The 118,518-nt window shown below is 48.8% G+C and overlaps 1 protein-coding gene across 1 annotated transcript; it reads left to right on the top strand.

Annotated features, from left to right (window-relative positions):
• The first annotated feature begins 678 nt into the window (after positions 1-678).
• Spsb4 (splA/ryanodine receptor domain and SOCS box containing 4) lies at positions 679-73,234 on the top strand. Its single transcript, XM_075964918.1, has 3 exons — positions 679-1,276; positions 20,668-21,514; positions 71,990-73,234. Exons 2-3 carry the CDS (start codon positions 20,821-20,823, stop codon positions 72,115-72,117), a joined length of 822 nt encoding a protein of 273 aa, XP_075821033.1. The 5' UTR covers positions 679-1,276; positions 20,668-20,820; the 3' UTR covers positions 72,118-73,234.
• The last annotated feature ends 45,284 nt before the right edge of the window (positions 73,235-118,518 follow it).

Consider the following 118,518-nt stretch of genomic DNA (forward strand, 5'->3'; position numbering starts at 1 on the left):
CCCTCTTCCATATCTCTGAGCTCAGGCTAGGGAGCTGCCCAATATCAGCGCCTGGAGTCTTCTAAGCAAAGAGCCTTCTCTCTGGCCTCTGGTGGGCGGGGGGAAAAGCGCCTTGGAGCAGGTGCGGCATGAAATTGGCTTTGAAAGATGAGTTGGAGTCTGGCTTCAGAAATAAAGTGTGTGTGCCTAAGGCAAGGGGTTATATTAAAGCATTCTCTTTCCACGTCGCTGTTTCCCACACGCCATGAGTACAGAAACCAAAGCTCTCTGGTGACGGTGGTGTCTCCTCTCTTTATCCCCCGCCCCCAGGAGCATCCACCTCAGCTCTCCAGACACGCTTGAATGAATGGGGAAAGACCCGTGCGCATGAATGAACGCGTGTGTGAGCGAGTGTCCAGGGCAGCCAGCCGGCAGATGAGTGAATGGCGTCCGTGCCACTTCGGCTCAAGGGCGCGGGCGCGGGTTCCACTTCCCACTCCCGCCAGCTGGTGGCCTCCAGAAGGTGGCAGAGGCGGCAGCGGCCCGAGCTGGGACGGCCCGGGCGCGGGATGGTGGGGGAAGGGGCGTTCCCGGCGGCCGCGCCTTCCGCGGCTATTGGATTAGTGGCCTTCAGGGATGAGCTCAGCCGGATCGGCTTTCAGCTGCAGCCTCCGGGCCGGCCGGGAAGGCGGGGAGCGAGCGGCCGTGGAGGAGGAGGGGGAGGCGGCGGCTGCAGCATCCAGAGCTGGCCCTGGCAGTCGGCGCGCCCGGCGCACAAAGGCGCTCAGCCCCTGGGGAAGGAGATGAGCGCACCGCAGCCCTGGCCCCGGCCACCGCTGCAATCATCGCGGCGTGCGCCCGAGGCGCTAGGGAAGAAGCCGGGCACTCCAGGGACTGGTGGCCGTAGTGCGGCCCGTGCGCCCTAAGCGCGGGACTCGCCGCCCTCCGGGTCAGGCGCCAAGCTTCGGGGAGGCCAGGGCGCCGGCTTCCGCGCCCCCCTGAGATCGGTGCAGTCGGGTGCTTTACCACCCGGGACCGGACCTCGGAGCCCTCTTGCCGCTCCTGAGCGCCAACTTCGCCAAGAACGTCCCTAACTCCAGGGCACCCTGCGGGAAGAGAGGGCTCTGCTGCCGGGCACAAGCCGAGAGGACGCGCCGCTGGCGGAGAAGCCAGCATCCGCGGGGTCGCTCGGGCGCCCCTGAGTGGGCAGCAGCGGCAGCAGACCTCTCTCCTGGGAGTCCCGGACCTGCCAGCGCTGGGGATTCCTCCCGGGCAGGCGCTCGCCCTCTCTTTTATGGTAAGTGTTCTCCAGCTCCTGCTAAAGGGTGCTCGCCAGCCGGCACCGGTCACACCCGGTGCTCTTGGGGTCCCTCTGGTCGCGGTCCACGGGAATGTTTCTGCAAATTGTGACAATCCAAGCTGGTTGGTTTGCGCCGGGGCATTGAAGCCAACCCCTGGTACTGTGGGTTTGAGACAACACAAAAAATTGCTCCCGGAGTCACCCGGCTATGTTTCGGTCGTACATCCGTCACTCTCTGGGGTGACCTTGGGCCAAGCACCACAACCTCGATCTCCTCATCCGGAAGATGGGGGTTATGATTGTGCCCATTTTACTAGTGTATTGGAAGGAACTGCAGGGTGGTGCGGAGACCTGCGCTTGGCATTCGGGAAGCACTCAGTCAGACACTAGCTAGCTTTAATATTAGCCTCGTGAGCTCCAGCACATCATTCAACTTCCCGGAGCTGCGGCAGCTGCCTCAGCTTTGTGGCGAGGACAGTAATTTCTGGGGGTCCGCTCGTCGTTGCGGAAGCAAAGCACCTCGCTCTCACTAGGCGCTGGTGGTGATCATTATGGTTTATTTCCGACACTGGGGCAGTGAAGACTGATTGCTCGGCCGGACGAGAGCGGCTCGCGGCCGTGGGAGACAAACTTGGAGAGAATAGGGAATCAGCCTGGGCGAGGAGCTATGGGAAGCAGGGGGGAAACCAATGCCCAGAGTGTGACAAATATGTCCACCCTGGTTGAGCCAAGAAAAACAAGGGACCCTAAACATCTGGCTGGTGAAGGCCAGGCAGTGTGGCTCCCACCGCCCGATGGTCAAGCGCGGGCTGCTGAGCCAAGAAGAGAGAAGAGACACATTTGTGCGGCTGTCTCTAGAACTCTTGGCGCTGCAGTCCTGGGCTTGAATTCGAATTCTGCTTCCAGCACCAGCCCAGAGGGTGTGACCTTGAGCTGGTTCTCTAAGATTCGCGGCTCTTCTTCCGTGCCTCCTTTCCCTACTCTTCTCCTCTCTCCCTACTCCAGGATTTGGGTGTGAACTCCTCCTGTTATCTTCCCACTCATCCTCCCCCCCCCCCAAGTTGTTGAGCCTATTTAGATCTGAAAGTGGGTAAGGGAAAAGTTAACTCTTTGCACCCTGCCCTGTGGGAAGCACTCACCCCTGAGGCTTCCCATTTGTTTCCTCACTTTGACACCCGGGTCTTTCAACTAAAGCCTGCTGTTTCTGTTACTCAGGCTGATGGAGGATCCTTCAGACTCTCTCCACAAGACCCTTTCCCAAGCCATTCAGTATTGATTTGGGGCTGCAGATAAGCTCACTTCGGAGAAAAAAACAAAATGTCAAAAGCGTGATATAAACAGACTTTACAGGAGGCCACAGTTCTTGAGACACACAGGCCAGTTTCATGTTTAAGCTTCCATTAGCAAGGGCAGTAAAAAGAACTCAAGCCTTTTGCAAGCTGTAAACAAAATTCAATTCACCAGTCATGCCACCCAAATAGCCCCCCAGTTTGCGTTTCTCTTTAATTCTAAAGACTGATGCATTCAGTGACATAGAAATAAAATCTGCAGGGAAAAGCACTTGCCAAAAGCAGTCGAAAGCCATGAGAAACTGGGGAAAGAATTGCTACTTACTGCTACAGCTTTATATCTTCCAATTCGTAGCAGATTTGGGGTGTGTGCTGGGAACGGAACCCAGGTCTTTGTGCAGGCTAGACAAGTGCTCCACCCCCGAACTCTAGCCTCAGCCCAAAATGTGTAAAGAATCTTCAAGACAAGCAAGTGCCCCAAAGGACAAAGGCTACAGACAATTCGTGCGCACGGAGTGAAACAGAAATCACAGGAAAACCTGTGTGCCTTACCTCACTCAATTAGAAAAAATTGTGTGCAAAAGCCATCAGACTCGGTTGTTCAGACATCAGATGAGCAAATAGTAATAACCGCTCACCAGTAAGAAGCCTTTATCCTTAAAAATGTAAACAGACCAAATTCCTCCCTAGTTAGAACTTCCTCAAGGCTGCCAGGAGTAAAGACTGAGCATGCCCTGTAGGCCTGACTTCCACGGGCACCACCTTCTTTCTCATTCTCCCTCTCTTCCCCACCCGAGACCCTGGCCTAAGATCTTGGTTTTGCTCCAGCACTCCCAGGGTTGATTCCTCTACGGACTCCCACCCCACCCCAGTTGGTCACAGGTCCAGAACCTTGTCATCCTTCATGGAAGTCTGTTCTGGAGACTTGGTTTATCTCCCAGGATGTGACTGTGGCTAAGGCTCAGGCCCAAGGCAAGGTCTTTGCCCCTTGAGGAAAAGGCTCAGTGCAACTTGCCCTGCTCCAGTTTGTTAATTTTTTTCTAAGCTGTCTGGCTCACTGCCACACATCGGTGCTCCTGAAAGGGCCGTCCTCTGTTGGCACAGTAACAAAAGATCTCCAGGAGCTCCCTAGATAGAACAAGAAGCTGGATGTGGAAAATCAGGAGGGTAGAAGGACCTAGGTCCAAGTCATCAGAAGTCTTTCCTGGTAATCTTTTTTTTTTTTTTTTTTTTTAAAAAAAGGTACTTAATGTATGCACTTAACTTGCGTGAGCATGATCGTTCATACTCGGCAAAAAGATCAATAATAAAAAATTAAAAATCTAGCAGCATATTTAAATAAAACATGGTCCCTGCATGAGCCGACAGACTTTCCTGATGCTGCTCTATTTCAGGCGTCTGTTCTGGGGCTGCAGGAAGCAGCTGTCTGGCCCATCCTTTGGGAAAGACCCCAAATGAGCTGTCATAAACTTTGTGGAGTGTTGATTGCATGGGATTGATTCTTGCTTCGCAGGTTGAATGTGGAACGTAACCCACATTTCAAATGCATACCTCAGTTGTGGAAAAAAAAATCTTGTTGGTAAAAATACAAATGATTCAGTCCATCAAGCATTTCTTCTAGTTTTTTTCTCTCACCTTACAGCCCATGCTAGACTAGACCTCACAGTGGATCCCAGGCCGGCTCCAAACTCTCAGTCTTCCAGACCCCTCCAGGTGTGGGCAAACTCTCAGTCTTCCAGACCCCTCCAGGTGTGGGCAAACTCTCAGTCTTCCAGACCCCTCCAGGTGTGGGCCATCACACCTACCCGACAGGCACTTCTTAATGCAGACAGGTAGTGTGCACAGGACTGGCCCAGAAGATGGGTGGCCGTCAGGTGGATACAGGTTAGCCTTCTAGAAAGAAGCATGTGATGCCGGAGACATCCGTGGGACTAGATTGTTAGGATGACATCGAGGGGCAGAGAGATACAGAGAAGGGTGCACGGAGGTGTGAGAGGGTGTCAGTAGGCAGTGGCGGAGAGCAAGTCCCCGAAGCTTGGGGTGAGAAGGGGTAAGCCGACTTGAGAGCTCAGTATCACTGCTTGGAGAAAGACTGTAAGGAGGGATTGACTGTGAAGCCCTTGGGTGTCAGCCCAAGGGGTGCATGCTTAAATGAGAAAGTGGTGGGCAGCTGGATTGGTTAGAGTTCCAAGATGAGAATCATAGATCCTCCCTGGGAGACTGCTCCAGTAATTCCACTAAGGTAGAAACCAAGGGGGACGAGAAGGTACGGAGTGGGAGCGACTGACAGAGAGGAACCTGGATTATGGAGATGGAGGAAGCTGAGCTCAGCCCGGGTCACGTGATTCTCAGATATGCCACAGTGTTGGGAAGGTGGCCACGTGCTCGGTGGAAAGCTTAGAATGGAAAGACACACTACAGAGTCATCAAAGGAGCATCCAGGATGGCCAGAGGCTAGGTGAGGGAGGGCAGGCAGGGCTAGGGACATCTGCAGAGGCTAGGTGAGGGAGGGCAGGCAGGGCTAGGGACATCTGCAGAGGGATGCAAGGACAAATTTAAGAAAAGATGCACAGAGAGGAGGGGACAGAGTCTTAGATGTTGCCTTGAGGTGTTGCATGCATAGAGCAGGCAGGAAAGTTGGTGTGGACACGCTACTTCTCTGAGTGCCATGCGTTGCTTGCAGTCGTGCAGGGCAGCTCCAGCATCACCTTCGTGGGTTGTGATCCCGTGAACTGCGTTTATGGGGGACCACACCTCTGCCTTTTAGAGAAGTGAGTGAGCTTGGCCCAGTTAGCTGGCCCGTAAAGGCGTTCCCACCTGTTAGCCGCAGTCTGTGCGCTAAGTGAGGGAAGGATAAGAGTCCTAGGGGTGGAGCCCTTCTCACAGGCGGGTCCCTCCTGTCTGCCTGCACCTCCCTTTTCCTCCCTTCCTCTTTCCAGGCCTGATGTCTGCAGCACACCCAGAGAGATGCTCCAGGCTCACGAGAGGGATTCCTAAGCGCCTGTTGCAGTCCTCTAGATTTCCCTGGATGCTCGAATGGTCCTGCTTCTCTTTCAGGAACCCTGCTTTCAGACAAGTGCTTATGTGCAATGAGTTACACTCATCTTGGGAGAGAAATGAGAGGTTAGACACGCAGACAACTGGTTCCTTTAATAGATGTTTTCCTCGAGGGTCCCCCCTGGCAGCCCTTCCTCAGCCTCTTTCTCCCATGCTTTGCCCCATTGTGAACCAATGCTGGCCTCACAGGGAACAGCTGTGCTACAAAACAAAACCACAGGTCCCCAGGGCAGCTGCACCGCCAACCGGGACTTCCCATGGTCCCTCTGGATCTGACCTATGTCTCTATCAAATGACCTTGTACAGCATGCCAGCCTGGTCACTACCACCCAGCAAACCTCCTGCCTCCCAGCTCCTGCTCTTCCTGCTGGCTGACAGCTGAGCTTTTATCACCCCCCCCCCCCCCAGCCTCTGACTCTGTGTGGGAGGAGGATTCCCATGGAAACCCCAGGAGGAGGGGAGGCCGGGGAAGCCTCATTGATTGAGCTCTAAGAAGATGGGACCGGCAGGAGTCAGGAGCCGGCCCCACCTGGACTGGACAGATGGCTGCTTTTGTGAGTGCTGGGGGAGAAAGGCAGGCAGGCCAGTTGTAGAGTGAGCTCCCTGTGCGTATTATGGGAGAATCTAATGGACATCTCTGATTAAAGCCCTGGGGGGGGGGGCATAGTTTATTCACTGCTGGTAGGTTCATTCTGAGTGATCATCTTTTAATAAAATACCCATCCATTTTAGTGTTTGTGGCAAGAAAAGCTCACAGACAGTCCATAGGCCCCGGGCCCAGGCAGGTCTCATTAGCCCTGAGGTAGCGTGATGCTTCAGTTATGTCTTCCGACTGCAGCTACCAGGTCACTCACCCATCGTTTTGTCTATACCAGACCCTTATGGATGAAGTTCTAGGAATCTCCATCTGGGAAACTCAGCTCCTGTTCTGGAGGTGACCCAGTCCGGCTCCTCATGATAGGTGCTGTGATAGGGACAAGCGCAGGAACTCTGAGAGCCTGGAGCCAGACAGGGGATGTGTTTGTCCAAGAGATGTTGATGGCCAAGCCGAGTGGAATTCTCAGATGGCGCAGGGGGCAGACGTGCAGAGACAGGGAGGGACAATGGCAGCCAGTCAGGGCAATGGAGGAAAGGGTTCAGAGAGGGTTGTGGGCTGGGGAAGAACTGTTGAACATCCTGGGAGGGTTCAAGTTGGAACCTTCTCTTAAAATCCCTAGGCGGGAGTAAGCAGAGAGCGTGGTCTGGTCTGGTTTGTGTTTTTACGAAAGCGCCTTCCCAACTACTAAAGGGGCTTCAGTGGTGTTAAACTGCCTTGCTTCTGCAGTCCTTGTCATTGTTCACAGCTGCCATGGGTGTATTTCCCTAGGGGGGGGAGTAATTGGGTTTTATACATTCCTCTAGCTGTGGATCCCTAGGGGGACAGCATTACCCCTAGTTAAAGGAAATTATGAAACTTGCCCTGGTCCCTGACCCCAACAAGGCTAAACCCCGAGGCCACACTGAAGGGAGGGCACGTCACTCAGCTGTCACCAAATGCCTAAGGTCATCAGGGCCCTTGCAGACAGACCCCTCCCGTCTTGAACCCAGCCAGCCAGCCCGCTTAGACTTATTTGACTGTAGAAAGCACAGTATAACATGCAAAGCACCGAGGCTTTTGGAAGAATAGGGCAAGGCTGCTTCATGCTGCCTCGCTGCCCTGCTGAGTAGGAACTCGCACTAGGGTCCCGGGAAGGGCCATCGACAATCTGAATTGTTGTTTTCCTGCTCGGTCATGACTGAAGCCTCCGAATGAAGCGAATGCTTCAGATAATGTCTTTAAGTGTCGCCGCTGGAGCATGGCATACTCATTCAGTTTGGTTTGGGAAGTGGGTTTGGGACTCTTTGGTGTGGGAAGTGGATTCGGGACTCTTTGGTGTGGGAAGTGGATTCGGGACTCTTTGGTGTACTTCAGTGTGCCTGCTGCTTACTGGGTTTGTTCCCACCATTGTCTGTCCCGTGTGCCTGGCCATGTGCCACATGCTGCTGAAATAGAAATGAGAGGAGAAATGGGGTTGGCTAGAGGGAAGGAGTGGGGACGAAGCATGGTAGAGTCGCAGAGGTGCTGTGTCCCCAGCTCTCAGCTGCAGAGCGCCTGGCACACAGGGCATTTTCTGTGTGTTTGTTCAATGGAGAAAAGAAGCAGAAGAGAGAGGAGCAGTCTGTGTGGAGGAGACCGGCAGGTGACAGTCAAGAAGAGCTGCTCAGAGAAGACGGCATGGACAGTGTGCTCTGTGTCTTCAGTGATGCTCTGGTTCTTTGCACTGAGAGCCTCCCTGAACTGGGGGCCTCCTTGCGACAGCCCATCTATGTGCCTGCCCTGTGTGCAGCCCCTGGAGGGCATTTCTCAAGACAGGAGGTGCTTCCTGGGGGACACAGAAGTGTAAGGACAGCTTTTGTTTCTGGGTTAGGTGGCCTCAGCAAAAATCAGATGACCAGGTCTAGAAAGATGTCCCTCCTGACTAGTCTAGGGTGCACAGAAGTTGGAGTAGGCCGCCAGAGACTTGGTGGATCAGAGCAGTTTCCCAAGAGAAGTGAAAGAAGTCACCATGCAGGGACCCCGCCTCCAGATACCTCTACACTGCGAATTCTGCAGCAATGGCAGGGGACACACACAGCTTAAAGGGACCCTGTCCTTCACAGGACTCCTAATGAGGATACTGCTGGTAACCAGACAAGCAGGGAGTCAACTGCTTTAGTGAGGATTCTCAGCAGTTAAGTCCTTGCCCAGTGCCCAGCAGATGGGCAGAAGTCAGCCCATCTAGGTCCCCCAGCTTGTGTCCTGTAGTACTGCTGCTGGCTTCGTCTAGCCTTGACATGAATGCATGTGAAGACCCTGCACTGGGTCTGTTTAGATGCTCGCCTGTTTAGATACCCTGAACAGCGGGAAACTTATCTGCCACTAATCGGAATAAAAACTTGGAGGGAGACTCTGCCAGAATGACCCAGCATGGGACAGTCAAGAGCTAAGAAGGAGCTGTCCCAGGGAACCTTCTGGGACATCTGCAAAGCTGTCATGCTGTGTAAGTGGATATAACAGGGAGGGGATGGGGCCATTTATGCAGAGTGGTGATGACGCCCTGGAAGGAACTGTTTGAAACAGTATGGAGGAGGATGTGATAGCCCAGGCTTGCACAACCAGCCACCCTAGGCCTGCTGTTTGCCTAGGTATGTGACCCCGTTCACATTATACCCTGTCTCTGAAGCTGTGTCCTCCTTTGAATGAAGGAGCATGCTGTCTGCCTCATGGTGTCCGTGGGGAAGCTGACAAGCTGACTGGCATCTGTAGCATCCTGGGTTTTCCACTGCATCCATAGGCTTTATTTTCATAGCTTTATTCAGTGGCCTCTCAGGGCCTCTTTGTGGGAACTCTGATCCTGCTACACATTGCCTGGTTTCAGTGGCTCTCTGGAGCCATGGAGCAAACCTCTATGACCCACTTAATCTTGTGCCTCCAAACCTAGTACCTCATAGGCGGTGCCGACAGCTTCAGTTATAGCCTGGTGGTCTTGGCCACAGCTGTAGCGGCCTTTGTGCACCATGGTGGTTGGATCTGGAATCTCTTTCCTAGTGCTGATACTTGAGCATAGTGATGGAGAAGCAGGAGAGATCGGAAGCAGATGAGGCTTTGAGTTCAGGATGGGACCAGTTCTGCCATCTTTGAGCTATGTCTCTTTGACTGGGCAGCATCCCTCCCGCACTGCTTCAGTTCCGAGACTGTTGTTACAGGAGCAGAAGGTGTCTCCTCATGAACTGTGAAAGTGTCAGGTTGCAGCTCTCTTGCCTCCCAGCCTACACCCTTTGGCAGCCCTGTATAGACAGACTCACAGGTGCGTCCTTGGACTCATGTTGGGTCCAGCAGTTGCACCCTCCCCATTGTGGGCCCCATGATCCACACACAAATATCGGTGTATCTTTTACAGCATGGTTGAGGCTCAAGGGATGGGTAAAACCAGTAGAAGAGCTAGTGGACAAAAGCAAGAGATCTCCTAAAATTGTCTGGGGGCATCCACTTCTGCGACATTTGGGGCCCATCGTTGACCCCATCCTCACCTCCTGAACTCTCTCCTCCATGCTAATGTTCCTTATTTGTTGGATTCCTTCTGTCTTTTGACTCTTCCATTACCAGTACATTCTTTTCCTCATGGTGTTTCGTAAGATGTGTGCTAGCTACTTTTTCTTCCAGTGCTGTGACAGAATACTTGATAAGAAGAAACTCGATAAGAAGAGTTTATTTGAGGTTATAGTTCAAGGGGACACAGTGCGTCATGGTGGGGAAGAGAAGGGGCTGGCTGCCTTTTATCCGCAGCCAGGAAGCTGAGACAACAGAGAGAAATGGAGGAATATCAAGGAAAGAGTAGGGAAGATGCCAAATCCTGTAGCTCCGTGTCTAGCCCCTGGGACTCATGACGAAATCATCTGGGCTCCAAAAAGCTTAGGTTAGCCCAGCCCTCCAACTTTTCCACCTTCAACTCATGCAGCATCTCCCTTAGGCCACATCTATGCTATACCTTTGCTCAGTAAGTGTCCCGTGGTTTTGACATCTCTAACATCCTGGGCTCTCCAGGGAAGCAAAGATTTTTACCTTCAAAGCTGCATAGCAGTGGACTCTCTGGGCCTTTTTGTGAGAACTCTGCCACTCCCATACAGTGGCTTTCTGGGACCTTAGAGCAAGCCTCTATGATCTTTAATATCTGCAAAACTAGTACCTCCCGAATAAAATAACACTATCAACTTGAGATATAGCCTGGTCACCTTGGTCATAGCTGTAGTGGCCTCTGTAATGCCTTGTTAGATCTGGGACTGCTTTTCTAGGAAGTTGTTGGGATCAGGGAATCCCTTTAGCTGCTTTCTTGGTTCAGGTTCTCTCAATTAAAGTTGGCGTGTGTGATGAGTGGTGTCTTGTTTGCACGGGTCTTTCCTATTGTCCTAGTAATAGAGCAGGAGATTTTTCTTTAATGGAGTTAACCTCATTAACAGTTCCAGCCTCTCTCCTTTTGCATCTGCCTGTTCTGCCGCTTTAAACGTCCTCATTGCCTTAGTTTCTTTTCTGTCGCAGTGACCAAACACCATGACTAAAGTAACTTACAAAAGAAAGCATTTAGTTTGGGCGCTCACAGTTCCAGAAGGTTAGAGTTCATGCTCGTTATGGCAGGGACCGTGGCAGCAGGCAGGCATGGCAAGGGAGCAGTGGATGAGAGCTTACCTCTGACCTATAAGCAGCAGGCCAAGAGAGGGCGAGGGAGAGACTGGGAATGGCATGCGCTTTCGAAACCTCAAAGCTAGCCAGTCCCCTGTGACACACCTCCTCCAACAAGGCCACACCTCTAAGCCTTCCCAAACAGTTCTAACAATGGGTGTGTGTGTGTGTGTGTGTGTGTGTGCAAAGCATTCCCATATATGGGCCTGCCATTCTCATTCAAACTACCACACTCATTCACTTTCTAGCCAGAGGGCACATTTAAAAAATATTTTCCTGCCCCATTGTCCCTAACATTCACTGCAGACCTGGATAAGATCAGTCAGTTAGTAGCGATAATTCCATAGCCTGAAAGTTACCTCTCCTTAGAATTTCCTCTGCCTAACACATCAGTGTGTTACTTTTAAATTGGGCCTCACTCAAGTTCTCAGGACAGGGGCAGGGTGAAGCCATATTCTTTGCTAGAATAGCACACACATGGCCTCTAACCCAGATCCCAATAGGGTCCTTGTTCTGTTCTGATATCTTATGAGCTGGGCCTCCACTGCCCACATTTCTGTCAGGATTCTGGCCTTTCAAACTCCCACCAGAATACTTTTAAGTTTTGCTACAGTGTTCTAGAGGTGGTTTTTTTTGTTTTTTGGTGTTTTTTTTTGTAACCCAGTGTTCCAAACTCTTTCGAATTTCTCCTTCAGACAAATCCCAAAAGCCTAAGCCCACATGGCCAGATTTATCAGAGTGGTGGCCTCACTTCTCATTACCGTGTTCTGTATTAGTTGCTCTCTGTCGTTGCTATTGGCAAAAACACTCAGCAAGAAAAGATTTAAGGGAGGAAAGGTTCAATTTGGCTTACAGTTCAAGAGGCTACAGTCTGTCACACTGAGGAAGGCATGGTGGCAGGAACAGGAAGCCAGCAGGTCACGTTGTATCTATAGTCAGGAAGCAGAGTGGATAGGAAGTGGAATTGGCCTGTAAACCCTTGAGACCCACCTCCTGAGACCCATTTTATCCAAAGGATTCTATTGCCTAAAGATTCCACAGACATCCCAAACAGTGCTACCCCCGGGGATCAAGTGTTCACACACAGGAACCTATGGGGGACAGTTCACATTCAACCCACAGCAGGTAGGCTGATCATTATTTTAATCTATCTTCTAGCTGGCTGTCAAGAAACAACTTTTAACTGCAGTGGAAAGTCGTTTTTTTTTTTTTTTTTTTTTTTTTTTGTCTTATCAGCTCAGTGAAGATCCAAAAGATGAATGGCTCCTTGCAGGAGTGTAGAAAGGTGGACAGCCTTGTACATCATGGACCTGAGTGTATTCTGGTCAACTCAGGGGATGGTAAATGAACTCCATCTTTCAAAGTGGCAGATGCACTGAATCTAGCAGTTTCGTCTTCCCCACATACTTAGCTGTGTTCCCAGTTGTGCCCGACGTTTTATACACGTGACACTAGGCATTGTTTGAATGGCACGGTATCCAGGGAGAGCAAATAGGAGGTGAGAGATAGAAAGTCTGGTTAGTGCACATTTTTGGTATTTCTCAAATTGAGAAACGGATTTAAGATTTAATTTTTTTTTTTTTTTTGGTTTTTGGTTTTTGGAGACAAGGTTTCTCTATAGCTTTGGAGCCTGTCCTGGAACTCGCTTTGTAGACCAGGCTGGCCTCGACCTCACAGAGACCCACCCATCTCTGCCTTGCAAGTGCTGGCATTAAAGACATGCACCACCACTACCCAGTTTACAAGTTTTACTTTTTGAATAATTTTAGACAATAGAAAAACTAACCCCACACTTACCTAGCTGCACGAGGCCCTGGTTTAATCTCCACCGTGGGAGGAAAGGAGAGAGAAAGCAGAGTGGGGGAGGGGAGGACCAAAGCAACATAGAGAGGTTTTATTTGCTGACCCCGCATACGCACTCCTTCCTCTACAGTTAACTCTTTCACTAGTATTTGTCACAATTAACAAACCAATATTGCTACATTATTATTATCCAAATGATTTTTGTTTTTGCCCACAGTCCTTCCTTTGGTTCCAGTATCCCACGAAGGAAGCCATGTTATGGTGTCTCCTTGGGCTCCTCTTTGTTGGCCCAGTCTCTTGACCTTTTCTTCTTTTTAATGACCTTGACAGTTAGGAGGAGTGCCGGTTGGGCATCTTGGGTCCCCTGCCCCACCAAGTGGAATTTGTTCTGTTATCTTTATGATTAGAATGTGCTCCTGTGCTTGTGGAAGAAGGAACCCACAGAAAAAGTACCACGTAGACTGCATTGACAGATCGCGTAATAGGCAATAATGGCTGCTAGAAAACACGGTATGATGGGTTAAATGGGATTAGTAAGTGGTTTACTTCTAGTTTTATGCTAACTATCCCTCTCTCCACAAAAAAAGAACTAGCTCTTGGATTTTCTCTTAATTCTGTTATTTTTCTACCTAATTGAGCTTAGTTTATTTATTTTCATTTTAAGAATTGTAACAATGTGGACTCCAGTGAGCTGGCTCGCCCAGAAGATGGAGGTACGAGCCAGCAAGCTTGATGACCTCTGCGGTGAAAGGGGAGACCTGATCCCCATGAGCTGTCCTCTGATCTCCATATTCTCACCTCGGTGTATGCGCCCCTCACCCCAAATAAATGAACAAATGTAAGAAACCAGTTGTTAGTGTAAGCACTTTATCTATCACTTCCTTGTGTCAGAGGCATCCCACAAACTTAACAGATGAATTTTCTGTTACTTTCTAGATAACCGTGCATTTGCATATGAAATTTTAAAATCTGAATTGTTTAAAGAAAATCTAAAAAATTCTCAGTGATTCCCACCCACTGTTACCAGACACTGTGCTATATTCACTCTCTGAGGCTTTATCTGTATCTTAATATATAGGAAAAGATTTCTCTTTTAATCATTTTTTTAAAATTCTTTTACTGTTTTTATTGAGCTCTACATTTTTCTCTGCTCCCCTCCCTGCCTCTTCCCCCCTTCAACCCTCTCCCAAGGTCCCCATGCTCCCAATTTACTCAGGAGATCTTGTCTTTTTCTATTTCCCATGTAGATTAGATCCATGTATGACTCTCTAGGGTCCTCTTTGTTGTCTAAGTTCTCTGGAATTGTGATTTATAGGCTGGTTTTCTTTCCTTTTTGTTTAAAAACCACTTATGAGTGAGTACATTTGATAATTGTCTTTCTGGGTCTAGGTTACCTTACTCAAAATAATGTTTTTTAGCTCCATCCATTTGCTTGCAAATTTTAAGATGTCATTATTTTTTCTGCTGTGTAGTACTCCATTGTGTAAATGTACCACATTTCCTTATCCATTCTTTAGTCGAGGGGCATTTATGTTGTTTCCAGGCTCTGGCTATGACAAACAAAGCTGCTATAAACATAGTTGAGCACATGTCTCTGTGACACAATTGAGCATCCTTTGGATATATACGAAAGTGGTATTACTGGGTCTTGAGGAAGGTTGTTTCTTAATTTTCTGAGAAATCACTACATTGATATCCAAAGGGGCTGTACCAGCTTGCACTCCCACCAGCAATGCAGAAGTGTTCCCTTAACCCCACAACCTCTCCAGCATAAGTTGTCATCAGTGTTTTTGATCTTGTCCATTCTTACAGGTGTAAAATGGAATCTCAGAGTTGTTTTGATTTCTCTGATGACTAAAGATGTTGAACATTTCCTTAAATGTCTTCTAGCCATTTTAGATGCCTCTGTTGAGAGTTCTCTGTTTAGGTCTGTACTCCATTTTTTTTATTGGATTATTTGTTCTTTTGATGACCAATTTCTTGAGTCCTTTGTATATTTTGGAGATCAGACCTCTGCCTGATGTGGGGTTGGTGAAGATCTTTTCGCATTCGGTAGGCTGTCGTTTTATCTTGTTGACTGTGTCCTTTCCTTTACAGAAGCTAGGAGAAGCTTTCTTAATTATTTATTATTTCATGTGCGTTCGTGTTTTGCCTGTTTGTATGTTTTGTGAAAGTGTCAGATCCCCAAAACTGAGCTATAGGCTGTATGAGCTGCCAAGCGGGAGAAGTTCTGATGGCTCCATGGACATCAGAAAGAACATGCTTTCTTTGCACTTGAGACACAGAACACCATCCACACATCAGTTAGATCTTGTGTATTAATCATGTAGGGTTTGCCGTTTTGTGGTCTTTATTTCATTTGGTCAACTGATCACTCATGAGCTAGAAGATGGGAATTAAAATCACCTGCCCTGTAGTCCCTCTCGCTTTTGCACTGAATGGCGGGCGCCATCTGATGTGGCTGATCTTCAGCTATGGATCATATTCTTTTATTGCCGCAAACTAGTCTCCTTTGCTTCATTTAAAACTTCTGCTTTGAAATCCACTTTGCTTGCCTCTTGCTTAGGCTGTTCTAGGTATGAACTTATGCACAGCTGTCTGTCTGTCTGTCCTTCCGTTGTTTTGTTTTTGGCTCTGACCCACTTTTCTTTGGGATGGCTCTCATGTGTTGTCTGAGGCAGGAGGTTTTGTCTTCTTCCTAGCTTTAGTCTTTGCCTTTGAGTGGTTTGTTATGACTGTGCGTTGACATGGCTACTACTTCGGTCTCGGTTTTACTATCACATCTTCTGTCTTGACGTCTTCTTGCTCCAATAGCTTCTTAAAACAAAGCCCTCGGGGGTACGGTCTGTTTTACTTTGTGCCGCCTTCCTTCTGACAGTTTAGAAGGTTTGTGCTTTATTGTTAGTTGGGGAAGTTATCTTTAGAATAACTATGTAGAATGAATTTAATCTTTTGTTTAGACTGCCTGCCTTCTAAAATGAGTAACTGCAAAGATTGTTTACCGATTCTATCACAGTTTCTAGATGCTTTACGGCAGCTGCTTTAAATGACAGCGTTTCTCCAGTTACCTTTTCTTGGTCTTTTTTCTCCTTTGTTTCTCCGATAGTATCTTGAAATTTTTAAATGAAATTTACTGATTTTGTGTTTGTGGTGTGTGAGTGTGCCCCAGCGTGCGTAAGCGGTCAGGTTCTCTCTGTCTACCACGTGGGTCTTGGTATCCAACTTGGGTCTTCAGACTTGGAGACAAGCACCCTCTGGACTGAGCCGTTCTCCAATGGTGTCTTCGTTCCATCCAGGTATGTTTCTCTCTGCTCTAGGGGCTGTCTACGCTGAGGATTTTGCAGATATATTTGCAGAAGTGCTGGAAATTACACAAAGGGTGCAGGATTGCTCTGTGACTAGGGTGGTGATTTCTTTTGGTAGTTTCTTTATTTTTCAGCCAGCAGAGTAGCTGTGGGCTTCTCTCCTCCTGCCCAGCCTTTGCTCTGTTGCCTGTGAAGGAAGAAGGCAGGCTGTGGTTTCCTCTGTTTCCCGTTCTTCCCATTCCCTGAGAGGCCAAAGGCAGTTCCTGACACCAGACTGCACATCCTCTGCCCGGTGCCCTTGGTTAGACCATTGGAGTCGTCCTTCAGGAATCCCAGCCGCTAGCCTACTGTACAGGCTTTCCCACAACCCTGACCCGCAAGGAGCCTTCTCAGGTGTTTTAGACCAGCTTTGATCCTGGCTGCTCTGGGCCACCTCTGATTGCATCTGGCAGCCTTCCCTCCTAAGCTGTGGTTTAGGTTACAAACGTGTCCAGTTTTGCCGAAGAGGACCTTTGCATTTCGATTTCTTTCTCCTTGATTTTGGGTGATTTTAGATCAGAACATGATTAATTTTATTCTGCCGCCTTTCAACTATCCAGTGTTGGGGATTTTTGTGATTGAGTATTCTCTCAGATCAAACGTCACCCAGAACTTTTCCAAATAGAGTTGATGCCAGCCTAACAACAGAAAGGGAAGAACATGGGAGAGGAGACTAAAATTGGAGAGTTAAAAACACGTGCGTCCATGCTGAGTGGCAGCGGGGGTCCTTCCGTCCCTTCTTCACTCCGGTGGGGGTGCGTTTCTGTCAGGGAGGAGTAGTAAACTTCCGGAGAAGCACCTGAGACAACAGCCTGAGAGAAGGGTTTGTTTTGGCTCGCAGTCCCCGAGTTTCAGTTCATAGTGGCAGAAGGCATGTGCGGGAGGAGGGGGGCTCCGATGGCAGAGGCCAGAAGCATACAGGGGATGCCTGCAGTAGTACCAGAGGTGTCCCTGTCTGTCCTCCCAGACACTTTTCGGTACAGTGACGGTGACACTCACGGTTATCATGGGACCAAGGAGATGGCTCAGGTGCTAAAGTGTTTGCTGTACAAACACAAGGACCCGAGCTTGATCCCTAGAAGCTATGTAAAAAAGCCAGGCATGGTGGTTTGTACTTCACATCCAAACCCTGGGGAAGTGGAAAAGATGATGGATCCCTGGGATTTGCTGGTCAGCCAGCTTAGCCTATTCTGTGAGTCTGAGGCCAATGAGAGACCCTTATTTAAAAAATAAGGCAGATGGCACCTGAAGAATACATTTAAGTTTGGCCCGTGGGTTACTTACACATATGTGCATAGGCACCTGCATGCACCCGGACCTACGCACGCACAGGTGTGCGTACCTACACTCGAGAAAAAGAAGTAACTATCACAAGTTCACCTCTTTTCAATTATTATGCAGGCTACAACATTTCACCTTTGGCTCCCAAAAGGCTCAATTCTGTCTTATAATGTCTTAACATGCTTTTAGTCTCTCTCACATCCCCCCAGAATCTCCACAGTTGCAGCACTGTTCAAGTCCAAATTATCCTCCAAACCTCCGTGCACATGTGGGTCCCTGCAAAAATCAAAAACAAGCCACATGCTTCCAGATTTGATAGCACAGACTAAACATTCCCGTTTCAGTAGACAGCGTTGGGGAATGGAGAGGACGGAACCAAAGCAAGACTGAAACTTCTTAGCGAAAACACGAGGTACAAGGTGTCATGATGTTAACCCAGCACCCTTGGGCCTATGACATTGTCCTCTCTGTTGGCCGTCTCTGCTCACTGCCTGCTGCCTTCTTCAGCAGACATCCCATCTTCCTGCGTCTTTGGCTTCACCATCACGGTTTCATACATCACCCTCCTGGTAAAATCACTTGGGTTTTTTCTGGGAATCCCTTGCCTGTAGGAATTCCATACCTGTCTGTCTAGTCACCTAGGCCTTCCTTTGTACTTTAGGCTTAAGCCTCCATGATCCAATAGTTCTTGTATCCTGCATGCCTGCAAAACCAGCATGGTGGGTCATGCTAGATTTCCTTCCTTCTCCAGCGATAGCCGGAGCACCTCGAGTCATGGCTGAAGTGGCCTGTGAGTGCCTTGATGATTGAAAACAGAGAAGATTTCCTAGGTACCTGGCGCAGGCAGTGTGTCCTGGAGTTGGCTTCTTGGGACAGAGTCTTTCAAATAAGTGAAAACCTTCACACTCTGGAGCCAGTTCCTGAGGTGCTCTCATGGCATCTTTCTAGTTGTCCTGATGTCCCTCATAATGGCGCTAACCTAGTGTTTCTCAGTCTGTGGGTCGTGATCCTTTGGGGGATCGAACGGCCTTTTGACAGGGGTCATGAATCAGATAGCCTGCATATCAGCTATTTGCGTTACCATCCATAACGGCAGCAAAATCATAGTTATGAAGTAGCAATGGAAATAACTTTATGGTTGGGGTCTCCACACCATGAGGAACTATTTTTTTAGAGGGTCCCAGCATTAGGAAGGTTGAGGACCACTGCTCCGATCTCTTTAGAGGCCTCACTGTTTATGGCTTCTGTATCTGTTACTTTTCTCATTGCTCTGGCAACCCTGACAAAAGCATCTTAAGGAAAGGGTTTGTTACCGCTCGACACGGTTCGTGGTGGTGGAGAAGGCTGGGTGGCAGGACTGAGGGGCAGTCTTCTTAAGTGTCTGGCTCTTCCTGCTCTGTATTTGCTCCCAGACCTCACTGTGAATCTGGCCGAAGAGCCAAACTTAGCCACAGCCTGAACACTGGGCTGCCCTGAGAATTCATTCCTTCATTAATGAATGAAATTAATTCATTCTTCATCTTTAAATTCAACCTCTGTAAAGTCTCAGGATGTGGACAAAATATGCACAGCTTCCGTACCAATGGGTAACACAAATGGCCTCGGTTCGGTTCCCACGAGACATTGTTTCTGCCTGGAACGGGATGAGATAGATGTCTTTGCTGTTGGCGTTCCTCTCGGCAGCCTGGTCTCCTAAGGTCTCAGAATCATCCATACAGCTGCACTTACAGAATTCTAGGATTTCTCTGGCTGGCTTCTCCAAACTTTGCTGAATTCTTCCTGCAAATTAGTTCTGCGAGCTTCTATACCACGTGATCAGATACAGGCACAGCGCCAGCCACACCTCAGCGCCAGTTTTCTGTGATTGTCAGCTCTCTGTGCTGTGACAAAATGTGACAGAATGCCCTAAAGAAGAAAGGATTTCCTTCCCTTGCGCTTGCAGAGGTTTCTCTAGTTGTCATGGCAAAGAGGGTGTGGCCCAGCACAGCAACTCCCATCATGGTGATGGCAGCCAGGAAGGTGGGGGAGAGAATGTGCCTACAGTTGGCAGCTTTCCCTTTTCCTCCTTGTATTCTATCTGGATTGCCAGCCTATGGAAAGGTGCTGCCCACATTTAGGGTGGGCCGTCTACCCCTGGTTAGTGCTTTCTGGAAACGTCCTGGCAGATATACCTAGAAGTGAGCTTTACTGATCACATAGGTGCGTCTTAAATTGACAGTGACGATGAACTGTCTGTCACCAAGAGGAAGTCATGGGTAGGTAAGACAGAACATGGTAGCATCCTGTCTTCTCATTTGTCCTGGAGAAGTCCTGAGCCAGGATGCCCCCAGGCTAAGGAAGAAGAAGGCACACACCTGTCCTCTGTCAGCTGCAGGAGTCAGATGGGGCAAAGCTCAGCCTTCCTCTTCCCACACTTAGGGCCATCTAAGCTCCCCAAAGTCCCTGGGGCCCGAATGACCCTACTGTGTCCAGTTCCTCCGCCTCCTGGGAAATTGCCGTCTTTGCAGCAAGGGATACTAACTGGGATAAATGTTAGCAATAATGTTTCTATGCCCAGGGAAAACACTGGTGTGTCCAAGAGAAATAATTCCCTGTGGGATGCCTGGAGAACAAAGCCAAGAGTCCCAGATCTGAGCTTTTAGCATATCGTCTTTCAGATTCTCATCATACCACCCGAATGGGAGGTGTTGTATCCCATCTTACAGAGGAGGAAAGTAGAGTCCAGGAGAGGCCTGAGATACAGAGGGATGTGTTTCAGTGATGTCTGGCTCCACAGTTTGGATGGATCAGCTCTCTTTTCCCCCTTCTTTGCCATTTATTTTCCCATGGCGACAACATACCACCATCTTCAAATAGTTGTCCCTGGGTGACCCCGCCGAACACTTGCTCTGTGTCTTGCTTCCCAAACCTGGTTCCATTTTAAGATGTTTTTTTTTAAAGCTCCAGATAACTGGAGATGCAAACCCAAGAGCCACCTGCTAAGTGTGTATGACCCCATGTCTCAGCACTCCAGTTTCTTGGGTTCAGTTCCTCTTGCGACAGCTATTTCCAGCGGTTACTCTGGTGCCAAGAACAGACTCCGAGAGCAGAGTTCCTTGGTTTGACTTGTGGCTCAGTCACTTATTACCTGTGAGACTGGCTAATCACTGGCTTCTTTAAGATTTAGAGGAACGGGGAAACCTTAATCATGGAGGACAGTGTCTGCCATATCTCATATACTTGGAAAGTACCAGATATGAAGTACCATTAATTATTATGCGCATGAATTATGTGGTCGGGCCTTACAAAGGGCCCTTCCAAGGCCAAGGTATAAATGAAGGGACGAGTAGCTGACTGTTGATGCTTCTGTCATAACTTGTGCCCTTTGCTTCCTTCCAGGAGCTTGGGCCCCTGCCACAGCCCAGCAGAGGCTGTAGAGATCAACCATCAGGAAGCCTGGTTCCCAGCCCCGGGGTCCATCCCTGGCTGTGGGGAGTGGAGGCTCCCACGAGGTAGCAGTGGCCCGAAGTGGTCCCCTCCCCATAGTGAGCCATGGGTCAGAAGCTCTCGGGGAGCCTCAAGTCTGTGGAGGTGCGAGAGCCAGCTCTTCGGCCTGCCAAGCGGGAGCTTCGAGGCTCAGAGCCCGGGCGGCCAGCGCGGCTAGACCAGCTGCTGGACATGCCTGCGGCAGGGCTGGCTGTGCAGCTGAGACATGCCTGGAATCCCGAGGACCGCTCGCTTAATGTCTTCGTCAAGGATGATGACCGCCTCACCTTCCACCGCCACCCGGTGGCCCAAAGCACTGATGGCATCCGCGGCAAGGTGGGCCATGCCCGGGGCCTGCACGCATGGCAGATCCACTGGCCGGCTAGGCAGCGGGGTACCCATGCTGTGGTGGGCGTGGCCACGTCCCGTGCCCCTTTGCACTCAGTGGGTTACACCGCACTGGTGGGCAGCGACTCCGAGTCGTGGGGCTGGGACTTGGGCCGCAGCCGCCTCTACCACGATGGCAAGAACCGACCTGGGGTGGCATACCCTGCTTTCTTGGGGCCGGATGAGGCCTTCGCTCTGCCAGATTCCTTACTGGTCGTGCTGGACATGGACGAGGGCACGCTCAGCTTCATCGTGGACGGCCAGTACCTGGGCGTGGCCTTCCGTGGCCTCAAGGGCAAGAAACTGTATCCTGTTGTGAGTGCCGTGTGGGGCCACTGCGAAGTCACCATGCGCTACATCAATGGCCTTGACCGTAAGTGTGCTGGCCTAGGTGGCAAGGGGTGCAGAGGCCTCCTGCCCCAGAAGAGTTGGGGAGCGGGTAAGCAGTGCAGGGAGAGCTGCAGTTGGGGAACCCTGCCGTTTTTAGCAGTGATCAGGGCATGGTTTTAAATTTTGACTTTGTCTAAGGCTTTGCAGCTTGCAGGCTCTGCCTCGTTTACCCAAATTTAAATGGCACAGTGGTCATGATTAAACTCAGGGCACTCAGGAGGGTCACATGGCCATATTCCAACTCGGAGGGGTGGTGGTGTCACATGGCCATACTCTAGCTCAGGGCACTCAGGAGGTCACCTAGAATCATATGTGTGCTTATAATAGTAAATGCACTTGATAAGGGCTGTCTGTGAGTGCTAAAGAGATTTATGGAATGACCCAACCTAGTCCCGGCTGGAGAGCATCACCACTGCCGGGCCCCTGGGTGGGAGTCCAGCTGTCAGACAAGAAGTAGTGTTAGCAACTGTTACTTATTGCCGCCTCCTGGATGCAGTTTTGAACACCCAGATCCCAGCCCCTTCTGGCAGCTGTCAAAGGAGGTAAAATGCTCTCCCCTCCAGTGGATTGTGGCCGTGTGGAAATGAAGCCCTGGACTATGGAATTGGCCCATTTTCCAGACAACCAGAAATCTAGATCCCGACAACTGCTAACGATCTGGTTGAAGTGAAGCTCCTCTGTGGGCTGTAGGTCTCACCCTCGCAGCACCAAGGCCTCCTTTATTCACAATGCATAACCTGTCAGGCAGTTGAAAAGTTAATTAATGCCGGGTGGCGGTGGGCGGCAGTGCAGGCCTTTACTTAATCCTAGCACTCGGGAGGAAGGGTAACCTCTAGGAAAAGTACACACGGCTATGTGGCCCATCTTGAATCCCAGAGCTTTGTTGGGCTTGCTCACACATACCGGCTATTGTGGTTTAAACATGAAGTGTCCCCTACAGGCTCATATGTTTGAACCCTCATCCCCTTCAGGAAGTGGGAGGAAGGAAGTTGATCATAGGGTGGTGGGGGGAGGGGATCTTGAAGGGTTTCTTTTTTTTTTTTTTTTTTTTTTTGAAACAGTGTTTCCCTGTGTAGCTGTGCTGTCCTGGAACTCACTCTGTAGACCAGGCTGGGCTTGAACTCACAGAGATCCTCCTGCCTCTGCCTCTTGAGGGCTGGCATTAAAGGCGTGTGCCACAACCACTAGGCAGATCTTGAGGTTTTTTTTGTTTTTTGTTTTTTTGATTTTTCGAGACAGGGTTTCTCCGTGGCTTTTGGTTCCTATCCTGGAACTAGCTCTTGTAGACCAGGCTGGCCTTGAACTCACAGAGATCCTCCTGCCTCTGCCTCCCCGAGTGCTGGGATTAAAGGCGTGCACCACCACCGCCCGGCAGATCTTGAGTTTTTATAACCTGGCTTCACTTTATGTCAGCGCTCTGTTTCCTGACTGCATATGTCTTGGAACCAGCTGCCTCCTGCTCCTGCCGCTTGCTATGCTTTCCTTCTCATGGGGACCACATACTTTGTGAGGCCTAAGCCAAGATGAATTTGCCCTGAAGTTCCTTTGAAGTTCCTTCTTGTCAGGGGTTAGGTCACAGCAGTGAGAAAAGTGACAGTGTGCTGGTCTCCCAGCAACCATCTGAAGATGTCTTCCCTACCAAATCTTACAGAAATGAGCATTTGCAGCCCCAATTCCAGGGTTCATTCTAAATGAGAGGTATAGTTGCCAGCTAGTGTGGCTGATTTTGTATACCTTTTTTTGAAAGTCAGAAAAAAAAAACCAAGAAAACAAAAAAGCTAAAGCACAGAACTCCGAACCATGAGCAGGGTCCTCCTAGGTCTGTTGGCCTCTGAGATCAACCATTTTCCCATGTTCCCCTCTTCAATTGACAACCCAAGAGTAACATTCCAGAAAAGGAACCACGGGCAAGGTTTGACTCGTGTGTTTGCTTGAGCAAAATGTGGGCTGGTGGTTTGAGGGTGGCAGGCCAACACAAAAGTGGCCGGAGCTCCCAACTCCGGGATAATTGGCAACATTTTTACTGGCATCTGTTTCTGTGGTTGTTGGACTAAGGTTAACGGTGGAATGATGCTCCGTTTTCTGTTGACCTGTAAAGCCCTGGAGCAGATGAGTCTGCTCCGAGCATGGTGATCATCGTGGTGCTTTGTAGGAAGGGTCCGGAATCCTCTTAGGTAGACATGCCGATGCAAACCCTAGGGATGAGGAGAGAATGGTACCAGTGAGCTCCCTGGTCCAGCTGGGAAGTTTACTGCTGGAATTAATTTGTGCTTGTGCTCTGGAGGGTGTGTCCCGGTCCTCTGGACATCCCCAGCACAGTGGTTCTGTCTCTAGTGCGACACTCAAACTCCCTGACATCCACTCTATTCATCTGTAAAATGGGACATGGGATCCCTTTCTTAGTTTGAGGGTTGGCACCAAATGTCTGAAATTGACAGCAGGGGGAGCTATGAAAGCCTAAAAAAGAATATTTCCTTTCGGTTATTGACCACTCCGGCCTATTGATTGGTATTCAACAACAAAACTAAGTCACTAACATATTGTCCCTGTGGCTCCCTTGTGGCTGTTAGAGTCGGGGATCTCCTGCGTTATTGAAGGGGGCTGGGTGGGAAAGACAGTTGTGTCTGACGCATTTTGACCTCCTGGGTCTTTTGGATGGTTTTATCTTCTCCTCCAGTGGCTGGGGTTTTTCAGGTCAGCAGAATCCGGAACAGGGTTCAGGGAGGTGAAGGCGATTACAGGGTAGGGGCTATGATAGTGAAGTAGGCTGTCATGATGCGAGCCTGTAGCATCTCCTATGTGATGACCAGGTGAGTTTTCCTGGCATTGTGCTAGACTGCCCTCCAGACAAGACTGGCATCCTCTACCTTGGGTAGAGGTATGATGGCAGAGAGGGAAGCTTATCTTGGGACAAGCCTTGATTATGTGGTAGCCTGTGTAAAAGTGGGGTCCAAGGGCTGGGAGGTGATTGGGAAAGAGCTATGTTGTATATATAGAGGGTGATCCGGGCCAGATTCCACCACGCATTCCCATGGAGGAAAATGGTTTGACCCCAGAGTCCCTTGGTTGGGAAGGTAGTCCCACGTGAAGATCTATGGGTTGAAAGAATTCTGAGCCTTCATTAATTGTGGACGTGGTAACTTGACTGGGGTATCAGGATTGGAATGAAAGCATAACTGGGAATAAAAGGGCTGCCCCTTGGGGTTACTCCTTCCTCAAAGCCTCAGTGTCCCCTCTTCAGTTTGGGGTGATCAGACACACCAGCACTAAGCAGATACCTAGTAGTTGGAGTCCATTGCTGCAATTAACCAGCTGAGCCGAGGAGGTTCTGGGGGTCACAGATGAAATACAGAGTAGCCTCTGTAAAGCATTTTCCTCTAATGCAGTGGGAGTTGTTAATGGATAACTCCTTTTCAATTTATGATTTTTATGACTGTAAAAGCAAGCCTTACAAGGTCTTACGACACTGAACCCTGAAGCACATGTTGGACGGCACAAGAGCTCCTGGCAGTGCAATTTCCTCTTGCAAATGCACGATGCCCTGGAACCTCTCATGGGTAGAATTGTTCTTTCACTACACCGCAGAATGATATGGCTTAGCGTCTTGGGTTTTCCTGCAAAGACCTGGAGGACGCTCAAAGGTCTGTAACTGAGACAGCTGAGGCGTGTGTAGCTGAGGTGTACACAGACCAAGCCAGGCACATGACTAGGCTGTGTGAGTTGTCCAGACCCAACCTAGTAATACCAGTAATACTACTAGCTAGACGTATCTCATCCTGCTGGGCTCTTTTCTAAGCCCTTCATAAAGGTAATCATTCAAGTACTCTTTAAGTGAATATATGGATAATCATCTTTGATTCACCCTGAAGGAATTGATGCCCAGTGAAGTTGAGCAAGTTGCTCAAAACCACACAGCTCATAGCTGAGGAACCTGGATTCAGGCTGAGGCAAATGGTGTGAGACTTGCTGGAACCCTAGCAGACAAGGCAGGGGGAGCCGACAACTCAGGAGGGTTGGCTCTAGCTGATTTTGTGGCCCTCTGTGGTAAACTTAGCTGAGATCCTGTCGTGCTGTCTCTGTTGCCTTTTCTCCTTCCGTTGCTTCCTTCCCGGCCCTCAAAGAGCTCTGCAGAGTGCGCGGAAAGCGAGGCAGGGTGCAGGGGCTGACTCTGCTGCTCGGAATCAGCTACGCTTTATCCCTGAGCAGGGGAAGATGCCTCATCTACTCTCACGCTCACCCCTGGGCTGTCCTGGCCTTGTCTGGACTTGTTTCCTGGCCTGAAGTTTCCTCTTTCCAAATTCTGGTGGCTGAGTACTAACAGAAGGGTGTTGTCTTGGAGTTCCTGCGTGGTGAGTGCGACATGAGAGACACGGGTGGAGGCAAGGAGCCCCAGATGGAGGCCAACATCCTTGGGGGCCTCAGCAGCTTTGATACAGGGTGACTAATGGTTCTCTTTGTCAGGGAAACCCTTGGGCTGTACCGTAGGCTAAAGATTTTACTCGGGTGTTGGGTTTCTGCTGTTTTGGGGGTGTTCTGCACAGAGGGCCCATTGATGCTCAGGACTGACTTTTGGTTGAAGAGCAGAAGCGCAGGTATAGTGTCCTGGGACCAGCCGGCCGTGAAGGCCTGTCTATTTGTGCCAAGCAGAAGAAGCTATATTTCTAGTCGTCATTCCTAGATGGTTTAATCGATTTGCCAACAAGTATTTATGGGCACAGCAGTGCAGCAGAGGAGGCTGGCAGCCAGCCAGCGCTTCCGGTATTGATGGGGACCAGAGAGGTTTTCCACAGGATGACTGCAAGGGCACCCTCCCCTTGTCAGACTGTGTTCCTGCTCTGTGTGGAGCCCACCACCCTCCTGCTCAACACTTGGGAGTCTTGTGTGGGCAGCGAGGTCCTCCCCACTTCTCTGATGACAGAATGTGACTCCTCCACCAAGGTCCGTGTCTGAGATCCTCATCTTCTCTGTTTGTCACCCCAGCTCACTACAGACCAGAGAGACCCTGTCCCCAGGCCCCACTCAGTGGGTTTGTCCTCTTTGCTCAAGTGATGAAGACGTGCTCAGGCAGGGCTGGTGGCCAGGGAGGCATCTGTGACAGGTGGAAACAGTGGGAACTTAGTACATTTATGATCCTTTTAATAGGTAAAGCTGGAGGCTGGGTAGCAGCTGTCAAGGATACACAGAGTTGTACGTTGAAGCATCCCCGCCACATTCTCCAGTCCCCGGCCCCCTCGCATCCTTGCCACCAGCCACCATCAGCAGTTTCTTGTGTATCCTTCCAGAAATACTTACGACAGGGAATTTTTAGATCACACTGTAAGCAGAGCTTTGCGTCATGCCCCCCCCCCCACCTTAATGGATCTTGGCAATTGTTTAAACATCAGTTATGGTAGAATGGCCCTCATTTCTTATTAACAGTTGCATGTATTTTCATAGTATGGATGTCTAATGATTTAATTATTCAGATCCCTATTTTTGTAGAGCCAGGCAGTTTCCTGTAAGAATAGACTTTTAATCTTAATTTGAATTCCATTCATTTCCCCCTTCCCGCTACTCAACATTCTCAAGCCTCGGTTTTTCCATCTGGGCAGTGGGATACTTAGACGACCACGCCAAGCGCTGTGAAAGTGACGTAAGAGTGGAGCCTGGCCCAGCACTTAGGTGGCCACTGCGGGTGTACCCATGCGAGACGTCATTACACGTATGCATTTCCCATCCTTCCACTGAGCTCATCTCAGGCACCCAGTGAGCACCGTGGGTGATTGGGTTTCTCTTTGACAGGACAGTAGAGTTACATGGCCCTGCTGCCAAGAAAGCCCTAAGCACCTTATTGCACTGAGATTGTTTTTTCAGCTGTCCGGTCCAGCCGACCCAAATACAGGATGTCCATCCGCACCATAAGAACCTGGCGCCCTTGTGTGGAGAGTGGACCGTGCTATGTATGGCTTGTGGTGACATGGCTGCTGAAGGGAGACGACTCTGAACCGGGAGCGGCATGGCATCTGTGTTAGCCTCTGTCTGGTCCTCCGCAGGGCACCCTATGCAGAAGTGCTCAGTGGGTGCTGCATAGTGGGAGCTGCATCTCCGTCTTCAGAGCCACCTCTCTTGTAGTGCCCCTGCATGGAGGGCATAGTAGATGCGCTGCACCCCTGCACGGATGGCATAGGAGATGCGCTGCACCCCTGCACGGATGGCATAGGAGATGCGCTGCACCCCTGCACGGATGCCATAGGAGATGCGCTGCACCCCTGCACGGATGGCATAGGAGATGCGCTGCACCCCTGCACGGATGGCATAGTAGATGCGCTGCACCCCTGCACGGATGGCATAGTAGATGCGCTTCACCCCTGCACGGATGGCATAGTAGATGCGCTGCACCTCTGTACAGAGGGCATAGTAGATGCGCTGCACCCCTGCACGGATGGCATAGGAGATGCGCTGCACCCCTGCACGGATGGCATAGGAGATGCGCTGCACCCCTGCACGGATGGCATAGTAGATGCGCTGCACCCCTGCACGGATGGCATAGGAGATGCGCTGCACCCCTGCATGGAGGGCATAGTAGATGCGCTTCACCCCTGCACAGATGGCATAGTAGATGCGCTGCACCTCTGTACAGAGGGCATAGTAGATGCGCTGCACCCCTGCACGGATGGCATAGGAGATGCGCTGCACCCCTGCACGGATGGCATAGGAGATGCCCTGCTGTGTGTGCACAGGAACGGAATGGCCTCTCGCTACCTGAATGGCTTTTCTTTTTCGCTTCACAGCGGGGACAGAGTCACAATGGGCCGGAGTAGAAGGAGCGGCCTGTGATCACTGCCAGCCCTCTTGCAGTCTGACCCCAGCGTGACCCGTCCCCACTTCCCATTGTGTGCTCTGCATGGCACATCTGTCCCCACATCCAGACCAGCTGGAGGTTGTGTGATAGGCCAGGCTGTTCCATTCAGGACCTTGGCATTCAGAAACTGGCCCCCTGCCTTTTGTTCTCCACAAAGGGAACAGATTTTCAGCTGAGAAAGAGCCTTGCTCAGCTGCCACAGTCCTGCTTTGAGGGAATTGTCACATTTAATGGTTACGAACAGTCCCACATAGCCCTGTCTTCACCAAGGCCTTTGACATGTAGATGCCAGTGTCTGGAGCCGGGTATGGGTGGGCCTGGTGTCCGCTAAGTGTCACTCTGGGCCAGCATGGTCTGGAGGTAGATCTGGCCTCAGGAACTCGTGGCACCCAGGAGTCTGAGCTCTACCTAGCTGTCACCTGAGTGAGTCATTTTAACTCTGAGCTCAGTTTTTTTTCAGATAAAGAAAAACATTCTGCTCAGAATCATGGGTGATAGATCAAAAGTGACCTAGCTAGTCCTGGCGCACAGTAGGGACTCACAACATAGTGGACACAAAAGTGCTAATATTGTTCCATGGATTGGAAAATCACTGTGGACAACGGCTGTTAGTAAACGCTGGTCCACGCTGAACTTCTTCACACAAGGGAAGCCTTCTCCATGAGCTGTTTCAGAGGTTTCCCACTGAGTATCCGACAGGCTGTGTCTCCCAGTGGTAACTTGCCTGGTGAACCTGTCCTCAGCAAGGACATGTGAACAATTGGCACCACTGTGCCTGTGGCCATGTATGTACCAGTCAGGAGGAGACGCTAGGTGGAGGGCCTAGCCACTGTTGGACATTTGTGGGGAAACGGGAGGAGGCAGCGTGTCTCTGAGGCATTCGGGTGGGAAAGCGTGGGGATCGGCAGCCAGTTGGTAGCCACATTGGATAGGCGGTTGTGGAGAGGTTTAGAGAACCGGGAGGACTTGCCAAGGTCACCTACCAGGGAGCAGCAGAACCAGAGTCAAAACCCAGGCTCCAAAGCCTTTGAAGATGTTCCTGGCAAGACATGAGTGAGTGAATCACCAGCATGGTTCATGGCTCAGGCCTTGAAAGCTGATGTACGATGCAGGATGGGGAGGTTGGGATGCCAAGGTCGGTGAGGACTTTCTGCCCTCTGTTTCTCGGAACCCTCGTCTGGAGGGTGACTGCAGTGATGACATTTGTCCCGGGGACCTTTGACAGTGAAGATGGTGTGTGAACCACTAGGTCTGTGGAGGCCCAAGATGCTGACTTTCTAACAAGTTCTGGGCTGATGTGCATAATGCTACATGTCACAGGTGTGGAACAGAGCGGGCATCCTCACCACCACGCTGTCCCCAGAAGCCCCCACCTCCCATTCGCCTCTTCCTTTCCAGGTGGCCCTGCAGACTTGCTAGTCTACAATTCCTCCATAGTTTGGTCTAGTGGAAATGGCATGCTTGCCCATGAAAGCCAAGCCTGGTGCTGCTCAGCCTGCCTGTACCCATAGTCTCTCCTGCCAGCTGATGCCAGGGCAGGTCCTGGGCCTTGTGCCTTGTCCCTATTGGACCTCAGCATCTTCTCCTTCCTATCCAGCTCACTTTCATATTGTGCTCCCCTCTCCATCTGCCATATGGGAAATTCACAGGCTTGTGGCAGAGGTGCGCTGTGAGATGACAGGGAAAAGATTGCAATCCAACCGCTTAGCTCCCCAACACACCCGGGGCCGGTCAGGGCCTTCTGCTTGGTGGCTCCCCGACTCTCCTTGAATGCCCCCTTTCCCATCCACAAGCCCATTTTGCACATGGGATGTCGGAGGCTCCGGACCATGAGAAGACAGCTCATGGACCTGTCTAGTACTTACCTGTAATTCACAAACTAGAACCCCGAGGGTTATGCCCAGTGTTCTGTGGTGACAGCTAGGCCTTGGCTCTCGTGGACTTCATGAAGATGCTGAGGTTGGCCTTGGTCACTGCCACAGCACCTGCCCACGGCACTAGTTCTCAGCTCATCCCAGGGCACTGGTGACCATTCTGAGCAGGAGGTGCTGGGCAAGCAATGAATGAGCAAGCATGTTTACAGGGAGAGCTGCAGCCTGCAAGGCTGGCAGCAGCTTTTTTCCCCCCTTCCATCAGGGAGCCAGCTGATTTGCCCTGTCTCGTCCTTTGGTTATGGCAAGGGGGTGGTTAGCGTGAGTTACAGTCTGGCCCAGACACTAATAAGGCTGCTGTCAGAGGCCTTCCATAATTCAAGGGAAGGCTGTGCTGTGTAATGGCCCTCTTCGTCAGATCTTCCAGGGCTTAGGGCCTCCTTAATGATTTATTTGCCTAGGATGAAATTAAGCCAAGACAGTGTGAGCTTGGAAAATACTGCCTCGCTGGCTTTCCCAGTTCATCCTGCTCAGAGGCCACCTTCTATAAATAGAACTGTGAGAACCCTGCTTCGTGACCTGCCTGCTGGGAGCCCTGACAGGCAAGGGCTGCCCCACCACAGGCCCTCGAGATGGCACCTGGCCAGCACGTGGCCCCTGTCTCCTCCTCGCCAAACTTGGCACGCCGCTGTGATACAGTGGAGGACAGATATACTAAAACTTGACCTTGTCCCGGCCTCGGAGTCCTTTCAGGACATACATTTTTTTAAAAAGATGATTGATGTTCATGTGTGTGTGTTGCATGTGTTGCCTGCATGTGTGCATTTATGTCTAGTGTCTGCAGAGTTCAGAAGAGGGCAAACCATGATCCCCTGGAGCTGGAGTTACAGATGGTTGTGAACTGCCATGTGGGTGCTGGGAACCTAGGTCCTCTGCAAAAGCAACGAATGGTCCTAACCTCTGGGCTAACTCTCTGGGACCCAGTGTGTGCTTTTGAGTAGCTCTATTTGGACCCAGACTGAGTTCCAGAGCTTGCCCTTCGGAAATCATTTCACAGGAGTGCCCCAGGGAAGACGCAGATTTGCATCTGCTGTTTAGTGAGGTAGCTGACTGTTCTGCCCTAGGCTTAGGCCTTGCTCACAGGGCTGTGTAGGTGGTTGCCCCTCAGTGAGAGCCTAGAGTGGTGAACATAGTCCACGTGCTGAGAGTCCAATGGGATGTTTATGTCAAGGCTTCTTTGGAAATCTAGAACCCAGAAGAGGGACACCTTACGAGGGACACCAACATTAGATCACATTAGACTTGCATAGTGGTAGTCGTGCCGGGCACATTTTCTTTTTCAAACCACAGCAGAGTTCAGCTGCTTTCCTTTTCAAAGGGATGGGGTATGCGCCTAAGTGAAGTGAACACTGTTTGGAAAGGTGTTCACACTCCACCTGTGTCTCCTCCGGACATCCCGAAGGCCTCTAGGTTGATGGGCAATGTGTGGAAGCACTGCCCAGAGCCAGGTCCCCAGAAACAATCCCATTCTCATGTGTGGCCTTCTGTACCTTCAAGGTCATGTGGGTCCATTCTCAGGCCCTCAAGTCTTTGCATCCCCTTACCATCCTGTTTGTCCTGTGTCCCAGCTTCTGATGCTTGGTGGGGTCTCAGTAAGTGGTAGTCGCACAAATGAATACCTGTTGTGTGATATTTTGATTGTGTTCTGACAAATAAAGCTTGCTTGGAGTCAGAAGGCAGAGCTAGATGACTATAGAGGTTTGGAGGACTGTAGACAGAGAGGAGACAGGAAGTGGTTAAGGAAGGGCTGAGAGAGGGTCTCAACCCTTTGAATGAAGGAACGGAAGAAGTAGGAAGCAACTGATGGCTGCTCCCTGTTCTCTGATCTTCCAGCTACTCCCTCTCCTTCTCCCTCCTTCCTTCCCCTCCCCCTCTCCTTCTTCATTTTTCAAGACAGAGTTTGGAGCCTGTCCTGGAACTTGCTCTGTAGAACAGGCTAGCCTCGAACTTGTAGAGATCCACCTGTCATTGCTTCCCAAGTGCTAGGATTAAAGGTGTGCACCACTACTGCCCCGCGGTCTTTCAGGTTCTTGCCCCAATATGTTATTTCTTTTCTTTTTTTTTTAAATTGACTTTACTGAGCTCTACATTTTTCTCTGCTTCCCTCCCCTACAATCCTCTCCCATGGTCCCCGTGCTCCCAGTTTACTCAGATCTTGTCTTTTTCTACTTCCCATGTAGATTAGATCCATGTATGTCTCTGTTAGAGTCCTCATTGTTGTCTAGGTTCTCTGGGATTATGATTTGTAGGCTGGATTTCTTTGCTTTATGTTTAACAAACGACTTATGAATGAGTACATGTGATAATTGTCTTTCTGGGTCTGGGTTACCTCACTCAAAATGATATTTTCTAGCTCCATCCGTTTGCCTACAAAGTTCAAGATGTCATTATTTTTTTCTGCTGTGTAGTACTCCATTGTGTAAATGTACCACATTTTCCTTATCCGTTCTTCCGTCAAGGGGCATTTAGGCTGTTTCCAGGAACTGGCTATGACAAACAATGCTGCTATGAACATAGTTAAGCACATATCCTTGTGGCACAATTGAGCATCCTTTGGATATATACCCAAAAGTCTTACCCCAATATTTGACTCCCGAATTTTTGCAGATTAAGATAAATTAGATTAATGCTTCAGATCCCTTGTTGAGTTGGGACAGTGGTATGAAAAGCACCCGTGACCAATTCATGGGGAAGTGCTCTCTTTCCACAGCACTTGCAGGAGGCAGGTGTACACACACACACACACACACACTCCACGCCGGTGCTTCTGGGAAGGAAACTGGAGAGCTTGTCAGTTAGTGGAGAATTCTGAGTTTACATTAGTTGTACTCCACACATGGCTGCTAACTTGATACTCGGGCAAAGACATGATCTGGGCAGTCATTGCTGCCCCGTGGCTTGGCACCTCATCATCTGTCTGTGCTGGTGTTTATACTGCCACCAGCCAGATCCAGACGGCTGCAGCGAACTGTGTAGGCCTGGTTTCCACCGCTGTCCAGCCTGTGGTCAAGATTAAGACTGGGTTTTGTTCCTGTTGGTTTCTTCACTGGGCCACTCCATAACTCTTTGCTCCGTTGTCTGCTATGTGTTGAGCGTCAGGAACACTGGGATGACAGTTTGAACAAGAGACTGACTGAAACGCGTTTAAATAAATGCTTATGTATGATCAATCTGGATATTGAGAAATGAGATTATAAGTGTGAGAGAGGGCAACTGACAATGGTTACTTGGAACTCCTTGTGGAGAAGGACTGAGAGGAACCGAGATGATGCAGTGGGGGTGGTCGGTGAAGGGTGTGTGGAGAGGAGTTCAGTGGGGCTGAACCCGTTGCCAACAGCCCTGGACACACTGGGAAGTGAGCTCCGTGAGACTGAGGGGGTTAGCACTGCCTCCCAACCTCCTTCTGTTTGATTGAAAGGTATTTTTTTCCGTTTATTTATTTATTAAAGATTTCTGTCTCTTCCCCGCCACCGCCTCCCATTTCCCTCCCCCTCCCCCAATCAAGTTCCCCTCCCTTGTCAGCCCATAGAGCTATCAGAGTTCCCTGCCCTGTGGGAAGTCCAAGGACCACCCACCTCCATCCAGGTCTAGTAAGGTGAGCATCCAAACTGCCTAGTCTCCCACGAAGCCAGTACGTGCAGTAGGATGAAAAACCCATTGCCATTGTTCTTGAGTTCTCAGTAGTCCTCATTGTCCGCTATGTTCAGCGAGTCCGGTTTTATCCCAGGTTTTTTCAGACCCAGGCCAGCTGGCCTTGGTGAGTTCCCGATAGAACATCCCCATTGTCTCAGTGTGTGGGTGCACCCCTCGCGGTCCTGAGTTCCATGCACGTACTCTCTCTCCTTCTGCTCCTGATTTGGACCTTGAGATTTCTGTCCGGTGCTCCAAAGTGGGTCTCTGTCTCTGTCTCCTTTCATCGCCTGATGAAGGTTAATATTCAGGAGGATGCCCATATGTTTTTCTTTGGGTTCTCCTTGTTTAGCTTCTCTAGAATCATTAATTATAGGCTCAATGTCCTTTATTTATGGCTCGAAACCAAATATGAGTGAGTACATCCCATGTTCCTCTTTTTGGGTCTGGCTTACCTCACTCAGGATAGTGTTTTCTATTTCCATCCATTTGTATGCAAAATTCAAGAAGTCCTTGTTTTTACTGCTGAGTAGTACTCTAATATGTATACATTCCATACTTTCTTCATCCATTCTTCCATTGAAGGGCATCTAGGTTGTTTCCAGGTTCTGGCTATTACAAACAATGCTGCTATGAACATAGTAGAGCATATACTTTTGTTGTATGATAAGGCCTCTCTTGGGTATATTCCCAAGAGTGGTATTGCTGGGTCCAGGGGTAGGTTGATCCCAAATTTCCTGAGAAACTGCCACACTGCTTTCCAAAGTGGTTGCACAAGTTTGCATTCCCACCAGCAATGGATGAGTGTACCCCTTTCTCCACAACCTCTCCAGCAAAGGCTATCATTGATGTTTTTTATTTTAGCCATTCTGACAGGTGTAAGATGGTATCTTAAAGTTGTCTTGATTTGCATTTCCCTGATCGCTAAGGAAGTTGAGCATGACCTTAAGTGTCTTTTGGCCATTTGAAGTTCTTCTGTTGAGAATTCTCTGTTCAGCTCAGTGCCCCATTTTATAATTGGGTTGATTAGCCTTTTACGGTCTAGTTTCTTGAGTTCTTTATATATTTTGGAGATCAGACCTTTGTCAGTTGCGGGGTTGGTGAAGATCTTCTCCCAGTCAGTGGTTGCCTTTGTGTCTTAGTGACAGTGTCCTTTGCTTTACAGAAGCTTCTCAGTCTCAGGAGGTCCCATTTATTCAATGAGGCCCTTGATGTCTGTGCTGCTGGGGTTATACGTAGGAAGTGGTCTCCTGTGCCCATGTGTTGTAGAGTACTTCCCACTTTCTCTTCTATCAGGTTCAGTGTGTTCGGACTGATATTGTGGTCTTTAATCCATTTGGACTTGAGTTTTGTGCATGGTGATAGATATGGATCTATTTTCATTCTTCTACAGGTTGACATCCAGTTTTGCCAGCACAATTTGTTGAAGATGCTCTCTTTTTTCCATTGTATACTTTTAGCTCCTTTATCGAAAATCAGGTGTTCATACGTTTGTGGGTTAATGTCAGGGTCTTCTATTCGATTCCATTGGTCGACTTCTCTGTTTTTATGCCAGTACCAAGCTGTTTTTAATACTGTAGCTCTGTAATAGAGTTTGAAGTCAGGGATGGTAATGCCTCCAGATGATCCTTTATTGTATAAGATTGTTTTGGCTATCCTGGGTTTTTTGTTTTTCTATATAAAGTTGATTATTGTCCTCTCCAGATCTGTGAAGAATTTTGATGGGAGTTTGATGGGGATTGCATTGAATCTATAGATTGCTTTTGGTAGAATTGCCAGTTTTACTATGTTGATCCTCCCAATCCAAGAGCAAGGGAGATCCTTCCATTTTCTGGTGTCCGCTTCAGTTTCTTTCTTCAAAGACTTAAAGTTCTTGTCATATAGATCTTTCACTTCCTTGGTCAGAGTTACCCCAAGATATTTTATGCTATTTGTGGCTATCATGAAAGGTGATGCTTCTCTGATTTCCCTCTCTGTTTCCTTATCCTTAGTGTATAGGAAGGCCACTGATTTTTTGGAGTTGATCTTGTATCCTGCCACATTACTAAAGGTGTTTATCAGCTGTAGGAGTTCTTTGGTAGAGTTTTTGGGGTCGCTTATGTATAGAAAGGTATTTTATTATCTCATGTGAGCAGGATCTCTCGTCTCCCTTACACCTGCGCTTTCTCCTGATTGGACAGAAGAGCCTGTGGGAAGGCTGTTGCAGAGGCGTCTTGGTCAAAGTGCATATGCTTTTCAGTTCACTGTCTAAGTGGCTGGGGAATCAATGTCTGCGGAACCTAGGGTCGCAGTGAGCCACAGAGCAGATCCAAAACCCTGTTCCTGGTCCTCTCATTTTGCTGCTGCTCCCAGGTAAATTTTGGGCTTTTTTGTTTTGTTTTGTTACAAAGTTCACTAGGTTTACTCAGGACCGTCTGGAGGTCCAGCCCACAGAAGCCTCGGCAGGGTGAGGATTCCCAAGTGTGTGCCTCAGCTGGGGCTGCTTTCAGTTTCTCCCGTCTGGAATGGTGGGCAGGTGATGCAGGGCATCGAGCCTGCCCCATTGCCTGGGCAGAAGCCAACTTTGTCTACCGCTTCTCACCCTTTATGTTCTTGGAGAGACCCTGGGAACGCAGTGTCAATCCGAGGTTCTGCTGAGACACACTTTACTCTCGTCCCGAGACAAGAGAACTCCAAGGAGAGCCTGGGTATCTTTCACCTCAGACTACCCAAGGTGGAATTGGTGGGCTGTGGTTTCTGTTTCCCTTCTGACGGACACAGGCAACCTTGGTTGACTGACGAAAAGAAATGGATTGTGCAGATGTGTGAAAATTAAAACGTGCTCTTGAGGTGAACTAACTTGACATCCATATCCAGTTTGTGCTGGATAAGGAAGGAGAAGCGGGACAGGTCCTGAAAAGTATCCTGGGTTGGGAGCTGGGACACTGGTCAGCTGGTTCCAGCTAGGGAAAATGATCTCTATTTGTGCCTTGGTTTCCCCATTGCAAAAAAGAAGCTTGGACAAGATGACCTCACTGGTCTCTGCCATTCTGTCATCTCTGATGTTGGTGTTGGCACCATCTCACTTGCTTGATACGTACTCTTCATAACCATGCCATCTGATAAGGTGGCCGCTGACTGTAGGTGGCTTCTACAATTGATCGTCTTGCTTACATCCTCCTGTCTCCTAACATGCATAGAGGGTAGCCATCATATTAAACAGTAGAGATAGGGCCCATCGCCCCCACCCAGGAGTGGAGACTTTCAAGACCCTGGGGAGGACTGAGGGCTCAGGGACAGAGCAAAGGATACGGTTCCCCTAGGGGCTACAAGGCACAGTATGGACATTAGGCACACCACACTCTCGTGAGTTCTTCCAGGGCTCAGGAGCCAGTCAAGGAAGGCCAGAGTTAGAAGACTGTCCAGTCGAGACAGGAAACCTTAGAGAACATACTAGGTGGGGAGGAGACTGACAGGAGGAATCCCAGGAATTCCACGGCAGCCTGGAGCGATGAGGCCCCAGCTGCAGTGTAACCGCGACTGCCCGGAACCCAGGTTGCATTGGTCGCTAGCTTACCTAGTTCTGTAATTCCCTCAAGTCCTTAAGCCCACTGAGCCTTTTGTCTCTGTAGGTGGGATGAGAAGAGTGAGCAGGACGCATTCTGGGGTGAAAGCAAAACGAGACCCCAAGAGTCCTGTGAGCGTGGTTAGGCTATCAAAAAGCACCATACTTCAAGCTATGGTCTCACACACTTGTATGTTAGGGTATCTGTCTTGGCTTTTCAGTAGGGCTAAAGCCTATTTGGAGACACATAGGTTCCTTTGTCCCCACAGCCCTGAACACCCATCAGCCTCTCTTAGCCCGTAACAGATGGCACCGACAGCCGCTGCACAGGAAGGCCGATTGCCTTTCTTCTTCCCCTTTGACCCCGTGCCCTTCCCGCCTCGGATTCATGCTTGAGAGTTGCTGAACACTATCCTTGTCTGTAACACATTTGAGCATCTGGCTGGGTCTGGTTGTCATTTTCTAAACCCGTGGCTCATCTCAGCTCTGATCTCTAACCCTGCCTTGTATAAACAAATCCAGGGCAGAGGTCAGAGGCCAGAGCTGGGCCTCGCCAGTGTTTCCCCTGGGATGTCTTGGTGGGAAGCAGCCTGGAGTCAGGTTTCATTGTTGCCCTCCCCAGGCTGAGCTGGGCCTTGCATCTGTAGTCCTGTTGGGAAGTGGCATTTCTTCCGGCTTTGTTGAAGTGCAGGCTACACTACAACCCCCACCTGAGTTTATTGCTGGGTCTAGAGCTGGTTTTCCTATAGTCCCTACCACAGACAAATAAAACAGAGGGAGTTTATCGCTTGCCTGGGAAACCGGTGGTATAGTTAAGTTGGCAACAGCAGTCAGCGACCCCCAGTGTCCTTGTAACTCCAGGTTCAGCATGTTAATATGCCATCTCATGAGCTAGGTCTGGAACCCTGGACCTCTCTGGACAATGGATTGCCTGGCTTATTTGCATATCCATGGAGTTTTCATATATGTGGCCTCCCAAGGCTGGCTTTGATGTCCACGGGGACCTCTGTTGTCCCCACGTTCCTACTCCTCCATCCCAGATGACCCCAACTGTAGTGTTTATGGTCCCTGGATGTGTCCAGCAGGGTACACACTAAAGGCTCCAGCCCTTCACTCCTTCTGCCCCTAGAGAAATCCGGCTGGGCACTTAGGCCCTTGCCTAAGAAGACCCAGGGAGGTGGGAACTGTGAGTGGTCTCCCTCAGCAGGGCCCATGTCCCCAGCTCTTCCATACAGGTGCGTGGCCTCCCAGACCTCATCCTCCAACCTGGCCTCCACTCTTGCTGTTTTTCCGCTCCCTGCCTGGATGTCATCCTATTCCTCCATCTGTTCAAAAACTGTCCTCCCCGAAACTCTGAGATGTCAGCATAATGTTTATAAAGTTCTCTCTCGTGATCCAGTCCGTACTTCTGGCTGGCGGAACACATTTGCAGTTGTTCCAGGGGGTCTGACACCCTGTACGTGGGACTAGGCCATCGCTCACCTCCTCCGATGAGTGCCAGGTCTCCTGAGGCCCTTCACGGCATAGGAAAGGTCTGCGGCTGGGCAGGAAGCCTGATCCAAACATATAACTGTGTCAGTGCAAGCTGTAGAACTCAGCCCTTTGGTATCATCTGTCATATATGGCAATCAGGTTGAGAGGCTGAGCCGCTCCAAGGAATAGACCAAGTGTTACCACCTACAACCCATGTGACCTGCTTCCTCTGCCCAGTGCCAGGCGAGGGAAATAGTAGATACACAATAAATGCTTCTTGGCCTTTTCTTTTTAAAAGATTATTATTATTATCATTTTATAATTTATTTTTATTTTGTATACATTGGTATTGTGCCTGTGTGTATGTCTGTGTGAGGGTGTCAGATCTAGGAGTTACAAACAGTTGTGAGCTGCGATGTGGGTACCAGGCTTTAAACCAGGTCCTCTGGAAGAGCAGTCAGTGCTATTAACCACTGAGCCGTCTCTCCTGACCTGCTTCTTGGCTTTTTCAATCCCGTGCTTTCTTTTTCCCGTGTTGTATACTGAAAACAGCAAGAAGCTGGACTCAGAAGCAGGTGGTTGCTCAGAACTTACGTCTCTCAACACCCCTCCCCCCCACCCCGCGGTCCTTCCTTTCTCCTTCCCCCTCGCCTTTACAGGCTCTCTCCACAAGCCCCTCATGCCGCCTTGGTGACTGCCCCAGCCTATAAATCAAAACGGTCCCTGGAGACCTTTGACCCGAACCAGATGGCAATCCTTTAAGCTGAGTTCAGCAGCCCACAGTACTTGTCACCCCCCTCCTTGCCATGGGCTTCGGGCTCCTGTAGGCAGCTCCCCTGTCAATCACCAACAGCAGCTGGGGGCTGGGACCACTCTTAGGTTCTCCGGGGCATTGTGGATAGGCTTCATTAAGTCATGTGACAATCTCCCGAGGGTCTGCAATGTCTGCTTTATATGCCATAGTCAGTGGCCTGGCTCATTGCCCAAACTGGCATGGCCAGTTTTCAGTCCACCTTCCGGAAGCCGTCCTTGGCCTTACACCCTCCCTGGTCCCTCTGGGTGTGTCTTCATCTATGCTTGATTCTTTGTATAAACATTCACTTTCTACTTTTCTGCTGGGGCCCTGGAGAGAGCTGGGCAGCATCCTTGTTACTAGGACTCACACAGAAAGGCACACATTGGATGACTGTATGAGCAGTGATGGGGCCGGGTGGTACCTGGAGACCCAAAGCACATGGGAACTCTGAATCCATGCCAAACTTGGAATCTAGGGCAGTTTTCCTGAGGTTGGCTGGCTCTTTTGGTTGTTTTGCTTTGTTTTCGAGACAGGCTCTTTACCCGTATCTCAGGCTGTCTAGGCTGCCCTAGAACTCATAGCAGTCCTTCTGCCTCATCCTCCCTAGTGCGGGGACAATGGGTGGCCACTGTAGCGGGCAGGAGCTGGTCTGGGTGGACAGGTTGGTATTTGCCGAGGAGATGGAGGATTCTGACAGCAGACATAGCGTGTGGAGGGCGCAGGCACAAGGCAGGCAGCTTGCTGAAGTTCAGGAGCAGCTAGCAGGGAAGCTCCTGGGACTTTCAAACGGTGTCTGTGGATATTGAGTTTGGTTGCTTGTGACCCAAACCACTAATATGTAGGTTTAAACAAAACTAAATGTTTGTTTTTCTTTCATGTAAGAGAAGCCTGGAAGCCGGCAGTCTCCCGCCACCTGCTTAGATGAACTGAGCGACGGTTCTGTGTCTGTGGGAGGGGTAGGGCGGGACACTTTAGTACTTACAACCCTAAATGATAGGGTTTACTTTAGAAGCGAAAGTTTGGTTCTGCTCAGTGAGCAGGAAAATGGAAGCGAGCTGGGACTGAGATTTAAAGCTGTGCTGTCCATGGGGGAAGAGCCAGGGTCATAGCAGTCAGAGGAGCTGAGTCTGCCTTCTGCTGTGGGGTAGGAGTGACCCGCTGGTGTCCCAGCTTGCAGGCCATCAGGGTCCAAGGCCTGTCTTGGAAATGGGGGGCTCTCACACTCACATTGCCTGCTGTTAGCACTGGCTTTCAGGAAAGTTGCCATCAGGCTGCCGAGGGGCACCAAAGAGTGACAGGTACCACAAAAGCCTACATCATGGGAAATCCTGCCCCCAGGCCACCTTCGGACCTCCTTATCTATGGGGTACATCCCAAGACTCTGGAGCATGCTGACCACACCAGACCCTGTGTGTTCCATGTTCTTTCCCAGGAGACAAGCTTATGGCAGAATTTAATTTATTAACTAGATGCTTTGAGAATTAACAGCACAAGTGAGTCAGGTGTAAGCATATATACCTGCAATTCCAGCACTCGGAGACGGAGTCAGTAGGGTTACCCCAAGTTGTAGGCTAGCTTGGGTTACAGTTTAAGTCTGAATATGACAACACCTCAAAAAGGAGACCAAAATAAAATCAGTGACAATCTGGAAAGGCACTGTAGTAAGTATTATTGAAACTGTATGGATGGTTCACTTCTGGAATTTTCCACTGAATATTTTTAAGACAGTGAAGACATAAAACTGAAGAAAATGAAACCCCGAGGAAGGTTCAAACTCAGCTTCAAACAGGTTAGCCAAAGGGTGGCCAAGGTTGTCCCTGGCAGGAAGATGAAAGCTGACTTTTCCTACTTTTTCATGCCTTCTCTCTGTTCGTCTGTGTGTGTGTGTGTGTGTGTGTGTGTGTGTGTGTGTATCTACATGTATGTGGGTGCATAACAACTGAGCCATTTCCCAAAGTCCACTAAATGCTCTTAATGATTTCCAAATCCACGTGTACAAAGTAATATAAAGGCAAGAAGTTGAATGTCCCCAACATGGTCTGTGTGCGCTCACCACAGCCCCTTGGCTACAACCCTGCTACATCTTCTGCAGACAGTGCCTCGCCAACAAAGTGAAGCCTGGATTTAAGAAGTTAACAGTCTGTATTCCCCAACCCGGGACACGGGTTCTTGTACAGAAGCTCTGTGGGGCATTCTGCACCAGGGCTCAAAGGGACTCTAGGGAGTGCCTGCTGCTCGCTGTGGGCAGCTCGTTCATCCCCCCCTTGCTTGTCTGCTTCACTTCCTGGTCTCCCCAACTCAGATTTTATTTTACAAGGTCCTCTCCCCAAACTATAGTTTCCCATATCCTTGTTGAGGTCATCCAAGCCCCAAGACTCGCCCTGTAGAACAGCTTCCAGTGGGCTACACAGAGGCCGTCTCCATACACATGGTTGGTATTCAGGGCACACAGGGCTGAACTCACCCATCAGCAGCTTGCTTCCCCGGTGGCTGAATGAGACTCTGTAGGAGCTTGGGAGGCTGGTTCACAGGCCTTTCTGACAGTCTGAGCCTCACATGCCATGGCCAAGACCAAACCAGTTAAAGGATGGCCATCAAGGAAGGGGCGATATGAGCAATCCCTGTCCCTTCTGAGAGGTCAGCCCAGCATCGATCATGTTTCCCCGACTTTTATGAAGGCTGAACAGAGTGTCCATATGCACAGTGCTGCTCCAGCCCACAAAAGAGCCCAGAGGGATACTGGGTGCCACAGGCCTCAGAGAGGGGACCCCCAAAGGAGAGAAAGTCTGGAGTGGGCAGAGGTGGTGAGGCTGCCATCCTGCCAAGTGGGGGCAGTGTTGGGAAGAGCCTGGGCTGTCAGGAGAGTGAGGTAGCTGCCGAAAGCACAGTCTAGGGTGGGTCCTGAATGAGTCCGAGCAGCTCTCGAGGACCCTTTGCCTGTCGTCTCTTGGACCACACGGAAGTGGCTTTTCCCTCTCCCAATGCTGGGATGGAGAGATGGAACTCACATGCTAGGCAGGCGATCTGCCACGGATAGCCAGGCCTCCCCAACGCCCCAGCCCTATTGTGAACTCCCTGTAGCGAATATCTTGGCTGCTGGCCCATGGCTGCCAGCAGCCTCAGGGTCAGGAGCCAGATGAGGGATGGATGCGTTTGGACCAGGCTTTACCTTATTTTCTGGGGAATTTGTCAAAAGCTTGTTATCTTTGAAAAACCAGTTTTCATGGATTTCACAGGAATCAGTCCAGAATCTGTGGGTGTTGACGGCTTGGCTGTTAATCAGCACTGTGACCTTGGGAGAGTCCCGTCAGGCAGGCCCTGCTGTGGGAGCACTCTCCTTCCTGTTTGGTCAGAGCATGCGCCCTGTGGAGGTGAGCAGGATTGGCCGCTGCACCTGCCCCCCCCTGCCAAATGGGTCTAACTGAAGACGCTGAGCGTGAATTCATATGCTACCCCCTTCCCTGACTCCCACATGGGGGTCTGCCCAGAATTCACCCCCAGTTCTACTCTCACCAACCCGTTCCATTTCGTGGGTGACTTTTATCCATATGTTCTTCTTTTTTTCTAGTAAACTTTTTTTTTTTGAAGGGTGAGGTTCAAGATAGGGTTTCTCTGTGTAGCCCTGGCTGTCCTGGAACTCACTCTGTAAACCTAACTGGCCTTGAACTCACAGAGATCCGCCTGCCTCTGCCTCTCAAGTGCTGGGATTAAAGGTGTGCACCACCACTGCCTGCCTGAATTTTCTTGTGTATTAAAAAGAAAAATTGCAAATAAAATAAACACCACATACCAAAACGAACCAGACACAAGGTCTTCACATCTCAGTGAACTTCTGTGTGGTTAGGATAGACATTCTGCAGCCACGGTGCTTCACCCGCTAGGTCTTACAAGTTCATTAGCAAATACATTCTCACATACTCAATTCTCACCCAAACTAAAAGTCTGTGACAGAATTAGATCTAGAGAAAAAAATTCACTGTATATCACTTTCCAAGCTGGTATCTGTTGCCGGCACCCAGCCTTATCCCATCCCTTCCTCTTTAGCCTTTCTTGTTCTCTTTTACCCGTGTTACAGCCTACTCACACGTATGTTCGTTTACATCTGTACATGCGGTAGTAGCTAGACTCCACAGATGAGGGGGAGCATGGGAGGTTTTTCTTCTGAGATTGTGTAACCTTTCTTAATATTTATTACCATTATAAATCCATCCATGTTTTGGGAAAATTTTGTAATTTTGTTTTTCTTTAGCACTGACTGGTGTTCCGTGTGTGTGTGTGTGTGTGTGTGTGTGTGTGTGTGTGTATACTAAATTTTCATTATCCATCCATCCATTGGTGGATAGATAAGTTGACCTCAGTTCTTTATTTTAATGAAGAAAGCAGCAATAAACCCATGGAAGTACAAATATCTCTATGGTAGAATATAATGTTCTCAGGGTATATGCCCAGGAATAAAACAGGTGGGGCTATGCTAGTTCTATTTTGATTTTCACAGTGGTGTGTTAATTTTTACACCTGTCCACACTTACAGTAGCCTCTTTCTCTCTACACCCTCTACAATCTGTTGCCAGATTTGTTGATGACAGCCATACAATTGGGCTATCTCAGAGTAGTTTAACTTGCATGTCCCTGATAGCTTAGGGATATTGAGTGCTTGTAAAAACAGTTATTAGCCATTTGTGTTCCTTTGTTTTTGAAAACTGTCTGTTCAGCTCATTTGCCCATTTGGTGATGGGCAGTTTTATTTCCTTGATGTCTAGTGTCTGCAGTCCTTTGTGAGTTCTGGATATTAACCCCTTGTCTGACATGTAGCTGGTAGAACTTGTCTCCCCTCCTGTGGGCTGTCTGTAGGCTCTGCTGATTGCTTCCTCTGCTGTGCGGAAACTTTCCATTTTCATGGAATCCATCTGTCGATTGCTTGTGGCAGGCTCTTGTGCTGTTGGCGTCCTTTTAAACAGTTCTTGCCTACCCCAATATCTTGGAGGCATCCCCTATGTTTTCTAAGTCTCAGTGTTTCCAGTTTTAAATTAAGGTATTTTTCCATTTTGAATTGATTTTTCACAGGGCGAAGACATATATCTAGTTTCATTCTTCAGCAGGGAGATATGCAGTTTTACCAGCACCATTGTTGAATGCGCTCTTCTCTCCAATGTTTGTTTCTGCCTCCTTTGTCAAAAGTTAAGTGGGCCCAGCTAATTTCGTTTTGGAGCCTATATTCTATTCCCTTGGTCTACTTTCATGCCAGTTCCAGGCTGATTTTGTCACTGTAGCTCTATAGTATAATTTGATGTTGGGCATTGTAATACCTCCAGCAGTGTTCTTACCCCTTAGGATTGCTTTGGCCATTTCTGATCCTTTGTGGCTCTGTATGAATTCTTGTATTGTTTTGTCTAAGTCAGTAAAATATGACACTGCAGTTTTGATAGGTACTGCATTAATTCTGTAAGTTATGGCAGGATTAATGCCTGAGTGTACTGCAGCTATTAGGTGGGCCCTTTCTGTGTGCAGTAGGACACGCACTGAGGATACAGACCTGCAGGATACAACCATGTCCTCAGGAAGCTTCCGTGTTACCAGTAGAGATAGTCAATGTAAAGACACACCAAAACTTTGGCTGATGGTAGGCATTGTAGACAAAAGACAGGGAGAGGAACAGGGTTGGAAGCTGTTGGACCTGGCAGGTTTAAGTGAGCAGTTAAGAAAGGAAGGCCTCACTGAGAAAGAAACATGTGAGCAAAGAACCCAAACTGGAGAGAGGAAATGGGTCATCTGGGTGTCACAGACAAGGCTGTGACAGCAGGCAAAGCTGCAGGTATGGAGGATCTGAGGCTCATGTGCGAGGGAGGAGATGAGGGATGGGGCCAGAGGAGCCGGGCCCAGAGACTGACAGACCAAGTGTAGCGTCTTGGGTTGTAAGATCACTACAAACTTTTGGGATGAGAAGTGACAGTATACATTAAGTTTTTTTTAAAGGGCTGGGGGTCACTCTGTTATAAATATACAGTAGAGGAACAGCGGAGAAGCAGAGAGGCCAGTTCAGGGGCTGCTCCCGTGCAGTAAGATTCATCGTGGCTGGTCAAGAGACTGAGCAAATGACAGTGCCATTGGTATTAGCATTATTAGCAAGGGAAAGAGATAATCAGTCTGAGCTCACCGTAGCCTTTTTTCTTTACTCACCCCGTGTATTATTCTCTACCAGAAACAGATCACCAGTCAAGGAGGACTGGTCAGAACTTGCTACATTGGAGCCCTCGTCAGTGATGGAGCTGATCCATATGCCCCTGTGCATCAGCCTCAACTTGGCTGGGACCAGCCAGATGCTGCAGGGCGATGCTGAGCAATCAGGCCCCTCTCCAGGCTTTACCCAGGCAGCTGCTGGCTCTGCTGTACCACCTGGTCCTCCAGATGCCCAGCACAGTATGAGACTCAGGCTCCTCCCATGGGGTGTGCAGCATCTGCAATGGCCTCCTAGAACTGGTGACTGCATCTCAGCACCCAAGAGTAGGTAGAGAAACTGAGGCAGAATTAATGGCCTAGGCCCTATCCTAAAGTAAGGAGAGGGGACGGGAGCCCAAAGAGTGCCAGTGTAGCACGCACTGTATATCTTAATCTCCCCTTTGTCCTGACCACAGCACAGAGGGGCTGTTCTCCCCATTTTATGAGGCTCAGAGAGGTGAAGTGAGATATCCAAGGTCACGTTGTTTTCAAGGCAGCCTGATGTTCCATCTCTGTTCTATTCATCCTCCCACCCTGACAAGGCTCTGCTCACCACCTGCAGGACAGACCCCAGAGATGGGCTTGGGGTGGCAGTAGAGCCAAGCTTAAATTCCTATACAAGGAGATAGGCTGAAGGCAGGGTATGGCCACAGTGAAATGGGAACGCTTATGTAGGTCATACGGGAAAATGAAGCAGTTACCTTCCATGGCATCTATAGGGATCCAGACTCTCTAGAACCAAACCCAGAAATGCCAGCTAAGGTGGGATGACGATGATGATGTCTCTAGTGACACCGGGGATTGTAGGGAGCATTTGCTTGCTGCCAATCTCCCAGCAGAACTGCAAGGTAAGAGTAGGTGTTTCTTTATTTTACTCTTTGCAGATAAGGTCACCCTGGCTGGCAGAGGACACTTTGCTGGTCTAATATTACCCAGTGAATAAGTAGCAGAGTCAGGATCCAAACCTAGGCAGGCCATATTCCAAAATCCAGCTCACCTGAGGGATAATTTGATTCTCCAGAACGCTCCGTCTTTGGTGACCAAGAGGCTCAAGAACCGTAGTGGACTGGTCCCCATCCTCTTTTGCGGGAGGATGCCGTGGGCCAGCTGCCAGGCTGGCTGTGCTGCCCTCTTCCCATGTGGACTCCTCGGGTCCGAGAATGGCTTTATGAGCAGAGGCACAAATCAGGATGTCCGTGTTGATTGACACAGAGAGTATACGCCCACTTCCCTGCCATCCAGAGCCCAAGCCAGGCCTTGCTGAACCTGAGCCAAATAATTATCTCCTCTAACAGCTCCTCTTCTGACCATAGCCCTGTCCTGTGCCTCAGTTTCCTCTCTGGGCAGTAGAGGTGAGTTTGAGGTGTCTGTAAAAGATACAGGCAGAACTTAGCAGTCAGCTGGCAAGTGACCCATGCCATCCTGGCCTGCCCAGCTCTTGGTTGGAAGCTGGGTGTGTTCTCTGTACTTCCAGAGCAGTGTCTACCACAGCCTCACCACCTGGGGAAAGTAGGCATGGCCACCCTTGGAGGCTGGCACTGCCCATATCCTCTTCTGTTTCCTCCTTGACTGCCGCGGACTGACCCCCGTTCTGTTACTTCCCTGCCTTGACTGTGAGCCTTGTTGAGCTGCCCCTGAGATATCCAGCCCGGGGTAAACAGAGCAAACATGCGGGAAGCTGGGGGATGAATGCATCGTTGAATGTGAACTTGGCTGTATCTGATTCTGTGCTGGCTGCCGCGATCTCCCAGGGAGAGCCGTCCCTGTTCAGAGAATGCCGGGTGGGCAAGAGGCCACTGGAAGACTATTCCTGAGAGGGCCTTGATGAGGACAGGTTTTAGCTTGTGTTTGCTACAAGGCCTTTTTGATTTTTAATTACCTTCAAAGCTGTGTGGAAAACATTTGATTGCACTCCAGGAGGAAGCTGGTTACCTGCCAGGCTGGGATGCTGGCTAGTTGAGGCTCTTTCATTCTTAGAGCCCCTGATACTGACTCATACCCCACCCCTGAGCCTTGCCCAGTGCAGACTCCAGCACATTCTTCTAGGCCTAGGGATTTCAGGGTTTTCCCTTATCACCGATTGTCCCTGAGAGCAGCCCTTGGTCACTGTCAGGTTGTCCGTACCCCAACTCTACCCCTCAGGGCATCTTCCTGAGTGGCTCTGACCCAGCTGTTGAAGTCACTGCAGGAGCCTAGCCTGAGAGCTGCCCTGGTGCCTGCGCTTGCCTGCCGAGGAACCGTTGTACAGAAAACCAGGGCCTTTGAAGGGTTTCACCCTGGCCTGAAGAGATGGAGAAGTGTTTAATCACACGGGAGGGGTAAGATGGAGCAGATCTGGGCAGCTAGCATGGAGGCCGAGCTAGCTGAATTACATGGTTCCTATTTGATTTTGAGGCTGGGGAAGAGGCTAAGGCAGGTGGGGCCAGGGCCAGGAATGCTATGCAGGTTGAGTTGGGGTCAGGACCGAGGTAGGAGAGGGACAGGATGAGGAACAAGGCCTGTTGAAGGGCAGAGTGGGGACCCTCCCTGGGCCATTGTGGGGCATGCGGCTGATGTTAGTCACGAGGATGCCACCAGACCTGCACTGCACCCTGGGAGGGAGTCCTCACACTGGCATGTTCAGGAAGGGATTTCCGGGCTGCTCTGAGGGGGAAAATGTGAGGCCATGAGCTCCGCAACAGCTGTGTCCTCTGTATTGTTTGGGTCACTGCCTGGAGTGCCATGGCTACGGGGAACACAAACGCATAATGTGTGAGGCTGGCCAGGGGCTCCAGTGAACTCACCCAGACCCGCTTGCCCACCTGCTCCCTGCCCCCAACTTTACTAGACTGCAGGCCGCCAAACCCTCAACTGCTGCTGTGTCTGCTGGCTCTGTTGCTGGGAGGAACAACCCCTGGGCGGGTAGGCTGCTTGTCTCTGCCTGTGGTGGAGGAAGAATAGTGCTGGGGTCTCCCCGTTTCCTGAGAGCAGCTAGGACCCGCGATGCCAGGGAGAGTCCCTCTAGGAGATCCTCAGAGCCAGGAGGCTGGGCTAGCAGTAGGTCAGGTGGAGCTGACCCTGAGGGCAGAGAACCATTCTTCCACAATGAGGGAGGGACCAGGGTGTGCATGTGACCTTAGTGTGAATCTGGGGTTCGCTTGGTTGACAGCCAGGGGACTGCTGTGAGCCGGTCTGGCCTCTGGTCTGCTGGTGGAGTCAAGGCCTGGAAATCCCTAATGGATTTTATCTAGGCCCAGGGCCAGACTCGCTAGATGTTGGAGACCACTGGGTTCCTGATTCTATGTTCGCTGTGCTCTCTGCCTATTCTACTTGGTGCTGAATTCATATGTTGAAGCCCTAATATCTGGACTCTTAAAAGTGACCTTATTTAAACATGAAGTCATTATAGCTGTATGGTGAGTTAAGATGAGGTCACTTGGGTGGGCCTTAATCTCTGTGACTGATGTCATTAGGAGATGGGGAAACTTGGACAAACATGGGGACAACATGTGAACGTGAAGGCAGAGGCCAGACAGAGACTCAACACTTCGTCCTACCTCACACACTTGGTGACAACATAATCACTGTGTTAGAACATGTAAAACTTGTCCCAGTGGGTGTGAACTGATCATGTGGAGTTGGGCTGAACTGTCCACCACACCAGCCAAAGAGGTGTTTACCAGTTCCCGTCGAAGGGCTGAGTTCCATTAGTTAGTCTGTGCAGTCCTGTCCAGCGCTCAGTAGCAAATGACTTTAATTACCGTAATGCCACGATTATATGTTTCAGTAGCAGGTAGGACCCTCCTACCTCCTTTCTCAGCATTTTTCTGTTTCTTCCTTTGTGTTTACTTCTCCAGATAAACTTTAATCCGTTATGGTTAGAGTCTCCAAAGCTCTGTTGGTATTTTGCGATTATACTGTGTTTATACATTATTCTTGGGGGTAGGCGATGTATCAAGTCCTTGGGCATGCCTATCCAAGCATAAAATACATCGTCCTATTTCAGGCTTTCCATTATGGCGTCCGGTGTGTTTACATTTTTACTCTCATGAGTCTTAGGCAATGCTTGTCATGTTTACCCCAGGTAGTTGATCTTTGTGTTTTTATTATGAAAGGAATCCTATCCTCCGTTAGAGTTCCTAAAATGTTGTTTATCTTAGAGGGAAGCAGATCTCAGCAGGCTGTAATGAACTGCCTCACCGAATCCTTACTTCCTTAGTAAAGCTCTTAGGGGTCTCTAGGGTGGTCCAGATGGACTGCTGTATTGTCTGTAGCTAATGACAGTCTTGTCTTCCCCTTCTTACCTAATTGCTTGGCTAATCTGGGACAATGAGATAAGTAGTGGTAGTGTTTGTGGACTCGTTGTTTTTCAATGACTAAATAACAGGTCATTATTTGGTTGTACTGTAACTTAACTGAGGTTGTTCCTAACTTTCCTTCTTATAGATAACATTACACAGAATGCTTTCCTTGCTCCTGTTTATTCTGTTGAATTTGCATCAACGTGGTAAGTTGTTAGAAGCGAAAACAATGAGCCCAAGCCCGTGAGCTGTTTCAAGATTGTCGAGACTGATTGACACCTGATTTTTCAGGTTTTGCAGATTTCTCTGTAATCTAACTTAAAGTGTACACGTTAGAGCTTCGGAAGGCAGTCAGTCTCTACAGAATCCCGAGGCTGGGGAACATTTCCTTGGGGGAGAATTTATATCTTGTGGGGTTTATTTGCTAGTATTGTTGGAGCAGGTTTTTGTTGTGAACTTAGATTTAGTTCAGAACAAGTCATGGCATCAGAACTGGCTGATGCTAAGGTCAGACCTGATACTCTGATTTTGCTTGAGCTGAGGTATAGCTTTGGTCAATTTCCTTCCAAGAGTCCCCTTCTGCCAGGGACAGGTATGAACAACACAGCAGTCAGCAATGTGCCCAGCAATATCTTGAATACTTCAGGCTCAAGAGACCACTATCTGTGGCAGCGGCTGTGCTGACCGCGTGCAGTGAGTGGCTCCTGTGGCCACCTTTGAGCTGTACAAACATCACCTCTTCCCTTCATGGTTTGCCGAAGGTATCTCGTCAACCTCACCACCTGCTTCCAGGATGACTTCCCCTTATGACCGCCTCTGCTCTCGCTTCACCTAGACAGAGGCTCTGTGAATCTGATTGACGTCTTTCCTCACTTCGCATGTTGAAGCCCTAACATCCGATATCTCAGAAAATGGCCTTACTTAGAAATGAAGTCATTGTAGTTGTAGTGAATTGAGATGAGATCACTTGGGAGGGCTTTCATTTCTGTGACTGGTGTCCCTGGGAGACAGGGAAACTTGAACCCACGTGGGTAATGAACTTGAAGGCAGAGGCCAGAGACCCCCAGGTTGCATATACCAGCCAAGCTATACTAAATAAACATGGTTGATAAGCCACTGGAAGCTAGGGACCAGGCTCAGGAGAGGCTCCCTCCTAACCCTCAGAAGATGCTCCCCCTGACCATGCCTCCACCTTCGGCTGTGGGCCTACAGAGCTGTAACAACACATTTCTGTTGTTGAGTGTTAATGTGCACCGGGCTGTGACACTGTTTTGACATCCCCAGGAAACCAGCTTGTGGGGCGCTCAACCTTATAAGCAGAGGGGTTAGCTGAGTGGATAAGATGGCTAGACTAGATGAGATCCAGGGTCAGTGTGGGTGGACAGGGAGGAGAGTCTGTGGACTGGGTCCCTCAAGTTCTGAGACCTAGTAGCCCTGGGTGTGAACGTGGCCTAAGAGATAAGGAGAAAGTGTCACGGGTACTCACGGTTCTTGGAGAGCAACCACATAGTAGCTCGGCCCTGAACACTGTGGTGCAGCATTCCCAACCCTGCTGTGAAGTGGTCTGGGCCTTCTTTCCAGGGCCTACACAGGAACTGTTCCTCTGTGAGGAGATGCTGCACAGCCAAGCAGGGCATTGAGAGTAGCTTCCTCCAAAGCCTGTGATGATAATAGCTTGCCATCACTCAAAGGCACTTACCCAGAGAAATACCACCAGAAGAGCCCCTTTGTAGAAGGGAAGGTGAACCTGATAGCCCTGTCCTTGTCCCTCAGAGATGGCCACATTTCCTCCTGGCTGACCCTGCTGTTCTGTAATACCCAGGGCCAAGTAGCCCAAGGGAGCACTTCCTTGTCTTCCCTAAGCACTCTAGACCCCTAGTATGGAATATTGGGGACGATTTGACCAAAGACTCTCAGGACCGCATTTGACAGCACCAGAAACTGGCATCCCAGTTTCTTTGGCAGCACGTGCATCTTCAGATTTGAGGATAGCTGCCTGACATCTCATTCTGAGCTGTGACAGAAGCTTCAGAGGCCAACTAGTTGAGCCATGCTGGTTCTGGATCCCTAGACAAATTCCTTCAGCCATCTAAAGTGGAAACAGCTTATGCCCGCCCAAGTTCTCCTGCGGTGCAAATAGTGTAATAGGTATAAACTTCCAGCACAGGGCCAAGAAACACACGGAGTGATCTCTGCTAAGGGCTCTTCTTGTAACTTGCTAATTCCCCAAATGATGGACACCTATGTTCTTCCCACTCTATGAATATATGTCTTGGTCTTTCAAGACAGGGTTTCTCTGTAGTTTTGGAGCCTGTCCTGGAACTAGCTCTTGGAGACCAGGCTGGCCTGGAACTCACAGAGATCCACCTGCCTCTGCCTCCTGAGTGCTGGGATTAAAAGCATGAACCACCACTGCCTGGCCCTCTGTGAATATTTTTCATCTTTTTAAAAAAGCTAAACAGACATGGCTTGCTAAACATGGAACATGTCAATAGTGCATTGTGTCTTATGTCAGCCTGATGACTTCATTTCACCCACTGGCCATGGGGCACTGGAGACATTTCAGGAAGTCCCCCAGTGCTTAGACGGATGCTTGTCAACTTACTATGCTGTGGTGGGCAATCTGCCTACCCTTGAGCCTTGGGATCCATGGATACCCCTCTAGGCATGTCTTGGGGTCTTGCCAGCTGGGCATTAGGGCTCCTGTGGCTCTCGTGTGGATTACCTGGTGTTCTAACTCTTCTGTGCCTTCACTTGATTCATTCATTTCTTCGTCAAAGGGCAAGAGTTGGGCAGGGACTGTGTAGTGGTTTGAATGAGATGACTGTCCCCTGTAGGCCTAGGCATTTGAATACTTGGTCTCAAGATCGTGGCTCTGTTTGGGGAGTCTTAGGAAGTGTGGCCTTGTTGGGGGAATTATGTTACTGCAGGTGGACTTTGTTCAGGGCTCTGCTTCCTGCTTGCAGTTTAAGATGTGAGCTCTGAGCTGACGTTTCCACTTGCCATACTTTCCCACCATGATAGTGATGGACTCTTATCCACCTGGAACTGTAAACCCCAAACACCCTCCTCCCCCTTCTTTAAGTTGCCCTGGTCATGGTGTTTTGCCATAGTAATAAGAAAGAAATTGATGCAAAAGGCATGTTTAGGTAGAAAGACCAAGGATTGGAGTTAGTACAAGGATGGAACCCAGGCAACAGGTTGAAGTGGCTCAGACAAGGGGAAAGTATGGTCATTGACTGGCAGAGTTCATGTCACTTGTCATGTGTGTGCTTGATGCCAGGCCCTCTTGTCACTGATGACGATGCATGAAAGAGAGAGAGAGAGAGAGAGAGAGAGAGAGAGAGAGAGAGAGAGAGAGAAGGAGAGAAACCAGCCCAAGCAGGAAACTTAGCAGAGGACAGCTGTCCCTTAACTAATTGCAGAAATTACCATGTAGTTGCTTCTAGGGTGAGTAGCATGTGGGAGACCTAGACCTAGGAGGGGAGTGGGACAGGAGCCTGGTCTATCCTGAGGGTCATAGAAGGCTCCCAAGGGACCCTGTGAGGCACAGAGGAGGATTTAACTAGTAAGAGGGAGATGGGAAAAGACGAGGTATTCACAGGAGAAAGATGAACATGGGCAAAGGTCCTGAGGTAAGAGCAGAAGTGATGGCGGTGGGTGGCATGCAGGGAACATGGCAGGAAACGAGGCGGAGGGGACAGGTATTGCTTCCCAGAAGCCAAGGCAAGCATGCAGGAAGTTAAACCTTCAGCTTGGAGGAATTTCCAGTGAGGATGCTTTGGACGAGTGGGATTGCTCTCGTTAGTGCTGCTCAGGACCAGGTGTGGTACCTCCGAATGCCTTGTCTTCAGAGTGGCTGCCCAAGGAGAGCCATCACCCAGGAGGGCTTAGATGGGCACAACTCGTCCATGTCCCTGCCCACAGGACTCTCACCTGCACTCCAGGGTTCCCCAGGCCCTCCTGCTCAAAGCCCCTGCATCCTGTCTGCCTGTGTGCTCACCGCCCTGACCCCACTCTTGGCCTAACCCCTCATTTGGGATGTAGAAGGACGACTCCATCTTGGGCTATATCAGATGTGATCACATAAAAACCAGAAATGGCCCACAAGTGGCTGTCTGTCCTAGGTGTCTCTTAAGTCTCTTTGACACCTCTGTCTTCCTGTGATCGGGAATCACAACACTCTTTGCTACAAGCTTTAGACTCCCCACAGGTGTCCAAGCGCATCCTCCGAAGACAGCAGCTGGCGGATGGAGCCAGGGCATGCATGCTTTGATCCCACCTAGTCTTAGTCCAAGGTGCCCTTCCAAAATGCAATTAATCCTGAGCAGGATGCCACAGTGGAGGACTCGGGGGAAGCCACACCCCTGAAGCGAGTCACTTGGGACAGATGCTTGAGCTATTCAGGTCAGACCCAAGTGGCCACAGCGGAGCCCTGACTAAGGAAGTGTGGACCCAGAAAGAGATTTATTTACTGGTGCCTACTAGGAAGGCTGGAAGAGTTCCTCGGGGCCTTGGAAGGAGCACGCTTCTACTTTGCAGTCTGTTATAGGTCTTCCCAGAGACACTCTGAAGTTCACGGACGAGCTACCTTCCTCCCGTACTCGGGGTAGAAGCTGCAAGTGAGAATATGAGCTGGTAAAGCCCGAGGTGGACCTGGCCACTGCTGCCCCACAATCTGACTACCTCTCTCCAGGAAGGACAGTGATGGACAGCAAGAACCCTCTGGGAGTCGTCCTGGAAGGCCCTTCTGGAATGGCAGCACACTGCCCCAACCTCAGAGCAAGACATGGTACCCAAAGTGACCTTTTCCTTTTCTAAAACTGAGCCTTCCACACTGGAGCCAGTCATTTAGAGTGATCGGTTTAAGACGAGGGCATAGGCATTTTAGAAAATTCCCTCCCAGAGAGATCAAACTAAAAATACACTGTTCACTTACGAAGAGAGCTGATCAGGAAAATTCACCGGTGTGGAAAAGGCCCTTTATCCGGCAGTTTTAAGTGAGTGAGGTGTCAATGAAATAAATAATCCCGGCATTAAATAATCAGCCTCACCTAGAAGGGCCTGATTAGCTGCTGAATGAGGGGGTCCAGGCAGCGAGGGCTGTCAGCTTGTGGGTAAGATCGGTCCCTGTGGGTGCAGAGTTACAGCCCTTGTGCAGGACGGTACAGGCAAGAATGTTCCAGAGTGAAGATGCTCCAGGCACGCCAGGCGGGAGCAATGGCTGTGAGGCCATACAGCCTTGGCTTCTTGGGGGAGGGGAGGGAATACAGGAGGCTGGCAGGAGGGAAGTCATGGGTGGTTTCTATGAGGGGAGCCTACAAGAGCCTCCTGTGACCCGGACACTGCCACTCTGCGGACAGCTCCTGGGTGGCTCCCTCTGACCAGCCATAGAAGCTTCTTTGAGGCCTCCCAAACACAGCCCAAAGATCCCTCTGCGCAGCCCTGGTGGCTGTTGGTTTTGGCAGCTGGGGTTCTGCAGGTCCATTAGAGGAGGTGGCGTGGCAGAGTTGAGGGGCTGCTGCCAGGTCCCGTGGCCTGCACACAGGTGGCCGGTGTCAGGCGGGCCATGCTGTCTGTGGACCTCACTACCCAGACCTGGGCAGGCCTGTGAAGCATCTTTGGAGCCTGCACAGGCTGCGTGGCTGGCCCGGCACAAGTGAGCCTTTGTAGCCTTCGTTTATGAAACCAGCCACATATTTCCCTGTCACTTTATGAGGTGCTAGCTCTGCCCCTGCAAGCTGGGGAAAATAAAGCGTCACGTAATTTGTCCTGCTTCAGCTGAGGAGGTCTGAACTGAACCAGTGCTCCCTTGCAGAGAAGCCTGTGCCCCTGACAAGGCCTTGTGGTTCTAGGGGGAAGGGCAGACTACGGATTCCCTCCTGGAGGGACACTGCCTGCCGTCCAACTCAGCTGATGGAGAAAAGATATCGAGGCCATGAGGCTGGTGGCAAGGTCAGCTGAGACTTTAGCATCATGTTTTCCAGGCTCACTTTCCTGTAGATGAGGCCCGTTAACGAGGCCCGCAGAGGGCAGAGTGTGGGAACACTCCTGCAAAGTTAGCCACAAGATAGAGAGCATTCTAGAAGGGCTTTGGCACAAAAATACCTGGCAGGGAGGGCATGTTTTAACCTGAAATTGAAATGGATTAGTCTCCCGTGGTGAGTCTGTGGCCAGCCACCCATGCACTGTGATTTCTGGTCTCCCGGGGAGTCGCCCTGCCTCCTGCAAAGTCCCCTTTCTTACTGCCTGTGGTCTGCCTCATTTTTTTGTTAGAGCTGTTCCCCCTTTTGCCTTTAGCGTCATTCACCGGTTACTTCCGATACTATGCCGAATATTTCACGAGGCACCTTGTTGCCTTCGTTCATCTGAGGTTTACTGGGCACCCATGCCCCGTGCAGAGCGCATGAAGCCCCCATGACAGAGGTGGACTTTGTGCTCAGAGATAACTGACGTGCCAGAGACACACAGCTAGTGTCTGGCAGAGTCTGGTCACTCATTGGCAGGACTAGAAAGAGGGACATAAGGCGGGACCAGAAGTGTAGCATGTGCGGTACCCTGAGTTTGATCCTCAGCACAGAAGCAAAAGAGGAGGGTAAGACCGTGTATATAGTCCACCATTACAATCCAGTGGCTTGCTACTGACGCGATGATCAAATTGATCATTAGTTATATATTCTAATCACCTTTGGAGCTGAAGTCAAAATACATTTTCCTGAAAGCTAATCCACGATGTCCACTTACAGCTCCACTCCACAGGAGGCAACTCCTCGTTGCCACCTGGTGGCATTGCTTTGGCTTAGCAGGGAGTGTAAATAAGAGCAAAGACTGCTAGACATCAGCCTGGGGCCAAGGGGAAAGGCTCCACTTTGAAAGTGGGAGCCCAGCGCTCCAGTCGGTATGGGGCCCTAGTCACAGGTGCAGAGAGGGGCTATCCCTTCAACTTTCTAGGCGGCGGATTCTTGGTTCTGCAGCTCTTTGTTGTCTGATCTTTCTGGAGTGTTCCTTCCAACACATTGTTGCTATGCTCTGTTGTGAAGTGAACATGAAGAAAACGCTCAGATGGCTTTTGAGGCAAGGGTGATGAAGGCAATGTGGTTTCCATGAGTCCCTAAGTCCTAAAAAGTCCCACTTCCTCCTGTAACAGTGTACCTGGGCTGGTCCTCTGCTGTCCTCTGATGCCAGGCTCCTTAGGTCACTTCGCATCCCCTGCCCATTGGGATCAGGCCGATGGTCAACCTGAGGTGATGGAGAGATACCTAGAATTCACAAAGCGCACCTCTGGGAGGCCATTTCCAAAGAGGACTGATATTTGGTAGAGCAAGTGAGAAGGGTCGGCCCATCCTAAGTGCGAGCCTCACCGTTTGATAGGCTGGAGGCTATGATGGGCTAAAAGTGGGAGAGAAAGCAAGCCCTCAGATGACTGCCCCCCCCTTCCTGAGCCATCGTGTTGTCTGTTGCCCCAGGACCTCACACTCCAGCTTGTACAGTGTTTCAACACAGGCTTTCTCCAGTGACATAAAAGCCATGCGGCGACCTGCCTCCAGAGTGCAGAACAGAGGTCCTCCACCACACTGCATCAGGCTCTGCAGACACCTACCTGTGACTATAGCTCAAGGTCAAGGTCTACAGCGAGATGCTTCATTCTCTTCTAAGGAACAGAACACCTGACCCGGAGTGCCACAATTAGGAAAGGAATGGATGTGTTTTTCTCACTAAGTAGTGCGAGGTGAAACCTTGCTCTGGATGCTACATCTCACTTCAGTACTGCTGAAGGTCTGTTTTTCTGTCTATTTCTGAATAGTCCTGGTCTCCCTTCCCTCCTGGTTTACTGAGCTTTAAGTTACCATGTTCCTATCGTACACGAAATAATGCTCCCCAAGTGAATACAGTGTTTCCTTATTGCCTTGGATCTCCTGCCCCAGGAGTGTATACCCACTTGAATCTGCTCTGCATGGTTGGGATCAAATCCCAAAAACAACTTTCAGCCCTAAGTTTGCATCAGCTTTGCCCAGGTGTGCAGTGGTTGGGTCCCTTCAGTCACGTGTCCACACTGAACCAATCACTGTGGCTGGGGCAGAATGTGCTGCTGTGTGTGCTCAGTTCTGGAGCTGAGAGCCGAGTCTCACCAATCATCCTTGCAGGCACCTGCAGGCATTTTACCAAAAGAGAGCGTAAGGAAGCTGCAGGCCAAACTCACAGAAGCCAGTTAGTAACCAGCGTAAGAGCAGGATAAAACGTTATGAGTGATTCCGCTCTCACGTAAACCAAAGGGACAATCTCGGCCGGCCTGGAAGGGCCATCTCATCAAGAAGGTGTCTTCAGTGGCAGAGCGGAGGTTGAATGGACTCTGTAATCACAGCACAGGCCTGTCAGGACTACACGGAGAGTGCCAGTCTAGCCTGCATAACTCAAGTGAGACCATATCTCAAAATAAAAGCTAAAAATAAGTCTGGGGATGTAGCTCAGCGGCAGAGTCCTTGCCTAGGGTGTGAGGGGCCCTGAGTCCTATTCCCACTACTAGAAAGAAAAAAAGAAAAGAAAAAAGAAGAAGCTTAGATACAGGGTCCAGTGATTAGGTTCTTGGAGCCTCTGGGCCAAGGACCTTGTACTAAAAATGGGAACTACAAATAATTCTGGTCTTAGTTACGTGACACAGCTGATTAAATCGCAGAAACCGGGATCCTAGGCTTAGCAGCTCCTTTGCATGGATGCCTGGTTATCACGGGCAGCAAGCAGGGAGGCAGCTGAGGTGAAGACCCACACCCTACCTTACCGTGGGCACGCTACAGAGTGAACTGCCCCTCCCCCACCCCACCCCCGCCCCGGTGTGGAAGGGTGAGAAGCCCACAGCAGGCATCTAGTGTGTTTATTTACTGTTGAGGGGGTATCCCTTCTTCTCTGTGCTTTGCTCCAGATGTTAATCATCAACTCGCCTGGCATGCCAATGAGGCCAGAGGTCAGATGAGAGCAGGAACCCCGGGGTTTTGGTGGACAGTCAACAAGAAAATCAGCCGAACAATGGCCTATCTGTGCGGAGGACTGCAGAGAACAGCTTTCTTTTCAGAGGCCGCTAATACTCACACCGACGACCTGCCTCAAAGTGTCCCCAGCTTGCTGGGGCAGCCACCAAATTATGATTGGTCAGGCGAGCATCAGTAAGGGGTAGGGAGTACAGCGGAGAGAGAATGACCATTCGCACCCGTGAGGGAACTGTGGAGGGGCACACGGCAGGAGTGTTGGAATGAGCTTTGAAGAGACTGCTCCATGAGAAAGCCACGGAAGGCATTTCAGAGGACGGGTGGAGTGTACAAAGGATCAGAGGCTTTAAAAAGACAGTCAAGGGCAAGAGATCTGAGCAAGGGCTTGTAGTGGGCGGGAGAGCTCGGCAAGATCTCTCCAGGGTTAAGAGAAGCTGAGCTTGCCAGTGTAGTCAACTCTACTTATCAAAACTTGGGCATTTGGAGCCGCGTGTGGGTTTCTGTTGTTTTTTTGGTTTTTTTTTTTGTTGTTGTTTTGTTTTAATTTTTAAAGATTTTCCCTATTTAAATGCATCCATAAGGTTTAATTAAAACATGACAGTGGTAAGTCTGCCCACTTCTGTGTCCAGCCACCCTTCCCAGAGGCCACTGAGGCAGTTGGATCCTTGACTATTCTCCTCAGGCGGCGGGGTGCACCCCACATCCTGGTGTGTACCTTGGAGGTGACTCAGCACCCGGAGAGCTCCGCTTTCTTTGGCCAGCCGCGATTCATTCAGTTTCAGAACCTCAGCCGTGTGTCAGGAGCTCAAAGAGCTCAGCCTCTCACTTGTACTGGAAGCTGGGCTCTGTCGAGACAGGGTTTCCTGTGTAAGAGCCCTGGCTGTCCTGTAACTCACAGAGATCCGCCTGCCTCTGCCTCCTGAGTGCTGGGATTAAAGGTGTGCGCCACCACCACACGGTGGGAAGGTGGACTCTTTAGACACAGTAGAAGGTGCAGAGCTGGTGAGGCACAGACCCAAGGTTATCTGGCCGTCCAAGGACTTAGCCAGAACTCAGACTCTCCTCAAAGGCCTGGCAGGTCCATTTCCTGACTCCTTGATCACAGTGTGTCAAGCCATGAGCTGGAGAAGGTGATAGTTAAGTAAGGCTGCCATGTTGTAAGCGTTACAGGCAGTAGCCTGACATCTCAACAATCTTCAGTGTAGAATTTTATTTCAGGCTTCCTTGGTGATTTTTTTTCTTTAACAATCCTTTCCTCCTCCTTTTCTGCTGCCCCCCCACCCCCCGCAGCCCTTCATCAAGCCTTGGCTCGTCTTGGTTCCGATGACTGGTCACTATGACAACAAGGGTGCTCTGTCAGAAAGTGGCCTTCCAGGTATTTTATTTTGAGCCTCAATTAAGCAGAGAAGGCTGAAGGGAGCGATGCAGGGAAGTGTGTTTTATGGCCTTCGAGACAAGCCAGGTGCTATTTATAGCTCCTTAATCGGTGTTGCTAAATGGGGTCTTAATGCAAGCTCCCATGGGCATCCACATTTTCCTCACGGAGACTCCTTCCCCTTCCTCACTCTCTCGTCTCCCTGCTTGAGGGGAAGAACCTCCTTTTTTGCTCCCCAGCTCTGAGTAACCTACCCAACCTTCCTGGCCCTCTGCAGTGCAGCCTTTGGGCATATCTCTTCTTCCCTGTCACAGGTCTGTCAGGAATCCGAGTTCTCAGGAGGCTGTCCTTCTAAGGGCCAGAATTCTATATCCAGTCTCCACCCCCTCTCCTCAAATACCCCCTTAAAGCCAGAGTGGAATGAGGGACATATATGACTGAACATATTAAAGAAACATCAGCATTTTTGTGATTGTTTAAAGTCCTTTCCATTCGCACTTGGTGGGTTAGCACTGTTCATTCATTAAAACAGACCAAGTTAAATAATTTTCCTGCTTCTGGAGGGAACTGAAGCTGAGACCAGGAAAGCCAGCATATCCATTGCTGTGTGCTCTTATGGAACTTTGTAGGTGGTGTTCAATTCAGTCTTTACATGGCTTCTCTTTAAAGATTAAGGAAAACGCTGCTGCCAAGTCTCTGAACATAGTGTCCATTGCCCAGCGAATGCGCAAAACATGGTTCTCCTTGACTCCCGGGCTGGGCTGTTGATTCAGGAAGGAGCAGGGACTGTAGGAGGTTGCGATAGAAACTGCAGCCAAAGCAAAAAGGCCATTGACTGCCTGTGCAAACGCAAGTCAGCAGCTCTCCCAGTTTCCTGAGTGTCCCATGCTCCACTAGAGACGTTCTTCAGGCCCTCATTATTCCTTGAGTGAGTTTTTGGAATGGCTCACTCTGCAGTAAATGGGGTGTTTATAAAGGTCCTTGGAAAAGACCGTGTTTCGTAAGGATAAGTATTGTGGTGTTCTCACCCCAATTAAATCCAAACCAAGAGTGTGGTCTTCCCATCGGCAAGTCTTCAGCTCTGTCTTCGTTCACTTCTCACGTCAGGGAGCTGGCAAGGCAGAGCCAAAGTTCCTTGGAAGACCTTGGGCTCCTTCCTTATGGTGGGAACCTAGGACTCCACTGTCCAAGGCCACTTCCTCCTTAGATGCTACACTGCTCTGGACTCTGTTAACATTGTCAAAAAATGGTTGCTCCTTTGGAAGAAGAGACCCACCAACGTCTCTACTGGTGAAGAACTGCAGTCTACAGGGTGTGGCCACCAGGACCTGGGCTAAGACTTCCTCGTGGATGGCTTTCCCCAGGGACTCCTCCCAAGCCCACAGGTTCCTTGGGTGTGGAGGCCAGTCAGGACCTTCCTTCCCTGCCATTGAAGATGCTAGGTGTGTGAGGAGTAGAGGAGGCCATTTCTAGAGGGTTACAGTGGCCCCTGCTGCAGCAGAAATACCAGAGGATCCAGCTCCGGGTGGATTCCTCTCAGTGAGTTTGTGGTATCTGTCTCTCACCACTGAACTGTGCAACTCAATTCACAGATATGCCCTCTGCCCACGCACCTGAGCATCCTGTTGGTGACCCTGCGTGGATTTAGGAGGTGCCAGATTCTCTTCCCCTCAGTCCTCTGAGTGGTCAAGCAGGGTTGTGGTATCGGGTCTGGGACGAATGTGGGATCTAGCAAGAGGCAGAGTGTAAACCAAGTCAGGCCAGGTGGTATGCTGGCAGGGTTCATCGAGGGTAGCTGCAGCAGGTCCTGGGCAACGGCCAATCAGGATCAACAGAGTTCTCAGTCTGTATCACTTCAGGAAACTGGTTTTGCCACCACCTAGTTAGCACATAAAAAAAAAAAAGTTGATTTTTTTTCTGTCAAGTTTTTTTCCTGCCAATATATTTTGGCTCATAAACCCTTAATGTCTGCCATACCTTGTCTGTAGTAAAATAAGAAATAAAATGTTTGGGTCTGTGGGAAAACAGATGTTACAGGCATTTTATATCAAATATATCAGTTTTCTCGGCATTGAGTGGTGTCTTGTAGAGTTCAGGTCCCGGAGCTCGAAAGCTCTGTCTGTTCTTTCGAAGACTAGGTAAGCCTGGAAATCACGTGACCCCTCTGCTTGCAAGTCCCTACCTCCATTGGGGAGGTACCCGGTAACCTGGGGTCCACAGTCCTACTTGGACCCAAGTGCTGGCCCCCTGGTGTCTGCTCCCTGGTTTGCTGGCTGCACCCATATTCTCCATACCTGCTCTTCGGGGTGTACCTAGAAGATTCCTGGCCTCCTAGGGTTGAAGTTTGCATGCTGCGGTCTACAGTGTTTGTGCCCCTGGAGCTTGTTCTCACCCGTGCCTTGGGCTTGAACGTTTTTAAATTTAGGTAACACGTCACATCACGTGCCTCGAAGCCAGAAGGGGAAACAGAGTCAGCGCTTCCGAATTTGGTGACCCTTGCTCTGCGTTGTGGTGCTTGTGCGGTGTACAGACTTGTGCACAGACCTCACCACTTACCACTTCTGGGCAGACGCTTCTTTCTCCTCTGGAGCGAGCTGTCCCATAAATGCTGGTTCCTCCTGAGCCTAATTGCAGCCTTTGGCTGAAGGAGAGAGGGAAAGAGGGAGGGTGAGAGAACCTAGGCGGACCATATCCAAGAATTCAATTTACTCATCACTTTTGCAGAACTTAAGAAAAACAAGCTTCTTCGCCTCCTTCGGGCCTGTTTCTGAGTTCACACTTGGAAAGGTCAAATAAACATAGTAAATCCATTAGAAGGCCTTCGTATTAAGCCCCCAGGGTTTACGCTGATTAGTAAGAGGCTAGCATAGAGACATTTCCCAAATGAAAGGAAGTTTAGCTATTTGAAAACAGAAGGCAACCGTGCCAGCCAGCCTGGTGGCACCGAGGCTGCTTCCAGAAGGAGGACTAAAGGCCATTCTGGTCACTGGGTCTCCAGGAGAAAGCAATGCCACAGATGGCATCCAAATCCCATATGGAACCTGGCAAATTGGACCCATTTCACTGTCTAACACTGGGCAAACTCCTTTACTAGGGGCCGAAACTCCCAATTCTTCTGCCAGCCTATTGCTGGCCTTGCCTGGGTCAGGGTCCACCTTCAGTCCTTTCAAGGGTCTCTCATGCACAGCAAACCAGACGACAACACCACATGGAACAGTGTTGAAGAGGCAAGGCAAGGGGGGCTCTTGAGACCAGTTAGTAGACTCCTCAGGGCAGGTAGGCAGGTTGTGTTTACACCACACACACACACACACCACACACACACACACACACACACGCATGCACACACACGCACACATGTACACACGGGTGTGCATCCCAAATCAGACCCTGAGCAGCAGTCCCATTGTCAGTGCTCAGCCATAACCTTGAGCTAGCCATATGGTCCCTCTCTGCCTCAGTTTCCTCACATCTTTAAATGGGCATACACAAACAACTACCTCACCGGGTTGTGAGAGTGAAGAGCACTAGAATGTTCCCTAACATGGGAAGTGATGCGTGAGTCCTAGTACAACCCTTCTTATTGTACCTGTTGCTAGATACCGAGTTCAGGAGTCCAGCGAATGGACCTGAAGATGTCAACAGTCATGGGCTTCTCCCTGCTTTGGTATCTGATGGAGAAACTGGAAGGTGGACCCTAAAATCACTACAGGCTGGGGCACAGGACAGGAGGCTCCAGTCCCTGGGCTGCTATGTGGTTCTCGCGCACGCTAGCTGCTCTGGCCTGCCCAGGTGTGTTCAGAGTCATCTGTGGTTTCAGCACAGGAATATCCTACCTGGAGCAGCCTCCTACACCGGTTGCCCCATTCTCTGCTTTGCTCCCAAGGCTGCTCTGGAATGTCGATAGTAGCTGTCATTGTTTGAGTGCCACAAAGGCCAGGACCTTCCCTAAGCACTCTGTCCCTTACCAGATCCTCCCCTGCTGCTCCTCGTGAAGCAGGGAGTGTCACTATTTTACAAAAGCAAACAAACAAAAAACAGTTTTATTAAGGCGGAACTCAGCTTAGGTCTTCAACCCCAGGTCAGCTGTTCCTGCATGGTAGTAACGCCCCTCCCCGGCAGTGCTGAGTTCTGTGCAGACAAGAGTGACTTCATTATTACTCATTAGCTAGAATTAGCTGTAATTCATCTTCTGGCCAAGCCCTTACTTGAGTTAGACTGGGACGCTAATTCTCTTGTGCGATTTTGCTCTCCTCGTCTCTATTTTTAACTGAACGTCCTGATTGCAGCAGGGCTCTTTCGGTCACTTAGCTGTGACCTCACCACTGACACACTGTCATCACTAGTGCCCTGCCCGGCTCTCTTTGCTCTAACTTGTTTGTTTGTTTGTGAACTTGCTTGAGATTTAATGCACATGCCTGAATCTGCCACCCATCCGGAAGATCTGGACATTAACAACCAAGTGCCTCTGTGCGGATTCCTGCTCCTTCTTTCCTCACTGATCTTCAGCATTTGTGTACACACCTACAAGATCCTTTGTCTGATTGGCCTAGTAGTCTCTTCTGGAACCAGGGCCTCCCTGCATTCATTGCTATAGCATTGGCTAATCTGCCATTTGGTGGATAAGTCTGGCTGCCTCCTATCCCTCAATCTTCATCTTTGGAAGAAGATGCATCCTGGGAACCCTATTCCTGAGGTACCGCCCCCACCCCATACTTGCTGGCTCTGCAAGCACAGGCTTGGCTCCCTGCACCGCGATGGGCATATTTAGCTTAGTATCTGCTGAGCAACAGGTAGCCCCAGGGCTGCATCAGAAAGGAAAGCTGGAGGGCAGTTTCCCTCTCCCTGTGTGGCTGGGGATGTCCTTGCCCAAGGCTGGCACATCCAGCTACCCGGCAGCTCCCTGGGACAGGACCCAAGCTTAACTGGTTCATCTAAGTAAGGATCATCCCTGTACCAGTTTGTAAAATTAGCACTACACAGTACAGTACAGTTCTGCTTGTTAGAGGGAAGGGATCTGCCATAGTCTCTCCAGCCAGTTAAGGGCTGGATGAAAGGGGCTACACAGCCCCCTCTCCCTTTCCCACCTGCCTTTCTCTCCTCCCCCCACCTGTGTGTGTGTGTGTGTGCGCACATGTTCACCTTTCATCTTGTTTGAGACAGGGTCTCTAACTGGCTTGTGAGGTTCTGGCCATCTTTCTGGAATTGCAGATGCAACCTACCGCATCCAGCTTTACGTGGGTTCTGTGCATCTGGACCCAGCTCCTAACGCTTGTGTGTCAAGCACTGTACCCACTGGGCATCTCCCTGGCAAGGACTCCCTTCTGTTATTAGCACTCATTGCCTGCCTCGGAGTGCTTCAGTGCCTTTTGTAGAGATGAGGGTTCACTGCAGCTGCTTCTGTCTCCCAGAACCTGGGCTTCTCCATCCCATTGGCCTTGTCATTTGCAGTAAGGACCAAGCAGCAGGGGTGACTCCCATTCCTGCCTGTGGGAGCCACAGTCCCCAGGGGAGGAGATTCAATAGTGACAAAAGAACTCCAGGCTTGCAAGCCGGGGACAGAGAGCACAGATGCCCCTTCCCCCTGCTTCCTACTTAGGACAAGGTCTGAGGGTAGGGTAGAGAGTAGAGTGTTTCAAATGGGTTTGGTCACCATACTGATGATGGCCTTGCTGGGGAGTGAGATGAGGAGGACAGGGAGGAGGGCTGGAGCTGGTTGAAGGACACGTGAGACTGCTTCATAGTGGAGTCAGGAAGAGACCAAGGGCTCCAAGGGAATGCAGAAGCTGACAGAGAACACAGGTGCTTGGAAAGTGGGTGGGAAGGGGCTTAGGAGTGGGTGACATTCAAAGACAAGAACATGCAGAGTTATGTCTGAAGGTGTGGGCCAAGGACCCTTGTGTTTGGGGCTGAAGGACAGGGATCCACAGTGCTAAGGAGGGAACAGGAACTTGACTTCCTTGGCATTGTATAGTGATCTCTGCAGGGCATTGCCTGCCCTGGGCCTGCAGACCAATGTGTTAGAATAACAGGTCCTGTTTAAGTGCTGTCTGGATGCAGTGTGTCTGGGTGAAACCCCAGATCCTGCATTTAAGGGCCCCCACGTGAAGCCCATCCACATTTCGGGTCCATAGATCACTTAGCAAAGTTAATGTGGGTCCTGGACTAGAGCCACAGGAGAGATCACGTGTGACAGTGGCCCTAATTTTATCAGAGTAGGAGCTAAGCAAATACGGAGTTGAGGAATGTCAGCATCAGTAGCAAGTGGAGAGAGTCACGGAATAACGATGCTAAGTTAGGAATAGTAGGACATTCCGTGGGAAGACGAGCCACATGAAGGGTGTTTAGGAGGTTGATGCGGGAAGGTTTTAAGTGGGATATGAGGATTGCAAAAGACATTTTCTAACAATCAGCCCTGCCTACAAGGATTAATAGGAAGGAGCAACAGTTGTCCAGAAGATGTCTCTGTCGAATCTGGGACTGGGTAAGGTTGTGGTGGCCTTTGTGTGAGGTGACACTTCTGGCAAGGACTATGGTGCATAGGTCTTGTTACGGGCCACACATGCATGAGGCTCCCTCCTCCTCAGCCTCCAGCTTTATTTATTTATTTTGGTTAGTAGTTGGCAAAGGTGGCTTCACTTAGATTGTGACAACTTCCACAGACATGTGACGTCATTCTTCCTAGGGCAGAAACATCTCAAACATCAGAAACACCAGCATTAATCATTATGATCAGAATTTAGAAGCATAAAAGTAGAAGGAAACTATGTGTTTAAATTTTTTTTTAATTTCAAGAACCGATTTTTCTATATCTTCATAGATTATATATTGACATCTTTTGTTATTAGTGACGGCTGTTGAAAGAGTATGGCTTTGCTTCTGAACCAAGTTCAGGCTGTGCTGGTCTTTGCTCTAGTTCCGGTCTCTACACCCCAGCCCAGCTCTTAACTTGCTAGACAAGTAATGAGGCATTCATCCCTATCTCTCCGCACTGCAACCCAAACACACAGGTCTGCTCAGAGATTGCAAAGGCCCATCGGAGCTGAGATCACAGCCAGGAGGATATGGCTGCAGTCCCCAGAGCTCACCAGAGCAGAGCAGTCTATTCTTCCTTACAGCTGGCAGAGGCTCAGTCGCTAGCCAGCATCTAGCTCCAACAGGGCTGGGTATGTAGCAAAGCCAGAAGTGGCCAAACCCCCAAGAGCCTGGCCAGGAGTCAGAGAAGGCCTGTGGACAGAGGCCTGGGGTCCTCGGTCAGGTCTGCAGAGAGGAGGCTAGGGTACATGGTCGGTCGGTTCGGCAGAGAGGAGGCTGGGGTACATGGTTGGCTCTGCAGATAGGAGGCTGGGGTACATGGTTAGGTTTGCAGATAGGAGGCTGGGGTACATGGTCAGATCTGAAGTTAGATCCCTGCTCCTCTGGGAATCTCCTGTAGACCAGTGGCTAAACAAGGCGTTGGGCAGAAATCTGAATGTATGCTCTGAGCAGCCTTGCTTTTGATGAATGCTACCTCGAGCGAGCTTGTCCCTGGGGCTGACCCTGGGTGTCTGCCTCTTCTCTGCTAGAGGCTTAGCGACCACAGCCCTGGTCTCCAAGGCCCACCCCACATTTCTCTTCTGGGTATTTTCCGCCTGTGTCATGTGCATTTGTTCCTCTGCAAGCTAAGTGGGTGTGGTACCGTCAAGGTTCCTGCCGCCAGGAATCAAGTGTGAGTTCCATCCTGCCAAACTGCTAGGCCGTCGTCACACCAGGCCACCCACTGCGGAGAGGCCAGGTCCTTGTGTTCTTACCTCTGTAGAAATGGCCTTCCTTTCCACCACTCACCTCTCCCCCATCCAGCATGAAGTATTTGCTTGTGCTCCGTTCAGCTGACCTTCCACCCAGAGTAGGGCCTTCCTTAAAGACTACTTCCCTTGAGACAGACAGCAGGCTCAGGCTTCTGCTGGGGCAGCGGTGGGGATACCGTTGTCCCAAGTGCTGGGCTACAGCTTTTTCTGGATTCTCAAGATGTGTGGTCTGTGGCGCCTGTGTCTTCTACGAACCTTCGTTCTCCTTTAGTGGACATTGCTGCCAGGTTCCCTGCTTCACCTCTCCAGCCTGCTACACTTGCTTTCTGCCTTCCTAGAGTCTACCCTGCTGTCTAGCCTGCTGCTGCCTTTCTGAGTGTCGAGCTAGATGCCGCGTCATTCATAAACATACAGGGAGTGCGCACCTCTTTTCTGTCCTTGCAGCTGGGAGGGGCACCAGCATGGAGCCCAGGCTGCCCCCGGAACTTATTTCCCTCCTCTCAGCATCCTCATACTTGGATAATTATAGTGGATGGGGCTAGGGAGATGGCTCAGCCATTAAGAGCACTGACTACTCTTCCAGAGAACCTGGGTTCAAATCCCAGTGCCCACATGGTGTACTGTAACTCCATTTCTAAGGGATCCAGTGCCTTCTGGTCTCCATGGGTACCAGGAATGCAAGTGGTGCACAAACATACATGTTGGCAAGACACTTGTGTGTCTCCTCATTTCCTTTATGAAAAATAGCACCGCACCCAGGTCTTCTTAAGTTCAGCGTTCAAGGATGTCGCTAAGTGCTTTTCCATCTGACTCGCATTGTCTGCCATTCACCTTGTGACTTAAATCAGGAATGCAGGCGTGATGGTAACTGATGACTCACGTCTTAGCACGTCCCAGGGCAGGTGGGAAGGCTTGAGAAGTCATCCGAAGCCACCAGTCTCTGTGCCAGTATCCCCGCTGTCCACATCCCTGACGATAAACGCCAACTTAAACCCCAGGTGCTGAGTTACCCTTTTTTGCAGATGGCAACAGAGTCCCTGGAAATCCTGGGTTCCCCTCAGGTTGTACAGGGATCAGTGATGGGTAACTGAGGAAAATCTACCCAGGGCTTCCAACAGGACTGGGGTGTTTGTAGCATAGAGCCAGGCATTCCTCACCGGCCTGTGTAAGTCCTCATCAAGAGCAGAAAGGGGCCGTCAGTAGGGTGGCGTCCTGGAACATCCTTAGAAGAACAGCAAACTACAGCGTGGCTGTTTTCAAAGAGACCTATTGAGCTGATGGTTTGAAAGTGTTTCAGCACGAACCTTGTTAAGGCAGAGGGCAGGCCATGCCACGTCCTTGTCACCATACAGTCCGTGATGTGATGCTGCCATCGCGTCCCATTTTACAGGTGAGAAACATGTGGCTGGGAGAAGAGGAGCCAGCTGCCGCTGGCTGGCGGAGCTGGGTGAAAACGCCTGTTATCCTTTTTACTTATTCTTGCTTGACACGTGTGTTCACCCCTGTCCCCTATCCCAGGGGACGAAGGCCTTCATGGTAGGGGGGCGAAGGCCTGACTCAGTGAGTGGCTCCTTTATTTCAGACCTAACTTCTGGTGAAGAGAGTAATAGAATCTCACGCTGTTCCTGCCGGCATCAACGCAAACTGGCTAGACGCAAACTTCCACTATCACGGTCACCCCGGTCGCTGCACCCTGCGTATCATTGGCCAGACCCTGAACATCATCAGCTACTTTTAAACTTGGGGGTTTTTGGGAGTCACAACATACTTTTCTTGTGCTTAAAATTCTGCCTGAGATGCTCGTCCCTGAGGTGCTCGTCCTCCTGTTCACCTGTGCTTGGGGTGCCTCCATGATGAGCTGATTTGTTTTCTATTCTGGGAACAGGTGCAGTTGACTTTGGCACCGGCTGGTGAGGAGCAGTAGCATGGCTGCTTCCAGCCATGTGGGAGAGGTGGGCAGCCGTGACCGGGAGAGTGGCCATGGGGGACAGTAAGAGGCCTGAGGCTGTGGCACAGTCTGCCAGAAGTCTAGAAGATAGACTACCCACCCTTCAGAATCCTGCTCAGATTTCTATCCTCAAAGCTTTCCAGCAGCTGCCCATGCACTCAGGAGTTCTTTTACATATTAACACTTTTAAAATAATTCACTCACTGGGGCTGAAGAGATGGCTCAGTGGTTAAGAGCACTGTCTGCTCTTCCAAAGGACCAGGGTTCAATTCCCAGCCCCAAACATGGCAGCTCACAACCATCTGTAACTCCAGTTCCAGGGGGCCCCAACACCCTCTTCTAACCTCTGTGAACACAAGGCTTACAGATGATATGCAGATATACATTCAGGCAAAACAACCACGTATACAAAATTAAAAAAAACAAACAACAGCAATAAATCATTCATTTACTTAAAAATCCCAGATCATGAGAAAGATCACAGACTACAAGCTCACCCCAGGGCTGGCTCTGGCCCTGGCTCAGTTGTCTCTGTGCCCCACAGAGTTACCAGAGGACCTGGAAGAGATAAGTGTTAGTGTGAATACCCTCAGTGAGCCTGTATCAGTCAACTGTCCTGCATCCAGAGGTTGCTGTGGTTTGGTGTATTTTTTACTCTTGGGGGTTGGGTAAGTGCACCACAGTGTGCATACGTGTGGAGGTCAAAGGGCAACTTTGAGGAGTGGGTTCCCTCCTCCCACCATGTTGAGTTGGGGTCTCTCATCTGTTTTCCGTCTCCACGTAGGAGTGCTGGCCTTTCAGGTGCCTGCCGCTGCATCCAGCTTTTTAAGTGACTTCTGAGGATCAATAGCACATCATCAGCTTTCTGTGGCAAGCACTTTTACCCCCCCCCCCGGTAGATCTTACTTTATGGATTTTTCTAGAACTTGAGCGTTCTAAGAAAGTATGTCCTCCCAGTGCCCACTGCAGACACTATAGGAAAGTGTGAGGGTTTGAAAGAATTTCCAAAGCTGCTGGATCTAACCTGTTCGCTTGTTTGTTTTGAGCTAGGATCTGGCTGTGTGGCCCAGGCTGGTCTTGAACTTCTGGACTTAAATGATCCTCCTGCCTCAGCCTCCTGAGTAATTGGGACAAATTATTCTGTTTCTAAAAGGATGCCACTTTTTTTTCTTTTTCTTTCTTTCTTTTCTTTTCTTTTCTTTTTTTTTTTTTTAGTTTTTCGAAACAGGGTTTCTCTGTAGCTTCGGAGCCTGTGCTGGAACTAGCTCTCGTAGACCAGGCTGGCCTCAAACTCACAGATCTGCCTGCCTCTGCCTCCTGAGTCCTGGGATTAAAGGCGTGTACCACCACCGCCCGGCAAAGGATGCCACTTTCAAACATTTTTGAGTCACGCACTCCACATCAGAGCTTATCCTTGCTAGAGATAAGTTTAATACCACTATTAATCTTTTAACACCACTATTCACCACTGATTATGCTAAATCTAGTCTGACCAGCCGTGTTCCCCTTTCCATAAACATTTTTGAGGGCCTCTTACTTCAAGCAAGGATGACTCGTGAGGAACAGGAGGCCCTGTACTAGTTCAGGGGCAGGGGTAGGCGGCGGGCCACCTGGGCGGGTTGAGCAGTGGGCACTCACACGTCACTGTCTTTGCAGCTGAGCCCCTGCCGCTGATGGACCTGTGTCGGAGATCCATCCGCTCAGCCCTGGGCAGACAGCGCCTGCGGGACATCGACTCCTTGCCCCTGCCTCAGTCGCTCAAAAACTATCTGCAGTACCAGTGAGCAGGGCTGAAGGCCTGCCGTCATCTGTGGTCACACGGCACCTAGCTCCGGAGCGTCAGGATTGCGTCACTGACTTGGAAAAGGAATGCCTGTTGCCACTGTGACTGCCAGGGCCAAACTGCTGCCATCAACCAGGACCAGGAAGTCACCTAGTCAACCAGAGTGTAGAGACCATTTCCTTCTCAAGAGAATGAATAAAACATTTGGCAGGAGACAGCGTCCTGTTCCCCACTGCAGACAGGCCCAGGAAAATTGGCCGGTGGAGAGAAAATAGCTTCTGAATAATGAATGACGGAAACAAGTCCTTGATGGTCCCCTCCCTGCCTGCCCCTGGCCAGGGTAGGGAGATCATCCTTCCGTTTTAAGACTTAGAACCACTTTGAGAGACCAGTCGCCAGGGACCACGGCAATGCGAAGAACCTGGACTTTCCTCTCTGAGCCGGCTTCCTCAGCCCGTCCTTCCCTCTTCCACCACGGATAGAGTCGTTTGGCTGTCCCCGCCCACCTGTCTCTTCAGGGACAGTAGTCTGATGACTTCCCCTAGGGACAGAGCTTATTCTTGGGTATGATCGTTTAAAGTAGCGTTTTGCATTTTGAAGAGGAGTGTATTGAAGATGGCTTTCTCCCAAAGGTGCTAAGGAGGATGGGGGCCTCGGGACCCTGAGTCTGAGACACCATTAGTGTCCAGGACTCTGACCACCATATTCAGGGTGAAGCCTGGCTGTCACAGAGCTTTCTTTGAGCAAATTATTTTTTCACTTTAGAAGACTTCCACAGTTTGTTTCTTGTTTCTCATATGTGTGTGACATGCTGTTTATTTATCAGCTGGGGCCCGTGGTGTGGCTTTGGGACTGGAAGGGTGGGGGTGACACACAGTCTCTGCAGGCTCTGAGACCTATCCTCTCACGGAATGTTGCTGCTGCTGCCGCTGCCTTCGCCTTTCAGCACCACGTTCAGCGTCTCTGGTGTGTTCCTGATAGTCTCCACCCAGACTTGTCTTTAACTGGAAATCGTCACAGCGTGGGATACCAGAGCCAGACAGCGCAGCCTCCACTTTAATGTGAATGTGACCTTCAAGCAAGGAACATTTCTAATAAAGTTTGTCATTCTGTCCTTGAGCCAGGTGTCAAGTGCTCTTTCATGGGTGTGGGGACCACACTATCGGCCTGGCTGGTCTGTCCTCAGATCCACAGGCATCATATCTGGGAGGGCCTCTCCATACAGCTTTTCCCTCTGCTGTCCACCGTCCCCCTTTGAGCCCCAGCTCTTGAGATGCTGCAGAGACCTGATCTGGAAGACGACGCTGTACCCAGGTTCTTCAAAGACTGCCATACCCCCTGATGCTGAGGCTTAGATCTTCAAGGTGACCAGTGCGAGCCAGGGTAAACCCAAACAGACCTGGTACTGGGGCTGAACCCATGTGACCACCAGGGAGCAGTGCAAATGGCTGCAGAGTGAATGAGGAAGAGGTGGGCTGGGCTCTCTGGGGCTGGTGGCTGATTGGCAGTTAGGGGCAGGAAGCGATCAAAGTCAGGACTAGTACAGGATTCATTCAGTAGCATCGGCCACCAATATGCCGCACCACAGCAGACCCTGGGGCAGTGCCAGATGGATGTCTTTGTCCTCCGTGGAGACATTTACAGTTGTTGAGAAGCTTAAGGGGAGGGGAGGAGGAGAAGTGACAGAGTAGTCTCTTGTGTCTGAAGAGCCCATGTGAGACTCACAGTGTCTGTCCACCCCAAGACTGGAGATGGGGAGGAAGAGGCATCCCCAGAATGCAGGCCCTAGGCCTGTCTGATGGCAGCTGCCGCCTCCAAAGCTTTAATCATTGTGGTTGCTAAAGGCAGCTTCCTACAGAAGCACAACCTCAAGGATAGGGTCAGGAAGCTCAGGCACCCTCATTTATACACAGTGACCTTGGGTAAGTCACTTCCTCCTCTGGACACGGTAGCTAGACCAGGTAGCCAGTGACTAAGGACCTCCCTCTCCTAGCCCCGAGGATCTGAGTCTCCGTACCATCTTCCAGTTTGGGTTCAACTATCTTGTCCTAGCGCCTAAGCCTCCACAATGCCATTCCCATCCTTACTCACCCTCTCACAGTTGAATGAGACCAGCCTTTCTCTCACTACCTCCTCAGGTCCCTTCCCAGGCGTGTATCTCCTGACACTAACTACCCTCTCCTGAGTACATGGTTTGGGTCCCCTCTGTCCTGTAGCCTCATATACCCAGTAGGCTGTGGGTCTCTGGAGGGTAGGGCCTGTGCCTATACTCACCACCCCATTGTAGATCACACACAGCTCTGCAAAGGCCTGAAGGGGGGCGGGTTGGGCAAAGCGACCTCTGCACACTAGGACACCCGTAGACACTGCAAGGGACGTCCTGAAGTGGAGAAGAGGTCCTCCCCGAGATGAAAACTGCACCCCAAGGGCCACCTGGACCGCTTTCCCTCTTGTACCCATTGCCTACAGCACTATCCTGTAGTGATTCGAGGCCACTCCTGCCGGACCTCACAGTTAAGGTGGGGTGGAGGGTTACAGATGACCACCCAGCAAAGAAGCACTGTGGTGTTTGAAGCTGGAGATAAGGTGAGGTGGGGGCTAGGAGTCAGGCCAGAGAAAGTCACTGGGGAGGTACTGAGTCCTGACCAGGAGTTAGATGTGAGAGGAAACAGAACATTCATACATATTTGGGTTTTGGTTTTTGACTGCAGCAGCAATGGAAGCAACCATATCCAGGTATCCTTCCATACCTCACAATCATTGTCTGTGAACCATCCCGCCTCTGTGTCCTGGGGTTCTACTCCTGCCACAGGGTTCTGCACATCTCTGTACCCATGGTGGGCTGAATGGGGGAAGGCTTGTGTTATACCCAATTCCAGCCCAAAGGCTACCCTCTGGCCTGCTGTGCAGTGGCTGGAGGCAGCTCCCTGGCTCTGTCTAACAAGCTCCATGACGGCACTGTGACCCTTGCCTTTCCATCACGGCTGCTAACAGACCCCAGGCTACATCAACAACTGCAACCCTCAGTGCATTTTCTTAGGGGAGTGGGAAGAAGGGTACAGCGCATACTGTGAGGGGTAGCTCTCCACCCTGAGATACACTGCTCTGTCCTTCCTGTCTTCTGCGAACTGTTGCTCAGACTCTCAACTTAAAAGGAATGTCCTAAACATACTCATCTACAAAATTCATGTTCTAGAATCACACAGTCGGGTTTTGTTCATTGTAAAAACATAATGTTTAAGTAAGTTTACACTTTTGTGTTGGGATGCATTCATAGCTGTCCTGGGCCTCGTGCAGCGTACAGTCTGCAGGTTGGACGTGCCTGGGCCTCGTGCAGTGTACAGTCTGCAGGTTGGACATGCCTGGGCCTCGTGCAGCGTACAGTCTGCAGGTTGGACGTGCCTGGGCCTCGTGCAGCGTACAGTCTGCAGGTTGGACGTGCCTGGGCATCTGGAGCTTCCCTGACACAGCATTTGACTTTCCGTTAACATTTACCCTAAGGACTCTGGCTCCATATGAATCTTGCCACACTTGCCTTCAAGTGACAGACCCCTTTCCAATTCTCTCTCTAGTCCTTTACAATCACAATCCATATGCCAGTCTAAGATACTCAGATCTGTCATAGTCTCTCCTACCTTGTAAAGATTATGCCCCATCATAGAGCACGGCAAAGGCATTAAAACGCTGCCGTGGTCTGAAGGAGAATGGCCCCTATACGTGCACACATCTGAATACTCGGTTCCCAGTTGGTGGAACTGTTGAGGAGGATTAGGAGGTGTGGCCTTATTGGAGGAGCTGTGTCAGTGGGGGGAGGGGCTCTGAGGTTTCAAAAGCCCATGCTTTCCCAGTAAGTTCTCTCTGCCTAGTGCCTGTGGATCGGGTGTGAGCCCTCCACTACTGTTAGAGCACTGTGCCTGTTTGCTGCCATGCTCCCCACGATGGTGGTAATGGCTTTACTGCCTGAAACCGCAAGCCCCCATTAAATGCTCTCTTCTTTACCGTTGTCTTCATCATGGTGTGTGCCATAGCAATAGAAAAGCAACTAAGACAAACCGGTTGCATGCTAGTCTGAGGCCCCTGCTAAGTCAACTGGCTCTTAACTCTCCTGTGAATACATACTTGTCTGGCATCAAATATATCATCTTTCGTGCTCAGTCACCTCACAAATGCCTGTCATTCCTTTCTTCCCTTCCAGCCCATGACATGCACACTGACGGACAGTTGCTGAATGTGTCTCCTTGTGAATAGTGTCTCATACAAACCATTGCTCCAGGGACTGATTTCCCTTGGCTTGCTGCAGATTATGCCTGGGGAGACGTTTTTATTGGTTTCTTTGCTTCCACAACACTCCAACTGATAACATCTGCCCTCCCAATCCCCTCCCTATTTCTCTCCCTCCCTCCCCACTGTCTGAATACTCTCTCTGGTTCCGAAATCCCAGAAGACCTCTTTAGCACACATCTGACCCGTTCCTGCCGTCCTTCGCATCCTGCCAACTGTATAAAACGCCAGAACGAAACCTGTGTCTCAGCCTTGCAGTCACCCCTTTGCTTGACAGATCCAAGGCCGATGTGGAGGCCAGCACCTGCAGATCCTTTTCACCATGGCACAGGCAAGCTCTTTATGAGCAGACAGCTGGGCTTCAGCTGCATCTCTTTTTGCACATAGCAAAAGCCACCCAATAGTTGTGGTAGCTTGCTTATGAACCTGCTTCACGAGTATTTTTTAGGGATTGCAAAATATTAACTGGACCATTAACCTTGTTCACGAGGCAGACCTTAGGGATCAGTGAGACATGGTACCCATTCTGCACACAGGAAAGGTGCCTACTCCAGAACCTAACCCCAGGACACTCCACTCCGATGACTTAGCTTTTATAACATGCTTTACCATGCACCACAGCGATGTGACCACCATAACAGCAAGAAGCTCGCCATCTAGTACCACAGGGGATGCTCCGTTCTAGGTTTCTTCACTGTTGCGCTGATGAAACATGCTGACCGAAGCAACTTGGGAGAGAAAAGGGCATAGGTGTCTTATGCATCACAGTTCGTTACTGAGGGAAGTCAAGGCAGGAACTCAAGCAGGAACTGAAGCAGAGACCATAGTGACATGATGCTCACTGGTTCGTTCACTGGCTTCTGCTCAGCTAGTTTTCTTATGCCACCCGGGCCCACCTCCATGGTAGAGGTACTGCCCAGAGTGGGCTAGGCCCACTCCATCAATTGGCAATCAAGACAATGCCCCGGACACGTGACCACGGGCCAATCTGATGAAGGCAGTTCTTCTGTGGAGGTTCCCTCTTCCACATGACTTTAGGTTGCATCGAGCTGAGATTAAAAACTAACCAAGAGCCCCAAAGATGCTGCCCTTCACACAAATCAACCTCTGTTGCCCATCTCATCCTTCATTACAGAGTCGGAGAGCTGCTCACCTTCCATTCACCTTTGGTCCTGCTGATCTCTGTTCAGGCGCCAGTTGTGTGGTGTTACTCTGCTTGGGGAGACGTGAACAAATATCTACTCAGTCTGCATGGGGTACTGATGATAGACCAGAGAAATGATTCCACCCCAGTCTAGCTTGGTGAACCAGTGAGCTTATTGGAATTATTGAGAAGGTCATAGGTGAATGGTTACTTACAAGAGCATGGGGGTCTTGAAGGCAATTGTACCACTGAAAATTCGTCCCAGTGTGGGCAGCAACTTACAAAAGCTGCATCCAAAGAACTCCTTGCACACACACGCACACACACACGCACACACACACACACAAACACACACATGCATACATACTTAAGCGTACACATACACACACACATAAATAAGTAAAATCTTTATAAAAGGCAAAATAATGATATACTGCACGTCTACCAGATTTAACAAGCTTGCAGACTGTCCCATCCAAGAGCTACAGAATACATATTCTTTTCAGTAGCTTTTGGGACACGCTTCAAAGTACATTATACTTTAGGCCATGAAGCAAGTCTTGGCAAATATAGAAAACAGAAATGATTTCTTATATTGTATCTGATCATAATGAGATGGAATGAGAAATCAACATCACGGAGAAGCGGATCAAAGCGTGTGGAAAGCAAAAAACTTACCACAAATAATCGGAGTATTGTTAAAGAAGTCCTGTGATCAAATGAAAATGTAATCAGAATCTATGAGCTCCAGCAAAGCAAAACGGAGGAACACAAAGAACCCCGAGAGCCAACATTATGAGCATCAAAGAGATCTCAGGTAAATAACATAATGATGCATCGCACAGTCTGACAAAACAAGAGCAAGACAAACCCCAAAACCGGAAGGAAAGAAGTGACAAAGATCAGAATGGAAAACTACGGAATGGAGACCTGGAGATCAAAGGACTTGACGAAGCAGAAAGATGGTTCTTTGAAAAAATTAGTAAGATAGGCCAGACCCTTAGTTCATCTAACCAAAAGAGAGAAGACCTAATTTAATAGAATCAGAGATGAAAGAGGGTGTTCTGAGAGACCCTACTAAAATTGGGATTATCAGTATAGATCAGTGTATCCCTGCCTCAGGGGAAAGAGGTGGAGGGTGATGGTACACTCCAGTCTCTGCGCGCGCGCGCGCGCACGCACACACACACACACACACACACACACACACTCAGAGAGAGAGAGAGAGAGAGAGAGAGAGAGAGAGAGAGAGAGAGAGAGAGAAAGGCAAAACCAAAAAATCACAAAAAGCAAAAGCAAAACAGTTTTTGTAGAATAATTTCCTTGACAAACATAGAGGTGATGATTCTGAATAAACCACTTGTAAACTAACCCAACAGCTCATTTACAGACGTCATACACCATGTGATCAACTTGGTTTCATTCTAGACATCCAAGGATGATCAATCCGCACAAATATATAAACCTAATGTGGCACACAAATGGGAGCAAAGACGAAGATCACGTGACTCTCTAGGCACAGAAGGATCAGACTTCAACACAGGAAAGGCTGTATGCAACGAACACATAGCTAACGTCACACTAACTTGGGGAAAAATTGAAACTGTTTCTTCAAAAATCAGAAATGAGACCAAGATGTCCATACTCACCATCATTATTCATAAACCTTGACATTTGAATCAGAGCAGTAAGGCAAGAGAGATGAAAAAGATTACAAAGATTGATGGTAGGCCCTTCTAACACAGGAAACAAAAACAAAAACAAAATAACACAACTCCTAGAGGATCAAAGACCTCGATAAAAGATGTAAAAGTGAACAGACAGGAAAACATAGAGGAAATGCTTCAGGACATGGGCAGAAGCAATGACTTCCTGAATACAACCCCGGGCAGCTCATGAAACAATAGCAAGAGCTGGCAAATAGGAAGTCATTAGTCACATCCTTGTTTATGTTCACAGCGGTCACCTAAAGAATTCAGTCTGTGGGTGAGTGAGTATATGTGTGTATGCATGCGTGTGTGTGTTTTCATCTGTATGTGTGTATAGTGCATGTGCACACACACATATGTATATGAAGATGGGTATTATTTAGCCATAAAGATGGAAAAGCAGTGCTGATGCAGGAAAATGTTTTGCTGATTGTTAATTCATTTAGAAATGCAAGAGACCTAAAATAGCTGTGGCCATCTTAGAAAATGAGAACTAAATAAAGGAGCACATTAGCAGACACTAAAGGGATAAAGGCATTTGATAATTGAGATAGTTCAATATTGACTTAAGAAATAATTAACAGCCCAGAGACTAGATCAGAAGCCAAACACAGCCCTGTGCTTAGAAGCTCAGTTACTGGTACTACTGCAGTTCAGGGGGGAAAGATGTTTTATCAGTAAATGTTGCTGGATTCATTGATATCCACACTGGAAAAAATGAGCGCTGTGGAATGGTCTTTCTGTACACTGTGAATATGTGTTGCTCTTATTGGTTGATAAATAAAGCTGCTTTGGACTTTAGTAAGGCAGGATAGAGCCAGGTAGGAAATTCAAGCAGAGATACAAGAGAAGAAGGGCAGAGTCTGGGAGATGCCAGCCAGCCATTGAGGAAGCAAGACTTGTAGAAAATGAGGTAACACCACAGCCATGTGGCAATATATAGATTAATAGAAATGGGCTAATTTAAATGTAAGAGCTAGCTAATAATAAGCCTGAGCTATCAACCATTTATAAGTATTATATATATATATGTATATGTATATATATATATATATATATATATATATATATATATATATATATATATATATATAAAGCCTCAGAATGGTTATTTTAAAAGCAGCTGTAGGAACAGGCAGGAGAAAAAGTCTCCATTTACAAATGAGCACTTTTACATCACAGACAAAAATTAAATTAAAATTGCCTATATGCCTAAACACAAAAGACAAGCAGAAACAATAATGGTCCCAGGAGGGCGGTGGTGGCGCACGCCTTTAATCCCAGCACTCGGGAGGCAGAGGCAGGCGGATCTCTGTGAGTTCGAGACCAGCCTGGTCTACAGAGCTAGTTCCAGGACAGGCTCCAAAGCCACAGAGAAACCCTGTCTCGAAAAACCAAAAAATAAAAAATAAAAAAAATAATGGTCCCAGGATGCACAGAAATAAAAAAAAAAAAAAGAACTTTCAGTTTCTGGGATGAACAAGACTTTCTTAAACAGAGTGCTATGGTAGTTCTCTCTTAGGGTTCTTAGTCTCCCCCTTCTCCCCCTCCCTCCTTCTTTCTCATTGTCCCCCCACCCCCACCCCCACATACTTCCTCTGCCCATGAGAGCCTCTCTGCTTTCCTGAATGGAATAAAACCTCATCAGCCAAAATAAGCCCTTCATAATTGTCAAGCTTTTCACTGTTTGTTATTGTTGTGCGTGTGCCATGGGGCACACCATGCCATGTGCATATGTGGAGGCAAAAGGGCAGTCTTGTGGAGTCAGGTCTCTCCTGTCTTTACAGCAGAAAACCCTGATCCACACAGTGACAGGGACCTTATTTTTCAGTCCCTGGGGAATGTACATGAAACCCAAAGTGTGGAAGTCTAAGATTTGACATGCTTACAAGAGCCAGTCAGCATTGAGGGGATGTGGAACATTTCAAATTCTCAAGATCTGAGGTGAGACGCAGAAATATACAATCCGGTTATTCAACTGTGTGGTTCTTCTTACTCAGTGGTTAATATGATTAAATGTTGAGCTGGGAGTTAGAGACCTGTCTCTGAGCAGATCTGCAGGGGCGTTTCCAGGAGGGATCAGCTGAGAGAGAAGGCCCCTCCCCCAGAATGGGTGCCGCTGTCCAGCTATGGAAGAGACGGCATTGCTTTCGCCAGCTTGCCATTGCTCCTTACGGGCAGATGCATCTGCCCTGTTGCTGCTGCCTCTGCTGCTGCTATCCTCCACTGACGTCAGGACCCATCTTCTGCAGCTTCCAACGTGGACTGAAGACCACGGGAGTGCTCGGCCACCACTGCCAGATTGCGACTGCCGAGGTACCAACCTCGGGTGGATTCTCAGCCTCTACAGTGTGCGGAGAGCCACGGTGGGAGTCCTCACCCCTGATTGTGTGAGCCAGCCTAATAAATCCTCCTTTCCATTACATATTCGTATGGTCAACTCTGCTCCTAGAGAATACCCACTAATACAAATTTCCAGATATTTTCCTGAGAGAAAGGAAAAATGAAAGATGTTACAAATATAAGTTTTAATTAAAATTTGTCCCACGTGGAAACAACCCAAAAGCTAGTCAATTAATGAATATATAAAATTTTTCCAGAGAATGGATTTCTACCCAGCAATAAAAAGGAATGAACTGTTCGTAACATATGGCAACATTGATGAACCTCAAAATTACTATTCAGCTGTAAAGATGGAAAAGTAATGTTGATAGAGGAAAATGTGGAGTGTAGAAAAGTATACTTTAGAAGTCATTCTGGAGACCAGGAGATGGCTCTGTGAGTAAAGTGTTTGCTGCCCAAGCGTGAGAGCTGAGTTCGAATCCCCAGAACCCCCATAAACCTGGGTATAATAATGAGTGTGTGTGTGTGTGTGTGTGTGTGTGTGTGATCCTAACACCCTGCTTGAGATGGAATGTGAAGAAGTCTGGAAGCTTTCCAGCCAGTTAGCCTGACACACACAGCTATGGATAAGAAAGAGAGCCTGTCTGAAGGCAGAAGCCAAAGGCCAACCCCCAAGATGTCCTCTGAACGCCACACATGTGTAACCACGCTCACATACATGAATGCATGCATACACACACCATACAAATACATACATGGATAACACACACGAAGAAATGTCATTTTGTGTTGTTCTAGTAGCATGAGATGAATAGAGACTATAAAGTAACCCACAATGGCAAAAGCATTTATGGCCATAGCGTGGGCATGTTGGGCACATTGCCAGGAAGTGTGGGGTTTGGGGGTGGGGCGTACATGCTCTGGGCCTTGATCAAGGTACCGGCTTAATCTGTGTGTGTGCTTCAAATGAATCTACCTGATTGTGTATAAACTAGACTCAAATTGAGCCAATTAAGGAGAGCTAATCTTCCTGGCATCTTCATTTTCATCTGTGATACAGAAAAGTACAAGACCTAAATCCTCTAATTAAAAAGTAAAATCTAAGACTCTGGGAAAAGCTGAAGCACAGTCTCCAGCACAAATCAGATAGAGAATGGAACCAAAGCAGTATATAAAATTTTGTATATAAATGATAAAATCTAGCCAAGATTAAAAGGGTCTGCCAGGAAGAAACATACGGAACAAAGGGAATGAGCATAAGCTAATGCAAATGGACTTTCAAAGTAAAAAGAAGTAGAAAAGGACTTTATAGCAATTTAATTATTTTTTAGAACCAAATCCATACTTTACAGAGACAGACTGAAACCAAAAATAGAACACACGCCACGTATACAGTAAACACAAGATTTGAGAATGTCGAGACAGCTCTGTGGGTAAAGGTCCCTGCCATCAAGCCGAATAACCCGAATTTGATCCTGGAACCCACATGGTAGAAGAAGAGAACCGGCTCCTGCAAGTTGTCTTCTGACCCCTACGTTTGTGTTGTGTGTGCATACCCCTTCAGAAATAATTAATAAATGTAGGTTTTAAAACAAAAGAGAAGTGAGTGCATTAATATGATGCAAAACAAATCTCTGACCAAAGTGTGTGGCCAGAGATAGAGATGAATATTTCCTAGAGGAAAATAAGCAATTCCTCAGAAAGACATGAATGTGGCACAATATTCCCTTACACTGTGTGAAGATGTGCCACTGTGATTGGTTTAATAAAGAGCTGAATGGCAAATAGCTAGTCAGGAAGAGGTTAGGCGGGACTTCTGGGGACAGAGAGGTGGCAGGGAAGAAGAAAGGTGGAGTCACCAGCCAGACCCAGAAAGAGCAAGACATGCAGGAGGAGAGGTAAAAGCCACGAGTCATGTGGCAGCACATCAATGAATAGAAACAGGACAATTTAACTTATAAGAGCTAAACGGATGAGTCTAAGCTATAGGCCGAGCTTTCATAATTAATAATAAGTGTCCATGTCATTTTTTGGGAGCTTGTGGCCCCCCAAAAAATTCACTTACACACAGTATTCTCTAAATGTGTATATTCCTAAGGACAAGTCTTTGACAGAGGAGGGCACTCTGATGATCTGGAAAGAGGAACAGGCAAATCCATGGTACTCTGAAAGATGTCAACCATCTCCTCTGAGTTACAGGTAAATAAGCCAGTTGGTAAGAATGTGGACGGCATCTCTTTTATGCCAATACCATGTTGTTTTTATTACTATAGCTCTGTGGTATAATTTGAGGCTGGAGATAACCTCCAGCAGTTCTGTTATTATTCAGGAGTGTTTCAGGGAATCCTGCAGAAGAGGAGGCTGCAGGAGGATAAGAGCCAGAGGGACAGAGGTAGGACCAATGTAATACAAACTCTCAGAGACGGACAGCATGCACAGAGCCTGCATGGTCTGGGCCTGATGTGGTTCCAGGGGGAGAGTGAAGTAGACAGAAGTCCACGTCCCTAGCCCTGACGCTGTCTTCAATTGATAACCGCTCACAGATGAAGAATTAGTTTTTTCCAATGGGGTCTGACCAGGTACACACCCACTCTGAAGAGCAGGCCACATGCCCAGTCGTAGATGTCCAACACAACATGAACTCAATGGTATTTTTGAAGGCTTTTGTTTTGCTTCATTTTATTTCTCTTCCTACCCTACTTGGAAGGACTGGGGACTGGAGAGAATGCTCAGCAATTGATGGCTGTTGCTGCTCTTCAGAGCATCCAAGTCCCTAGCATTGACATTGGACCACTTACAACTGCCTGTAACTCTAGCTGCAGGAGGCCTGACACCCTCTTCCTGTCTCTGCTGTCATCCATGCACACATGCATAGGAGCGGAGGCTGACTACCAACTTCACATCTCTTTCAAGTGCACACAGAATAAGCAAGTTGACTGCATGCTCAGTCCTCAAATGGCAACGATCTCAATGTTTAATATGCAAACTTGGGAGTGGGTGAAACGGGCCGTTTCTTAGGCCTCCCTTAGCCTGATGTTCTGGAGCTCTTTGAGTAAGAACTCCCCTTCCCTCCATAGGCTCCTTCCTCCAGTTTTGTTTCTACATAAATCTCCCTCTGTGATTTCCCATCACCTCACACCCTAGCACAAGCCGGTAAGCGTGGCTTGTGGACATGTCATCACGTGTCTTCATTTGCCCTCAGGGGTGATTTGTCCCCATTTTCCCATTTGTTCTTGGGTGTTGTGGTTGGTTCCAGTGGAAAGCAAACAGTCTTAATGCTGAAGCGGGATCTGTAGACGGGACCGTGGACAAGGTGCGTTTCAGCAGAACTTAAAACTTCTGCTCCCTTAAAGACCCTGTTCTAAGGATCAAAGGAAAAGCTATGGAGTGAGAATATTCATCGCACAGAGGATTCATGTTTGGAAAACTATGTAAAGCTGGAAAAAGTCAGCAGAAACAAAAATCAATCAAGAAGTGAACACACAAGCATGAGAATTGTACTGAACTGAGCAGAATACACATGAAAAGATGTTCATGACACCAGCCAGGAGGAACATGGCAAAGAAAAATCACAGTGAGATGTCTCCACACAGCCGCCAAAATGGCTAAAACATTCAAACTGGGAACAATATCAAATGCTGGTAAGAATGAAGAGGAGCCGAGGCTGGCGGGATGCTCAGCACGAGCACTGGCTGCTCTTGCAGAGGATCCAGTTCCTGCTCTCAGCACCCACATGGTGGCTCGCAACCACCCATAACTTCAGTTCCAGAGAACCTGACACCCTCTTTTGGCCTCTGTGGCACCAAGCACACACATAATGCACATACATGTGTGCAGACAAGAACTTATACACGTCAAATAAAAGTAAACAAAATGTAAAAAAAAAAAGAATGCAAAGGAACTTGAATATAAAATGAAAGCTCTTTATAATCTGGCAGTCTCTCAAAAGACATGTCTAACGCTCCCATCATGCATTGCAGTTGCACAACTGAGCATCAGCTCCAGAGAAGTGAAGATGAACGCTGACAGAAGCAAACCAAACAAAACGCCCTGTACGCGAACATTTAGACTAGCTTTAGTTGGGAAAGTAAGCTGGGGTGAATGATGGTGAATGGTCTAGCCAACTGTGGCACATCCTAGACCACTGCCTAGCAATAAAAACAGGGATGCACGCCGTCACAGGCTGCAACCCAAGTGATTCCCCAGTGAATTCGCTCTGTGGGAATGGCGGTCCTAACTGCCCTGGAGCACCTAGTACCACTTAGATAGCATTGTCAAATGACAAGATCATACAGATAGAGAATGATGTGGTGACGCTCATCTGTGACCTCAGCAGAAAGGAGGCAGAGGCAGGAGACCCCATAAGTTCTAGACCTACCTGAGCCACATATCAAAGTCCGGTCTCCAAAGAGCAACAGCACGGAGGTATCTCTGCGCTTTCTTAGGGTGTGTGAGGCCCTGGGTCAGTCTCCAGCACTGCAAGTAAGAAATAAGAGAAACGGGAGAGAGGCACGGTGAAGGTAGGTGGTGGGGTGTGCGTGGGGGTGGCTGCAGAGGGTGCCATCCAGGATCCCTGTGACAGAATGCTCTGTCTCTTGTGTGTGTTGTGTCAGGTTGATGGCGACAGACTACAGCTTCACGAGTGGTTTCCAGGAAGAACAGGCTCTCTCCATTATTTCTGACAACTGCACACGAATCTGCAGTTATCTCAGAATTAGCAGTTTAACTGAAAACATGCACGTGATAAATTATCAGTCAACCTGCTTAAAAGGCCCACTGTGATTTGACTTGTCTGTGTGCCAATGCCACTGTCTGAGTCTTGGGACTTATACCTCCAGGTGCCCCAAAGTGTTTGCGCTCATACTTCCTGCCCAGTCCTGGAGCACTTCCCTGCCCTCCACAATAAGGGTTTTCCTGACATCATCTGCACAGCCCTGTCAACACTGAACACAACGCTGAAACTGACAAACCCTGTCTACCCAGCTTTCTCCTCAGGACTAAGAGCTCTAGCCCCTACTGTCTCCTTGGTTGCTACAGAGCAGACCTATATTGAGGCTGAGCTCAGCTAACATTAAACATGGTCAATATTAATATCAATGCCAGCAGCTCCTGGATGCCCAACTCATCCCTGTATCTTGTCATTACTTCCTGAAGACTTGAAATTCTTTGTAGGAATATCCAAGTAACTGAGCTTCGTTCAGGGTTCTTGCCCTAGAGTTCAGGGGGCAGACAAGGGTATCCAGTCTCTGCAGGTTCTGAGACTGAAGGAAGCTCTTCCCACCAAACATCACTAGTAGGGGATTCTCTATAGACAGGAAGGACAGGAAGAAGAGGATTCTGGTGATGGGCAGCCAAGATGACAAATGTCTAACCAATGCCTCCACAATTGCAGGATAAAAGCGTAGATGGCTCTATCATTCACTTCTCCCTAAAAGTTTCATTTCTTTCTCTTCCATAGGACTTCTTGGAATACATCATCTCAGACAGAGCCAATAGACAGGAGGGCTACAAAGATGCTGAAGAATGAATGGATGGGTGATAGAAATGCTTCACCCTGCCATTCAGGGTCAACAGGCATTGGTGTTGTAGTCATATGCCATTGCATCGAGGGAAGGTGACGATGATGGTGGAGGTGATGGTGATTGATGGCAGTGGTGGCAATGGTGATGGCGGTGGTGATGGTGGCGGTAGTGGCAGTGGTGGCGGTTGATATTTGTGAGGACTTGCTATACTAAAAGTGCAGTTCTAAATGTCGCCCCCATGAAACAGATACCATTTCCATTCCCGATTTGAAGATGAGGAAGTAAAGACCTTGGGAGATCAGAGAGCTTGCCCAAGATCATGCACTGTGAGTGAGCAGGAGTTGAGATTTGTTTTAGCCACCATGCCGCTTTGCCCTTTGAGAGTGGCTGCAATATGAAGCAAGGGCTGGAGAAAGAATGGAGTGTACAGGTTCCATGCCAGAGCCAGGGTCCTGCAGGATGCCCAAGAGTTTCTCAAGTTTGCACTTTATGGAGACTCTGCTCTCACCAAGATAGGCCCAGCCTCCTCATCATGGAAGGAAGTGAAGTCTCAACATTTGCGTAGACGGTTGTCCCAGATGCTTCTTGATACTATGCTCTCAGACTTCCTGAACCTTCTCCTTCTGCCATAGGTTAGAAGCCTGTTTCTTTGAATACAGATGAACAGATAGGTCAAAAATAATAGTAGCTCTCTTTAAAACTTAGCAATCGGGTTTGGTTTTAATGATTCCTGCTCATTTAGGGCCCTATGGATCGCTGCAGCCTTTGAGGAAATGCTAGGAGCCAGCCAGCACTTCATGATTTATTAATAAACCAAGACCCACTGCAACCCAAGCTTCTGAAATAACCTCACTGCTGCAGGCACCTGGATCAAGGTGTCCACAGACCCTTTTCAGCTGTGGAAACCAAGCAGAAATGGGCAGTAGGGAACTTCTATGTTGCTTTCATTGGATAATGAATAAAGAAACTGCCTTGGCCTAGTTGATAGAGCAGAACTTAGATAGGCAGAGAAGACAGAACTGAATTCTGAGAGAAAGGAAGCAGAGGAAGAGAACCACCATGGAGCTGCCAGGTCAGACATGCTGAATCTTTCCCGGAAAGCCACGACCTTGTGGTGATACACAGATTAGTAGAAATGGGTTAAATCAAGATGTGAGAGTTAGCCAATAAGAGGCTAGAGCTAATGGGCCAATCAGTAATTTAATTAATACACTTTCTGTGTGGTTATTTCGGCTGTAAGTTAGCTGGGTGGCCAGAACAAACGAAGGACCCTATCTCCATCAACACAGAGGCAGGCAGATCTCTGAGTTCAAGGCCATCCAGGTCTACAGAGTGAGTCCCAAGACAGCCAGGGCTACACTGAGACTTTTTTGTCTCCAACAAAACAAAACAACCCCCCCCCCACACACACAAAACAAGAACAAAAAACCCAAAAAACAAAAATGCCCTCTGATGCCCCATGCCCTTGCCCCCTTCCACGCTCCCCTCTCCCCTTACTGCACAGATGATTCTTGCTTTTTTGGATGCCTGGACCAGCCCCTCAGGACTTCCAGAGGGCAACTCACTTTCATTGTCTTTCTACACTTTGGGCTCCCCTTCTGTATGGCTCAGACCTGCACTGTGATCTCCACCCACAGAAATGGGTTAGCATTTGCTCCACAGCACTGAAGCAAAGAAACTGGCATTGCTTTATCCCCCAGGAAAGTTCAGTCTGATGTACCAAGGCAATGCTCAGTCTGACTCATAGTTGAAGCCACACTCATTTCCCTAGGGCATTCCCGGCAGCGAGTGCAACCTGCGGCCTTGAGAACTTGGAAGAACAGCTCTGGTCTTCAACTTATCACTGATACTTTCATTGCCCATATTATCCATTTGAAATTCCTCACTGCGGATCTCACTTCTCTCCCCTACCTGAGCCTTCTGGGTGACATCTCAGAGGACCCAAATGTTCAACCTAGAGTTTGCTCTGAGGACTGTGATGCAGAAGGATTCCTAGAGGCATCCATCCCTAGGTGCTGAGAACCCCAAACTGTCAGTATTTCCAGAGGCCAAGGAGTCCAGACCCAGAAATAAATGACCCTTTCCTCCTCAGAGTCTCCTCACAAGGAGAAGAGAAACGAGCAACATGAGACGCCCCTCCATCTATACTTTCCTGAGTCCAGACTGATTTAACTTTTGAGGGGATGAAGCAGGGGTTGAGGGCTAGGGAGCTGCTACTGATCTGGGTCCCAGAAGATGAAGTCAGCATCCAGGGTTTGGGAATGAGTCCTCGGGGAACCTAGCTGTGGTCACACATCTCATTCATAGCCTCAGGTACTTGGTGGGGGAAATAGGAATGTAGCAACTTGTTCCAGATTATGGTCACAGTGCAACTTTTGTGTGACCAATCACCAGCCACCAAGGTCTAATGCCCCTAATACTGTGGGAGCTCTGGGCATCTGGGAGGTGACTTGAACTTGCCTATAGCTCACATCTGGGAGGACTGAAGCAGGTGTCCCTAACTTGACTAGGATGTTTAAAACCATTGCCTGGTGATGGTGGTGCACTCCTTTAAACCCAGCACTCTGGAGGCAGAGGCAGGTGGTTCTCTGTGAGTTCAAGGCCATTGGTCTACAGAGCTAGTTCCAGGACAGCTAGGGCGGTTACATAGAGAAACCCTGTTTCAAAAAAAAAAAAAAAAACAACAAAAATGTACTGCTGCTATACCCAGGCCCTCCAGGGGAAATATAATCTGGAGAAGAAAGATAAACATTCAAGAAATGGATTGAGGGGCTGGAGAGATGGCTCAGTGGTTAAGAGCACTGGCTGCTCTTTTAGAGGACCTGAGTTCAGTTCCCATCACCCAACATGGCAGCTCCCAATCATCTGTAATACCACTTCTAGGAGAGCCAATGTCCTCTTCTGGCCTACAAAGGCACTGCACACACATGGTACACACAGAGACATGCAGGCAAAAACTCTTACATAAAATAAATAAATATTTAAAATTAAAAAAAATAAATATTTTTGTTTAGAAAAGAGAAATGATTGACAGCAGTGTGAGATACATCGGACGAACTTTCTCCTGAGTTGGATCTGAACCCCCTCCCCAAGGTCGTGTTTGAGTGTTTCTGCCCAAACTGTTGGTGCTAGGGAGGCTGTGTAGCTCCTAGGAGGTGGGGCCTGGCTTGTGGAAGTAGGTCATTAAGGTCAGGACTTGATTCTAGCTGGAGCTCTTCTACCTTATGATGGCCCGCCGTGATGGAGACTCCTCCACTAGCTCTTGCTGCCTTCTGATTCTCCGTTACATGGCTTCACAGTCTTGGTCTCTAATGGTAGAAGAGTCCCCTCCATGAAGGACTTCAGTCTCTGAAATACAAAGCCAGACTAAGCTTTTTCTCCATTTCATTGTTCCTATTAGTACTCTGTCACTGAGTTGAGAACAGGAACTGATGCAGTAACCCACACAGGGTCCTAGAGAGCAAAGGCAACTGTCTTACACTGTCCCTGTGCTCCGTAGCCCAATTACCGGGCCGAAGGACCTGCGGGTCTTCTTATTTGATAACAAATAGAATGGGTGATGTCACTGCTGAGGCCCTGACAAAGGACACTTGGTGTCTTCCCCACACATTTGACTTTTCCAAGACATTGTCTGTTTGCAGCTACGCCGCCCCTGGCTTTCCCTTCCAAAGGCCAAGAGCCTGCAAACACTGCAATGTGAACTCTGTATTAAACTTTTATATACTAATATATATTTTACTGAACTTTTTAATAAGCCTGGGAGAGATGGCTTTAAATAATTCAATATGGTGCTGGCCCCAAGCTGAACTATGCTACAAGTAAGCACACAGAAAATATGACACTAATATCACATACCTTAATATCATAAATGTTTATCTTGATAATAAGCCATTTGAATTCTAGCAGTGTGTGTGTTACGGTTGCCATGGCACGGCCTTGTTAAGGTTTTAAATGAGACATCTACGGCAGCCGCCACATAAAGGCTGGCGTTCATCTGCGTGCTGTTTATAAGGGAACCGACTGGACGCTGAATAGCTTATTCATCAATAAAAGTTTGAAACACCGCTTATGGGGCCATCGGCTGCTGAGAGGAAGTTGCAGGAATGTGTGTTTTTCCTCAGAGCTGGCAGTTTGGGACTTGACAGGAAGTCTGGCATGGGCTGGGGGGGTCACTCTCTCTACCCTACAAGAAGGTTTTTGTCAGAGGTAGGTGTCACTGACTCATAGTAGGTGATCAGTAAATTCCCGTCGTGACTCGTTGAGTGGCTGACATAGGAAGGCGAACTGGAGGATAGACATACCCAAACCTGGCTGTGTATCAAAGTCACCATTCTGCTGTGCTCATGCAGAGTCCCCCATCTTCCCATGGGATCTCTGCAGACTGGCAGCTTGGAATCTCGCTCCCCATCAACAGGAAACATAACCTTCCTTACGTCGCTATAAAACTTACAGGCGGAGAGTCTTAAAGCTGAAAGAGACCCTGAAGATCACCTAACCCAACCCCGAAAATCACACCATGAGATGGGGAGCATCTAGTGGAGCGAGCTAACACCCCAATCCAGCCCGCCAACTCCCAGGGCAACACCCAGACCCCTTCCACTAAGTGTGTGCTCCAAGCAGGGAGCCTCTGTCCATTAGTGAGTTATCAGGATGCTCTCAGTCCCCAGGAGAATAAGCCGTATACAGTCTTGTGTCTGTTTTTGTTTTTAGTGCTATGGCCCCAGGTGTAGTGAAACCCAGGGAAAGCTGGTGTCATGGGGTTTTGCCTCTTTCCGTCTTCCAGCTCAGCTTCCTCTGGGTCAGTTCATTCTCAGGCAGCTTTTCTTAACCAGAAGGCCTTGGAGTTGCTAGCGTCTTAGCTGAATAGGTCTTCTCTTTCTCCAGGAGCAATAGAAGTCCCAGTTGATGCTCACAGTCTCTGCCTAGACCACGTGCTCATTCCTAGAAGTGTCACTGTGCTCAGAGGAGAGGAACCTAAATTGTGAGTATCGGTGAGGACAGAGTGGAGAAAGCCAGTTCCTCCAAAGGGAAACTGAGGCCAGGAACCACAAGGGGGATGGTGGTAGGGCAAGGAAAAACAACACAGCGGCATTCTCCTGCCCCCACCCCTGGCAGCAGAATGCAGAAGCCAGGCAAAGCCAGGCGTCTCAGCAGAAAGCAATTTAACACACCAATGGTACATTGAAATGAGGCCAGAAGTACAGTGTAGAGTTCCCATGAATTTTTAAGTTGAAGCAGGTAATTTCAAAGAGTCCTGAAGCTTGTAGCAGGCATCTGGGGCTCCCCGAGACTCCCAGGGGCCTCAGGAGAAGCTTGGTGGGCACGCTCATGGTGGGTTTGGAAAGCCCGACTGTGCAGTCTGGCCCTGAACTCATCTACGTGTTTGAATTATTCATTATTTGTTCCCTTGGTAAATCTAATCCCAATTAAGCCGCCCCCACACCAACACACATAACTTGCTCTTCCTTTGACTAGAAGGATCTACTCCCTCTATATCCTCAGAGACCGAACCGTGCTGGGGCTCACCTGAGAGCAGAGATGGGTGGGTCCCTGTGGCCTGAGCCAGGCCTGGGGAGTACGCAGATCCGAAACAGCCTGAGGCCTGGTACTTTAGGACAAGCCGAGCTTGCAGCTCCTGAGTCCCTCTGTCTTTATCAATTGGCATGGGTGTGCATGAGTGTGAGGGATCCACCCATCCCCACTGAGTGATCAATCCCATTGTGGATGAATACGGTGACCTCCCTGTTCTTAAGGACCCTCCTCTATGCTGAGCAAATCATCAGGGCCACCAGGACTAACTGTACAGGCTGAGCACTGGGCAAAAGCCACCATGGAGAAGGTCAGCCAACACTTATTTATCTGAGTTCTGACAGGTGTGGTCTTCCTGGAGAGAAAGCACGAAACCACCTCATGGGCTGAGGCCGTCCCTGTTCCCAAGCTCAGAGTCAGATACAGAAAGGAAGCTAGCAAGAAGAACCATGGGGATCTGAGGCATCACCATCCGAACTGGGTCTCCCAACCCTGTGGTGGAGAGGGATGGGGCAGAAGTCAGAACACCTGACAACCACCCGAGATGAGGTTTGAGGAGACAGCCACGAGGAAGCTGCCCAGCGGGAGCAGGGAAACCGCCCATCTGCCCTCCAGTCAATGCTCTGGGCACCTTTGTGTTGCAGAAGCCAGCCCCTCTGCTTGCTCCTGCAGCCTCTGGTGTGCAAACTCTGCCTTCTGTTCCTGCCTCTGCTACATGCTCTTAGCCTCATCTAAAACAACCTCTTCACCGGCCTGACCTCATCAGAGCTTGGGTTAGGCAGCTCCACCTTCTCTAGAGAAGGATTTCTCCCACAGCCTAAACCATCTCCCCTCCCGCTCCCCTGGACCTCTGGGCTTTGCAGGCTGCCCTAGGCTGTATGGTTCATCGGCCTACCTGTCAGTCCCCCTGAATTTCCAGAAGTCTTGATGAACCAGACTCCAGGAGTGGCCGGCAAGTAGAGTGCTGTCAGACATTCTCCGATCGCCAGTCAACCGTTCTGGGTTTTGAGGTTTAAGCACATTCCCACAGCTAATGAGAAAATCTGGGCAAAGAACAGCTGATGGTGGAACAAGGCCCACCACCCCTTCCCCACAAACCCAGCGGGGCCACTCTGGATCAATGCCCTCTGTTCCTCTGGTCATTGCTCCAGACAACAGAAGTTTAACACGTCTCAGTCTTGATGATTTTTTATGTTGTTTCCTGCTTAGTCTGAATTCAGATAATTCTATACTTTAAAACATGAGTCTCTTCAGAAATGTAGATGTAATCCTTGCACTTCTTTTTAATTTTTTTTTAAATTTTATTTTACATTCCACCTCCCTCACCTCCTCCCCCTTCACTTCTCGGAGAGGGTAAAGCCTTCCCAGGGAAGTCAACTAAATCTTGGCCCTTAGTTGCTATGCCCAGTCTATAAACAAGAAGCACAAATTGATGCTGTGGTCCAGTCATTGTTTCGAAAATATAAAGTAAGACTAACTAGAATTTGGAAGAAGGGAGAGAGAAAGTATATTTTGACTAAGGGAGTCAAGAGACACCATGGAAGGATGGCAGGCTTGGGAGGTTCTTGTGGGACTCCTAACGGTGGGAGCAGAGGTGTCTCTGGCTCCTTTGCCTCATCCAGCCTTGGTATAAGGGTTTGGGCCTAACCGTATTGTAACTTGTTATGCCATCATGAGTGGATAGCCCTGGGAGGCCGGCTCTTTTCTGAAGGGAAACAGAGGAGTGGATCTGGGGGAGAGGTGAGGGTGAGGGAAGGGACTGAGAGGAGAGGAAGGAGGGAAAACTTCTGCCAGAATGGAATATATGAGAGAAGAATACATTTAAAAGCAGAAAAGAAGCGGTGTGCAGTGGTTCTGACAGATGCTGGCGGCCGCTTCGCCAGCTACTGTAAGTGCTGGGGCGCGTGCTTCTCTTGCAAGCTTTCTGTCCCTCCTGAAGTTCCTGCTTGCCTCCCCGCACCCACTTTGTTCTATTTACTTACATCATATAACCATTTTGATTTCTAGCTCTTCATAGTACCAGACAACTGAACCAAACAGGTGCTGCTTGCTTTTCCTGCAGAGTGGGGAACAGACACCTGCCTCTTCATGCCAGATAGGGAACTGACGACAACAGACCAAGTAGTTAAACTAGACCCCAATCTAGTTTATTGGGGTTACTCACAGGAGTGTGGGTGACTCCTGAAGCAGCTTTAGCCAAAAGCCTACCTTAACCGGCGGTGGCGCAACATTTAATCCCAGTACTTGGGAGGCAGAGGTAAGCGGATCTCTGTGAGTTCAAGGCCAGCCTGTCTACAAAGAGAATTCCAGGACAGCCAGGGCTGTTACACAGAGAAATCCTGTCTCAAAAATAAATAAATAAATAAATAAATAAATAAATAAATAAATAAATAAATAAAATAAAAGCCTGCCATAGCTACACAAATGTCACAGGACTGGAGTTGTCTGCATTACTCGAAGTGTCTCCTCCAACAGTTGTTTACTTCTTTTCTAACCTCAGGGAGGGGCTCCTAAGTCTTGCAAACTTTGTATGCTTCTTGAGTTTTGTGAGCATCTCACCTTCCTCCAGGAGGAAATGTCTCCATTTGGAATAAACAGTTACCCAAGGGCGGACGAGCAGACTAAATCCAGCTTGAGTCAGTACACGAGACTGATCTGCAGAAGCTAACAATTAGCATCAGCAAGGCACTGTCGTGCTCAAAGCCAACCATCAACTTGTCAAACTGTCAGCTTGTCAAAACCTGAATCAAAACAAAGTCCATGGGAAGGGTGGCTCATGTTTGCCACTGCTTAACGACTTTCTCAATTGCTTTTCTATCACTGTGCCCAGAACACCATGACCAAGGCAACTTAGAGGAGAAAGAGTGACTGGGGCGTACTGTTTCAGGAGGTGAGTCTCCGGCTATCATGATGAGGAGCCCGAGAGCAGGCAGGGAGGAGTGGCGCTGGAGCAGTAGCTGGGAGCTCACATCCTGATCCAGAAGTGGCAGGCAGCGAAAAGAGAGCTAACTAGGAATGCTGTGGCTTTTGGAACCTTAGAGCCTTCCCCTAGTAATGCACCTCCTCCAACAAGGCCACACCTCTAACCCTTCCCAAACAGCTCTGCCAGCTGGGGACCAAGTATTCAAGCAAGAGTCTTTAAGGCCATTCACATTCAAATCACCATGCCTACCGATTCTGAAGGCCTTGCTTCATTCTGACTAGTCAGGCCTGCAAATGGGTGGCCCCACCCCCAGCCCTCTCTCCATCAGCCTGCCTGAACTAGCTGCCTCTGGACCTGACGCCCAGCAGCCTCCAGGCCTGCAGGGTGACCAGGTACCCCAGATCTGAAGCCTCTTGCCTTCTTCTGTGCTTTGTCCCTCTTCTTTTGCTAAGTAGAACACTCGGTTGTGTCATTTGGTATTCGGTTCAGAGGATGATATTAAGCAAGCATATGTCACTGCCAATTAAGTAACAACTTTTATCGTTGGGTATCTGCTAACAAGGTTACACAAAGATTCTGGTGCTTGAAAACCTTATTTTTGTAAAATTGACATCAGTGACATTCTGCAGTTGATATTAGAAGCCAGCAGACAAGAACCGGGGCCAAGTTAGTCCCTCCACAGCCGAGAGCACCACCCTTTCCTCATGACCCCTTGGGGGCCAGGCTAATGCAGAATTTACAATGAGCTCTGCCATCACCATTCTGAATATCTAATAGCTAGAGAGAATTATGTGCTTGTTCTACAGTTAAAAATTCAGTGCCAGGAAAGCTCTGAAAGCATCACCCCGGCATCCTGGTGACTTGTTTCACAGAATCCCAAAGCACACAGCACCCACTCTGAGCTCTGCTGTGTCATCTGAGAAACCTTTAGGAAGTGTGTCCCATGCAGTGGTCTCCTTCCCACAGGGAGCTGTTGTGTAACTGCATCCTCAGTGATGGAAACCTTCTGTCCTTCAGGGAAGTTCCTCAGGAGGGAAGGTGAACAGCTCAAAACAGCTTCAGGAAGTCCCGGAAACTGACCAGATTCACTAGGCCCCAACCTGACAGGGTAAGGGATAGAAGCTGAGAGCTCCTCTCTGACTGAGCTAGGAGGGAGACTCGAGACCAGGCCAGCTGCCTTGAAGAAGCAAAAACGTACAGAGCTGCCTGGAAGAGATTTAGACCAATGGAGTCACTTAGAGAGGACAGCCTCCAACCTGCTGAGCTGCCTGCAGGCTGTTGGGTGTGCTCCAGGTTCCCAGCCTCTGTGAGCTGTCACCCATGCTGGGGTGGGCCTTGGCGATGAAGCCGACTTTGACTTATTCCTGTTCCTTCACCCACACCGGTAAGTAACCCCAGGAAAACTCATTGCTTCACCAAGTTGGACTTTAGTGGTGTCTGTACTTGGATGTGTCTGTCGTGGGGTCCCTATCTGAGGTGAATAGACGTGCGTATGGCATCTCCCCAAGAAAGGCTTTGTCACATGACAGGATCTCTCTGTTGAGAAGGGGATATGGAAAAGAGGAGCAGTGTGATCTAGGAAAAGACCTCCCCACAGGAAGTGGGGGGCCTCAACAACCCATGGATAGATGTGCAGCCGGCGGGCGGGTGATGGGATGGATAGGGATTCATGGGTGACTGAATGAGTGGGTAGACAGCTCTGGTCAATGAGGGCGCTATCCTTTCCCTAATCGGCGACCACCTCAAGATAGCGAGCCGATATTTGTGTCACCTGTGTTCCCGTGTCTAGCACTGGACTGATCCGCGATCACAGGCAGTGAATGAATTTGGTTAGTTCATGCATTAGGCAGTTTGGAGAGCTCAACCCAATCCATTCCCTCTTTATGGATCTTATTGTTTCCCTGTAGAAAATCGACATGAAAACGCAGGCCGCCATGAAGATGCTGTCCCTGCTGCAGAGGGAACACTGCGTGGGGACCTGCGTGGCAGTTCACTGCAGCCAATCCAGCATGAGTCAGTACGCCCGAGACCTCAGAGCCAACATGCCGCCTTCCACCATGAACACTCCACTCGCCAAGTCTTGTACAAGGTCAACCTGGGACAGGTTGTCTTGACTAAGCCCATTTGACAGGAGAGAACCTAAGTTCATTTGAGGTCAGGCAGATTGCACCAACTTCCTAGCTCTGTCTGTAAATGTGAGCAAGTTACTTCACGGTCTGAAGCTCTGAAGAACCCGAGGGTAAAATGAGGCAATGCATGTAGAACACCTGGCCAGCGGGAAATAATGGATCGTGGTGACCTTTGTTGCTCAATCTAGAAAATAAACTCTGTGTTTTCTACCAACCATGCAGATATTCTTAATCACGGGGAAGATCCGAAATTATGGTTGAGGTTCAGTGCCTTCAGTATATGCAATGAAGAATTCAGTAACCTTTCCTGGAATCTATAGGGTTCAAAATCAGAAAGTGGCTGCTCTTTCTCAGCCTCAGGTGAGTGAGGCTCTTTTCCGGTCTTTGATGGCACTGAGCCATTTGTTTCCCTCGCCTGCCCCCTGGTGGTGAATATGGGGATTGTAGACTCGGCATCCCACAAGCATCCCTGCAAGGAAGCGAGCGCCGCGGTTACTTCACAATGCCATCTAGTGACTTTTGCTAGCATTTTGCAGAGCAGAAAAGGAAATGACCGAAACTGTCAAGGCTGGGCCTCACTCCCTAGACCAGCGTTCACTAGCTGTGTGACCCTAGGCACATTGCTTAACTTCCTCAAATGCTAATTTTCTAATGGCTAAATGGGGGTATATCCATCTCAAAGACAGTTTACAATGGATAACTACTGATCTAAAGCACCTCAAACAGAGTAAACCCTCTCCTCTCCTCCTCACAAGATAGAAATCACACTGAACATGATTCGATGATCACAAATGGGATTCACTGAACATGATTAAGTTATTACAAACTGGATTTCTAAGTTTCAGAGAAAATAAAAGGTCTTGATGTCTTAGGGCACAGGGCGTCAACAACAGTCAAAGGAGGTGTTAAGCTATTCCTAGTGCAGTGAGGACAACGAGCTGATCTTGACCTTCAGGAGTGACACAGCAGACTGGAGACGGACGTGCTAATAAGTGGGTGGGTAAAGGGATGGGAGAATGGACGGGTGGGTGCGTGGATGAACAGGAGAGCGGAGGCGTAGGTGGGTGACCAAGTGCGTGGGTGAGTGTGTGAATGAACAGAGGGAGACGGGCAGGTGGATGGTTGAATAGACAGGTGAGTGAATGGTTGGACAGATGGATGGGTGAGTGGGTGGATGAATCAACAGGAGAGTGGGTGGGTAGATGAACAACCAGGTGAGGGGGTGGGTGAGCGTCTGAAGGACCAGGTGAGTCAGTGTATGAAGCAACGGAGGCAGATGGTTGAATGCACGGGTGGATGACTGCTTGGGTAGATGGATGGGTGAGTGGGTGGATGAAGGGACAGGTAAGTGGGGGGGGGGGGTTGGATAGACGAGCAAGTGGGTGGGTAGATGGATAGCGGCAAATATAGCCGTACCGGAAAGTGTTATGGGTTGGATGTTCTAATCGGAGCTCCATGGAGGAAGGAAGGAATAGAGTAGGCTGGGATCTGAAGAATAAAGGCTTTGTTGGAGACCAGCGAGAGCAGAGGTTCTCAACTCTCCTACTGCCTCAGCCCTTTGATACAGTTTCCCATGTTGTGGTGCCGTCCCCACCCAGCCATGAAGTTATCTTCGTCGCTACTTCATAACTTCAATTTTGCTGTCATGAATTATATTGTAAATATATGATATGCAGGATATCAGACAGGTGACCCCTGTCTAAGGGTTGTTCAACCCTTATAGGGGTCGCAACCCACAGGTTGAGAACCGCTTGGCCAAAGCAAAGGCAGCATGAGGTCTCTGCTTAAGACAGAGGAGCCCATGGACACCTTTGAGCAGGGGCTGCTGTGGAGCAGATGCGCGCACAGCAGCTAATACAGCCTCTCCGATCTCAGTTTGGTCAGATGCACAAAGGGGTTCAGGCGGTGGTTCGGGAAATCAGTGCCCAGCAGGGACAGTAAAGGGCGCAGCATCTCCTGGCATCCGTGCTTCTCAGCAGGTTCCGCTGGGCTCCCACTGGGTAATGGTCTTTTGTGTTCAACCCATCTGTGTGAGGTTGTATGAAAAATTAATCACGCTTGATCTCCCAGATTAGAGTAATTTCCCGGTCAGGGTCAAATGCGTCTTAAGTTCTTTCCTATTTCAATTTTATTTTCAACACTGAAAAAGTGTAACTTGCAGTGAACTGCAAAAATATGAACGTGCACTAACATTAACTGTGAACCTTTGGACTGAGGATACGGCTCACGGATCGACACTTTCCATGTACCAGGCTCTGGATTCAATCCCCAGCACTGGATAAACAAGCTGTCAATCACGTGAACGTCTTTATGTGGCTGCCGTGCGGATCACGGCACAGGCTGTCTCCAGCCTCAGGGTGTTTCTTGAATGTCCCTTCTCAGTCCACTTGGCCTCTGACTCAGAATGATGCATTTTAGCTGCTGGCCCTTTGTACCCACAGTCACATCAGTGGGGCCTGACTCGCAGCCAGAGAGTCTTGCCCTTCTCAGATAGCCCCTTCCCTAGTGACAATAAGGGAGGAAGCGGAAGCCTTTCTCCTCCAGCCTCTTAGGAAGCCTGGCCTAAAACCGGGAGTCCTGAAATGACTTCCTACCCATAGCAGAAAGACCTCAGCCCAGGATCGTTCTTCCTCACACTGCAGCATCTCTCTGAAGCCCAGGTGCTCTCCACTGCCCACTTTTCCTCTTCTGTCTGTCACTTGGTCTGGGCTCGTGTCCCTGAATCAGCCACAGGCTCTGCACAGCTCCAGCTACATCAGGAGCCATTTTTCGTGAGTCTCCTCCATTGGAGCGTAGAGTTCTGGGAACGTCGCCCAAACCTAAGAGTTTGACTTCGGATAAACTGAGTTTCTTTACATAATCTTGGTCCCTCGAGCTGCTATGACACATGGTCACATACTATCTAGCTTATAAACAATGAGAACTAAGTCTGTTTCTCACAGTTTGGAACCAGAAAGTCCAGCATCGGGCTTCAGTAGATTGGATGTCTGGGAATGCCTCTTTCCTGGTCATATAGTTATCTTCCTCTATGTCTTCACTCTCTTCTTTAGCTCTAGTCAGGCTTCTATTTCATTCATGTGGGCTCTAGACTCACTGGCTGCTCAGTTCCCAGTGGCAGGTCTGGGGAGGATACAAATGTTCAGTGCACAGCAGACCCTCCACTCTCCTACCCCCACCTACTCCCATCCCCGCTCCCTCTGGGACCCGGAAGTCCATCAGGAAAAGGAAAGCAGAGGTGAAGTTCAGAGGCGATCCATTTGGGTCAGGAGCAGGGTGGTAGCAAAGAGACGCACTCACTGGGGGTGTAGACGCTTACTTGGGCAACATCACAGTTCGGGGCAGAAGTGGGGAAACGAAATCTAGAAAGAACATGTATCCTACAGTACAGAAGAGGGCACCAGATCTGATTACAGATGGCTGTGAGCCACCGTGTGGTTGCTGGGAATTGAACTCAGGACCTCTGGAAGAGTAGCCAGTGTTCTTTACCTCTGAGCCATCTCTCCAGCCCCCTAGGGGTCAAACTTTCATCCTCATGTTAAGCACTTTACTAACTGTCCCGCCTCCCGAGACCCAACCACATTGTTCTGAAAACAACGTATTCATGAATCCCTTTTCTTTTTCTTTCTTTTTCTTTTTTCTTTTTGGTTTTTCTGAGACAGGGTTTCTCTGTAGCTTTGGAACCTGTCCTGGAACTAGCTCTTGTAGACCAGTCTGGCCTTGAACTCACAGAGATCCGCCTGCCTCTGCCTCCTGAGTGCTGGATTAAAGGCGTGCGCCACCACCCGGCTCATGGATCCTTCTAATATGTAGTAACTATTCAGCACATATGAAGCTTGCTCCAGAAGCCTTGTTCCCTGTGAAGTATGTGCTAGACTTTGGCTCTGCTGTGGGAGACTTTAGATGAAACATAAGAGATTTTGGCTTATCAACTCCAATGCTATCCATCTCAGAGACACAAAGGCAGGCCCTGTAAAGGGGGCCTCTTTTAAGGGAGTTTTTGGAATTCTGCTCAAGAATGAAGAACAGGCTCTCTCTCTGGACATCCCAACTGACTCCATGATGGAAGTGCCATTCAGGCTGTAAAACCCCGCATGTAGACAACACCACCTGCCAAAACTAAAACAAAGACCTAATCTACCAAAATTCGTAGTTCTGGGAGAAGTCTGTAAATGTTGCTCTTGGCTTCTGTAGTTCTGTTCTGCTTGTGACTAACAAACTGTTCTTGTCACCTGAAGTACGTCAGTCCAGAACATGGCTTTTGTCTTAAAAGCTCACCCCGAGAAGGCTCAGGACTTACCCTGGGATCCTGCACACCCAGTGTAGTCACTGGCAGGCTAATAAAGATTTGCTATTGGCTTAAGCCCATGTCTGAGCAGTCTTCTCTGGTGAATACCCCACAGCACCTCAGGGAGAGGGGAGGTCTCTTTGAAACCTCAAAAGATGCCTGTAAAGACGGAGGAAGATTCATCTGCTTTCCTTGGTTTCTCTTTACATAGAAGGACCGCCGAGCTGGTGAGTGGCACGTATCTTTACTATCCCACACTGGAAGCGGTGTTCTTACTGGATAGATAGACACTTTGCGTTTATGAAGTCTTATTGCTAGCCAAGTTAATAATGCATCTAAGCTAAAAGAGGCAATGTGCATTTGGGTAGAGCTTATTAATATGATTCCATTTTAAAAGGGCTATTACTTCAAAGCCCTGATGTCTGGGATGCTGTTAAAGAACAATCTCTCCCCCCCCCCCCGTCCGAGAGTCGCCATGACAACAGAGAGGTACCCCATGCCCTGAATCAATCACCTATTTGTCTACATAGGGGTTTGAATGCATCCAGCTTATTGGGAATTCTTCTTTGCCTTCCTTGGCAAAAGTCCTGGCTTCGTGTGCAGACTGAGCTGGAGTCTCAATCCATCAATATTCATGATGGTGCTGTCGCCATTCATTAGCAGAAACTCGATGTGAAGACAGCACTGCTCCTCAGCATGTGCTGGGCACCTGGGCAATACTGTCTGGGAAGCTGGCAAGCCCACTCCCATGACGAGTCATGGCCACTCCGAGCAGCAAGAGTCACATAGAGTTAGCCTGCGTCGGGGACCTGAGACCCTCACAGAGTCCCCTCGTAAAGAATCATGACACATAGTTAATAGACTTCATGATTCTGATTTCTGATGGCTGTAACGGCAAATCGCCTCCAACGGGATCAGAAAACTACAGTTGGTTTCAATTTTACATAAATTCAATCAACAAATTCCTGGGTCACCTTGGATATGTCACTTAACCTTTGATCTTCACTATTTTTTTTTTTCAAGACAGAATTTCTACGTGTAACTCTGATTTTTCTGGAACTCCCTCTGTAGACCAGGCTGTTCTCGAACTCGGAGATCCACCTGCCTCGGCATCTCCAGTGCTGGGATTAAAAGTGTACGCCACCACTGCCTGGCCATGTGCAATGAGAGGAAGGCTTCCCCTTGAGTGACAGGACTTTTCCTGGGCAGACACAACATACATATCTGCTCATTGCAGATAGAGAGCCTACGACAGACCAAAGCACAGAGACAAACAAAGTCCAACGTGGTGAACCAATGAGTTTTACTCCAGTTACTTACAGGACATAAATGACTCAAAAACAGCTTTATCACCAAAGCCCACCCCAGCATGGTGACAGCTCACAAAGTCTGGGAACCTGGAGTGCGCTGCACAGCCTGCAGGCAGCTCAACGGGTTGGAGTGTGTCCTCTGCAGGTGACTCAGTGGGTCTAAGGCTCTTCCAGGAAGCTCAGCTGGTCTCTGCTCCTTCCAGGCAGTGGGACTCCTCTGTCTTGGCAGTGTGTCCTCTCAGAGAGTGACTCTCAGCAGTCTTCACTGTGGTCCTAGTGAATGTGGTCAGTTTCAGGGACTTCCTGCAGCTATTTTAAGTTCTTTGACTTCTGTTTTTAGGGGCTTCCCTGCAGGATGGGGTTTTGTAATCTGGAGGAAACTGCTACATAACACTACTGCTGAACCCTGAAGAGTGAACCCCAAACCAGGAAATGAAGCGGTGAGTTGGGGGAGGACAGGGTTCCTTTTGCAATGCAAGGAGGGTGAACATGGAGGTGGGTCCTTGGGCTGAGCAGTAGAAGGAAGCTTAAGGCCTTCCCAGCCTAGCCCGGTGAGCGCACGAGGAGAATTTGTGACCCGCTGTCCTGCACTGGTGAAGTCTAAAGCAGGAGAGAGGGGAAGCAGGGGCTATCAGCACTGCGGGACCTCACGCTGACATTCTTTTAACCAATCAATACAAGAAACATTCAATAGAGTCCCTTAGGTGGAAGAAAACAATACAAGATAGAAATTCAGATCTGCATAAGGGTATAAGAATACCAAGAATAGTAAATATATGTCTTGGTTGGCTTGTAGTCAATTTATTCCACAGTTTTGTAGCCCGGGCAGTCCAATATCTAGTGGCTAGCAGGTTCGTTGTGGTGGCTGGACTAATTTACGTCCCCACAGTGTATAACGGGCTTTCTTGCCCCATGCCCTCTAGTATCTACCGTGTGTTTTCTAGATGGTAGTCATCCTCACTGGGGTGAGGTCAGGGATCTCAATACAGTTTCTGTTTGTTTTTAAACTTTTACTCTTTGGAAATTTCATACGTGTCCTCGCCGTGTCCTTCCGTAACAGAAGGGACAAGGAAACTCTCTGAGGGTCGTTTTATGTTTGTTTTGTTTTCTTTTTTATTTATTACCATATACTTGAGTATCATGCGCTTTGTCCAGATCCCCACAACTCCGTCTTGCTGCCTCACCCCTGCCTTGCTGGCCCCCTCCTCTTCCCAGAAGTCAGTCCCCTTTCTACTTCCATGTTTTGGTTTTTAAATCCATTCTTTGCCATGAGAGAACGCACATATATTTGTCTTTCTGAGTCTGGGTTATTTCATTTAATCTGATCATCTCCAGTTCCATTCATTTTCCTGGAAATGACATAATTTCATTCTTATTTATTTTCAGAAAAAACTCTGGGTGTATCTACCACATTTCCTTCATGGGCATGTAGACTATCCCATAACCCAGCTAGTGTGCCTAGCTTAGGGTTTTGTGTGGTGTGTGTGTGTGTGTGTGTGTGTGTGTGTGGTGTGGTGTGTATGTGTGTGTGTGTGTGTGTGTTTGTTTGTTTTCAACCATTTGACACAAGCTAGAGTCATCTGGGAAGAGGAAACATCAATTGAGAAAATGCTTCCATCAGATTACGCCTGTGGACGTAAGTAATTTCTTGATTGATATGGGAGGGTTCACCCTACTGTGGGCAATGACACTCATGGTCGCATAATCCTGAGTTGTATTTTAAAAAAAGCAAGCTGAGCAAACCATGGTGAGCCAGTGAGCTGTTTTCTTCATTGGTTCCTGCCTTGACTTCCCTTTATGATGGGCTATAGCTGAAATAAACCCTTTCCTGCTCAAACTGGTTTTAGTCATTTTTTTTTAAATCACAGCAACAGGAAGCACAGCAGGACTTTGCCCAAATACATGAGCTATGTAAGTGTCTCTGTGATAGGGTAGATAGGGTAGTTTAGAATTCTCTGGGTATATAGTAGAGCTGGATCGAACGGTAGTTCTGTCTTTAGAGTTCTGGGAAACCTCCATGTGGATTGCCACAGTGGCTCGACTGATTTCCAATCCCACAGTGTATACGGGGTCTCTCATCTTCAGGTCCTCACTAACATCTGTTGTTTTTTGAGTAACCATTCTGAGGTAGTTTGAATGTAATTTACCCCCATAATCTCATAGGGACTTTTAGGAGGTGCAGCTTTGTTGGAGTGTGTATGGCCTTGTTAGAGGAAGTGTGTCATTGTGGGGGCGGGTTTTGAGGTTTCCTATACTCAGGTTTCCAGAGTCTCAGTTGACTTCCTGTTGCCTGCAAGGTGTAGGAATCTCAACTACTTCCCCAGAATCATGTGTGCCTGCATGCTGTTGATCATACCCAGTACTCTCCACATCTGCTTCCAACCTGATATCCTTTTATAATTTTATCTATTTATTTAAACTCATGAAGTCCAATTAGCAATGCCCCCTCTTGAAAAACCAATAAATAAATTATTAAAAAATGGCATCTTTTGGGTATTTGTCACAGTGATGAAAAGGCTATCACAGGAGCAAAGTAAGGATGTTGACACCCTGAAGACTGCCCACCCTCCAAGAGACAGCACCTACCAAGAGTAGCTAAGCCTATGTCCCGGTCCACCTGTGTACCATAAACCCTGCCTCCTTGTTTTTCTGAATGCCACAGCCCCACTCCTTGTTCAGCTGTATGTATTAGCCCCGTCTTGCTGTTCAACTTAGTTCATATGATAAACACACTGAACTTCTGGAGTGCTGTGCTTTCTCCATCCAAGATCCCAGACCTCTAATCCCAGTATTTCAGTGTGTGTATGTGTGTGTGTGTGTGTGTGTGTGTGTGTGTGTGTGTGTGTGTATCTTTTTTCATTCCTGGATCCATGAAAGGACACGATGAAGCATATATGTTGAAGACTAGTCCCTAGTTGGTGACATTGACATCTCCTAGGTGATGTGAGATTGAGTCATGTTGAAAATACAGCTTAACAATCACCCTTGGCGTCTGTTTATCTTTCTAAGAAACTGGCTCTTTTCCCGGCTGTTTATCCCATTTTAAGATCCCATTATCAGTGGGCGGGAGTTCCCTTTACTTATAATCTCACTGGCACTGGCATGAATGGCGTTTTTAATTTTAGCCGTTCTGGTAGGTAGACAGCAATATCTCATTATTGTTCTAATTTGCATTTCATCAATGTTTAATGAGGGAAGTGCCTTTTCATGTGCTTCTCTGCCATCTGTTTGTCTTCCTTGATGAAGTATCTGTTCAACTGTGCCTTCTATTTCATTGGGTTATTTGCTATGCTAATGAGCTCTGAGTAGTCCTTGTATGTTCTCTATCACACATGTCTGTCGAATAGAAAATATATTCTTCAAGCCTGAGGCTTCCATTTTAACTTTATACTACCGTGTTCTAAAGAAAAAATTTGCATTTCAATGATTTTTTTGGAAATGTTGAATTTCCACTTTCCTTTTATTCTAGGATTTTTTTTTAAATCCCCATTGATTTCTTCAATAATTCATTGAATGTTTAAAACAATATTGAGCCACCAAGATAGCTCAGTGGTAAGATGCTTGCTGAGCAGTCCTAATGACCCAAGTTCAAATCCTTTGAATCCACAAAAAGGTGGAAAGAACTGACTCCACAAAATTGTCCTCTGGCCTACACGCATGCGCGCGCACACACATACACACACACACAATATTAATATAATAATAATAAATGTAATTTTTAAAATGAAATTCTCTGTTGTGGAATACTGTTTTAACTGGGCAAGGATTATGACATTTCTTTAATGATGTAAGGATGTGTGTTTAATTATGGAAAGATGTGTTTTATCTGTTTTACCTTGGCTACCTAAGGCACCTGATTAGTCTAATAAACAAGGTGAATGGCTAATAGCTAGGCAGGGAAGGGATGGGCAGGGCTGGTGGGCAGAGAGAATAAGTAGGAGGAGAAAGAGGAAAGAGGAGAAAGTGGGGACACGCTTGAGGCAAGAAGTCAGGCAGCCTCCATCCAGACAGACACAAAAGCAGTGAAAGTAAGACATACAGACAGATAGAAAGGTAACAAACCTTGAGGCAAAACAGATGGAAAACACACACACACACAAAACAGGTTAATTTAAGTTAAAGACAGAAAAAAAACTAGCCTGAAATGAGCATAAGATAAGGGCAGTCATTCATAACTAATGAGAAGACTCCATATTGTGATTTGGGAGGTGATTGGTGGCCCGAAATTGTCTCAATGTTCTTTCTTTCATAACATACAATCTATTTTCAGGGACGCCCGAGGAGCTATATACTTTTAAAGGTCTAACTCAAAGCCCATTTGAATTTCCTGTTGGGTTCACATGAGCCTCCACTTACTAGTTCCTCCTTGTTCTCCCACCTTTGACCTCCAAGGCTGGTCTCCAGCATGAGGGCCCCAGATCTGCTTTGAGGCCCTTAGGTAGCTTTTGAAGTGGCTAGAAATCCCTTGAGTTCCCTCCCAGATGGATTCTAGATAGGAAAAGAATCTTAGCTCTCATTTACTTCTTAGGTTAAAACAATTAGTGGGCCTGTCTCTCCCGGCTGTGGGCAGCTGCTGCAGTAAGCCGAGGGCTGAAGTCACATCTGGGCAGCGTTTTTCTTATCGAAGAAGGAATTCACTAGTGAAGAAGAGTTGTTTAGATAACACTTCACAGGCGTTTAAGCCTAATGTTTGAGGGATGTGAGCCCTTGGAGTGTGGAGAAAACATACCAGTCATTTCAGTCATTGGTTATATTTTCCTGCTGAGTCTTTAGGACCCTGCAGGTGGCCAAAATAAATCTCTTTCTTTTTGCTGTTAAGGCCGATTGAGGATCTGGTCCTCAGGAGTCACTTGGGCTTTAGAGGAACCTCTGACTCCTCCAGCCTTCCTTTAACCAGATATTCTATCTACATGAGTATGAGTCAAAGACCTTGCCTGACTGTGGCTTCACTTGAAGGGATGGAGGGAAATTTTCTTCTGTGTTGACCCTCTACTTTATAGACTTGGTTAGAGATGGCGTTGATGTGAGATTCCCCTCTGTATGCTGTGAAATCCATTGGTTAATAAAGGATTGTCTTAGGCCTGCACAGGGCAAAATAGAGGTAGGCGGGGAAAACTAAACTGAATGCTGGGAGAAAGAAGGTGGAGTCAGGAGATGCCATGTAGCCGCTGCTGGGAACAGACGAACCAGTACCTTGCCAGTAAGCCACAGCCACATGGTGATACACAGATTAATAGACATGGGTTAAATTAAGATGTAGGAGTTAGCCAAAGAAGCTAGAGCTAATGGGCAAAGCAGTGATTTAATTATACAGTTTCTGTGCAGTTATTTCAGGGCTGAGCAGCCAGGAACAAACAAGCAGCCTCTTACAACATGGGGTCTTTGTGGACTTCTTGAATATTTACAGGGCATTTTAAAGATGTTCCACAGTTCCCTAGTTGACCTTGGAAGACAAATGGAAAATATTCTCCCCTCTCAATGCCTCTGAATATGGCTACTGAACATCAGAAGGTTAATTACACCAGCCTGGTACTTTTAATTACTGTGTAATACTTAGGTAAAGCTGGACCAAAATATAAGCACTTTAAAATAAATGTTGATTAGACATACATTTAAGCAGAGTTTTGCTGGCAACCTTTGATGCTTTGATATCATCCACGAGTCTTATCTTTTATATACCTTCATGCCGCTTGCTCAGATCTTTGCAGTGCTCTTCTTTTTCCATTCTGGGAAAAAATATATCAGGCACCATCATCTTTCTCAATAATCAACAAGGCCAGCTGTAATGATTTTTTATAAGCAGGCACAGCTGGTCTTATGAAGGTGGTAATTGGTTGGCTTTTGCAGTCACGACCCCTTCAGCAACCTTCTATTTCCAAAAACATTTACATTATGATTCATAACAGTAGTAAAATTACAGTTATAAAGTAGCAATAAAATGATTTGATGGGTGGGTGTCACCACAACATGAGAAACTGTATTAAAGAGTCACAGTGTTAGGAGAACCACTGGCTTAGAGCTTAGAGGGTGCAATACCACCTTAAAACAGGAGAGTCAAAAAAAAAAATCTCTTTGTGCCTTGCACAGTCCAGAGAATGATGCGCTTTTGGTTTTGTATGAGTGCAAGTGGAAGACAGGGAAAAAGCAGAAATATTCAATAAAAACCTCATGGAGTTGACGTTTGCAACCTCCAGCAGAGCTCAGCTAATGAGGCCCTGTTAAAACAGTGACACGGCATCTTGGCAAGGGATGGCGTCAGCGTTTTCTGTAGCCTGTCTGTGTCATTGGAAGTGGAAAGGCCAAACAAAAGCGAGGTGCCCAAGGCTTGGTGTGGAGGAACAAAGTAGACAACAAACATGGAACACAGGTGTCTCTAGGAAAGAGACTATCCAATTTTCCACAGGAAAATAGGCTTGGAGATGCCGGACAAAAAGAGCACACTTTAGTACCCACCACAGTCCATCCGCATCTCCAGCCTCCCATTCAACAGGCTCAATTCTCTGCTCCTCCAGCTGTGGTCTGCCCATGTGCGGCAGCTGGTCTAGCAGCTGGTGATCTACCCTTTGGGTGCCAGTCAGGATTGGCGCTTTCCCACGTTCTTCCTGGGATGACACAAATCCACAGTAGCTTTCAGAGTCCAGTCATTTCATGGTCAGTCCCTTGGAAGCTGTCTAGTGTTGGAGGCACATAGCAGGGGAACTCTTAAGTCCCCTCTAAAAACCAGTAAGTGTATCAATGCACGATAATGTGTCAAAATCGGAAAAAACCAAACAGCTCACTATGGAAGTCTAGTGTTGCCTCCTAGTCTGGCATAAAAATGCATTGACGTTGCCACCTGCAAGTGAGGTCCTGCTGGCATCACCTCTGGGTCTCCTAGTCCCATGATTCTCTTCGACACCCAGGAAGGTAAAAAAACAAAAAAAAAACAAAGGAAAAGATTGGGAGAAGTGGGCTGGGACATGGGACAAGAAATTCTGGGGATGGAGATGATTGTCTGAGGGCTCAGTGGTAGCAGGGAGTTTTGTGGGTGACAAAGTGTTTGTTCATCCCCATCTTGATGATGCTACTATCTAGATGGAGGTCAAATGACATGGTTATTGCCATCTCAATGACATCACTCACCAAGATGGCAGCCAAGCCACATGGCTGTCTCCACCTTGACCAGGTCCCTAGTCAAGATGGTGACAAAGCAATGTGGTTACCTTTTGATTGTGATAAACTCAGATCCATGATCAGAGAGCCCAATCCCATCAGGAAACAAGTCCCTATGGGATTCACCCATCTCACAGATTAAATATGGATACTTACTCCATTTTCTTTAAAACAAACACCTGCATTAGGTTAGCATAGAAATAGGAGTTAATCCATGTGGCTTGGACATTTTGACTTGAACAAGAACAAAGCAAATAAACAGAGGAAGGAATTCCAGGGTTTCAACCTCCACAAAGGAACATATTTTTTTGCCACACATTGTAACTAGTGAATGCCAAGTGATGTCGTCTGGATCGGGTTTTGATCTCTTTGTTCATAGAGGCAGTTGCTAGGAAAGGGAGTCCATTCAAGAAATGAGAGGGATGAAGGTGAGCCCGACGCCCATAGGTGGCGCTGTTGCTCTGGGAACACAGTAAGATGATGGGGAAGTGACCTTGGTATCATTTTGTCCCACCCAACTGTGGCCTGTGCTGAGACCAGACTTATCTATGACCTTCTGTGTTGGCTGGAATTTTAGACCCTTATAAACCAACTTGTTAAAAGTAGTTAATCTTGATTTAAAACACTGTATAGCCTTGTGTGGTACTTTCGCTTAATTAGAAAGTTAACTGCCTGGGCACCATATGGCCTACCCCAGCATAGGTCCTAACCATACCAAGGGCATGTTTGTTTTCTCTCTAAGCCTACTGTAAGTGTCCACGGTTCTCTAAGGGAACGGCGCAGAGAAGGCAAGAAGAGAGAATCCGTGTCCCAAGAGTAGTGTTGAGATAGATAGGGTGTTGAGTTTGGGTTTTGGAGGAGGTCTCTTCCACATTGCTCAGTCTTTCCTTAAGAGTAGGAGAGGTGTGTATAGTCAACGGGGTCAGGGAGCTTCTGGGCCAGCAAGATGAATGGGTTCCCCTTTATTCCAAAGAACCTGTTTCTCGTTTTCATTGTTTCTCATCCTTGTTCCATGAGCGTTAACCAATCAGAGAGTCTCAATCCCCAATAGGGAAGGTTTCTCTGACTCTGCTTTCTAATGCTTAGTCAATCTCTGATGAATTCCTTTGTGGGGTGGAGTTGTGTGTTAGGTACTTCTGAGCAACAAACTTACAGGAAGTCACCAAAGACAGGGACCGAGCTAAGTCCGGATTCTACATTTGCTTTCTGTAAGTGACACGCCTCATTCCCTCTCTTCCAACCTCCAGGGTGACTAGACAACCAAGGAAAACTTTGATGTTCTTGGCCTTGTGCACAACAGTTACCTGGTCTCCTAGGTATTTTCTTGGGGCCCTTTTTTGTAGTTGTTGTAGAGAAACTTTCAATGCTGGGATCATTACTGATCTAAGGGTTGGGCGAAGAGTCATGTGACAGAATAGGGGAGGCTTAGGGAATATGGACCCTTGTTGGGTTAACTGCTTTTGATGAGGGAGGAGAAAAGGTTTCTTACCTGTCTAATGATGTTGATGCTACTAGACTTATCCATTAAGCTGTGTGTGTGTGTGTGTGTGTGTGTGTATGTGTGTGTGTGCGTGCGTGTGGCATTGTTCCTGGGAAGGTGGATTTTTAAAAACCTTAAGGGAAGAAATCATTTACGCTCACAGGTTTAGCGGTTTCAACCCATGGTTGGCTGGTCACTGTTTTTGGGCCACGAAGAAACAGTAGGTGAAGGTCAGGGTGGAAGGACACAGCAGAACCAAGTTGCTCACTTTATGGTGGCCAGGAAGCAAACAGTAAGAACAGTCTGAGGAAAAATGCATTTTTCAAAGTCATACCTCAGTGACATATTTCATTCAGCTACGGTCTGCTTCCTAATAACCCATTCAATTATGAACTCAGTGGGTTAATCACTTATAAGATTAGACTCAAATATTCTAATCACCCATCAGTAGCTCCAACCAACTTGGGACCAAACTTCAGCACCTGAACCCTTGGGGGCAATACTTTATATTCAAACCATGACACATATATTTCTAGTATAGACCACGAAAGGTGACAGGGATGCTGTCCCTTCAGGGGACACCAGTGCAGCTCTGGACACGATGTCTGTGGGGCTTTGGAATCTGGTGCAAACACTTAATAAGCAATTGCACATTCTAGACTATTGCTCAACAGAGAAGCCTGGGCTGGCATCAAAGGATGTCAGAGCCCAACTCAACCAGTGCTCATGAATATAATAGCCAGGACAAACAGTGACTTGGAATGCAGGTTTTTAATCATTTCAGCTTGAATTTGCTTGGCTCCTCTGTAGAGCTTCTGTGTTGTTCTGTTTCTCTTTCATTCTAGAAGCCCAGGTGGCTCCATGAAAGGGCCTTGAAATGTCTAGAGGACCTGGATTCGAGCCCTCACTATCTTAGTCTCTCGCTGTGTGGGTAATTTGGGGGCAAACTGATCTTTCTTGGTCTCAGCACTTCTTTGGCCATAGACTTTTGCATGAATTGACAAAGACTCTCAGCATTTTAATTCTGTTTTAGTGTGCACCAGCGCAGCCTGGACTTGCCGAGACTGGCGGGGGGGGGGGGCGGGGGAGAAGGAATGCCGAGATTGAGACCTTCTTTTCAGGTGGAAGAACAGCAAGCTTTATATTGCCCTGACCTATACCTCTACTGCTTCTGTGGAAAACCTCAGGCCAGAAAGAACACAAACATTCTTATCAATTACAGACCACAAGGAAGTTCCACTGTCTGTCTGGGGGAGTGAGGGCAGCTAGATCACACATCACCTCCCTCACACACCCCCGTTTTATTTTATAAAATAAATGGTGCCTGTCTTGTTACTTTGGGTAGAATGCCTTGCCTGTCGTGGGGAGCAGCCCTCTAATATTCCCTGTCTTAGGTGGCATCCTGCCCCCAAAGTATCACCTGTCCATGGCTACCCAGACACATAGCCCTAAACCAAGTATCCCCAGGACTGACAGTGCCAACGAGCCAGACCAGCGCTGAACCATCCCTCTACTTTATCCGTCCAGGCCCATTCATGCACTAACTGGGTGGTAAAATTAACAAAAGCAGTATTCCAAACCCCTCTCATATGATGGTTGAGTTCCATAACAGTAGCAGATGTATACAATACAGTGCCATGAGTAACACACATAACATGATTAGCCGTTGAAACGTCCAAAGATAGTCCGCTTACACCTGAACCAGAGCCACTTGTTGGTTTAAGGTCAATATGCCCAATTGAATATGTCCATTAAGATCATTTTGAATGTCCAAAGCATTGCTGACTCTTTCAGCCAGCTGGTTGACAGTCTCAGCAGTCTGCACAGTCTGGGAGAGAGCAACTCCGGCAGCAGTAGCTGTTGTGGTAAAGCTCTGCTCCAGCTGCCTTCTGGCCCCAGCCGCACTCACTCTGGGTCCAAACTGCTGGGTGAAGCGGAGCAGAACTCAGGGAAGCAGGCTTGCTGCTCCTGCTCTGGAACCATTGAAGGGGCCCCACTTAACAATCTTTTAGGCAATTTGGCCATCGCCAACCTGTCTGGCTACTTCCTGCTGAGCAGGATGCTGCATTCTTGGGGGGTATTTTACATCAAAATTTCGGGGGGGTCTCGGTGATTCAATCCACATAAATTTGCAATGAATCCACAGGTTCTCATCCTCTGTGGAGACAAAAGCAGAACCTCTTTTCCAAAGCATCAAATCCTTAGGCCCATATTTTAAAGTCAAAATACCTTTCTTAGCAGTTCCCAGAATCAAATGTCTTTCTCCAGTCCAGAACACAAAAGACAACACAATCAACAGAATAACATACATTTTTACACATTCTTTTTGAGGCCCTCAATTCATCCTCCTGTCTCCTCTTTATTACTTCCCTACTGGCCAGTCTTCCAGAGGGCATCTCTCAGAGCATCTCTGGGGATGAAGACACACATACTCCTTTTAATCTGACTTGGCTTGTTCCCAGTCTGGAACATTTAAACCCCCTCCCTTAATAAACCAGGGGCTAACTTGAGCTATTGTTTGTACAAAATCTTCGGCTGTCTTCCTTGTTACTTCTGTGCCTTGCTGCTTTAAGAGTTTCAGTTACTTTTTGAGGCCTTCAATTCACCCTCCCGCCTCTTCTTTATGCTTGCTAGTCTTTTGGAGGATGTCCCTCAGAGTATCTCTGGGGATGAAAAATAAAAACACTTTACCTTCCCCAATACGCTGCTCAACTGAGCCTGCAGAAGGAGTGACCCCACTTTCCAGATCTCAGTGGGACCTCCACTTGCTGTGGCCAGCGGGGCCTGGATAGCTGAGATTGGGGATGTGTGTGTGCCGTGATTGAGACACCGAGGCTACTTTTCAGGTGGAAGAACAGCAAGCTTTATTTTGCCCTGACCTAAAGCCTTTTCCGCCTCTACTGCTTCTGTGGAAAATGTCCGGCCAGAAAGAACACAAACATTCTTGTCAATTACAGACCACAAGGAAGTTCCTCTGTCCGTCTGGGGGAGTGAGGGCAGCTAGATCACAACATTTTAGCTTCCATCTTGCTACTCTGGGTCCTAAAGGAAAGTCTGTAGTTCTACTCCAGACTCTTTCTCATGGCCCCTCAACTCCAGTTGCTGTAGTTCATGGCACCATCAACTGCAAAAGTCCCTTCTGGGTCCCTCATTTCCTCTCCTTTCTGGTTTACTTCTTATTGCGAACTGAGAAGGCTGGACTCTTGGTCCATCTGGCCACTCACCCAGTGTTTAGAAATGGCTTACTATGTTATAGACACTGTTTTAGATAAAAGCCCTTGTCCTTTCAGGATTTCTAAATGTGATTTGTGTGAGTTCCTCTAATGCTTGTTTCTTTGGTCCTTAGAAACATTCTATTGGACAGAGAGTTTAGAGGACAAAAATGAATATTTAGATCTATGATTCATTGAATTACTCTAATTTTTTTTATGATTTTTTCCTTTCTTTTGGCTCAAGGTCAGATTCAGAGCTCTCTTTTTATTTTTATTTAATGTGGTTATTTTGTGTTCTGTTCTTCCAGATTTGACTTTCTAATTAAATTTCACCCAGATAGATGGGAAAATGAGTTCACCCTCCTTAGTTGCTCTTGGGAGTGGGAAGGGGCTTTTATAATAAGGCTGTTGGGGTGGGGGAAGGGATCACAGCTGGTAGTAAGAAAGAAGAGTCATGCATGCATAAATGAGAGCAGACCACCCTGGAGCTGGGAGAGGGTTGTCTATCTAAACCGTGAGCCTGTGTGAGGCAGGGCAGCTCTGCAGGCACCTAAGAAAGGACCTTTAACCTTTTCCAAGATGTTTATGTCTCCAAGGTGCTGGGGTTGTCGATATTGGGGGAGACAGGAAATTTCCATTTTAATATAAATACGTCCGTCAGTCTGATGCTATCTGCTAGACGAATCGACAGCAATCCATCCTGAATAATCTCTATCTTAATCTTTATTTCTCCAAATTCCTGTTGGAGATGGGCATTCTTGTTCTAACCAGAAAAACAAAACCCATGGCGAGGAGAATTTTGAAACAATACTGCTCATCTGGACATTTTTGTGGGCAGCATAGAAATATTTTGTGGGGTGGATAAATTTGTAAGGAAGAATTGTGGGCCATCCAGCACTTTGCAATGTCAAAAAACTGACTCAAATAAAGCAGCCTGTCCCTCTCCCTAAGGAAGACACCCCCATCCCCTACAAGGTCATTTGTTAACTCAGGCCCTGCCCTAGACGAGGCCCCCTATAGCAGTATCTCTGTAAGGAGGGGGGGGGACACAAACCCACAGAAAACAGTCTCTGTAAGTCCACGGACAAAGGAGGCTGTGCAAACATTTGCAGGCTTTTTGCTCCAGAGCTGAGATTGACAGGTGATCATCTGCTGCTGGCTGATGATCCAGGCAGGGGTGGTTGGGGCAGAGTGGCAAGGATATGCTGCCTAGCGGAATATTCATGACTTGGCGCTGTTTTCAGAAGACAGGCAGGCTCAGCTTTCCGTGGATCCGGAGTGTGGCAAGGACAAAGGAGGAGGCTGATGGCAGCAGAGGGGAGAGGTTGGGAGTCAATGGTACCCTGTTTGACAGTTAGCGGATGAGTTATGACGATGGCAGTTACTGTTTTGCAGGAGCACGTGGGACACTGAGCTGGTGGCTGTCCTAGTCAGGACTCTCTGGGTTGCCAGGGCCAGAGGGAGTTAGGGTGTTGTGATCCAGCTGCTCTCACTCCCCCTGACCCACCGAGGAACTTCCTTGTGGTCTGTAATTGACAAGGATGTTTGTGCTCTTTCTGGCCGGTGGGTCTCCACAAAAGGAGTAGAGGTATAAAAGGTTGCTGGGCCAAATAAAGGCTGCTGTTCTTTCACCTGAAAAGCGGTCTCTGTATCTCAATCCCGGCACACACACACACACACACACACACACCCCGCCAGTCTTGGCTATCCAGGCTGCGCTGGCCGCAGCATTAGGGGATGTTTAGAACATGTGCTTGGATAACCAGGGTTGTGTTGGTGTCTAGCATGAGGGAGATCTGCTCCTCCATTCTGCCTGAGGATATCAGAGAGCTACACTTTTTGGCACAGCCTCCCCAGCTAGCTGTTGGCCAAGTGGCTCCAGCTGCTTCAGGTGGTACCCCTATTCCATTACCGTAGAGGGAGGAGGTTTAATGTGATTAGTGGGCTTGATATGCTTCCCTGTATGTAACTCCCCAGCAGGAACCTTCCCTTTTCCCCTCCCTAGAAACCCTTCCACCCTCAAAAGTCCTCAGGAAAGGAGGTGGGATGCTCCCTCCAGAATGCGGAGGACATTGAAATCTTCAGGGACTAGAGGATGCAGGAAAGAGGCCGGCCATCCTGAGGGTGTGACGTTAAGACGATCTTAACCTGGGATGCAGGCTGGTGCAAAGATGGAAATCCCAAGAGCTTTATGGAGGAAGATACAAGCTGAGGAGGCCTGTGCTCACTCCAGTCTGAGTACTTCCAGAAGAATGCCATGGACACGTGGGATGGACAAATTTTATAGAGAAATGGCGCCCGGGTCACCTTTCATCCCCTTGTGACAGAATTGGACCTAGGAGTGCCCACCCTGTGAAGGGTGAGAAAGTAGCCAAGAGAGGGAGCCAGCCCCTTTGGGTTAGAGTGGTTGTGAGACAGGACTGACAAAGGGCCAATCCCGAGGAAGGAAGCCAGGCCTGAGTTGCCCGAATAGTTGGCAGAGAGAGGCTGGGTTTGTGCTGGAAGCAGAGTGGGGAGCCTGGGTCTGCTGGAGCCTCCCGTGGTCCTGAAAGGGTAGCGGTCTTGAAATAAGCAAAGCTGGGACCTACAATCCCTGAAAGAGTCTGGGGTCAAGTTCCAGGCCTGAAGCTGACATGCCCCAAGCTTTTTGTTTCTGATTTTGTTTTGTGGGGCTCTCTGTCATCTGCTGCACAAAGTGTCCTGTGTAACTTGTTAAGGAGTGGGATTTGGAGTCAGTACAGTACTGTCAGAGTCTGTGGGGGGAAGGAAGAAAACGTTGGGTTAGGATGCTTGGACTGTGGAGGTCATTGAGGTAAATCACTCCAGGTAGGGATTTAAGCAGGGGTGGGGGTGGTGAGTTTCATGCTCATGTATTGGGGAAGGCTGTCAGGAGGCATGATGAAGCAAAGGATGGCGTTGCATTTGCGTGGGGGTAATAAGGTAAGGAGGACAGCATTAGCTAGTAGCTAGTGTCCTTGGGCAAGTGCCAGCTGGCCATCAAGGCTTCCCGATGAAGAAGGCATTCCAGATGACTGGACCACGGGGGTAAATGGAGTTGAAGCCAGGGAAGCAGAATCTCCTGAGACCTGCTGATTTGAGGTGGAAATCGGAGGTAGGTAGAAATATGGGCAAGATATAAAGTGTTTGGGTTTAGTTATTATCGAATGAGTTAGGGAAAGTCAAACGATAAACTCCCTCCGAACCAGGAAATAATGGCTCATGGCACCTGTTTTGCCCAGGGTCAGTTGAGAGAGACACACAGGTGTGTCACAGTAGACCTGGAACTGCCAACAAAAACTTGGCAGTTGCCGTTGGTGAGATCCCTCTCTCCAACATTTGCGAAAAAATGACCCACAAACACCAGATCAAATGAAACAACGGTG

Source organism: Microtus pennsylvanicus, chromosome 3 (assembly GCF_037038515.1).
Source record: "Microtus pennsylvanicus isolate mMicPen1 chromosome 3, mMicPen1.hap1, whole genome shotgun sequence".
NCBI lineage: Eukaryota > Metazoa > Chordata > Mammalia > Rodentia > Cricetidae > Microtus > Microtus pennsylvanicus.

What these genes read in the sequence shown, in the direction of transcription:
- Spsb4 (XM_075964918.1), top strand. Translation starts at nt 20,821, where the DNA reads ATGGGTCAGAAGCTCTCGGGGAGCCTCAAGTCTGTGGAGGTGCGAGAG. An exon ending in CTACATCAATGGCCTTGACC is followed by an intron (nt 21,515 to 71,989) that starts GTAAGTGTGCTG and finishes CTGTCTTTGCAG; the next exon opens with CTGAGCCCCTGCCGCTGATG.